The 144,179-nt window shown below is 37.9% G+C and overlaps 1 protein-coding gene and 1 non-coding gene across 5 annotated transcripts; both read right to left on the bottom strand.

The window, feature by feature from the left end:
• Nucleotides 1-5,132: 5,132 nt before the first annotated feature.
• On the bottom strand, nucleotides 5,133-121,150 carry CDK17 (cyclin dependent kinase 17). 4 transcript variants are annotated; one of them, XM_063694223.1, is made up of 18 exons: nucleotides 120,530-121,145; nucleotides 113,798-113,894; nucleotides 55,269-55,415; nucleotides 44,501-44,665; nucleotides 39,896-40,029; nucleotides 37,623-37,748; nucleotides 26,901-26,957; nucleotides 25,465-25,579; nucleotides 24,216-24,310; nucleotides 23,859-23,921; nucleotides 21,584-21,707; nucleotides 15,747-15,867; nucleotides 13,250-13,347; nucleotides 12,628-12,733; nucleotides 10,188-10,230; nucleotides 9,092-9,182; nucleotides 7,391-7,468; nucleotides 5,133-6,862 (listed from the first exon to the last, which is right to left on the bottom strand). In XM_063694223.1, exons 3-18 carry the CDS (start codon nucleotides 55,384-55,386, stop codon nucleotides 6,825-6,827), a joined length of 1,572 nt encoding a protein of 523 aa, XP_063550293.1. In that variant the 5' UTR covers nucleotides 55,387-55,415; nucleotides 113,798-113,894; nucleotides 120,530-121,145; the 3' UTR covers nucleotides 5,133-6,824. The 4 variants fall into 4 exon arrangements, with proteins under 4 accessions (XP_063550293.1, XP_055213414.1, XP_030856454.1 ...); XM_055357439.1 differs by lacking the exon at nucleotides 120,530-121,145 and adding an exon at nucleotides 116,367-116,454; XM_031000594.3 differs by lacking the exon at nucleotides 113,798-113,894 and having other exon boundaries at nucleotides 120,530-121,150.
• On the bottom strand, nucleotides 29,961-30,099 carry LOC115930391 (U4 spliceosomal RNA). The gene has a single exon (XR_004067017.1). It is a non-coding gene; the product is annotated as a U4 spliceosomal RNA (small nuclear RNA).
• Nucleotides 121,151-144,179: the final 23,029 nt, after the last annotated feature.

Here is a 144,179-nt window from a genome sequence, read left to right on the forward strand (position 1 = left end):
CATGTACCTGTAATCCCAGCTACTCAGGAAGCTGAGGCAGAAGAATTGCTTGAACCTGAGAGGCGGAGGTTGCAATGAGCTGAGATTGCACCACTGTACTCCAGCCTGGGTGACAGAGCACAACTCCATCTCAAAAAAAAAAATTTTTTTTAAATAGTTTCAGCTTTACACTGAGCAAGAGGGAAAAAAACTGTACCTTTCTCTTGGGTCTAAAGTAATGCATTAAAAACTTTGGAAATTTCAAGTTTGGAACATAGAAAAGTATGCAAATTCTTCAGCAGCCTTGCTTGAGGGCTTGTGTTAACACTTAAAATTCTGATATGGATGAAATTGTCAATCAAAAAGAATCAATGTAAGAATCTAGAATATTTAAAAAATAAAACCACTGACATTATAAATAATAAACTCGAAGGGATTACATTTGGGGATAAATATTTTAAAATGATAGGAACTGAAAATAACTAAAAATATACAGGCAAAGAAGAAAATAAAAATGGTATATTACCAAAAAAAAAAAAAAAATCAAATACAAGGCAGTATGGAGAAACTGAAGAACAAAAAGCACATAAGACATACAGAAAACAGCTAAATGGCAGAAGTCCTTCCTTATCAGTAATTATTTTAAATGTAAATGTTGTAAAGTCTCCAATTAATGGGCAGAGATGGGCAGGATGGATTTAAAAAATGATCCGTCAATATGCTATCTACAAGAGACTCACTTTAAAAACACAGACACTGTATTTTTACTTTGAAGAGGCTGAAAATAAAAGAATGGAAAAAATATTCCATACAAATAGTAACCAAAAGAGGTATGGGGTGGCCATATTTTTGTCAGATAAAATAGACTAAAGTATCAAAAAAAAGTTACAGGAGACAAAGGACATTATACATTGCTAAAAGGTTCAATCCACCAAGAAGATAGGTAACAATTATAAACACATATGCACCCAGTAACAGGGCCCCCAAATATATGAAGCATGCACTCACAGAACTGAAAGGAGAAATATGACAATCCTGCAATAACAGTTGGAGATGTCAATGCTCCCACTTCAATAATGTACAAAAGAGTCAGATCAGTAAAGAAAGAGAGGAACTGAACACTATGAACCAATTAGACCTAACAGACACATACCAAACACTCTACCCAACAACATTTTTCATAGAATGAGACATACTTTCTCAAGCATACACGAAGCATTCTCCAGAACAGACCATATGTTAGGCCACAAAACAACTCTTAATACATTTTTAAAAACTGAAATCATACAAACTATCTTCTCTAACCACAATGGAATGAAACTCGAAATCAATAACAGAAATAAAAAGGATTATAAGAGACTACTATGAAAAAGTTTATGTCAGCAAACTGGTTATAACAGATTAAATGGACAAATTCCTAGAAACACAAACTACCAAAACTAACAAGAAACAAAAACTCTGAATAAAATTATATGTAACAAAGAGACTGTATCATTAATCAAAACCTCTGAACAAAGAAAAGCCAGGACCAGGTCACCTCACTGCTGAATTCTACCAAATATTTAAGGAAGAATTAACACCAATCCTCAAACTATTCCAAAAAACTGAAGAGGAGAGAACACTTCCTAACTCATTCTATTAAGCCAGCATTACCCTGATACCAAATCCAGACAAAAACACTATAAGAAAAGTAACTACAGGCCAAATACCTTATGAATATAGGCAAAAATACTAAAAAAAAATTAGCAAACTAAATTCAGCAGCCTATTAGAATTACATACCATAACCAAGTGGGATTTATCCAAGGAATGCAAGAGTGGTTTAACATATGAAAATCAATGTAATACACATCAAAAGAATATAGAAAACAATATGATCATCTTAATTGATGGAGAAAAAGCATTTGAAGAAAACCCAATATTCTCAAGATAAAAATACTCAATAAACTAGGAATAGAAGGGAACTTCTTTAACACGTTAAAGACCACACATAGAAAGACACAGCTAATAGCACACTAAATGGTGAGAGACTGAAAGCTTTGTCCCTAAGATCAAAACAAGACAAGGATATGTTCCTTCATCACTTGAACATAGTACTGGAAGTCCTAGACAGAGCAATTAGGCAAGAGAAAGAAATAAACAGCATCCAAATTATAAAGGAGGAAGTAAAACTATCATTCCTTGCAGGTAACAAGATCGTATGTATAGAAAACCCTAAAGACTCTACAGAAACCCTGTTAGTGCTAATAATCAAATTTAGCAAAGCTGCAGGATACAAAAGGAACACACAAAAATTACTTGTATTTCTATACACTAGCAATGAAAAAATCCAAAGAGAAATTAAGAAAACAACTCCATCTACAATAACATCAATAAGAATAAGATGCTTAGGAATAAATTTAAGAAGGCAAAAGACTTGTATGCTGAAAACTACAAAATGTTGCTGAAATTATAGATGACCTAACTAAATGGAAAGACATCTTGTGTTCATGGACTGGAAGATTTAATATTATTAAAATTGTAATACTACCCAAAGTGATCTATAGATTCTAATTTAATGCAAACCCTATCATAATCCCAATGGTGTTTTGTTGTTGTTGCAGAAATAGAAAATCCCATCTTAAAATTCATATTGAATTTCAAGAGACTCTGAATAGCTACAACAATCTTGAAAAAGAGAACAAAGTTGGAAGACTCACATTTTCTGATTTAAAACGTTCTAAAGACAGTAATCAAAACATTGTGCTACAAACCCTTATGGACAGACATATAGACTAATGGAACAGACCTGACAGCCCAGAAATAAACCTCACATCTATGGTCAACTGATTTCTAAGAAGGGCACCAAGACCATTTAATGGGGAAAGGACAGTCTTTTCAACAAATGGTGCTGGAAAAAAAATTGATATTCACATGCAAAATAAAGTCGGACCCTTACTTTGTATCACATATAAAAATTTAAACGGATCAAGGCTCTAAATCTGACAGCTAAAAATATAATAAACTCTTAAAGGAAAATATAAGAGCAAATATTTATGACCTTTGAAACATGACAATACTTTCTTAAATCACCAAAAGCACAGGCAACAAACGAGATAAAATGGATGTCGTTAAATTAAAAACTCTTGGCTGTGCATGGTGGCTCACACCTGTAATCCCAGCACTTTGGGAGGCTGAAATGGGTGGAACACAAGGTCAGGAGTTCAAGACCAGCCTGGCCAACATGGTGAAACCCCATCTCTACTAAAAATGTAAAAATCAGCCGGGCATGGTGGCACATGCCTATAATCCCAGCTACTTGGGAGGCTGAGTCAGGAGAATCGCTTGAACCCAGGAGGCAGAGGTAGCAGTGAGCCGAGATTGCACCACTGCACTCCAGTGTGGGCAACAGAGCAAGGCTCCATCTCAAAAAACAATAATAATAATAAAAATAAAATAAAATAAAACTTTTGTGCAACAAAAGGACACCAAAGAAAGTGAAAGAGAACCCAAAGAACAGGAGAAAATAATTACAAATCAAATACCTCATAAAGGTGTAATAGCCAAAATACATAAAGAATTCTTAAACTCAATGACAAAAAGACAAGCAACCCTATTTTTAAAATGGACAAAGTACTTGAATAAACCTTTGGATAAAGGTTTATCCAAAGCAAATAAACAAATAGCCAAAAAAGTATGAAAAGATGTTCCACATCACTAAGCATTAGGTAAATGCAAATAAAAACTACAATGAAATACCACTTCAGCCTATTAGAATGAATGTAATAAAAAGGAGGAAAAAAAGAATTAGCAAGGATGAGGAGAAACTGGAACTCTCATGCATTACTACTGCAAATATCAAATAGTACAGCTACTGTGGAAAACATTTTGGCAGTTCCTCAAACAGTCAAACACAGAATTATATGACCCAGCAATTCCACTCCTAGGTGTATGTATTCCCCAAATAATTAAAAACAAGGACTCAAACAGATGCTTATACCCCAATGTTCACACAGCATTATTCACAAAAGCCAAAAGATGGGATATCCTAGTGTCCATCAACAGAAAAATCGATAAACAAAATGTGTATAATCATAATAGAATATTATGAAGTCATGATAAGAAATGAAGTTCTGATACATGCTAAACATGGATGAACTGTGAACATTATGCTGAATGAAATAAGCCAGACCCAAAACGACAAATATGGTATGACTCCACTTATTTGAAATACCTAGAATGGGCAAATTCACAGAGACAGAAAGTAGATTAGCGGTTACCAGGGGCTGCGGGGAAGGGCAAAATGGTTCAGAGTTTCTGTTTGGAGTAATGAAAAATTTTAGAAGTAGATAGTGGTAACTGTTATACAACTTCGTGGCTATAATTATGCCACTGAACTGTACACATACAAATAATTCCAATGCCGAATTTTATGATATATATATATATATATATATCAACACAATTTTTAAAAGATAAAAACAACCTACATAAATTGTCCCGAGTCCAAAAGATAGATTATAACATGTTAACAAATAGCCTTTCAAATGAAAGTTGATAAAGCCTCAGACAGAATGCAGCCACTCTATACACCTAGAATGACACATCCAATGTGTGTTCACAGTACCACTTGGAAAGAAAATATAAAAGGCATCTTCTCTTACCTTTAAGAATCTTATCAGTTTAAGAGGAATCACAGGTATTCAAAGTTCCAAGTTTCGGAGTTTCAATTCCCTTCACTGCAATGTTTTCAGGATCTGAATGGTGCTCGAGTATCAAAAATAAAACAAAAAAACAAACACTTGTTTGCTTGTCAAATTCCTTAATAAAATGAAGAAATACCCCTAGGAATTCCTAGGAAGAAACACTTTATGTAACAAATGGATATATATTTTCACCTTTTATACGCAAGAATTAAGCCTATGAAAAGCTATGTCAAATTTGTAACAGATCAAATATACATTCTATGAAGTGACAAATTTGATACTTTATAATTGAGAGTGCTATAAAAAAACCCAGCAGAAATTACTAAGCAAATGATTGGCACAAACAGAAAACAATAACACCTCTAGCACAGTGAGACTTCATTATCTTAAGAATGACCTATAAAAGAAAAGGACCCCACTCGGCACAGCCTTCATCCCCAAGAAAGAACTGTGACTCAACAAAACCACATTTTAACAACATGGAGATTTTGTTATTATAAATTTCAAAACAAAATGAAGGAATTTCCACATATTTATAACCTTCAAAGTACAATATTAATACATGTCTGTCAGTTAGAAAGAACAGCAGTTTGTTAGGCTACAAGGTTTAACATAAAACCAATTTACAAATGTGAAAAGCAGTAGTGGTCCAATATTCACCATTACACATGAATCTGTTTCTTCCAGAATTTTTTTTTAAAATTAAAATTTCAGTATCGTGAAATATTAAAATAACACCCCAAACATGCCACAATCACTATTCACAAATAAAGTTAAAATGAAATATACAAAAATCCACTTAATACTGTTAAATAACAACAATAAACTACAAGATTTCCTGAACAGAAATGGTAGGACCCCTGAATGTTTTACAGTGAATTTCAGGAAAAGAAATTAAGTTATGACTATTTTCATGATATGTAAGGCAAAAATTTACACGACCATTTCAAAATATACCAATTAAGATTTATAGTTTGTAAGATGCACTAAACAAATAGTCCTTAAAAGTGAACAAAAATGCTTAAAATACTGTTACCAACACCAAAGTGTGTTTATGATGTTCAAAGAGATGCATAATTAAAACTAATATTTAGTATCTCTGGTAAACAGATAATACCCACAATAATTTCAAGCAATCCTGTAAGTTCTCATTTCTCTTGTTTGTAATTTATCATGGCTCATTTCAAAGACATATTACAGCTTTCAGCTGATTCCAAGTGAATGTTATTGAAACACATAGCCCCCAAATGAAAGAAACTGTTCCCCAATGAAGTATCATCCTTTCTAATAAAATAAATGTATTTAAAACAAACAAAGCAAGACCTTTCGCGTTTGAACAGACTTCTACGGTTAAGTTTTAACTAAATTTAAAACACAATGTAAAATAGGTAAGTGTATTAGTATACAAATATCCAGTAATATGCAGTAGACATTTCTAAAGTGAGGAACACGTAAAAAATAAATAATTTTGGAGCTTTAATTTGTTGGTGTCTAATGTGAGATCCTCAAAATGTCAGGGATTCACTTGCTTGAATCAACTTCTGCATCACATGCTTATCTAAACATAATGTGCTTGTCAATCTCTTAGCTACTCTATTTGCCAATGTTCATTAAGAAATTATATAGTATAAACTTAAAGTGTTCAAGATGGCTCACTTATTTTACTATTAAGCAAAGCTAAATTTACATTCCAGGAAACACTGCAGTTTAATTTTAAAAACAAAAAATGCAGCAGTAAAACAATTCGTGAGGAGAAACAGATGCATTCACATATAATAAAGCCACTGCAACTTCTTCAGGCATTCAATTGTTGTGTTAAATAAACAGACAGTAGTTATTTAGCAGCAATGATTCCGCAATAAATAATGCACTGTGTTTCTCAGTCCTGCACAAAAATTGCAGCTACAGTTACATCAATAGCTGTAACCTACTGGCTCTAATGGCAGAGAAGACCTTAAAACCGACTGTACAAAAAATTGTCACACTGTGACAACAAATATAAAAACAATCTGTAGGTCTGAAATAAAAAGACTCCACTGTGAAGAGGACAGTGTAGACAAACGGAGATTCCAAGTCCACCAAAAGAAATAATTGCCTTCAGTTCTGAGTCCTTGATTGGTAAGAAAGGCTGGGGGCTGGGCTTGAAACCATGTTATCAGACTTAAAAGAGCATGCTCTGTCTTCTGTTCTTCCCATGTCCTAAAATATAAAGTCATTTTATGAGGCAGTTCAAGGTTCAGTTTTATCCCACATACAGTTATTTGGTGACTAGGAAGCTAATGTTCCCACCAGCAAAAGCTAATATTCCATGGTAAGAGTGATCAGCACTGTCTTAAATGACCCTTCTGTTGATGGGGTAAGTCTACAGCTTCTATGCTTCGAAGTGATGAACCTGATGACTAGGGAAGCACAAGATGTGTCTTCTGCCTCAGGTACCAGGGATGGCGTGTGCAGTGATCAAGCCAGGTCACTTGTAAAAGGTCTTTGTGCCATCTGCAGCTTTCAGGATCCCTGACTTGACTGAGTCAGATTTTTCTCTGAAGATTTACTGAGCTGCCCACATCATACAGAAAAGTGAGTACGTGCAATGCTAAACATAAACAGTTGTGGAATGTGCTGTACATTGGTTTTTACAACAATAATTTTACCGATCAATTTATAAACCAAAAGCTTGGTTCCACGCAAAAATTCATGATCGACACGTGAAATGGTTTATGACAAACACACCTGTCTCTGGATAAGAAGAATTTCGAAAACCCGGGTCCTTTTGCAACTGAATCTCTTTCAAACTGAATATTGATACACCTAAAATGCATAGACAAAAATTATTAGGTGAAGGTCTAACATTAAAACAAACACAACCCTACTATCAACAAATGTTTATAAAGCATATACTGATTCAATATGAAACCATTTTACAAGGTGATAGCCCTGCTGAAATTTTTCCTTTTTGTCCCAGTGTGTTGAGGAGAAAACTAAATGAATGAAGCAATCCACCTTTAGAACCTTTCTTCTTCCAACTCTGTGTCAGAGCAGGCTGTGGGCAAGTGTTTCTCTGAGGAGAATATACACTGTCTGTTCCAGGACTTTCTGGGGTTGGGAGACCCAGTCAAAATATATTATTATACTAGGTGTTAATTCTCTCTGTCCTTTCTCTGTCTCCTTACAATGACATGAAGGTACCAGGCCCTCAAGCTATCTTTGGAATTTTAGCGAAAAACAAGGAAAAGGTTTGTATAACCATAACTGCCTACCTCAAAGTAAAACTTGGTATTAATAATGAAACACAAATACCTTTTTCTTTTTGAGACGGAATCTCACTCTCTCACCCAGGCTAGAGTGCAGTGGCATGATCTTGGCTCACTGCAACCTCCACCTCCCAGGTTCAAGCAGTTCTCCTGCCTCAGTCTCCTGAGTAGCTGGGATTACAGGTACGCGCCACCACGCCCAGCTAATTTTTGTATTTTTAGTAGAGACAGGGTTTCCCCATGTTGGTCAGCCTGGTCTTGAACTCCTGACCTCGTGATCCGCCCGCCTCGGCCTCCCAAAGTGCTGGGATTACAGGCATGAGCCACCGCGCCCAGTGAAATACAAATATCTTTAAAAGAAAACTTGTAATTTATCTCTTTCATTTCCAATCTCTGTCAGAGAGGTATTCTTTCATTTAAATATATCCAGTAAAGTTGAAGTGAAAAGTATTAAGGATTTTTTATTCCAATTAGCTTTGTCACTGACTGCTACACAAGCTTTGATGAATCAATATTGTCTAATAAATGAGAATAGGAAATTAATGAAAGCTTTTGGCAGCTTAGTTCCCAAACATTCTTCTAATTCCCCACTCACCTTACTCTATTTTAAAGTAAAATACTGTGGTAATCTAAAAATAGAATGTTAAGAGTAAAATCAATGTTACTCAGGCATGGGAAATCTGCTATTACAGTGACTTTGACAATATGCTCACTGCTGTCATGGGGATAGTAAAGTCAGTGTGACCACAATAAAGGAAAATCATCTTTGTATCTTAAGAAAAAATGTATTTTCACAAGAAAACAATTTATGTTTCGGTTATGCTTCATTAGTTTTTGTTTGAAATTCACTTTTAACAACGCTAAATCGAAGCTAGATTGGGCCTAGGGACAATGCCTGTCATCAGATGGCATGTTTCAACTAAAGTCCAATAAGATCAATGATCCTTGCCTAAGTACTATTGGTTTCCTACAGAGGAGTGACAATGTGCTCAGTGTTACAAGAAATAACTAAATCATAGGGAAATAAGACACACACCTCCCTTCAAGAAATTCTAATCTAACTATAGAAAAGATTAGAATCTTAGGCTTAAAAATCAATAGCCATCTCCCCAATCACACCAGTCCCTAACCTTGGACAAATAAAAATAAAGCAGGGAAAACACTTTAGGATTTCTCTTACTTTCTGGTAAAGCATGTATTCTTGGTCCCAGACTTCGAAAGTACACATGTTTCATGGCCTCTTCAGCTGAAACCCTTTTCTTAGATTCATACTGTGAAAAAGCAAAGAACTGCTTCATTAGCTTTTTCTCTAATTACTGCAAAAAGTAGGAGATGGGCAAATTAGCATTTAGAGCTACTTAAAAAAAAATCTTGATTATTTAATATGATGACTATTTTTCAATCACCAATTTGGAATACTCCAGTTATACTCTAATTTGAGTCGCTGCTGAAATTGTGTAATAACATCTCAGTTCCACATTTCTAAGATAAGGCTGGATCTTAAACAAGAATTTACATTGCTTGTATTTTCTGAAGCAAAGAAAAATTAAAATATTTGACCTGTGTAGTTACTTCTCTTCATGAACACCAAAGGACTGGTGGACATATACCCAGTATTTTTATGGCAGCCATTCTTAATTACCTATCCAATACTCATTTCCCTTTTTTTTTTGATGATACAACCTAGGTTTGTTCAAGGTGTCCATCAACTCTGATAGATGAATCATGAATCATAACTGTTTTAAATTTAGGCTAATTATGACAATCCTGCTCCCCAATTCCCAGTCTTTCCTACAATTAATGTTCTGGCCAGTAAGACTTGGAAAGAAACCTTGTAGGGGTTTCTGTAAAGCTTTTGCTTCCAAGTTTCAAGAGGACTAATGTGGCTGGTACTACCCTTATAGTCCCCCCTTATTCCTGCTTTGGAGGGAAATATGAATGGCATTTGGAGGCAGAGCATCCTCCAAAGGCTGTAAGTATAAGGAAAAGAGAACATAAGAGAGCATAGAGAGCATCAATTGCAGAGAATGTGGCCTTGACACAGCTGATCAATGCCAGTAACCAACTACCTCAGACTGTTGTAGGTGACAAGAGACCCAGACACATTAGGAGAAACCATGTCTTTTTTTTTTTTTTTTAACTTAAACATGTGCCTTAAGCATAGATAATTTTATTTGTCATTAGCAATACTGAGGAAGTACTACTGACCCCATTCTACACATGAAGAAGCTGAGGCTTAACAACCTATTTAACAATTACTGTAAGATCTGACTTACCTGAAGAAATTTTGTTATCAACTCAATTCCTTCAGAGTCTAACCTAGAAACAACAAAGAACAAGTAAAAATTTATGCTCTCTTAGCTGATAAAACTTTTCAGATAAAACTATTTTCTAAGTATTTTAATCTGCTAAATTTAAATGCCCTAAAATAGTCACTCTTGTTGTCTTCAAATAGACTCAAATCTGTTTTAGTCTTAAAAGACTGGCCTTGCTATTTGTTTAAGGATAAGCCATAAACAACTTGGCTTCAATTTGAATTTTCAATATCCAAGAACAAATTAAAGAATTTAAAAAATCACCATGCTGTCTCAAAACAAAGAAACTTCAGTATTAAGAAAGCTTAAATATTGTATCACTTTTCGCAGTCTTTCACTAAACGCAAGTATATAAGAGCATCATTTTCCTATTATATAGGTGAAAACAGAGACAAGTGACCCCAAAATGTATCACTGTTGTTCAAGACAAACACAGAAATGAGCTATTCAACAAATTTTTACAGAGTTGTCTGCTTAGCACCGGGTACTAGAAGGTATTGAGTTCAATTTAAATATGCTACAATAACTTCATAAAACTTCATCAATGGTGGCCGGGTGCAGTGGCTCACGCCTGTAATCCCAGCACTTTGGGAGGCCGAGGCGGGTGGATCACGAGGTCAGGAGATCAAAACCATCCTGGCTAACATGGTGAAACCCCGTCTCTACTAAAAATTAGCCAGGCGCGGGGGCAGGCGCCTGTAGTCCCAGCTACTCGGGAGGCTGAGGCAGGAGAATGGCGTGAACCCGGGAGGCGGGGCTTGCAGTGACCTGAGATAGCATCACTGCAGTCCGGCCTGGGTGGAAGAGCGAGACTCCCAAAAAAAAAAAAAAAAAAAATTCATCAATACGGGATATAAAACTAATGACATAATAAAGATGAAATTAGTATAACTAGGGGTAGTAGGGTTAGGGATTATCTTTTTTTTTTTTTTTTTTGAGATGGTGTTTCGCTCTTGTTGCCTAGGCTGGAGTGCAAAGGTGCGATCCCGGCTCACTGCAACCTCTCTACCTCCTGGGTTCAAGCGATTCTCCTGCCTCAGCCTCCCGAGTAGCTAGGATTATAGGCATGCACCACCACGCCCAGCTAATTTTTTGTATTTTTAGTAGAGACAGGGTTTCTCCATTTGGTCAGGCTGGTCTCAAACTCCCAACCTCAGGTGATGTGCCTGCCTTGGCCCCCCTAAAGTGCTGGGATTACAGGCGTGAATCACCATGCCTGGCCTGGGATTATCTTAATGGAATAATCTCTTGATCAGAAATAACAGGTTCTATCTTACACTGCCTTTCGCTGGTGGAAGTACAATTATGAATAAAGTAACGTTTTCTTCCAAGTGCTCTCAAGTGGGTCCTGTGGATGCTGCAGTCTAGACATTCTATGTAGTTTGCCATTCTAGCACATAACCAGAGTTCCCTGGGCACAAACTAGGCACTACAGTCATGGAGACTCTGCTTCAAAGAAAAGCTTCAACCTTCTACACTGAACATTACCAAAAAGTAATTAAAGGACAAAAATAGAATTTATGCTACTTGGGAGAGACATGCAAAAAAAGCCCAGCAAGTGTTATTATTCTTCCTAAGAAAATCTAGTTAGAATGGTATTAGTTGCTATAGTAACAATAAGAGTACCAACTCACATAAATACTTTAAAAATATTTTTGGTGTCATAACTGTTTTGCTCTTCCTTCCCTAGCTTGAAAATAAACGGAAGCATAACAAGTGTGTTATGTTGTGAGCAATGTGAATGGCTTTGGGTTAAAATAAATGATGTCCTTATTTGGTACCTTGGTGACTTTCAAAATTTGGGGGGGTTGGGGGCAGGGAGATGGAAAATGCAGTCAAAGGGGTTATTCTATGTTATCTCCTGAAAATGTAATACATTCTACAAGTAAAAATGTTCTGACTCTAATTTTATTGGGAGCCTTGGATTGATCTTGGGGTAGGTCTAAGAAGAAACTTAAATGAATGGCTGACATTTAGATGTTACATTTTGCTAAGGAATTGGACAGAGTTTATATTCTTCAAATATGAATTACATCATTAACACTGGTCAAAATACTGATAGGTTACCTTGTGTTATAGAGTCAAGATTTTACTTACATAACCCTTTCTTAGGTTTTTGTTAAGTAAATACAGAATAATTCTGTAGAAAGCAAAACAGGAATTTCATCATAATCTTTGTGGTACGGAATAAGGCATTAATCAATGTCTTCTTTCTGGGAAAAGTAACTACATAAACTCTAGAATTCTAATACATATACAGTTCAAAATTAAATAAGATCCTAAAATACATAAGGATTATGTGTATTATGTATTTTTTCCTGAATCCTTACTGTGGCTAATCCTTCAAAAGATTGAAAAGAATCATGTGTTTTCCCCCCTTTCACATAAGAAAAAAAAATACCTGGGTGCGTGGTTAATTAGAGGCTGTGGTTTATATTTCGGAAAGTTGTAGTTCTTGAACTCCTCATTTGAAGAAATACCTGGCCAAGTTTCCTGAGATGGAGTTCCTGAATTAAAAAAAAAAATTTAAATATATTTATAAATATATATAAAATTTATATATAAAAATTATATATACATATATATAACAAAGTGTCTTAGAGAATAATTTACATTTACCAGATGACTTAACTATTTCAACTGCAATTGAAATGACAGAAATAAATGTACATGGACTTTTTGTTTGGACTTTGCAATGATACTGTAAAAAGGATGCCTGGCCCTTTTTCTATCCAGTTGATACCAAAAAAGTTAGCAATATTCCTTAATAATATGGTGACATCCAATTTTCCATACTAATTATGTTCTGTTTTTCCATAAAATCTTTATTGCAAAGATAAAACTTAGCAGATGAAGTTACCTAGAAGGATCTACCTTCATAGTGTCCATTCTAATTATTCTAAGTTACAGCTGTTTATGTTAGTCTCAGTATCTAATTTTAAAATATGTATTTTAGAGATACAGTCTTATCCAGCTAGTCAATTATGGGTGCAAAATCACTGGGAAAAGATTTCTTCTGTTACCTAGCAGTCGGAAAATTAAGTGCAGTTCATCTTCCACAGTTGATCCTGGAAATAAAGGTCTTCCAGAAGCCATTTCAAAGAAAATGCAACCAACACCCCTTTAAAATAGATCATGAAAATAATTTAGCAATTCATTTACATATATGAAGCACAAGAATCTTTTCCTTAAGATTGCCTCTCTGCAGAATTTTGCACTAGCCTGTCGGAAAACCTCTTGAAGAGATATTTTAGATCTAACTAATTTGTTCGCATTTACCCTATTTGTCTCAATTTCTATATTGCTATATCCATTTTTCCCACTTAAAATGTCCAACTCTCCTTTGCATAATCCTTGAAGAATAACACTAACAACAGCTAACAGTGACTGAAGATTTACTATGTGTTAGAAATGTTTTTTAAGTGCACTAATTATCTCACTGAATCCTTGTATTAGCAATAGTGTAGACCATGGATTGAACAGCAAAGACAGGAGTGGGGAAAAACAACTGAAGAGATATTATGGTAATCTAGGAGATGACAGTGAGCGAAGGTAGGCAGGAGAAATGGAGAGAAACAAATGATGTTTTGATGCAGGAAGCAGAGGCAGAACATGTTGGTACAAGGCGGTGTGTAAGAGAAGGAAAAGAAAAGGATGGTGGTTCAGAGAATAGAATGGTGGTTCTTAGAATAGTCATCTAGGAACTGTATGTACACACATAGTTTAAGATATAATCCTTCCATTAAAGGGCTCATAATCTAGCAACTATATATAAAAGTTAATTTTACATATTAAGTGTTATATAGAAAGTAAAATGATATAGTTGCTATGGAAAATAGTACGGTGGTTCCTCAAAAAATTAAAAGTAGAATTACTATATGATCCAGCAATTCTACTCCTAGGTATATATCTAAAAGAACTGAAATCAGGCCAATGCAGGAGGATTGCTTGAGCCCAGGAGTCTAAGACCAGCCTGGACAACATGGTGAGACAATGTCTCTTAAAAAGAAAAAGAGAAGGAGAGAGAGATAATTGAAAGCAGGGTCCTGAAAAGGTATTTGTATACCCATGTACACAACAGCATTATTTACAATAGTCAAAAGGTGGAAGCAAACCAAATGTCCATCAATGGATAAATGGGTAACAGAACGTGGAATATATATTTAATGGAGTATTTTTAGCCTTTTTTAAAAAGGAAGGAAATTCTGGCATACACTACAACGTGAATGAACCTTAAAGACATTATGCCAAATGAAATAAGCCAGTCACGAAAAGACACACACTGCATGATTCTACTCATAAGTGGTACTTAGAACAGTCAAATTCATGGAGACAGAATGTATTATAGAACAGTGGTTACCAGAAACTGATGGTGGGGGAGGGGAATAGGAAGAAATTGTTAAATGGGTACAGAGTTTTGGTTTTGCAAGATGAAAAAGATTCTAGAGGTAGATAGATAGTGGTGATGGTTGCATAACAATATAAATGTACTTAATGTCTCACAACTGTACACTTAAATTGGTTAAAATGATAAACTTTATGAGTATTTTACAATACTAAAAATTAATTTTAAAAAGTTATACGAGACATTTTACATAAACTGTTCAAGACAGCAACAGAAATCGGTATATGACTTATTACCACATGAAGAACACAGAAAATAAATGCAACCACAGTTCAGAGGAAGGAACTGCCAACAGAGGCTAGAGTATATTCAGGAAAGGATTTATGAAAAGCTGTATTTTGAACGTTACTAGGAATGAGCCCAAGTTAGAGCACCGGAGTGGGCATTCCAGACGGGTGGACTGGTATGAACACCAAGAGCAAAGGTAGGAAAGTCCACATTATTCCTGAGATATAGTGAGTATGCCATTTTGCTAAAAGGGAACATTTGTGTTGAGAAACAGTCTGAAATAAGTTGGAAAAGGTAGTTTAGAGACATCTTATGGAAATCCTTAAGTATCAGATTGAGGAATTAATTGTACCTTATTCTATAGGTAATGAAGGGGGTGGCAATAACGGTGTCTGAGTAGAAGAGTGTCAGGATCGAAATGGTGTGTGAGAAAGATGACTACAATATTTTAATTATTACTTTTAGTTCAAGTTAAAGCAGAAAGATTTTGGTGAATATTAAATGATGATAAAATGATAATTTTGTTTTAAATTACTATGTATCAGATACTCTTGAGTGTCTCATAAAGCACTCTTCTGAGTGTTCATTTAATCTTAACATCACCTACAACACTTCAAAGTAGTTATTGTTACTATTCCCATTTCCTTAAATGAGGAAACTGAGGCAAAGGCCAGTAATTTGAATAAAGTTAACACATAGTTCTAAATGGCAGAATTGGTATTTAAACCTAGGTAATCTAATTCCCATGCCAGAACTCATTAATCACTGTTACATTATGGCTCTTTAAAATAATACCTCCTTAAAAGTATATACTTATCAATACATCCTGCATTAACAGTTACATTCTTTCAAAATTATGAATGTCAGTGACATCTGTATATATTTACCACATGTCAATCTGTGTTGAGTACTCCGAGGAACCAAGAAGCACATCAGGTGGCCGGTACCATAGTGTGACAACTTCATTTGAGTAGGTCTTTGTGGGAACTGACTTGGCTCGGGCTAGTCCTTCATAGGGAAAATAAAACAAAGGGTTAAGAAAAAGCTTTAATGGATCTCTCAGACCCTATTCTCACCATGACTCCATTCAAAGGGATGCCTGAGATGGTTAATTCGTAGCTTCTTGAGGCTTCACCACTATTAACTTTATGAATTCGTTGAGTGCATGTGGCCCTAAGTCAGCAAATCCTTACATAGGTGAACTAAACAAGAATTCCACAACCAGAGACTATGCTTACTTTTATGTTTGAATACACCTGGTGAAGTATTCTGGGTGAATCTAAACTTAAGATGTTTTCCTTCTGTCCATGAATCATGATGACAAAATTATTTCTCAGCTGCAATTAAATTAATCCATAATAGGCCAATGACATTGATACACACAATTTTACTTCTAACAGCTATGAGCTTTTGTCACCTTTTAACCTGATTCCAACTTTCATTTGCTATACCTTTTTTATCAAAAACTGTAAAGTTATTGGTCCATAATCTCATTGAGATTTACTGACAAATCAACTTAGAGACAATTTCCTTGGAATAAAATTACAGTGCTGTTCTGTATTCCCTTTTTAGGTTGTAAGTTACATGGATCATTCTGGAGTAAGACAGACTTCATTGTCCTTGGATATTATTAATTGCTGTTTACGTCAGGGGTGTCCAATCTTTTAGCTTCCCTGGGCTACAATGGAAGAAGAACTGTCTTAAGCCACACATAAAATACACTAACACTAAAAACAGCCGTGACCTTTAAAAAAAAAAAATCGCAAAAAAATTTCATAATGTTTTAAGAAAGTTTACGAATTTGTGTTGGGCTGCATTCAAAGCCATCCTGGGCCATATATGGCCCATGGGCCATGGGTTGGACAAGCTTGCTGTAAGTGATATAAAACATTTGCCATTCCTTTGCTAATTTAATATGGAATCTATTGATAATCCAGAAATAAAGGCTAGAGTTTACAACTTTATCTCTTGAGTCACTAGTGTGAGAGAGTTGCTATTACCTCGAAGCCTCTAAATTATGATCTGAAGAAGCAACTTTAAAAAATATCTGGAAAATTACAAATTTATTTTGCCAAAACAAGGAAGAATTTATTTTTTAGGCTGAGATTGCTGTTATATATAACTTGGTATATCTGATTAAAATATTAAAGAAAAATATCACAAAAGAAAAAATCAATTTTACTGAATAAGGTTACAGAAACAATGTCAGAAATTTAATTAGGCAGGACTCATATACTATTTCAGTTCAGTATAATGGTGAAAGGTTATAACTGGAACAATGTTGACATTACTTCATTTAATTACATGTTTTACTCTAGCATCTCAACTTGGTGAAGTAAGTCCAACAAATTATTTTCATACCAATTTTGGTAATTAATTAACAAGATGGAGGTAGCTTTCTGACCTCTCTTCTTGATATTAAAAGTGGGTTATAGGAAGGCAAAGGACAGGGTTGCAAACATGCTTATCCTGTAACATACCATATCAAGGCAAATTACCAGTTATAGTTTCCTCAGTATCCTACTCTCCCACTCCTGAGAGGATTCCGAACTATGGTGTTGGTGTACATGGCCTTCTAGTTCACAATTAGAATTTCAATATTGGTTGGAATGAAATGAAACAATCTCTCCTAAACAAAATTAATTAAATGTGATATGGTATTATTATACAAGCCATTTTCTATCATTAGTGAAAATATCTGTCTGTATCACTAGTTCCTAGACTTCAGATTTTCACTGATCATGGGAAAAGGGTAGAATTTTCAGAGGGACAGAGAACAACTTATAGTATAAATACTCAAAGTTATATGACCCTCCTTTACATGAAGTCATATTTACTATGCAACCAAAAAAAAAAAAAAAAAGGAAGAAATAGAGACAGAGTTGAATATACTATCTCACGGAATAATCAGAATTTCTTGTTGCCTTGTGGGTAAAATTTGCCTGGCTTGCTTTGTAGAGGTTGGAAGCAAAATTTAAAGCACTCAGAGTATTCCCTGATAAAAGTAGTTGTTGTTTTTTTTCTTCTTCTTTTTGAGACAGGGTCTTGCTCTGTCTGTCAACCAGGCTAGAATGAAATGGCTTGATCATGACTCGCTGAAGCCTCAACCTCCCGGGCACAACTGATCCTACCATCTCAGCCTCCCAAGTGGCTGGGACTAGAGGTGCACACCGCCACACCTGGCTAATTTTGAAATTTTTTACAGAGGCAGGTTTTTGCCATATTGCGCAGACTGGTCTTGAACTCCTGAGCTCAAGCAATCTGCCTGCTGGGCCTTCCAAAGTGCTGGGATTACAGGTGTCAGCAACCGCACCCAGCCAAAGGTAAATTTTTTATAGTCCTTGACATTCCTTTTGCTTTTTTTCTTTTTTTTTTTTGAGATGAAGTCTCACTCTGTCATGCAGTGGCATGATCTTGGCTCACTGCAACCTCCGCCTCCCGGGTTCAAGCAATTCTCCTGCCTAAACTTCCCAAATAGCTGGGATTACGGGTGTCCGCCATAATGCCCAGCTAACTTTTCTATTTTGAGTAGAGACAGGGTTTCACCATGTTGGTCAGGCTGGTTTTGAACTCCTGACCTCATCTGATCCACCCGCCTTAGCATCCTGAAGTATTTCTCTTCACTGCCATTCATTTTGGGATTGGGAATAAAGAGCATTACATGCAGGTTAGCGAACAAAGAGAAGGAGAAGGAAAAAGAGTGAAAAGGAAATAGTGGCTGGAGGAAGGAAAGAGAAAGAAAAAAGAGAGAGAGAGTAACAATTATTATAAGGGAAATAACAACATAAACTATGCCCAAGAAGAGACTTTATGAAAGCATATGTAAATAGCATATAATTTGTTATTCAAACACAGGTAACCCACACATTTCCTTTTTAAGGAAGGAAATGCAAAAAGTAATTTACCCTTCAAATGGCAAAGTATTAAACGAGCAAAAGTATAGAAATTTCCAGAATAAACTCACCATTTAATGACAGTGAAGAGTAATACTTGAAACACTCATATTTATTAAATTTAATGAAATACTCCAAACATAAAACTACCATAATCAAAGCCAGGTGTGATGGCTCACACCTGTAATCCCAGCATTTTGGGAGGCCAAGGCAGGCAGATTGCTTGAGGCCAGGAGTTCGAGACCAGCCTGAACAACACGGTGAAACCCCGTCTCTACTAAAAATACAAAAATTAGCTGGGCGTGGTGGGCATCCCTGTAATTGCAGCTATTTGGGAGGCTGAGGCACCAGAATCGCTTGAACCCAGAAGGCGAAGGTTCTAGTGAGCTGAGATTGCACCACTAGACTCCAGCCAGGGTGACAGAGCAAGACCCTGTCTCAAAACAAACAAACAAAAAACTACCATAATCATTTATGAAAAAAATTATGAATTTAGTTATGGAAAACTGCATGGGTTTTTAAAAACTAAGTTCTCTAAGAGTATTCAAACTCTCAGAATGTGGAATACAAAAAATTCAACGCTGCTCTACAAAGTTCCTTCAATATGAAAAAGTTTACTTTCTAGAAGCAAAAAGAGCATTTAATTTTACTTTCAATTCCCTTAAAACCAGATTAGCTAAAAAAAATAGCTACAATTAAATTACTGAGCATATAATAAATACAGAGTAATGGTGGCAGGTATATTAAGGGAACGCCTTTCAGTAGTTGCTTCTAAACTCATTGTTCTCAAGGCCCATTTTATACTCTTGAAAATTATCAAAGACCTAAAGAGCTTTTATTTTTGTGGATATATTTACTGATATTTGCCACATTAGAAATTAAAACTTAGCAAATTTTAAAATATTATTTTCTCTTTAAAAACACCACCCTTTATATGCAGCATGTATGACATTTTTATGAAAAACATTTTTTTTTATAAAAACAAAACTTAGTAAGAAGAATGGCCTTCTTTCACATTTTCGTAAATCTCTTTTAAGTCTTGTTTTTGTAGAGATGGGGTCTTGCTATGTTGCCCAGGCTGGTCTTAAACTCCCGGCTTCAAGTGATCCTCTCACCTCAGCCTCGTAAGTGCTGGGATTACACCCCTGAGCCACTGTGTCTGGCCTAAAGTCTATTTCAATAGAAGACAACTGGATTCCACATCTGTTTTTGCATTCTGTGTGTTGTGATATGTTGCTTTGATACATATCACAATATGTATCAAAACAGATCAAATATACATGTCACAACATACATACATATATGAAGGAAATCAAATCTCACACAGATATGAGGTTGAAAGAGAAGGCGCATTTTAATAGCCTTTTCTGATAAATGTGAATAGTCTTATTTGACACTACATCAGAACTAGAAAGTAAGTGGTCTCTTAAAAGCTATGTGTTAACAAAAACTGTAACGATGAACTTCTCATGCTTTTGTTGCACTAAAATTCATTGACCTTGTACTTTAAATGGGTCTTTTATCCATGCATGATTCTGTAATATCATGCATTAGCCATTTGGAAAACAGTGGTTCCCTGGGTTATACATTCCAAATGTTTATACACTTTTTCAGCATATTGAAAAATTGTGTTTGTTAACATCAACATCGATCTCATCAGAAAAGTCTCTAAGTATTGAAAAGCCATCAAACTCAAAGCAGATCCAAATTTCCAAACTCTAATTTTTGCTTGAAAACTTGAATTTTATTATTGGCAAGAAATACTGACAGTTCTTTTCCTTGAAATGATAGGCTTCCTTCATTCATTTTCAGGAAAATGTCTGCCAAACACCTAAGTCTGAATAACCACAGTTTGACTGTCAGTCATTTAAGTAAAAATGGTGTCCCCTCAAATAACAGGGCTAGTTCAATGTGCACTCAAATAATCACATGAGCACTTTTCCCTGAGAAGTAACCACATTATTTGTGTGTGCAGCAAATGAGTTTTATGTACACTTCCCATTTTATCACATAAAATATTAAAAAGAATTCAAGGATGGAAATTAAATATAATTAATAAATTTTATTGCTTCATCATGTAAGTGTAACTGACAGTTTTCCCTTTACGTAAGTGTAGTGGTAAAGAATACAATGATGGCCTGGGCATGGTGGCTCATGCCTGTAATCTCAGCACTTTGGGAGGCCGAGGCGAGTGGACCACCTGAGGTCAGGAGTTCGAGATCAGCCTGACCAACATGGTGGTCACGCTAAAAATACAAAATTAGCCAGGCATGGTGGCGCATGCCTGTAATCCCAGCTACTTGGGAGGCTGAGGCAGGAGAGTCACTTGAACCTGGGAGGCAGAGGTTGCAGTGAGTCAAGATCACACCACTGCACTCCAGCCTGGGCTTTAACAGCAAAATGCTGTCTTCAAAAAAAAAAAAAAAAAAAAAAAAGAATACAATGATATATTTTGGTGCCACTACTTTGATGTATAGTTTTATGCATTATTATTTTGGGACCATCATTGCAAATATTAACACAGTGAAAAAGGCAAATAACAGATGGTACAATTTTGGTAATATATTTACATTTAGAGGCCTCCTACAAGGGTCTCAGGAGCCCTAGGGGTCTTTGTCCACACCCGAGAACAGCCTGTGCATTTTAGAATTTGCTGCTAATAACCAACATAAATCACCAACCAAAGTTCTGTCAAATATCTTATTCTGTGGGCTACCGAGAAAATTTCCAAACCCACATAAAAGCAATGGCATATTATGACAGTGGTTGATCTTTTAACCATTACATTTTAGAACCTGGAAGTACTAATAAATATCTCATACATTCCATACCAAAATCTGCTAGCTTTAATTCTCCTTTTTCATTAATGAGGAGGTTCTGTGGTTTCAAGTCTCGATGCAATACCTTTCTTCTATGGCAATATGCCAAACCACGTAGAATTTGGTACAGAAACAGCTACAGAAACAAATAAATAAAAATTAGTCTTAAAGATGAGACATGCTTTAGTATAAGCATAAATGATGGTAAGCAGAAAAGCAGCTGGCCTAGAACATTGTAACAGGAAAAAGAAAGTAATTGCATCCTTAAGTACAATGTCTTTTTCCTTTTATATATAGTGGCTTTCTGAATTTAATAGTTTATTATTCTATTTGAAGCATCTACCTATTTCTTTTAGTCTAACAGTATCTATGGAAATATTTTTTAAAAAGTAACTTCCTCCTAGCAGTAACAGTTGATTTACTGTGGAAAATGACTTAAAAAAAAAAAAAACATATCCTCATAAACTTACAGGCCTACTAAGGTTTACATAGTTTAATTATAAAATTCTGGCAAAACAACCAACCAACCCCCCTCCCACCCATCTCTCCTTGAAAAAAAACAAAAACAAAAACTCTGATCTGGGGCAGTGTCTTTAAAACAAGGCATTGGAATTGGCGATTTTATGAAAAGTCTGAGGTATCAAAGAGAAAGCTGCTGCATAGCTCTGGCAAATTACTTACTATAAAAATAACTAAACCAGCTTCTATCACCCATCTCTTGGGTACTTTACTTTCAGCACCTCCTACTCAGCCTTCAAAATCTACTGTGATTCACAAAGGGGCATTAGCACTGTAGTGTTCTGAATGACTCTGAAAAAAGTAATTCCTATAAGGCTAATGGTAGAGTTTTTGCTGTACATTTTGGTAGAAAGAGGGTTACGGAACACATAAGACCTTTGATTCTCTGGGGTTAACAAAAAGAACCTCAAGTACAGAGGATTCAAGAGTTTCCCCTCAGTTCATCTGTAGGCGAAAAACAGGGCATCCGAACACTGAGGCAGCCAAGGCAGCAGGTCAACGGTATGCCTGAATGAATTCTCTGTGCCAGAGTCTCTGCAGTCTACATAATTATGTTTTTAAAACTCTAAAATTACTATTTAAATGAATTCTTGTTACACTTTGTATTTTGAAAGTATAAAGGCCATTTAAACAAATAAATAATAAAACGCTTTCCAACTTAAGCTAATCATGTAAACCTGGCATTAAAGAAATAAATGTCTCAACATTTGTGAAATTATCATCATTAAGGACCTTGTTTTATTTTCAAATTATTGCCAATAAAAAAAGCAGGAAAAACAAAATTAAAACCAAAAAAGATACAAAATGACAGTTATAACACTTTGCAAACAAAAAATGTAAAATAAGATGAAAACAACCCTGACAGAATATATATGGAAATACATTTAAAGCCCTTTTTAAAAATCCTTAGCAATGTGTTATCCATATGTTCTGAGCTGTCTTTTAGTAACAGAAACTGGCTCTCCTTTATAACCACCAAACTTAATATTTTTTTAAAATGTAAGTTTAAAATTACTACCTACAGAATTAGAAATGTCTGAAGCACACAGCTGCGACAGCCTATTTTCAGAATAGGTTCTTACATATTGTTGACTAAGTTTGGATAAATAAATCTTTGCTAAATTTGGACACACTACTCAGGTCAAAGAAACCTACTATAAGAATACAAACTATGCCGGATGCTGTTACTCAGTTAATAACTTTTGGGATCATCTGGCACTGATTTTATGGCAAACATTTTTAGCATTAAATTTTTAAATATGTTGTAGTAAGAAAACACACCAATTATCTTACTCTTCTTCCTGACAGTATAGATTGGTATTTCCAGCATAGTGTTCACAAAACCTGCATGTTCTGGCCTTATTCATTAGTCCTGAAAAGTTGTTGTTTTACAATTAAATACCATTTATTTGGGGAGTTCACTATTTAAAGAAGGCCTTTCACAGAATGCACCCATCATTCGTATTTATTTTGAATTTTTTTTTAAAGCAGAATACACCTGTACATATATTCTATATTAGGACAATCAGTTGTAATGTGAAATGTCAAAAGAATGAAGTGGTTCTACAAAAAGGTCTGATCCTAAGAAAGCTATAGTGTAGTAAACAGAAGTTCTGGGTAAATATTGCACGTTCAGAGGACAATAACCCATTTAAAAGGCCAAACAGAAAACCCTGAAGAAGAGTTATGAGGCTGGTACATTTCCTTATATAATGGTTCACCTATGCTTTAAACAAAATTTAAAAATCACACACGCAAGAAAACATACCTTTACGTTGTGCATACTCATGATGTTTCCACAGTCATCCATGTACTGTTTCAGGTCTTTATCCTGGAAAAACACAGCACTCTGCTATGTGATACATCATTTTCAGAATATTGTGACTGGTTCACTTAATAGTGTTTTTCAAAATTAGTTGTTTTTCAAGAAAAGATACTGGATGCACCATACACATAATTTAATGAAAAACTGATAACTAAACAATAAAGTCTCTTGGGCTGTTAAAAAGTCCAATTTAGCTAAGCACAGCTGCAGTTTAAAGAAAAATAAAAAACCAACTAAAAGTCCAATTTACTATGTTTTTCTAAAGTAAAGTTAAATACTGAATTTTTATGAGATGCTTACCAGATACTCAAACACCAAAGTCAAGGATTTATCTGTGTGAACAATGTCATGTAAGGTTACTATATTTGCATGTTTTAAATCCTTTAATAGTGAAACTGCAAAACAGAAAAAGAAAGACAATTGTTTAGTCTGTGGCAGTCTTTATAAAAACCTGAAGTAAGTTGAACATACGAACTGATTAAAAGATTCTCTTAAGTTTAGGTCTTGGGCGGTGGCTGACCCCTATAATCCCAGCACTTTTGAGAGACCAAGGCAGGCGGATCACTTGAGCCCAGGAGTTCAAGACCAGCCTGGGCAACAATGCTATTTAAAAAAAAAAAAAAAAGATTCTCTTAAGTTTAAAGCAATAATTTACCAAGGGGATTGGTTGTAAAAATGTTCATGGAGGCTGGGCACGGTGGCTCATGCCTGTAATCCCAGCACTTTGGAAGGCCAAGGCGGGCGGATCATGAGGTCAGGAGATCGCCTGGCTAACATGGCGAAACCCCGTCTCTACTAAAAAATACAAAAAAAAGTTAGCCGGGCGTGATGGCGGACGCCTGTAGTTCCAGCTACTTGGGAGGCTGAGGCAGGAGAATGGCATGAACCCAGGAGGCGGAGTTTGCAGTGAGCCAAGATCTCGCCACTGCACTCCAGCCTGGGCAACAGAGCCAGACTCCCTCTCAAAAAAAAAAAAAAAAAAAAAAAGTTCATGGAAATCAATTTTTTCTTTTATACTACTGGGTTTGATATTATAATACTTAAAATTGTCCCCAATATTATAACATTCTCCATATCATCTTCTGTATTTTTCCTAAATGTTAACTTTTGAAACTTCTGGCATTAATTTAAAGTACAAGGAACCATTTTTCCCCTCCACATTACTAATCAGTTGCCTCAAGCCATTTTCTGAATAATCTTCTTTATAAAATGGTACTATGATATAAATATGTTTACACACTGTTTTTTAATATATTTAGTTTATCTGGTTAATTTATAGTTACCATGTTCCTCATGTACCACTGTATAACATTTCCCTATGACAAATAGTTGTCTATGATAGTGATTTTTAATGAATTCAGATTTCATTATAAGTTATACACTAATACAATTAATCCCTTTGAGTATTTGTTTTAGAAATTTGCTTTTTAAAGGTTTAATTACATCTTCCAGTCATTTATTACTTGTATATCTGAGCTCTTTTTACTTATAAAAAATAAACTCTTATTCCACCACTTTGATTTTAAAATGTTCTGTATAATTATTATACCTTCTCTTATAGCTGTGCAGGGTGCACCTTCTTCATGTTCCAATCGGATCTCTTTTAATGCCACCAAATTCTCTGTCAATTTACTTCTTCCTTTATATACTGTTGCATATGTACCCTATAAAATATATTTTTAAAGGACGCATCAAAAGTATCATAAGAGTCTATTTAATACCATCTTATAATAAAGAGCTCTACCTGAATTTCTAGTTTCTAAGCATTGTTAAATTCCATCTTGCAAAGAAAAACACACAATGATCAGCCATGGCTTTTCTTACAGTAAACAGGACTTTCAGTTCATATGCACAGCTTCCATACTTCTGTAACACTACAGAGTGCCTCAAGAGTATAAAAACATAGACAGAATATTTACTTTTTGTACCTTATTTTAGATTAACAATTAGATCAATAGCTTTAAAATCAAAGGTGCTTTACCTGCAATGGTATATGGAGACTGATGGACACTAATTGAACATATTAATTGAAAAATGAAAACATAATGTACATATTGTTAAATCATAATTTTTTTTTTTTTTTTTTGAGATGGAGTTTCATTCTTTCGCCCAGGCTAGAGTGCAGTGGCACGATCTTGGCTTGCTGTAACCTCCACCTTCCGGTTCCAAGCGATTCTCCTGACTCAGCCTCCCAAGTAGCTGGGATTACAGGCGCCCGCCACCACGCCCAGCTAATTTTTGTGCTTTCAGTACAGACGGGGTTTCACCATGTTGGCCAGGCTGGTCTCGAACTCCTGACCTCGTGATTCACCCGCCTCGGCCTCCCAAAATGCTGGGATTACAGGCGTGAGCCACCACGCCCGGCAATCATAAAAATTTTACCCATGTTTCTAGACTTTTCAGAATCTTTGTACATTAACTCTCCTTTAAAAAACAAGGATCTCTTCTATTATTGCCAGGACAGCCCTCAAGCTCCTTTAAGCCTTCCCTATTAACTACTGTTTTCTTTGCCCTTTCCTACTATAGGAGGTAGTCCATTTCTAAATCAGTAGTACTAGTAGTAAGTTCAAGAAAACCAAGATCTTAAGAATTTCCGTAACCTTCAAAAAATGTGTTTTTATCTTTATTCTGATTTTTCACAGGTCTGAACTCATGCAATTTCCCATGGTGGCACAGACAGTAGACTGGCAGTAGACTAAGTGACAAATGCCTACTTTGTTATTAAGAAAACATAATACTTTCTGCTTCAATAAAAATTTCAAAGCTATAAAAAAAATTCATTTCCTCTCAAACTGATAGGATAATTTCAAGAATTGAAGACTCTAACTCCTAGAAACTCTGTTACCTTTCCAGAACAAGTATATAATCTTGTAGACATCAGTACTTATGTTTTTTCCAGGTTAACAAAAACCGTGGAGTAACAGAGTTTGAATGACGAATAAGAAAAAAATGTGTCTTACATTTTTGAGATAAATATTTACTTACCTCTCCAAGCTTTTCCAATTTGATGTAGGTTTCCATTTTTCCAAAGCCAATTTCTGACTGAAAAGTAAACAATGAAAAATTTAGTATTTACTTTTTTTTTTTTTTTGAGACAGCATCGTCTCACTCTGTTGCCCAGGCTGGAGTGCAGCGGCACAATCTTGGCTTACTGCAACCTCCACCTCCCGGGTTCAAGTGATTCTCCTGCCTCAGCCTCCGGAGCAGCTGGGATTACAGGCACGCGCCACCAAGCCCGGCAAATTTTTGCATTTTTAGCAGAGACAGGGTTTCAACACATTGGCCAGGCTGTTCTCGAACTCCTGACCTCAAGTGATCTGCCTGCCTTGGCCTTCCAAAGTGCTGGGATTACAGGCGTTAAGCCACCGCGCCCAGCCTTGTATATATTCTTAAAGTTTCAATTCATCTCTTCCTCAACTTCTGAAACTTTCCCACTCTAAAGAATGACTAAGAATAGAAAAATCTGATTATAATCAAATGGTTGAATATCAAGTTTTAAAATAAACCCAATGTTGGAACATTCAAAGGTTCAAAAATATCAAAGTTCACAATCAAAATTGTCAACCCAACCTTTATATATACACAGTAAACATTCTGTCATGAAAAATATTTGGTTTTATTCTAAGATACCACAGGCATTTTAAGATACTAAAGAATCTTATCAAGGATAACTACTTGGGATTTTCTTTTTAACAAAATTGCAAAATAAATAATTTTCCTATGTATTTTCTCCCTCACCAATCTGAATTCCCAAGGAAGTCCTGCAAACAACAAAATACTATTTGTTTCAGGCTTTCCAATCAAAATACAATGAAAAAGACAACTGAAAATCATGCTCTACTATCGATCAGGAAGTGGCAAGCATAGAAGCAGCAATGTAAGTCTAATAATTCTGGCTACACCCCCCTCAACCCTCGGCCAAAAAAAAAAAAAAAAAAAAAAAACAAACCCACAACAACAAGAGAAAATGCTTTAAAAGTGAGTTCTTAAAAGCCTTGCTTTTAAACCTTGAGCTCGCCTGACTATTGTGTATGGAGATGATAAACAGGGTACATGAAATATACCTAAATATGTAATACAAACCCAATATTTAAAATGAAAAAGAAAAAACCTTAACACAAAATTTAGGAAAATTTGTTTTTAGATAGATTGAAAACTAGGGACTGAGAGAGCAGAAATATTTTAAAAAGTAAAACAGAATGGGAAAAGAATTTTCTTAAAGTTGCTTTCTAGTACCCCTTTGTAGATAATGGAAAAGGTAATGATAATCTAAAGAAAGATTCACTTGCTTAGAATGGTGCAATGCCCTTAAATAAAAAGCCAGTGAAAGGAAATAATGTTTTTTAATACATTATCTCAGTTCTCAAAGGTGTATAAATTATGCCAGATGATTAAATGTTGTGATTCAGTCAAACTCTAGAGGTCTAAATACGCAATTTTCCCTTGGAACTGTGGAATAAAATTAAAATAATCCTTGGTAATTAGACTTGCATCACTTACCATTTCAGACAATAGGATAAATTATCCAAAGTTGAATGGCCAAAAGTAGCAGAGGCCCCTCAAAATAACTGTTTTTATCTTTTTGTTACAATGATATGTATCATATTAAAAGCCATGTGGAAAACTGCACATCCAATAGTACTTAATTCAATTTTAGTAAACTAATTAAAACTTTGGTCACAGGTATTATTGAATAAATGAAAAATTATTTTTGCATTCTATGACATTTTCCTATGACGTTTTTCATAAAACATTAAATTTTAAAATGAAGTTTTACGACCATCATACACTATTCATCCATGTATTGTCTTGTACATGACTCAGTATTAAGTCCTTCGCTTTCTAGCCTCAATAACTATGCAAAATAAAGAAGTAAAACTACAATAGATAACATTTTTAAAATACAAGTGAAGTTTTTAAAATCAGTATGGAAAACATGGCAAATAGCCCACTATCTGGTACATGACAGTCTGATTACGAATAATCTTTTAATTTATATATGTTTTATATAGCCTATTTATATATGATCTTAAATACTTTACTCCATAAAAAAGGCTACTTGCCAAGATCACAGAAACTAATAAAATATCTTTATTCTGATACTTATCTCTGGAATTTAGGTGCTTAAATTCATGAATATGGAACTACCGCATTTTTGCCATGAATTTTAAGTTTTGTGTCATCTTTTATGGGGGAAAAACACTATATTGAGAATAAATGCAAACTAGTATGAACAAAAGAATGAATATTCCTGAAAAAAATATTTAAAATGTCATTATAACAATGAGAAGCACACGGGAAATAAGACTGTAAGCTAGGCATTTTTTCTTCTCAGAAGTAGAGAAATTTTCTTATTAATCCTTTTATCTTAAATGAATGAATACTACTATGTTCTTAAAACATCAAATACACTAGGGTCCAATGGTTACTATGACAAAACGTCGAGGTTTGCTTTAAAGACTATGTAAATGGACTACAAATTAGACTGTAAAGACAAATATGTAAGAGGTTAAGTTTAAATTTGAATAATCAGTCTATAAAATAAACAACACTACTGAATTCCACCCATGCAGGCAGGCAGAGAATTCAGACAAAGGCACAATTACACTAGTGAATTGTCTGTCAGATCCTAATTCAAAAAGTAAAAGCTTAGCCCCCATTTTAGTAATCTCCAACTTAGGATTTAATGATTACATCAAAACAGTACTTACTGAATCTTTAAATAAGATTTTTAGAAAATTTTGCTTGCATTTTTATTTGCTGAACACAACAAGATTAACAATAGATATAATGACTAGCTTGTTGACATGCTCTCCTACAGAAATTATTCAGAGGACAGAGGACAAAGCTCATTTATTCAACATTTACCCAGCACAATGTTAGGTGCTAGAGAAGACAGACATGATTCCCACTTTCATGAGTTCACAATCTAGCCTGAGTTCCATCCTAGATTATTTTAGAATATTTTAAAAGTTTCACAGAAACAGAAATAATAGCTAAAGAAATAGCACAATAAGCTTTATAATGTGTATATTGTTGTTTCAGTCTCTGTAGAAACTCAAAAATTGCCAATGCCAACTATAATCACAAGTTGTCATGGTGGGGGTATTTGGGAAAAATTTTCAATTAGCAATAACTGTGCCTTGGATAAACCTTGGGTATGATACTATCACTGCTCAAAGCTTATATTTTCATGTAATATAAGAGCCCCCTTAATGCTGCTTTCCAGACAAATGAAGATAATTTTTTCTGATATTTCACTGTTCCAAGAAAATACTTCACTTTTTGACAGCCCCAAGCAAATTCCTATTCAGATGGCTCTTAGAGTATAAACACATGAAAATTCTAAATATATATATAAATTAAATTATAATTTATAATAGTCTTCCTAGAATTCACTGTAACTTGTAAGCAATACCAAGCCTTATGGGAAACTTCTTGTTTACTTTGGATCTAGCAACATAATTACTCTATTACAGGCTGGAGATGCTGTTCTAGCTGAGCTTCAAAACAAATAAAGCACCAGAGGTCCCCCTTATCCACAGGGGATACTTCTAAGAACACCAGTGGATGCCTGAAACAGCAGACAGCACTGAAACCTGTATGTACTAGGTTTTTCCCTATACATATTAAATACACTCCTAAGATAAAGTTTAATTTATAAATTTTGCAGAGTAAGAGATCAACTAATAAAACAAATAAGCATAATAATACACTGTAATAAAAGTTATGTGAATGCAGTCTCTATCTCTTGCTCTCAAAATAATCATACTGGCATTGTATTCACCTATCTTCAGACTATGTTTGACCTCACATAACTGAAATTGCGGAAAATGAAACCACAGATAAAGGGGGAAGCTTCTGTATGTACAGAGGATCCATAGATGACATTTTAAGAGTGAGTATATATTAATACATAAGAAACGGGGCCGGGCACGGTGGCTCATGCCTGTAATCCCAGCACTTTGGGAGGCCGAGAAGGGCAGATCACGAGGTCAGGAGATCAAGACCATCCTGGCCAACACAGTGAAACCCTGTCTCTACTAAAAATACAAAAATTAGCTGGGTGTGGTGGTGCATACCTATAATCCCAGCTACTCGGGAGGCTGAGGCAGAAGAATCGCTTGAACCCAGGAGGCGGAGATTGCGGTGAGCCAAGATCGTGCCACTGCACTCCAGCCTGGCGACAGAGCAAGACTCTGTCTCAAAAAACAACAACAAAAAAGAAACAGCAGGGGAAGAGGGAGGCTTTTTCAAACATTCATTTCCCTCCCTGTGGGAATTACCGAGTTACTGTTAACGACAGAAATGTGTTTCATCCCTTAGACTTGGTGGGCAGGGGGAAAGACTGAGAATCTCTATTCTACTCAGTCACTTTGTCTTACAAAAATTGCTATTATCGTCACCACAATACCACCTTAATCCTGTACTCCTGTACATAATATGCTAAAGGTAAATTCTGTGGGACTTTGAACCTCACTCCCACATTCCATCTTATATTTCTAATTGCTGAGAGATGTAAGGACTTGATTGTATTTTCTCACCTGCTCTGAGAATTAAGAAAGGTCTGTATAGTCTATTGGTAAAACCAGGAATGAAGAATCCAAACATTCATTGTTTAGGAAGGCATATGCTCTTAAAATGTATAAACCTATAATTTGAATACAATAAGACAAATTTTTATATATGGATGACCTTCATTATAATTGAAGCTGCACTCAGTCTCACAAAACTTCCACTGGGTATACCATTATCGTATGGGCAAGGAAGCTCTGATGAATCCTGACTATCTACATATAGGCTTTCCCACTATTCTAATATTTAACTAAATATGTTGACAATGTTTTATTTCTTATCAATCATAAAGGACTACTAAATAGCACTTCACCAATCCAATAGCCAATATTTTTAAGATGACATATGATCACTAAATGTAATGTGGTATCCTGGAGGGAGTATCGGGACAGAAAAACAACACTGACAAAAAATTAGTGAAATCTGAATAAAGTATGGAGTTTTGTTACTAGTAATGTACCAATGTTGGTTCCTTAGTTGTGACAAATGTATTAAAGTAATATAAAATGTTAATAATATGGTAACTGGGTATGTGGTATAGAAGAACTATATAATTTTTGTAATTTTTTCTGTAAATCTAAAACTAAAATTATGTTTATGTAAATAAAAAGTCACTGGAAAGGATTAAGGTAAGAAATGGGAGACTGAACACACATGAGTTTATAGGGATAACAGATAGTCTTAGGCATCCTGAAAAGATGGGATAGTAAGGGGGACAACTTCTCAAGATTAAAAACAAAAAAGAACAGAATGGGTATATGTATAGGTAGATTTGCAAGTTTGTTATACAGAAAAGGAGGGAGTTTTCGGTTAATGGCCACCCCCTTTTTTTTTTGAGACAGGGTCTCTTGCTCTGTCGACAAGGCTGGAGTGCAGTGGTGCAATCATGGCTCACCACAACCTCATCCTCTTGGGCTCAAGTGATCTTCTCACCTCCTACCTACTGAGTAGCTGGGACTACAAAGGTGTGCCACCATGCCTGGCTAGTTTTGTTAATTTTTTGTAAAGATGGAGGTCTCACTATGTTGCCCAGGCTGGTCTTGGACTCCTGGGCTCAAGCAAACCTCCTGCCTCAACCTCTCAAAGTGGTGGGATTACAGGCATGAGCCACAACATCTGGCCCTCTCTCTTTTTTATGATATAGGAAGAGAGATCATCTGCTTACAGTAAGAGAGGAAGAATTAATCAGAGAAAGACAGTGGAGTAGCCAGGCAACACTGGGGATCTATGCGAGATTGATGACCATAAATTTATATTAGACCCATTCAGCCCTACTGTATAACTTTCTCCAGGAAAAATGAATTGTTTCTTAATTCCTACTCAAGCAAAGGTTTTATGTTATTTTTACTACTCATTATATATTGCCATTAGAAAATATGAAAATAGGCCAGGAGAGGTAGCTTACACCTGTAATGTCAGTGATTTTGGAGGCCAAAGCAGGAGGACTGCTTGAGGCCAGGAGTTCAAGACAAGCCTGGATAATATAGTATGACCCTGTCTCTACAAATAATTTGTACAAAAAAAAAATTATATATATACATGAGAACAACACATTGAAAGTTTAAAACTTTTAGAAGACAAGGCTAAATTTTACATTTTACCTTAAAAAATATTTTATTTTTTAGATTAAGGGTATATTATCCATGGAAAAATGAACTCTAGTACATGTGAAGAATATTTTTCTTTTCCTACCTCCTTTCCATCCATCCCTAATCTTTACCCATCTCCTTTACACATAAACCAAGGGTCCAGACTTCTATGCTGAAAAACTGATCTCTTTGAAAAAACTTTTACTTTTTAGGTATATAAAGAATATATTATCCACAGATACACAAATTCTAATACAGATAAAAAAATGAGTTTCTTTTTCCCACTCCTTTTCCATCCATCCCTAACTTTCACATGCCCTCCTTCACTGACTATGTTCAAATATAAACCTAGGGTAGAGATTTTCATTTTGAAGAATAATTTTTAATGTATTTCCAAAAAGTATGCTTTACTAAGGTAGATGAATAATGAAATGGATGCATCAGTAAAATCCAAAACATAGCTGGCATGATTTATCTGAAATCTATAAGCCATTTCAGAATTTTCTGAAAAGGGAAGTAGGCAGGCCAGGCGCAGGGGCTCACGCCTGTAATCCCAGCACTTTGGGAGGCTGTGGCAGGAGGATCACCTGAGATGGGGAGTTCAAGACCAGCCTGACCAACATGGAGAAACCCCATCTCTACTAAAAATACAAAATGAGCCGGGTGTGGTGGTGCATGCCTGTAATCCCAGCTACTCGGGAGGCTGAGGCAGGAGAATCGCTTGAACCCGGGAGGCGAAGGTTGTGGTGACCTGAGATCATGCCATTGCACTCCAGCCTGGGCAACAAAAGTGAAACTCTGTCTCAAAAAAAAAGGGGGGAGGTAGGTAGGAACACTTAACCATAAATAAAAACTCTAATCACTTAGCATTCATTAGAGGGCACTGTTTTTCTTAATATCATGTAGACTGTAAAAGATAGCTCCTAAATGATAGCTTAAAAAAATTACATGGTGATTAAATCACATTTTTACTCCCAATTGGAACAAATACAACCTCAAAATTTATCCTAAGTACCAATCTTTGATAGAAACTGATAGCCGAAGAAAACTTTTGACTTGACAATCAAATGGCAAAATCATCCCAATAAAAATGTCTTGGCCGGGCACAGTGGCTTATGCCTGTAATCCCAACACTGTGGGAGGCTGAGGCAGGTGGATCACTTGAGGTCAGGAATTCAAGACCAGCTTGGCCAACACGGCAAAACCCCATCTCTACTAAAAATGCAAAAATTAGCCAGGCATGGTGGCACATGCCTGTAATCTCAGCTACTAAAGAGGCTGAGGCATGAGAATCACTTGAACCAGAGGCAGAGGTTGCAACGAGCCGAGATCGCGCCACTGTACTCCTGCCTGGACGACAAAGTGACACTCTGTCTCACACACACAGACACACACACACACAAACTGTTAAGCAGTGATGCTAAATTATGATAATCATATGCTTATACCAAAATCAAGTTTGTGTTATACTTTTTACCATATTTATATACTGGTGAATGTCAAATAACAATGTGCTCATGGTATATACAGCATAAAGTGATTTTATTTTTTAGAGTATGTAACCAAAATATTTTGTAGATTATCTAACTAGAATATCTAACCTGGCCCACAGGGGCCAGATGCTGCGGGCGGCTCACACCTGTAATCCTAGCACTTCGGGAAACCAATGCAGAAGGACTGCTTGAGGCCAGGCATTTGAAACCAGCATGGGCAACACAGTGAGATGCCATCTCTAAAAAAAAAAAAAAAGTTTTTTAATTAGCTGGGTGTGATGGTGTACACCTGCAGTCTTAGCTACTCAGGAGCCTGACATGTGAGGATTGCTTGGGCCCAGGAGTTCAAGATTACAGTGAGCTATGATCATGCTACTGCATTCCAGCCTAGGTGACAGAGTGAGACCTTGTCTCTAAAGAAAATAGTTCCATTACATAATAATATGTAAAGGCTGGATGCAGTGGCTCACCCCTGTAATCCCAGCACGTTGGGAGGTCGAAGCGGGTGGATCACCTGAGGTCAGGCATTCAAGACCAGCCTGGCCAACATGGTGAAATCACATCTCTACTAAAAATACAAAAATTAGCAGGACATGGTGGCACATACCTATAATCCCAGCTACTCGGGAGGCTGAGGCCAGAGAATCGCTTGAACCCGGGGAGGCAGAGACTGCAGTGAGCCAAAATTGCACCACTACACTCCAGCTTGGGTGACAGAGCAGGACTCCGTCTCCAAAAATAATAATAATAATAATAATAATAATAATAATGTAAAAAAGGAGATACAACAACTGCTAGCAATCCAAGAGTCATCATCAATTTCGCTTCCTTCAGGTGCAAAGTCCAATGGGTATTAGGTGGTATTTTATCCCTTCCTGGTCCCTAGGATTTATGTTCTGCTTTCTATTTCCATCTGATTGCCACATCATCCTTAATTTTGAATACATTCCTAATTCTCCCTGCCTCTAGTCTTTCTCTTTAATTCATTGTTTGTACTTTTCCTAAAGCTATTGCTATGAAACAAAAATGTGACCATGTCAGCCTTTGTTTAAATAAATACCTTTGATGTCTTCTCATTACATGGGAAGAAGTCCAGACTTCTTGGCCTGACCTCTAAGGCTTTTCATTCTGGATCTGTCCTGTCCGTTCAAGCCATAGCTTTTATATTATTCCATATTACCCTTCATATCAGTTCTGATTTCCCAAACATGACATCTACACCCAAACCTCTGGGTTTTAGTTTTAGTACATGAAGTTTCCTCTTCTTAGAACACCCTTCATTCATAGGCCATTTTTAACTGACAAATTTCTGCCCATCCTTCTAGGACCAGCTCAAGTGCTATCTCTGTAAGCTTGTGATTTGCCAAGGCATTTTACTTGCTGCCTCTTTTGTTGTCCCAAAGCACTTTATATGTATCTCTACTACAGGACTATAGTCATCCAAAAGAGATTCTCACATAAACAATCACCTGAATTTACATTAAAGTGATACTGCAATAAGAAAAGTTATCCTTTGAATAAATGGTGCTGGGTTAATTACTAAATATTTAGAAAATATATTTGTAAGACATGTAACTGACAAAGGTCCTGTATATAAAGTATATTTAAAAATTCATATAAACCAATAAAAAAGACAGAAAACCCAATAGAAAAAAGAAGAAAAACAGACTTGGGTAGTTAATTCACAAAAGAGAATATCTAAATATAAACATACAATAAACATACGATGAATAATAAACACACAGAAAGGTGTTCAACTTAGTCATCAGAGAAATGCAAAATAAAACCAAGAGACTACTATCAACTTACTAGAAAAGTTAAAATAATAATTTTTAAAAGACATTATCAAAAGTTGGCAAGGAGAACAACCAGAACTATTATATGCTAGTGATGTACGTATAAGTTGGTACAACCACTCTGGAAAGCCGTTGACAGTATCTAGGGAAGCAGAATATAATGCAACAATTCCACTCCTAGGTAAGCACTCAACAGAAATGCTTACACATTAACCAAAAAACATGCACAGGAATGGTGATAGAAGCATTATTTGGTAATAGCCAAAAACCGAAAACAACCAGAATGCCCATCGATAGGAGAATGGATGAAGTACAGTACACTCATAAATGGAATACCATGCAACAATGAAAACGAATTATCTATAATTACATGCAAAAATAGGGCTGAAACTCACAAACATAACACTGAACAAAAGAAGCTAACAACAAAAATAATACATACTGTATAACTTCCATACATATTGGGATACATATTGTGCAATATATATATACAAACTTTGTATAAGTATATAATTCTGTATATCTACATAAAACATATTTTAATATAATTACATATTCATAATTACACAAAGCTCAGACGTTTTAATAAGGATAATCAGAAAGAGAATATTACACATTTAAAAAACAAATAAGAATATATGTGAATGGGATTTTAAAAGATCCAGATACCAAAACATACTATAAAAACAGTATGATCAGAACAATGTCACACATATGGGTAAAACTAATCTTCAGCATCAGAAGGCAGAGAGTATGGCTACAGTTGAGGAAGTGAGGAATACTAAGTAAAGAGAAAGGGAACAGAAGGGGGTTTCTGGGATTTCTGAAATTTTCTTTTACTGATCCAGGTACTGGTTACACAGGTATATTAACATTTCAAAAGTTCGTTGAGCTGTACAATTATGGTTTGTGTACTTCTCTGTATATCTAGTATATATTAGTACATGTTTATTTATCCAGCACATATCTAGTATATCTATATATCTAGTATGTATTTATCTATCTAGCATGTATTAATAACATTTACCAAAAATAAAATATACCTTAAATCCTATTCCAATATGCATCCTATTGAATGCATCTTAAGGACTCCAATAAACCTTTAAGAATGGAAAATAATAAAAATCAAGGCAATATAATAAAATTTAGCTATTCTAAAGTCAAGTATAAAAATTAATTTAAAATGTTTACACCCAGAAGCAGCAAACAAGCAGATCTGATTGATGGTGGAGGTATAGGAGACCAAAAACTTACTAAGGAAGCTCTACGAGACCTTCGACTCATTGGTTGGTCAAATGGTGGACTGTTTATCTGCAACTTTTCAAGATATCCATCAGGTATTCTGATGTCTGCAGGCAGTGATAACCGCTTATTTAAATCCTTAAAAAAAAAAAAAGGTAATCAAAAATAGTAAAGGCAAGGCATTTGGCTTTTGTAGTCACAGGCTCTAACATATTATTTCTTAGTGATAAGTAATTGTAAAGTTTTATTGCAGTTGCAAAGTTACCTACATTGATTATATGTAATATACTCATGGCAAAAACATTTACTGTAAGCAAAAGTATACAGCGAAGTGTTACAGAAATGAAATTTTGCAACCTCAGTAATTTTTGAGTCCTTTCACTGGTAAATTCAACTTGAAATTTACTTTAAATTTATTATACCATATAGTAACATTAGGCAAACACTACCACAAACTCTGTGATCAGTTTAAATAACTAACCAAGTAGATATTATATGATCTTGTATGCAACATGGGGAAAGAGAATTGTATTTATTACTGCCATGTTAATGGCATTTCTACTTTATTTAATTATACAATGTGAGCTGGGATAAACTTGAAAAGAATCTTGCCTATATCATTGTATCAAGAAATTTAAGCCCTATAAAAAGAAATTCCTCCCATTCATAACAGCAGCCAAACCATGAAACGGAATGGAGAGGTATAGGAACTGCATAAATATTTACTGAGAAATATAAGACTTAAGTATAAAAACATACAATGCCACCAAATGGTAAGAATAAGTAATGAGAAGATACTGGTCCTCCCTATATTAATTTTATAAGTTATATAACCACTAAGAAATCACAATAAGCTTATTCTTAGAACAAAATAAAATGCCTAAAATGTATCAATAGAATAAACAGAAAAAATCCAAAAACATTCTAAAATAAGAAAGAGTATATGCATATATGGGGGAGGGATACAGAAAGAAGTCTTTCCAGATATTAAAATATACTACAGGTCAGGTGCAGTGGCTCAAGCCTGTAATCCTAGCACTTTGGGAAGCCAATATGGTGAAACCCTGTCTCTACAAAAAATGCAAAAAAATTAGCCGGGCATGGTGGTGTGTGCCTGTAGTCCCAGCTACTTGGGGCTAAGGCAGGAGGATCACTTGAGCCCAGGAGGTTGAGGCTGTGGTGAGCTGAGATCCCACCACTGTACTCCAGTCTGGGTGACAGAGTGAGGCCCTGTCTCATAAAACAGAAAAAAATATATACTATAAAAAGAATATAATCTAGAGCATGCCTCCTCGGTGGTGGGGAAACAAATTATAGCTCAATGAAGAATGAGAAACTCCAGATACAGACCCTAATACTAAATAAAACAAATGATTTTTAAAAATCATCTATAAGGTGAAGAAAAATAAGAAATATTTTCATCAGTATTGTGTCACATAAATATATCGTTGATTTCAACAATTGAAAATGTTAATTTATCATTTAGAAAACTGATAAGATTTCCTTAACTGATTAAGAAGAATCCTTTTATAATGAAAATATAATCAACCAATAGGAGAGATACCTTAATCATCATCTCAACAGCACCAAAAAAGCAACAATACTTTCATTTCAAAACATGTTCAATTTTTTTTTGCAGAAACCTATTTTAGTTTACAGTATGTACTGAAATAACAGTCACGATCAACTTATGTCCTCAAGGTTATACCACAACATTTACAAAGAAAAGAAAATGAATTCTTCATCCTTTTACACGGAGAAATAAATGTGCTTCAGAGATTAGTAGGTATAGTGAACCACAAAGGAAAGGACACCCACTTTTATAATATAATGCAAGAAAAAAAAGCTGTTTATTTATACCTCTTAAAATTTGAAACAGAGAAAATAAAATGCTAATTATCCAGATGAATCTCGAAAATATCATTAAAATCATATTTTCTAAAAAGAAGACATTGCTAATGTATCATTCTGTATTTCCAGAATTTTTGAAAATTCACTTCTCCTTAATGGATAACCTAAAATAACGTTTCGCAAAAAATTAAAATAAATAAAATGTTTCACAGAATGCAAACAACTATACTGCATATCTACATTGGGATAAAAATTTAAAAAGAGGAAATATTCACAGACTGCAATTTATGAATGCAAAGAAGTAACTTTCTTACAAGTGTCACGTGTCTTCATGAAAATTTTTAAATGGGCATTTACTCCACTTGACATGTATGTGTATTAACATATACCAACACACATATTCACAAGTATATTTGTATTTTTTAAATGATTACCTCCATTGAGATCCGTCTATGTATACGATTTCTGAGACAAACACCTGTAGGTGACTGGACTTCATCAGATGATGTCCCAGAAGCTTGGTCACTCTCACCATCTGATCCCATTTTTAGATTTTCATGAACAATATCTATATCAAAAAATGAGACATTAAAAGAGATACATTATATTCTAATATATAATTTATTATCACTATGGGTAAAATATAGAAGGCCAACAAGTAAAAATCACAGCATAAAAAGTCATTTACATTCTGGGTGCCACAGGTATGCAGTTAATAGATGAAAGCATGACTCAAATGTCTTAAAATAGTAGTATGAAATCTTTTTACACTTTCAAATTATGAAAAAAAATTAACATTCAAGTTATTATCAAGGGTTGAGTAATAAAATTATAAACTGGAAATAATATCTCTGAGAATGAGCCAGTTCTTTCATTTTCTAGATCTGGGAACTGAGACTTGAAAGGTTAAATGACTTTCAAAAGGTCACAAAGCTTAGATGCAGAGCTGGAATAGACACCTGGTCATCTGCCTCTTATTTAGTATTCTTTCAATTAAATAATGTGTCACTGGGTCTATGGTTAAATGGAGCTAATTCTTTGAATATTCTTTAAAACACCTCTTAAAAGCTTCTAATGCAGTTTCTCCTCCCTGCACCCCCAATGTTAAAAATAAAACAATAAAAAATTATTCACTGAATATCTATTTTGTACCAGAACTACAAAAACAAGTTTATGATCTTCAAATACTCAAAAATCTGTTCAGAGCAAAAACATACTACAATAAAGGTGGGTTATGGCATGCTTAATAGAGATAAAAGTTAAATGGAAGTAGGGGGAGGAAGATAAATTCCATTTGAAAATATTAAAAACAGACATACACTGTTTTGTTTTGTTTTGTTTTTGAGACAAGGTCTTGCTCTGTTGGCCAAGCTGGAGTGCAGTGGCACAATCATGGCTCACTGCAGCCTCTACTTCTCAGGCTCAAGCAATCCTCCTGCCTCCCAAGTAGCTGGGAGTACAGGCACCCATCACATCTGGTGTTTTTTTTTTTTTTTTTTTTTTGTAGAGACAAGGTTTTGCCTTGTTGTTCAGGCTCATCTTGAACTTGTAGCCATTTATGCCTAGTGTTCCATTATTGGAAGCTAAGCATGTGGGAGCTACTTATATCCTACTGCTCATGGTCATCACCAAGGTCTGATTGCAAAAATTCAAAAAACTGCAACTTCAGGAATCCACCCACCTTGGCCTCTCAAAGTGATGGGATTACAGGCATGAGCCACCACATCCGGCCAAGTTGTATACTCATATACCTGCATTTGTCAGTCATTATCTAATAACCCAGCAAGAAGAGTGTACTAGGAAACAAATGCTGGATCCCTAGAACTCCTCTCTCGCCACTATTACTTTCTATACACGTATTCATTTTCCAAAAAGAACCACGTTGTTTCATGCTGCAGTGCTTTAACACACTTTTTTTCTCATTTTTAAAAGATGCCTTTTCCTATTTTATCAACTTTGTGAGATCAGGCTTAGTCTTCAAACTATGCTCATGTGTCATCACTCAGTGAAGTCTTTTCTAATCTCAGACACAGTTGACTACTGTGCCCCCACCCACTGCACTGAAGAACATTTTTTGGTGCATGTGATTTTTATAAGATCCTTGGGTATCGGATTTAGCTTGTTCACTTTTCTATTTCCAGAACTTAACCAACTGTCTGGCACTCAGAAGGTGCTTAACAAGTATTCAAGGGAACTGCATATTAACTAACAATCAAGGAATGGCCTAGATAACTAGATCTCTTTTTCAAATAAAGTTATATAAAATATCAATGTGTGAGGCAATTGTATTTTATAAGTATAAATGTTAACTTTTAATAATATTTACATATAAAATCATGAGGACTGCTTAGATTAAGGAGAAATTTGAACTCAAGGGTCTCATATCAACTCTATCTTAAAACTCACTTTATGTCTGTATTTTTGTCTTGGTTAACTCAATATTAAGAAAACTCCAATTAATATTCATAAGCAGTTGCAAATGGTAATGGATTTTTAATAGCTCAATATGTAATCTAAGAATACAATTCAGTTATGTTGAGATTTCCGGAGAAATTTTATGGTGACATGTGAACAAAAAATTAATTTGGCAGCAAAAGTAATGTATTGGTGATTGATTCCTAACCTCTTAAAATTTGGTATATAACACATCTAAGGTCCTGTATTCATTTCTGTCACACCTTCAAAATGTTAAAAATAATTTAATCATGCCTTCCATTTCTAGTGAGATATGAAAATCTCCCTTTCCTCAAGAAAATGTTGACTAAAATACAATATTTTAAAATGCACAGCTAAATGTGCAAGAATGTATTGGTAATACCTAGGAAGCAAAAACAAAGAGAGGACTGAAAACCCAAAGCTGTTATACATAAATTGACTCTATCAGTGTCTTAGGAGAGGCTGCTGATGTTGATGAGAAGGTCCCTGGGTTTACCTTCCACATTGGGATAAAAAATGAAGCCCTGGGTTTCTAAGTTACAAGTGAGACCTTCCCACAGAAAGGCTCAACTCCCAAAGTGTTACACTTTTGAGACTTAAAGGGTACATTTAAAAAAAAAAATCACACTTAAAAAAAAATCTGTCCTGTTGCACAAGGAATTCGACGACAAAGAAAGCTTACTAATCTCAGACTATGAATAAATACTTGAGTACCATCTGACCCAAACAAGAAATTACTCACATCATTAACAAACAAGTGTAGTTCTGACATGACTACCAGTCGGTATTTTCATTTCCATCAAGACAAACGTGAAACAATGATGGCTTGTCAGAACTTTACTCATCTGTCAAGGGGGGAGAGGGATATCTCTCTGCTGATCAGGTAATGTAACAGCTGCAGATACAACATACTTTTCTCCTCCAGCATAATACCCTTTAAATTTAATCTGCATTACTAACATTTTCAATACACTGTCTTAATTCTAGAACAAGGGTCTAGAACAAGTGTGGCTTCTTTTTATATGGCCCATGAGCTAAAAATGTTTTTTGTATTTTTAAAGGATTATTAAACAGAGAAGAATATGCAATGGAGACTGTATGCCCATAAAACCTAAAACATTTATTACTAACTGCCCCCTTACAAAAAAAAAAAAAAAAAAAACAAACCCTGGCCTAGACAAACAAGAAAACAATAAGCCAGGGCCTGATCTGTAGTGTTTTCTGACTTCTCTCTCCATGGACAACTTCAGGCTACCAACATGACAACACTGAACATATGGTTGGGAAGAAATGTGCAGTAGCATACCATTATATAGTGTTTTTGACTATAACTAGAACAGAAAAAAATAACCCCGGTGGCATAGATAATAGTTAAAAGTGGTAAAAAATTAGGAAGCAATGACTTTTGCGTATTCATTACCTTTGTTTTCAATTTAGTTTACCTATTTGTAAATTTATATAATTTAAAATTTAATAGCTATGTTTAACAACCAGTTTGCAAAGTTCCTGAAACTTTAACAATCATCTCTTATGAACTAGTGTGAGCCAACTCCAGCATACCATTCTGTAGAGACACACCTACAGAGATAAAGGCTATATGCAGTTCTCACAGAAAAAGTCTCACTGCAGATAAGCTCATACTCCCAAAATTAAAGAAACACATTTGGAAATAATATACTATTCCAAGAGTAAGCACATAAAACGAGCAGTAGAATAAAACCCCTAGGAGCTTCAGTAAATATAATTATCTAAGAAGACTATAAAATAGTTGTACTTGAAGTGATTTTAAAAATCAAAACATAATAGGCCAGGTGTGGTGGCTCATGCCTGTAATCCCAGCCCTCTGGGAGGCTGAGGCAAGTGGATCACTTGAGTCCAGGAGTTCAAGACCAGCCTGGGCAACACAGTGAGACCCCGTCTTCTAAAAAAAAAAAAAAAAAAAAAACAAAAAAAACAAATCAGCCAGGCGTAGCGGCATGCACAGGTAGTTCCAGCTACTCAGGAGGCTGAGGTGGGAGGATCATTTGAGCCTGGCAGGTCAGGGCTGCAGTGAGCCTCAACAGCACCACTACATTCCCCTCCAGCCTGGGTGACAGAGTGAGACACTGTCTCAAAAAAAATAAAAATAAAAATAAAAACATAAGGCATCATCAAAAAAGGCCAGAGGAATAAACAAACAGAAACTTGCAATTCTTTTTTCTTGGATATTTAAAGACATAATGACAGAAGAAGAAACAATTCAGGTGATAACCACATATACTAATCATTACAATAGGCTTTATATGGTGATGATCTGAAAAGTTACTGAGGCATGACCCTAAAATAAACACCATCCCAAACTGCCATTCATCTTGAAATACTGCATCCACTTATTATGAGTTTCATTTCCCTCCTGATGGACAGGTTCTTCAAATATTACTTCTCTGTATTGTCAGCACTACTACCTCTCTAGAACTTTCCATCTTTCTGCTATTCCTCTTGATCTCAACTTGATTTTTATCTGACAGAAGAAACGAGATAATAAAAGTTGCTTAACTAAAACTTAACTATGTGCATGACGTATAATCAGAAGGGTAAACACAACAGACAAGTAATCAAATTACCTAATCTGCTTCCATTTCTGGGCATTGCCATGAAGGAGCCAAGGCTCCCTCCAATAACACTGTGTGGTCTCCGCAATGGGGGCTTCTTGAAAGATCCTGTGTACTGGTGGAGGAAGGAATGCATACTGTGAGACGTTGGAGGCCTGCCATTCTTCACAATAGGCTCTGTGGTTCATAGAATTCGAAAATCATTCCATCATCAGTCCAAGATCCAGGATCACATGAGAAGGATTCAGAAAGCAAAACAAAAAGTTGTAACAGAGATTAGTACATTTAGCCTCATTGCTTTGCTTAACTATACACAATATTAAAATTAAAATAGTTTCTCTGAAAAAATACTTAAGAAAATACTTGAATATTTTAAGTTGGTCTAATAACCATCTATTTCTTATATAATCAAAAGTGGCTAAGAACCACAAAACTACTAATATACCCAACCAAATTTTCATCCGTTTGTTTATTTTAGTGTATCTCAAGATTGTTTCCATACCACTCCTCCATTTATTGACTACCTGTGTGCCTTATTTTAAGCATGCTTGGCTGGGTGCATGGCTCACACCTGTAATCCCAGCACTTTGGGAGGCCGAGGCAGGCGGATCACCTGAGGTCAGGAGTTTGAGACCAGTCTGATCAATATGGTGAAACTCCATCTCTACTAAAAACACAAAAACTGGCTGGGCATGCTGGCATGTGCCTGTAGTCCCAGCTACTCAAGAGGCTGAGACAGGAGAACTGCTTGAACCCGGGTTGCAGAGGTTGCAGTGAGCCAAGATCACGCCACTGCACTCCATCCTAAGCGACAGAGCAAGACTCCGTCTCAAAAAGAAAAAAAAAAGAAATTAAGCATGCTTTAGAATATAAAAGACATGGTCCCGGCCTAAAGGAATTTACATCCCTGTTTGCTGGACATTCAAGATGGTATGTCAATTAGTGAATAAAACCGAAGTACCTAAATACATATCAATACAGAGGCTCCAAGTTTATTCCCCTGAATTTGGGATTAATATAAAGAGTTTTTAAACAATCACAGACCCATAACCAAGCAGAAACATTTAAAAAATATAATACTTAAAAGCTATTTAATTATGCATGGGGGAGAAACTGTTTTGTAATGTTTATCAGGAATCTCTTGACTCCTTTCCACCTCCAAAGAAGAGCTCTGATACAGGTTAAAGATACAAGTCTTGTGATACACAATTAGTCTTCTATATTAGAATTTTGTTTTTACTGATAGCAGCCAAGGAGTTTTAAAAAGAACTGGGCTGCTCTGAATACCTTCTTTTTAAAATGAAGCCAACTATTCTTCTGTAGCTAACAATCAGGCATAAGGATACCTCCTGATCAGGGGATTCCTTTTTAAAATGAAGCCAACTATTCTTCTGCAGTTAACAATCAGGCATAAGGATACCTCCTGATCAGGGGATTCCTCTACCTGTTTCTCAACTAAGGTTTCTCAACTAAGGACAGGTTGACAGGAGTTGGCTACAAGCCTTAAAGTGAAAGGCTTCTCTCACAAGAAAATCTTAGGATCCGCAGAACATGACCAGGGTATGGGCTCCAGAGAAATTGGCCAAGAAGGCCATGTGGCCTGAGCCTCTACTAATACTGGTTACCTAAAAGTGTAGAGGAAGGATGGGGCATAAGGGCCCAAAGGCTCACCCAAGGTCCAAGCTATCTAATCTGGGTCAAAGACAGACTGGAGGTAGGGGCAAATGCCTACCTAGTAATACAGAACATGTGTCTAAAGTTTCCTGTGATCTGTACATTCCCTGGCAGTACCTAACTGATAAAGAATTTGGGGATCTTAAGTCTAGCAAAATAATCAATGATTTAATAATGAATGAAGAGGGGCTATCTGATATAAATGCATAAATAATTACAAACAATGTGGGATAACACAGGCTACAGCATACAATAAGATTTTTCTCAGCCAAACATGATGGCATGCACCTGTAGTCCCAGCTACTCAGGAGGCTAGAGTGGGAGGATCACTTGTGCCCAGGAGTTTGCGGCTGCAGTGAGCTAAGATAATGCCACTGCATTCCAGCCTGGGTGGCAGAGTAATACCCTGTCTCAAGAAAGAGAAAAGAAAAATGAAGATTTTTTTTCTCTTTCTAGGTTATTTCACATGTGAAATATCACAACATTCAAATATTAAAAACAAATTATGCAAATCTTTTGCCTACAGACAACATTTTAGTTGCTCTGTAAAGCTGTCCTGGAGAATACGGCTTGATTGTTCTGGAGAATATAGAAAAAAAATGGGGATCATAAGGACATACTATTTGATAAACACTATTCTAGGCACTGGGCATCAACTGGTGAACAAAACAAAGTACTATTCTCAGAGTGCATAAAACCTAACAGGGAAAAGACACACACATGAAGTCAGGTAATGATAGGCGACATGCAAAAGACTAAAATAGAGGGATGTGGAAATGAGTAGCTAGTTATTTTACACTGTATATTGAGGAAAGTTCTCTCTGCTGAGATATTTTTAACAGAAATTTAAATGCAAGAAAGAGCCAGTCAGGGAAGATGGGTAAGTTGTGGATAACAGGATATTCCAGATAGAGAAAAAAGCTAATGCAAAAGCCGACATATGGCAGAGTTCGACTTGTTAGAACAGTGGTCCTCAAACTTTAACATGCTTCAGAATCATCAAGGATCTGTAAAACATGAGATTGCTCGGTCTCACCCACAGACTTCCTGGTTCAGTAGGTCTGGTGTGGAATCTAAAAATATGTGTTTCTAACAAATTCCAAGGTCCTGCTGACATTGCTGGTCCAGGGATCACACTTTGAGAACCACTGTGTTAGAGGACTAGAAAGAAGGCAAGTGTAGCTATAGTACCTAACCGTGCGGGCAACAGTGGTACCAGGTGAGACCACAGAGGTAAGGAGGGAACAAGTCATTCAACACTTTATACTTCACCATAAAAGTTTGAATTTTATTCTCAGATTGGAAGCAGTTATGGTAGCTTTGAAGCACAGAGTGATATGATCTGATTCATGTTTCAAAAATATCACTGTGAAGGGTTAAAGATAGTAGGAGGTAAGGGGGTAGGGAAGACTACAAAAGGTAACACGAGAGATCTCTTGTCATGATGAAATAGTTCTTAATCTTGATTGCAGTGGTTATACGAATCAACACAGGTGAGGACATGACACAGAACTATATTTAGACTTTATTCCAGTATCTATTTCCTGGGTTCTATAGTTACATAAGATGGAACCAATGGTGGGGGAATTGGGAGAAGGGTACAAGTATGGGTCCTTTCTATATAATCTTTGTAACTTCCTTTATATTTGTAATTACTGAAAATAATTTTTTAAGATATCATCTTGGTTGCTGTTTGAAAAACAGGCAATAGGGAATCAACAGCAAAAGGAGGAGATTACTACAGTACCCTAAGTAACAAATGTTGGTGGCTTAGACTAGGGTGGCTGTACTGAAGATGGAGGGAAGCAGGCAGATTTAGGACATATTACAAAGGCAGAAGCAACAGGCCAGCAGACACGACTGCTAAATTAGTTTCACACACACTCCTACCACCCAGCTTTTAGTCAGCATTTATAGTAAAAACATCTATTCAAATATTTTTTTTTTCTTTTTTTCCAGGCAGGGTCTTGCTCTGTTGCACAGGCTGAAGTACAGTGGTGCAGTCACAGCTCACTGCAGCCTCAACCACCTGGGCTCATGTGATCCTCCCACTTCATCCTCCCCACCATAGCTGGGACTACAGGCACACACCATCACACCTGGCTAATTTGTGTCTTTTTGGTAGAGATGGGGTTTTGCTATGTTTCCCAGCTAGTCTCAAACTCCTGGGCTTAAGTGATCCTCCTCACCTCAGCCTCCCAAAGCACTGGGATTACAATGAGCCACCATGCCTAACCCCAAAATATTTTTAAATCTTTACCAGATCAACTGTTAAACATATATGAAATATGATATGTTAATGGACTATAACTGGAATTGTGTATCAGTCACATTGATCAGGGGTCCCCAACTCCTGGGTCACAGACCAGTACTGGTCCATCGCCTGTTAGGAACCAGGCCAAGAGGTGAGCAGCTGGCAAGTGAGCAAAGCTTCATCTGTATTTACAGCCACTCCCCACTGCTCACATTACTGCCTGAGCTCCACCTCCTGTCAGATCAGTGGCGGCATTGATTCTCATAGGAGTACTAAACCTGTTGTGAACTGTGCATGCGAGGGATCTAGGTTGCATGCTCCTTATGATAATCTAATGCCTGATAATCTGTCACTGTCTCCCATCACCTTCAGATGGGACCATCTAGTTGTAGGAAGACAAAGGCAGGGCTCTTACTGATTGTACATTATGGTGAGTTATGTAATTATTTCATTATATATTACAACATAATAATAATAGAAATAAAGGGCACAATAAATATAATATGCTTGAATCATCCTGAAACCATCCCCCCAACCTCAGTCTGTGAAAAAACTGTCTTCCACAAAACTGGTCCCTGATGCCAGAAAGGTTGGGGACCACTGATACAGATGACTATCATAATCATGAGTTTGTAAAAGTTATTTATGTGGTAAAAAATAGGAAGCTACAATGGTGGGGGTTGGGGGCAGGGAGGAGACAACAGGAAAGTAAAGGAGAGAAAAGAATTGGGGACAATGCCTAGATTTTTAGTTTTAGTAACTGGTTAAGTGAGCAAAGTTTGAGTAGAGGCAGATTTTGGAGAAAGGAAATCAAGAATTCTGATTTGGTCATGTGAAGTCTAAGATTCCCATTACACATCCATGTGGAGAAGACAAGACGGCATTTAAATATGAATCTAGAGATCCAGATGAAGATCCTAACTGGAGATTCAGACTTAGGAGTAGTCAACATATACATGGTAGCTGAAATTGTAGGGTTGGAGGAGGTCGCCCAAGGAGAGGGTATAGACAGAGAAGAGATTGCGGCCCATGAGAGAGCCACAATAAAATACAATAAAATATTCTAACACTTCCAGATCTTGAAACTAATTAACTGGCCAATTCAATAAGATAATAACACTCTGTATTTTAAAAAGTAATGGAAACCTTGGCGACAATATGCTAAGGGAAATAAGTCAGACACAAAAGGACAAATATTATATGGTTCCACTCATATGAGGTACCTAGAATAGGCAAATTCATAGACAGTAGAATGGTGGTTACCAGGGGCTGGGGAGAGGAGGGAATGTGGAGGTATTGTTTAATGGGTACAGAGTTTCAGTTTGGGATGATGAAAAAGTTATAGACATGGGTAGCAGTGATGGTTACGCAATGTAAATAGACACGTATTTAATGCTGCTGAACTGTATACTTCAAAATGTTAAACTTTGTATTATATATATTTTACCATAACTTTTAAAAAGTAATAGAAATCTATATGAAAAATTGCAGATCTTTTATACTCTATAATTTGTTTGTTCCAAGTAAGGATTTCCAATGATTTTTACCACCACAACATGATAATCATTATGATTCCACTAAGAAACGTTATTTGGCATCTTATTTATCTAGATCTTTTCATTACGTGAACTATGATCAGGAACATGCAATTTCATAGCCCAACTTGTAGCCTAAGTCATTCCCTCCTCTCAAACCTGCTCTTTTAAACATTATTACTAGCCTGATCCCATTCTAGATCCTACATATATCCAATGGAGTTTATGCCTTCAGCGTCAACCTTTCAAGGAACTTGTGCTATTTGTAGGAGTTAGTCCTCCTTAAACTCCCTATGTTATCCACTGTTGTAAAAAACAGTTACTGTTATGATGTAACCACAAACTGTCGAAGACAAACTGTCACAGCTAACATGTAAGAGATCAGCAAGATAAAGAAACCTAGGTGAAAGACAGAGGCTCACAATATCCATAAAACTGGAATTTGTTGACTCCAAACTTGACAAATTGCTCCAGTGTACAAACGGAGCTGTTAAGAATGAGAATTTGGAATATCAGGAAAACCAGGTCATTTTAATCTTTGCTTTTTGGTGTTACTTCTAATCCTAAATAATCATGATAAGTGACATTCTGTTAGGTTTATCTGACTACACTTCTTGGGAACATGTACATTAGCTGAAGAATTTCAGTCGGTCAAGAAGTCTCGAGTAGTATATGTGCAATAAAACATAATTTTACCTTTCTACAACTGTGATTTATTCTCTTCCTCACATTTAAATTGTCACCTATTCTCATCAAATTCAATAATCTCAATATATCGTCCCATTACAAGAAAAAATAAGTTCAAGGCTATGTAAACACAAGATTCTGAAATATAACTTTCTGTGATAAGTCTTAAAATAGAATTAAGACTTATCAAACATCTGTTCTGCTGCAGTGACAGCAAAAAAAAAAAAGACATCAAATACATTGAGTGTTTATGAGGGAAAGCTGAAGCTCAGATGAACTAAATTTTTTATTGAGATGAAATTCTTATAACATTAACCATTTTAAAGTATACAATTCAGTGGCATTTTATATACTTACAATGTGGTACAACCATCACCTCTCTGTGTTCCAAAACATTTTCATATTGCTAAAGGAGATCCCATACACAATAACCAGTCACTCCTCAATCTTTTCTCCCTATCAACCTCTGGAAACCACTAATCTACTTTTTGTCTCTATGGATTTACCTATTCTGGATACTTCATATAAATGGAATCATAGAGTATTTTGGGTCTGGCTCCTTTCAGTTTTCAAAGTTCATCTATGCTATAGCACATAGCGCTTCATTCATTTATGTATTGAATAATATTCCATTCTATGGACAGACCACATTCTGTTTATCCATTCATCTGTTGATGGGCATCTGGGTTGTTTCCACCTTAGCTGTTGTGAATAGTGCTGCTACAAATATAAATATTTGTGTACAAGACTTTGATTACCTGTTTCAATTATTTGGGGTATATTCCTAGGAATAGAATTGTTGGGTCATATAGTAAGTCTATGTTTAACTTTTTGAAGAACTGAGGTAAATTAATTTTTGACAGGTGTGTTTGTTTGTTTTTGAGATGCAGTCTAGCTCTGTCACCCAGGCTGGAATGCAGGGGTGCCATCTCGGCTCCCTGCAACCTCCGCCTCCTGGGTTCAAGCAATTCTCCTGCCTCCTGAGCAGGTGGGGGACTACAGGCGTGCGCCACCACGTTCCATTAATTTTTGTATTTTTAGTAGAGACGGGGTTTCACCGTGTTGGCCAGGCTAGTCTAGAACTCCTTACCTCCAGTGATCTGCCCACCTCGGCCTCCCCAAAGTGCTGGGATTACAGGCATAAGCCTGGTACCATGCTTGGCCTTGACAGGTTTTTAAAAATTGAACATTAAACACTTCTCAGTTAGTAAAAAGAAAACTGATGGGCTCAAAATTCTTTTTCTTCCAGGCACTACAGAAAAAAATATTTTGTACATTTCAGTTTGTAAATTTTTCTGCAAAAAGTTTATTTCACATTTAGGGAAAGGTGTATTGAGTTAAGGCCAGAATCCTTAAATGAACCAAATTTGCAAACTTTCAACTTTTTTTTTTTAACATACTGAATACAAATTCAGTATTCATCATTCCTTGGGTTCAACCCACCTGTCAATGTGCAAACATACTAGTTTCTATAAATAGACAAAGTAATGTGAATTATAGATTTATAACTGAGTTAAAAACCTTCATATATGACTCAGTTATCAAAATAAGAGAGATAATATTTCATTTGGGATATTCTATTCTATTTGGATAGAGGTAGAGCACGCATGAGTGAGATTATGGGTATAAGTATAACCAAACGCATCATACCCATAATTTCTCCAACATGTTTATAGTATTACCCCCAATTAATGTGTTCTGGATCTAGAGTATGCATGAGAGCCATGTGCCTAGATATGCAAGAGTAATAGGACTGTGATCATGCCTGTGACTAATCAAGAGACAAGTGATCAAAAATTGGTCCAAAGGCAGTTTATTCAGGGAAATTATAAACTACTGTTATGTGCCATGTGACGTTTCAGACAATGACAGACATCATATACAACAGTGGTCTCGTAAGATTATAATGGACCTGAAAAACTCCTATAGCCTAGTGATGCCAGTGATGCCATACCCGCTGTAACATAGTAGCACAATGCATTTCCTTTTCTATGTTTAGATATACTTAGATACACAAACACCATTGTGTTACAACTACCTACAGTATTCAGTACCATAATACACTGTACAGGTTTGTAGCCTATAAGTAACAGATTGTACCATGTAGGCTAGGTGTGTAGTAAGCTATACTACCTAGTTTTGATATACTCTGATGTTTGCACAATGATGAAATGGCCTAATAACGTATCTCTCAGAATGCATCCCCACTGTTAAGCAATGCATGACTGTATATTCCTCCTACTCCTTCAGCTAGCATTATGCTACTATTTGGCATTAAAGCTCACTTTTGCTTCATAAACTGCTTACATTGTATGTGAGAAGATAACTTTAAAAGTATATACGTGTCATTCATTATGCTATATTCTCTGTATTCTGGCATGGACTGTGTCTGTGTATGTGACCTGTCTAACAGCTTTTATACTCTAAAATATGTTCCACAAGAAAAGAATGTGTTGGAATCAGCTATCAGGCACTGACAGGTGACCAAAAACGTGTAGAATCTCTGTGAAAGCTGTTGGTGAAATCCATGTGCTATTACAGAGAGAAAATAAGCATAGTAGATTATGGTAGCCTATGCTACTAGCAATCTTTGTAACCCAAGAGGAATCAATGTCTCTTATGACGTCTTGAAGTATTACTTCAAGGTCAAGGAGAAACTCAATAGATCGCCTATTTGCCCTTATTTACTACCTATTAAAAGTTACTACTGTAATAAAATAAGTTTTAAAAAACATATACAACTTGAGAAAACAAATATTTTTAATCTTTCACCATTTGTTAAAAACAAAGCATGTTTTATGATAGTTAATACCAAAATATTCTAGAAAATATGCAATTGGTCTAAAATATTAGCTAAAACATACGTTCATTTTCTTTGACTCATACCTTTTCTTTAGGAAAAGAGGATTGTCTTGTAGTCAAATACTAAAAATATGTCCCAGAAACCATCCACTAAGATACATACTGTGTTTATTTTATTCCTGATCATCATTGGCAAACACATTGGCAAGACCCTTCTATCCTAAGAGTAGGCACACTGCACTTCCCACCAAAAATTCAATGGGGGGGTCCCACCAAAAATTCAATGAGGGGGTCTAAAAGAGAATTAAGGATTTTGCTCTGTGTATCTAGAATAGGTCCTCTGGCAAGAGGAACAACAGTAAAATCATGATGTTTGAGATTTGACCCAAATGTACAATTTTCCCCTCCTACATATAATTATATCCAAATTATTATATTAAATTTCCTACTGAGCCCATCCCTCTCTCCTCCCCACCATGACAAAAACAAAACAAGGCCGGGCGTGGTGGCTCACACCTGTAATCCCAGCACTTTGGGAGGTCGAGGCAAGCAGATCACTTGAGGTCAGGAGTTCAAGACTAGCCTGGTCAACATGGTGAAACCCCAACCCCATCCCTACTAAAAATAATAAAAAACTTAGCTGGGCATGGTGGCCCATGCCTGTAATCCCAGCTACTCAGGAGGCTGAGGCAGGAGAATCACTTGAACCCAGGAGGTGGAGGTTGCAGTGAGCCAACATTGTGCCACTGCACTCCGGCCTGGGCAGCAGAGCGAGACTGTCTCAAAAAAAAAAAAGGGTAGATGTTATCAAGGAAAACCTTAACAAATGAATGAAAGGGTCCTTGCAGAACCGTAGCATTGTTATAGACTCTGAAGTGAAGAAACCTGGGTTCTAAAGTACTGGTTCTGGAGCTGGGTAACCTTGAGCAAATAATGACCCTTCTGAGTAAAGGAAATAAGAAAACTGAAGCCTGGGTAGAATAAACGGCTTAGCCAGTCATCAACTAGGAAGTGTTTAAGTGTATCCAAAATCCAAACCTATGACTTTAAAAAGTCCAGAGCCCACTCCACCATACCTTTCCCTCTCTCAAAACATAAGTATGTGCATTCTAGTGGAAGGGGTAAGGGTGTCCATGCTTTCCAGCCACTGCCACAAATCTCTAACAGCAGAATTTCAGGCACAGGTAAGGAAGATCTGCCAGATACTCTGCACATCATGACACATTGAAAGCCAGTCACGTAAGTTCCTTCCCGGTTACTACTATGACATCCCTAGGGCTATTTCAGATTTGAATATGTAGCCTTCCTCTAGAAATTTCACCAGGATTTTGTATTTAACACACTTAACAAGCTCTTTTTATTTTAACATCTGGATACTACTACTTTATGTTGTAAAAAGCACTGTCAAATGCATGAAACATTATGAAACTGATGAAGCCACAAACAGAAATTTCACAGACTTCCTATGCACTTTTAAGCTGTATTAACTTGGGTTATAAGAATAAAAAAATATTAATAGCTATTTAACAATCAAGGTAATATTATAAAATGCATTCTTATTTAAGAACTAGTGAAAAATGGAAGGATATGTGGAATAGAACAATTCATCAGGGTTTGAGACCAGGTATTGTAATGTTGGAGTGAGAGGGAAATATTCCAGTTAGTAACCAAACAAAAGTTATATAGTCTTCAATTTCCTAAGAAACCATGGAATGAGACAGAAATAAACAAAGGGAAGCTATTATGAACTTATCTAAAAAGTAAATTTACATTCTATTCATAAAGTAATTAAAAGGAGGAAGCATCTCCCCCTATGCCAAATATTTACCATTATCCTTGCTGCTGTTTTCTTCAATAGTCATTTGTTCAGCCAATTCAGACAATGATTCATCAATAGTCTGGCTTCCTCGGAGTGTGAGGGATAGCCTTCTCTTAAATTTTTTCATCCTATCAATTGAATGCGGCTTGAAAAATCCTGAAAGAAAAGAATAAACACAAAACTAAAGCTATAAATATTTTACCACTAAAGAAAAATACCACCTGGGTTTACTGGAAATCTTTAAAATAGGAATATAATGAGGAATTCTCACTTCTGCCAAACATCACCAAATCCAACCCCTTTTTTAAAAAGATTCACCTACTCCGAACAATGCTGTATTTATTTGGCATCATCAGAAGAGCAGGAATTCCATGTAACTAAAGAGTGGGACTTTAAGCATCACAAATAAGTTTAGAAGGATTGGAAATTTTCTTAAAATGTGTATTTTAAAAACCATTATAGTAAAATATCAACGTTATTTTGATGCTTAGGTTCCATAACATAAATATCAATCATTATATTGGAACCAGTCAGTGATATCTTCAGATATAACAGGGAGGTGGGTGAGGTAATGGAGGAAGACAAAGAACAATGTTTGACAATTAAACAGCTCCAACAAGAAATTTTCCTTTTTACGCTCTTACACAGCCAGTACATTAGAGTTTGGTTTTGTTTTTACTTGTTAGGCTTTCAAGTGTCTCTTTCATCCTAAGAGAACCAAGCTTTAGAAGGAAGAAACAAAAGCCAAATTAGCAGGTACTGAATGCCTGCCACACAGCAGACACTTTCGTATCTCTAATTGTGTCTTCCTAATTCTGAAAGGTAAAGTATACTATCCCATTTTCACACATGAGGAAACATGCTCAAAGAAGTTCCCTGACTCATGTCAAACAAATAAATGACAGAACTGAGATTTAAAACCAGAATTACCATTTACTTTTTCCTTCACACTTTAACATCTTTGAAATCAGAATGTATCTCACAATTAATGTGATGTCAAAATGTAACTGACAGTATTTTTTCTTACAGGTACATAAATTAATGGTATAATTCATAGTAGAGTCTTGGATATGATGAAACAAGGTACTTATGCCAAACCCAAATTCTTGACCCACAATTTCCTTTCTAACTTGGTATTTCTATGATGAGCTGGCTTACCAGATTGCCATGCACCCTATAACCATTATCTCAACCAACTAAGAGTAAGGGCCGTACAACTCCTCTATGTTAAAGTACAGGGGTTTTACCATCCAGCTCCAGATATCTATTTTATATCTGTAAATGTTTTGCTTATTTTCTCATTCTAAGGATTTATTCTAAGTAACTGAGTTTACTGAACAGGTAATCTATGCATATTAGTTATAGAATAATTTATTTTTGCTTAAAAGCTGGGGGGGAGGTATCACAAATAAACATAAGTAATAATTTTATATTTTACTACTTTCATATTATATACATATTATATTTTAAAATAGAAACCAGCTGGGCATAGTAGCTCATGCTTGTAATCCTGGCATATTGGGAGGCCAAGGCAGGAGGATCTCTTGGGGTCAGGAGGTTAAGACCAGCCTGGAAAACAGTGAGAATTTGTCTCTACTGAAAAAACAAAGAAAATTAGCCAGGCATGGTGGCATCTGCCTGTATGCCCAGCTACTCAGGAGACTGGGGTGGGAGGATCACTTTGAGCCCAGGAATTTGAGGCTGCAGTGAGCTACAAATGTGCCACTGCACTCCAGCCTGAGTGAAAGAATAAGATGCTCTCTCTTAAATAATGTTTTTTAATAATTTTTTTAAAATCCACTAAAATAAAAATACCAAAAAATACTAAATACACATGAAAATAGCAAGAGTTGCGATTGCACTTTAATAAGGACTCTTTTCACCCACACGCTCTAAAATAAGAGACATACTTTGGTGAGATATTGAAAAGTTTCTATTCCTTAGCTCAGTTTAAAGTCGAGTTTATGCCTAATGTTTTCTACTAACATATCCTCCAGTTCACAAATCCTCTTTTCAGCTGTGTCTAATCTGCAGTTAAACCCATCTGTTGTGCTCTTAGTTTTAGTTACTATATTTTTCAGCTCTAGAATTTCCATTTGACTCCTTCCTGCAGGTGCCAGTTCTCTAGTGAAATTCTCCACCTCAGCATCTATTTTCATGAACCGAATACAGTATTTTAAAGCCCCTGCTTTTAACTCCAAAGTCTGAACAATCTATCGATCTGTTTCTCTTGTCAATTTTCTTCTCTTGATCTTTTTGTATGCTTAGTAATTTTTTATTGTATGTAAGACATTGTGAGTTATCATATGCATATGTATACAGAAAAAACGTAGAGCCTCCAGATGATGTTACCTTCCTCCAGAAAGGATTTAATTTTTATTTTTTTAACAGTCTCTGTAGGAGCAGACTGATGCAATCCAATTGGGACTGAGCTGACTTGAGACTGAGTTTCAGACACTACAAAGATTGGTAGGCCTCTGATTTGTCCTCACTCTATGGTGTGGCTCTTCAACAGATTTCAACTGTAAACCTACGGCCAGAACAACAAAACAACAAACTATTGAAAGCTCCATTCAACTTCCTCAGTCATTTTTTGCTCATCTCTTATGCCTTGCTCAGCTTTTATCTTCTTACCCCCAATAGCTTAAGAGTTGGACAATGGATCAAGAGGAAAACCAGCACAGAGTGTGTCTGTCTCCCTTTTCTCCTGAATCCTGACTCTTCAAGTGTTGATTCACTGAGAAGCTTTACAATGCCTTCAAAATGATTTTTTCCCCCAGCATTTCTGGTTTTCAGCAGTTTTAGTCTGTTACAAGTTACTCCATCATAGGCAGAAATGGAGGTTTTGATGTGGATTAGATGAGATAATATATGCACTTCCCAAGCAAAGGAGAAAGTAAACCATGAAGTTCATTCCAATTAAGAAACCTGTTAATTGTAGGGTTACTCTAAATGCTATTCTTTACTTCTGATAGTCAACCTTTATAGCTCTACCTTGACAGTCAGTAACTCATGCCATTTGTTTAAACACACTAGATATTTAAGTTGTACTGAGCTATTGCCACTCTCATCTACCCTTTGTTTCTGTAAGACTTTACACTACTTTACACTAGAGACATCTTCCTTTGTTAGGCTCCCAAATCACCCTGTGCAGTAAAGAAATAACTAGGGAGGCTTGGGGTACTCTAACTCTGCACATTCTGAAAAAAGCACTAGTCTGTGAGAGGCTCCTGGGAGATAACCTCCGAGCCCTTGGAATATCCTGCCTGATAAGAGTGTCTCTACATAACTGAGACCTTGGATCATATCAGATAATCTATATAAACAATATGAATTATGGTTAATGCTTGTTTTTGTATGCCTGGGGCTCTGGCCCACACTATATCAGTTTGATTTCTTAGGTGAGGAAGGACCTGCAGGAGAGGCTGGAGACTGAGTAACTAAAGTCAGTCATATGAGCACTCCATGCCTATCTAATAGATCCACAGTAATTTTCTTGCACAAGACTCAGGTGAACTTCCCTGGTTGAAGCTCTTTGCATGTTGTCATAGCCCATGCAACTCCACTGGAAGAAGGCAAATGAAAGCTCACATCTGGATCCTCTTGGACTTCAAGCTACATACCTTTTCCCTTTGTTGATTTTCATCTGCATCTTTTAGCCATAAGAAATCATAACCATGAGTTTAACAGCTTTTCTCTTAAGTTCTATGAGTCCTTTGAGCAAATCATCAAGCATGATGGGTTGGTCTTGGGGATTCCCAACGCACACTCCAAGAAATCTACGTGCCCCAACAAAAAGTCCTAAGAGATGGTAGCTCATAACTACCAACATTTCGGACTCCAACTTTTTCAAACACAGGCATCTAGTCACTAATTTTTGTATTTTTAGTAGAGACAGAGTTTTGCCATGTTGACCAGGCTGATCTTGAACTCCCAGCCTCAAGTGATCCGCTCACCTCGGCCTCTCAAAGTGCTGGGATTACAGGCATGAGACACTGCACTTGGCCCTCAACATGTTATTAATATAATAGTTATTAACTTTTTTTTTGGTGAGGGATAATAAATATTATTGTCTGAAGCCACTAAGGTTTTTTTTTTAATTTTTAAAAAAGTTGTAAAATACACGTAACAGAATTCACTATCTTTACCATTTTTAAGTGCAGTTTCAGTGGTATTTATTTCATATTGTTCTGCATCTACCACCATTTTCCATCTCCAGAATTCATTTCATCTTGCAAGATGTAAACTCTGTACCCATTAAAGAATAAATTCCCATTCCTGTCCTTCCCCCAGCCCCTGGCAACCAAAGTCCACTGTGTATTTTATAGTTGCATTATCCAACTATACAGACATCACCACTTCAGAATCTTGCCACACCATTTTTGAATGACCCTTTTGCTATTTTACTGACCACGGGACCTGCCTATTGTTCTGGATGACAAATAAGGACAAAAATAACAAAGTATTATAGAAATGTTATTACAGAATTAATTCACATAACAGTAACATTCTGTAACACAGAATAACTATAAATGGATTCAGTATCTATTACAGCACAGAACTGAGCTATCCAAAACTGTAGCCAACAGCAGGCTAATAAGCACTTGAAAAGTATGTAGTCCAAACTGAGTTGTGCTGCAACTGTAAAATACACAGTGGACTTTGGTTGCCAGGGGCTGGGGGAAGGACAGGAATGGGAAGTTACTCTTTAATGGGTACAGAGTTTACATCTTGCAAGATGAAATGAATTCTGGAGATGGAAAATGGTGATAGATGCAGAACAATATGAAATAAATACCACTGAACTGCACTTAAAAATGGTAAAGATAGTGAATTTTGCTATGTGTATTTTACAACTTTTTTAAAAATTAAAAAAAAAACCTTAGTGGCTTCAGACAATAACATTTATTATCCCTCACCAAAAAAAAGTTAATAACTATTATATTAATAACATGTTGAGGGCCAAGCGCAGTGTCTCATGCCTGTAATCCCAGCACTTTGAGAGGCCGAGGTGAGCGGATCACTTGAGGCTGGGAGTTCAAGATCAGCCTGGTCAACATGGCAAAACTCCGTCTCTACTAAAAATATAAAAATTAGCCAGGCATGGTGGTGCACGCCTGTAATCCTAGCTACTTGGGCTGAGGCATAAGAATCACTTGATCCCAGGGGGCAGAGGTTGCAGTAGCTAGGATCGTGTCACTGCACTCCACCCTGGGTGACAGAGTGAGACTCTGTCTCAATCAATCAATCAATCAATAAAATAAAATAAAATAAAATAATGTTGAAAAATATTTTAGATGTTTGATTAAGTAAAAAAATCACCAAAATTAACTCTGCCTTTTAAAAAGTTTTCAAAAAATATGCCTACAAAAATCTTAAAAATTACATATGGGGTGCACATTACATTTCTACTGGACAATGCTGACATAGAGCATTTTATATGCTCTATGTCAGCATGGTTTTAAGAGAGTCTAAGAGAAAAAAATAGAATCACATAAACCTTAACCTTTTCTTCATATAGTGCATTTGAACAATATATCAGGGGACATTCTATGCGCTTCTAACTCAGAATAATACGCATGGCACTTATTTCATCATCAAAGAGTGAAGAAAATCCTGGTCTATAAAGTAATTTTAACTATACTTATTTTATATTCTGTCAGGAGTAAGAAAGATATTTCTAATTCATAAAAGCAAGAGAAAAATACTTATAAAGCTAAACCTTACTATAAAATTTTCAAATAAAATCACATCTTCAAATTGTTCCTATTTTTAATCTGTGGTATAATAGTAAAATTTTAATTAAGTTACAGTGATTTGTAAACACAGATAATAAAGAATTTCATTACCACAGCCTAGATCATTATTAAAGAAAAAATATTCCCAAATGAAACAGGTTCCTTGACATTTCTAATTATCTTTAAGTAGAACTGTGCATATCAACTTTTTTCGTTAGCTGAGAACAAAGGCACATACGCTAAACTAAAAACACCTTTTGTGACGTAAAAACTACTACTTACACTGGCTTTAAGGTTAATCTTTAATATTTACTATAATAGGGCAGTGCTAAATTACTGATTATCTAAAATTGGAACACTCAAGAGTTTGGTTAAAATATTTTATCAGTTTAATAAAAATTTTTGAGATTATTAAGATCTTTACACTATCATTTCTTTTTTTAACTTTTATGCTCAGGAGTACATGAACATGTTTGTTATATAGGTAAACTGCATACATGGGGGTTTGGTGTGCAGATTATTCTGTCACCAAAGTAGTAAGTATAGTACCCAATAGGTAGTTTTTTTATCCTCTCCCTCCTCCAATCTTCACCCTCAAGTAGGCCCCGGTGTCTGTTGATCACCTCTTTGTGTCCATGCGTTCTCATTGCTTAGCTCCCACTTATGAGTGAGAACATGTGGTACTTGGTTTTCTGTTCCTACATTAGTTTGCTTAGAATAAATGGATGAATCTGGAGGCCATCATCCTACGCTATTGTTTCTATGAATATTAAGATAGATTAAACAGTGTGAGTTAATGGTAAATGACTAAATATTCACATTTCAGTGTAAATGTCATTCTTCAGAGGGCCCTTTTCTGACTCTCTCTATTCCTCTATCCTTAGTTTTTACTCATAGCACTTATCATATATATATACACGCACACACACGTCTCATATATGTACGTGTGTGTACTGCAAAACTAATGTTTTTCTAGATGTCAAAAACACTTCTAGCTTTTTGTAATACTTAGATCAAATTTAAAACAGTAAAAGGGCAGTAAAGGGTTACAGAATGACAGCATATAACTCCATTTAAAGACAGTTGAAAATGTTCAAAAATCAGTTATCAACAATAAGTACATAAAAGGAACTTGCAAATATAACGAATTATCTTACTTCGCCTTGGGCTAAACTTGTTCTTGGATTATCTGCTATACAATTAAGGAAAGTTTTTATGTTTCTTTTATCCTGAAAAGGTAAGAATTCTATTTACTTAAGGAATATAGATAATGATTCTAGAATGCCAACTCAGTTTGGGCCTTAGGAATAGAAAAATATGCATACCATGCCCTGTTTTAAAAGAAGATAACAGCTATAAATACTCCCAAACTAGATGTTCTAGTATGAGCCTTTACTTGTAAAAATGATGTTATAGTGTGGTTTTCTCAGCACTTGCAGTAAGAAACTCTTTGCATACAATTTCACCTTATATTCAAGCTACTCTAATACAAAAGGACTTATTAGAGTGGCAATCCACTGTTTATGTTTTTGAAATATTCTTAAAACAATTTTTTGTTAATAATTGCAAAATATTAAAGAAAAGGCTAAATATTGTTTTTAAATGACTAAATGACTTTCCTTTAGGTAAATAAGCAAAACGTACACGTAGAACAAATCAAGTATTGTGAAGAATAAAATCTAGGATTTATTGGGAAACTAAGATCATTCCATGTAATGTTGCTTTTGTCAGTCTTTCTGAAATATCAAACAGAGATAAAGACAGATTTATTTCTTCATAACATTTTCAGCAACGATGACTATAAATAAAAACTACTGTAAAAAAAGTGAACTCATTAGGTGGCATGTAAGCAAATATTCTGTTATTTTCCCCACAATAATTAAGCCATGACAAATACCGAACACACTCTAAGACATGTAAGCTAATCACACAGAATGAGGAATAACCAGTGTTTAAAACTTAAACTTTTTTCACTAGAGACAATGTTGTTATTTGCATAAAACACAAAGTAAAATACAAAAATTAGCCAGGCGTGGTGGTGTGCACCTGTAATCCCAGCAACTTGGGAGGCTGAGGCAGAAGAATTGCTTGAACCTGGGAGGTGAAGGTTGCAATGAGCTAAGATCATGCCACTGCACTCCAGCCCAGGTGACAGAGCAAGACGCTATGTCAAACAAACAAACAAACAAATAAAACCATGAAGTGATTGTACAAAACACTGACAGAGCACTGAATTAAAATTTCAATCATGCTATAGGTTTTTTATACAAACAAAATTTTTAATCCTTGGCCAAGTGTGGTGGCTCACGACTGTAATCTCAGCAATTTGGGAGGCCAAGGCAGGTGGATCACCTGAGGTTGGGAGTTCAAGACCGCCTGACCAACATGGAGAAACCCCGTCTCTACTAAAAATATAAAATTAGCTGGGTGTGGTGGCGCATGCCTGTAATCCCAGCTACTCGGGAGGCTGCCGCAGGAGAATCGCTTGAACCCAGGAGGCAGAGACTGCAGTGAGCCAAGATCGTGCCATTGCACTCCAGCCTGGGCCAACAAGAGAGAAACTCTGTCTAAAAAAAAAAAAAATTAATCCTTGATGTGTTCAAATCTGAGGCTGATTCTTTTCTTTTGATAGTATGAATAGTGAAACACACAAACTAGAAAAAAAGAAATGTACCAAAGATTTTCCTCCATTCAAAAATACCATAAGAAAGACAATATTAGTTTATTATGACACTTGAGGTGTAAAATGTCAGAGAAGAATGCTCTAGAGCTTGGTTCTTGTACCAAAACAACCAGTAAACTGGAAAAACAACAAGAATCAACTATCTTCCAAGTATGGAACCTAATTAGACACTAAAAACAACCAGGAAAGTGCTTCATGCAGAGGCTGCTGATCTTGATAGAAGACTCACATGGGCAAACCAGTAGCTACCATTCCCCATTTCTCAGCCTTGCCCCAACAGTAAGGAATAGCAGCCCCCATCTCTGGAGCGACTTATTAGTGCCATAGCAGGCAGTGGGAGAATTTTGTCCTCCAAAAATTCAAGTTTGAATATTTTGGTCAGTTTGGCAGATCACTGAGAGACAGGCACAGAGGCAGATGCTTGCCTTTATTTAGGCCCTCTGGGGCTACCGGGCAGGGGAGGCGCACCTGCATCTACTGGAAGATCTAATAAGACAGCACCTTCTTCTTTAAACCAGATATTGTTATATCATTGTCAGGTCACTGACTTACTACAGAGATAATGTAATAGAAACTTCAGTGACTATACACACAAGAAATACACAGTTTGCAAAAATGGTTTTGGAAAGTCACAAAGGGATGACAACAGCCTTCAACTAGCCAAGAAAGGCCTGATCAGTGGGAGAATCTGATAACCACAGTTACCACATTGTACTACAGTGGCTAGGTCTCAACAAATAACCACAAAGCACACAAACAGGAAAGCACGGCCCATTAAGAAAAAAAGCATTTGACAGAAACCTGAAGCAGCACAGAATTTGGAATTGCTAGTCAAAAATGTTAAATCAACTGTCCTAAATATGCTCAAAGAGCTGAAGGAAATCAGGAAAACAATGTATGAGCAAAACAAGAATATCAATAAAGAGATTGAAATTATAAAATGGAATCAAACAAAAATTCCAAAGCTAAAAATTACAATAACTACAATTAAAAAATTCACTAGAGTGGTTCAACAGATTTGAACAGGCAGAAAAAATGATTAGCGAATTTGAAGACAAGGCAATTAAAATTATCCAGTCTTAGGGATACAAAGAAAAAAGAATGAATAAAAATGAATAGAGCCTGATGAACCTACCGGACAAGGACACTATCAAGTGTACCCACCTACACAGCATAGGAGCCCCCAAAGATAAAAGAAAGGGGGAAATATTTGAAGAAATAACGGTGAAAAGCTTCTCAAACCTCATGAAAGACATGAATACATACATCCAGAAATTCAAATAAATCCAAGAATAAATTCAAAGGAGATACAATATTCAGACACATTATATCCAAAGTGTAGAAACCCAAAGACAAATAAAGTATCTTGAAAGCAGCAAGAGAAAAGCAACTAGACATATACATGGGCGCTTCAGTAAGATTAACAGCTGATGTGTCATCATAAACTGTGATGACCAGGCAGCAATAGGAACGGCATATTTTAAATCCAGAGAGAAAACAAAAAGTCAACCAAGAAATTTATATTCAGCAAAACTATCCTTTAAGAATGAAGGAGAAATTTCCAGATAAAAGCCAAGGAAGTATGTTACCAGTAGACCTACTCTACAAGAAAGATAAAGGGAAACCTTCAGGCTATAATGAAAGGACGTAAGACATAACACTGGTAAAGGTAATTACACAGGTAATTATAAAAGAGAGTATTAATGCACTTTTGGTTTTTAACTTTTTGCTTTTCTTGTTTTTTAAATTATTTTATTGTTGTTGTTTTTGAAGTTCTGGGGTATATGTGCAAGATGAACAGGCTTGTTACATAGGTAAACATGTGCCATGGTGGTTTGCTGCACTTAACCCATCACCTAGGTATTAAGGCCAACATGCATTAGCTCTTTTCCCTAATGCTCTCCCTACCCCTGCCCTCCTCCGACAGGCCTCAGTAAGTGTTGTTTCCCTCCCTGTTTCCATATGTTCTCACTGTTCACCTCCCACTTATAAGTCAGAACATGAGGTGTTTGGTTTTCTGTTTCTGCGTTAGTTTGCTGAGCATAATGGTTTCCAGCCTTAACCATGTCCCTGCAAAGGACATGATCTCATTCCTTTTTGTGGCTGAATAGTATTCCATGGTGTCCATGTACCACATCTTCTTTATATCCAGTCTATCAATGATGGGCATTTGGGTTGATTCCATGTCTTTGCTGTTGTGAATAGTGCTGCAATGAACATACACATGCATGTATCTTTGTAACAGAATGATTTATATTCCTTTGGGTATATACCCAGTAATGGGATTGCTGGTCAAATGGTATTTCTGGTTCTAAATCTCTGAGGAATCGCCACACTGTCTTCCACAATGGTTGAACTAATTTACATTCCCACCAACAGTGTAAAAGCATCCCTATTTCTCCACAACCTTGCCAGTATCTGTTGTTTCTTGACATTTTAGTAATCGCCATTCGACTGGTGTGAGATGTTATCTCATTGTGATTTTGATTTGCATTTATCTTAAAAGGCAAAAAAAAATTATAAATCTGCTGCTGGGCACATAAAATATAAAAAGGTAATCTGCGACAATAACAATATAAAAGGGAAGAGACAGAGATATACAGGAGCAGGCTATTTATATACTACTAAGTTGGTATTATTCAAATGAGGTTACTATCATTTTAAGATGTTAACTATAATCCTCAAGGTAACCACTAAAAAACTAACTACAAAATATTACAGAAAAGGAAAAAAAACAAAGGAATTGGAATGGTATGCTATTTTAAAAATTAGCAAAGTGCAATAAAAGGGCAAAAATAAAAAAATTAAGGAGTTAGAAACAAATAAGACATACAGAAAACAATAGCTAACTAGAAAAATTAGTTCTTCCTTATCAGTATTTTAAATGTAAATGAATTAAACTCTTCAATTAAAAGGCAGAGATTGTCAGACTGGATTTTTTAAAAACTCAATCCACTTAAATGCTGTCTATAAGAGACCGGGTGCAGTGGCTCATACCTGTAATCCCAGGACTTTGGGAAGTGGGTGGATCGCGTGAGGTCAGGAGTTCAAGACCAGCCTGGCCAACATGGTGAAATCCCATTTCTACAAAAAACACAAAAATTGGCCAGGTGCAGTGGCTCACGCCTGTAATCCCAGCACTTTGGAAGGCGGAGGTGGGCAGATCACAAGGTCAGGAGATCAAGACCAGCCTGGCCAACATGGTGAAACCCCATCTCTACTAAAAATACAAAAAAAACAGCCAGGCGTGGTGGCACACGCCTGTAGTCCCAGCTACTCGGGAGGCCGAGGCAGGAGAATCACTTGAACCTGGGAGGTGGAGGTTGCAGTAAGCTGAGATCACGCCACTGCACTCCAGCCTGGGTGACAGAGTGAGACTCTATCTCAAAAAATAAATAAATAAATAAAATTAGCCAGGCGTAGTGGCGTGCACCTATAATCCCAGCTATTCAGGAGGCTGAGGCAGGAAAACTGCTTGAATCTGAGAAGCGCAGCTTGCAGTGAGCCAAGATTGAGCCACTGCACTCCAGCCTGGGCAACAAGAGCAAAACTCCACTAAAAAAAAAGGCCGGGCAAGGTGGCTCATGCCTGTAATCCTAGCACTTTTGGAGGGCAACACAAGTGGATCATGAGATCAAGAGATCAAGACCATCCTGGCCAACATGGTGAAACCCCATCTCTACTAAATATACAAAAATTAGCTGGGCATGGTGGCAGGTGCCTGTAGTCCCAGCTACTCAGGAGGCTGAAGCAGAAGAATCACTTGAACCCAAGAGGCAGAGGTTGCAGTGAGCCGAGATCACACCACCGCACTCCAGCCTGGTGAGGGAGGGAGACTCTGTCTCAAAAAAAAAAAAAAAAAAAAGAGAGAGAAACACTTTGGATACAAAGACACTAAGAAACTGAAAGTGAAAGGATAGGAAAAAATATTCCATGCAAATAGTAACCAAAAAAGAGCAAGTGTAGCTATGTTTTTGTCAGACAAAACAGAGTATGATAACAAGACACGAAGGCCATCATATATTATAAGGGGTTCGATACATTAAGCTATATCAATTATAAACATTTACACGCCTAAAAACAGAGACTAAAAATATATTAAGCAAAAACAGAATTGAAAGGAGAAACAGACAACTCTACAATAATAGATGGAGACTTCAATATCCTATTTTAAGTACTGGACAGAAGAACCAGACAGATTTATAAAGAAATACAGGACGTGGCTGGGTGTGGTGGCTCATGCCTGTAATCCCAACACTTTAGGAGGCAGAGGCGGGCAGATCACCTGAGGTCAGGAGTTTCAAACCAGCCTGGCCAACATGGTGAAACCTCGTCTTTACTAAAAATACAAAAGAAGCTAGCCAGGGGTGGTGGTGCATGCTGGTAATCCCAGCTACTCAGGAAGCTGAGACAGGAGAATTGCTTGAAGTTGGGAGGCAGAGTTGAAGTGAGCCAGGATCACACTCCAGCCTGGACGACAGAGTGAGACTCTGTCTCACAGAAAGGGGAAGGGAAGGGAGGGGAGGGGAAGGGAGGGGAAGGGAGGGGAAGGGAGGGGAGGGGAGGGGAAGGGGAGGAAAGAAATATAGGACTTGAACAGCACTATATACCTATTGTATTAGACCTATCAGATATACATAGTACACTCCACCTAACAAGCAGAATACACACTCTTCAAGCGCATATGGAACATTCTCCAGGACAGGCCATAAGGCAGGCCATAAAACAAGTCTTAATAAACTTTAAAAAACTAAAATCATAAAAAGCTCTTTTCCAATTAAAATGGAATGGAACTAAAAATCAGAAACAGAAGGAAAACCAGAAAATTCATGCATATGTGGAAATTAAGCAACATATTCTCAAACAAGCAACTGATCAAAGAAGAAACCACAAGAGATATAAAAAAGACCCTCATGCAAATGAAAACAAAAACACAACATACATAAGCATATGAGATGTAGCTAAAGAAGTGTAAAGAGAATGTTTATAGCTATAAAAGCTTACATTAAAAGAGCTCAATAACCTAATGGTACACTTTATAGAATTAGAAAAAGAACATCAAACAAAACTCAAAGCTAGCAGAAAGAAGAAAATAATAAAGTCCAAATTGGAGATAAACAAAATAGAGAATAGAAAAAGAATAGAGAAAAAACAAAACAGAAAGTTGGTTCTTTAAAAGATCAACAAAATAGGCCGGGCACAGGGAGGCTGACGTGGGTGGACCACCTGAGGTCAGGAGTTTGAGACCAGCCTAGCCAACATGGTGAAACCCCATCTCTACTAAAATACAAAAATTAGCTGGACGTCATGGCAAGTACCTGTAATCTCAGCTACTTGGGAGGCTGAGGCAGGAGAACTGCTTCAACCTGGGAGGTGGAGGTTGCAGTGAGCCGAGGTCGTGCCACTGCACTGCAACCTGGGCAACACAGCGAGACTGTTTCAAAAAAAAAAAAAAAGAAAAAAGAAAAAAAAATCAACAAAATAAATTTTTAGTTAGACTGACTAACAAGAAGAGATTACACTCAAATGACTAAAATCAGAAAGTGGAAACATCACTACCAATTATACAGAAATAAAACAGATTATAAAAGAATGCTATGAACAATTATATGCTAACAAATTGGATAGCTTAATGAAATAGACAAAGTCTTACAAACACACAAACCAGCAAAACTGACTTAAGAAGAAAGAGACAACCAAAATATACCTAAGAAGTGAGATGACAATCAGTATAAAACACTTCCAACCAAAAAAGCCCAGGACCAGATGACTTTACTGGTAAAGTCTACCAAACATTTAAAGATGAATTAACAACCTATTCCTAAACAACTGAAGAGGGGGTAACACTTCTTGACTTCTATAAGGCCAACATTACCCTGACACCAAAGCCAAACAAAGACATCGTAAGAAAAGAAAATTTTACAAGTCAGTATCCTTTATAAATACAGATGCAAAAATCCTTAAGAAAATACTAACAAATTGAATTCGGCAGCTTATTAAAAAGATTATACCAAATGGGTATATAATGAACTAGGATTTGTCTCAAGAATGCGACGGTGGTTCAACATAAGAAAATCAATTAATGTAGCCAGGCGCAGTGGCTCACGCCCATAATCTCAGAACTTTGGGAGGCTAAGGCAGGTAGATCACCTGAGGTCAGGCGTTGGAGACCAGCCTGGACAACATGGTGAAACCCCGTCTCTACTAAAAATACAAAATTAGCCGGGCATGGTGGCGCATGCCTGTAATCCCAGCTACTTAGGAGGTTGAGGCGGGAGAATCACTTAAACCCAGGAGAGGGAGGTTGCAATGAGCCGAGATTGGGCCATTGCACTCCAGTCTGGGCAACAAGAGCAAAACCCTGTCTCAAAAAAAAAAAGAAAATCAACTAATGTAATACATCACATTAGCAAAATGAAGATAAACCACATGAACTTCTCAACTGATTTAGCAAAAAAAAAAAAAAAAAAAGGATTTTACAAAATTCAACACCCTTTCATGATAAAATCACTCAAGAAACAAAAGAGAAAGGAATTTCCTCAACATGTAAAGGCCATACATAAAAACTTACAGTTAATATCGTATTCAATGGTGAAAGACTGAAAGCTTTTCTCTTAAGATAAAAAACAAGACAAAGATGCCTGCTTTCACCACTTCTATTCAATACAGTACTGGAAGTTCTAGTCAGAACAATTAGGCAAGAAAAAGAAATATAAGGCAGCCAAATAGGAAATGAAAAAGTAAAACTATCCCCATTTAGAGATGACATGATCTTATATGAAGAAAACCTTAAAGAATCCACAAATAAAACCCTATTAAAGCTAATAAACTAATTTCCTTAAGATGTAGAAAGAAAACTGCCATGATGAAATCAGTTGTATTTCTATAGGTTAGCAATGAACTATATGAAAGGGAAATTTTAAAAAGAATCCATTTAGAATAGCATCAAAAACAGTAAAATACTTAGGAATAAATTTAACCAATGCAGTGATAGACTTATATGCTGAAAATTACAAAATATTGTTGAATAAAATTAAAGAAACTTAAATAAATGAAAGTATATCCCATATTCATGGATTGGAAGACTTAATATTAATATGATGTCAACATTATCCAAATGATCTACAGGTTTAATGCAATCTCTATCAAAATTCCAATGGTGCTCTTTTGCAGAAAAAGAACATGGTCTAAAATTTGTTCCAGTTTACAGTGAGCTATGATTATGCCACTGCACTCCAGCCTGGGTGATAGTGGGATCCTGTCTCAAATTTAAAAAAAAAAAAAAGCAAGACAACGACGATATCTTAAAACTTATATGGAATTCCAAGGAACCTTGAATAGTTTTGAACTAGAAGAACAAAGGTGGAGGTCTTATGTGTCCCCATTTCAAGACTTAATAAAAAGATAAAAAGCTACAATAATCAAAACATTATGGTGTTGACATAAGAATAGATATATATAGACCAATAGAATAGAATTGAGAACCCAAACACAGACTCTCACACCTGATTTTTGACAAAGGTACCAGGACCATTCAATAGGGAGGGAGCAGTTTATTCAGCAAATGGTGCTGGGAAAACTGGATGTTTTCATGCAAAAGAGTGAAACTGGACCATTACCTTACACCATATACAAGAGTTACCTGAAAATGAATCAAAGGCCTAAATATAAGAGTTAAAACTGTAAAACTCTTAGAAGAAATATTCCTGATGTTGGATTTCACAATGATTTCTTAAATATGACACCAAAGGCACAGGCAACAACAAAAAAGACCCCCAAAAACAGACATATTGGACTTTAAATTTAAAATGATAGTAAAGAGAGTGAAACAACCCACAGAATGGGTTAAAATACTTGCAAATCATATATCTGACAAGAGTTTAATATCCAGAAAGAACTGCTACAACTCAACAGCAAAAAACAAACACCCAATTTAAAAATGGGTAAAGGTCTTGAATGTACACCGCACCAAAGATATACCAATGGCCTATAAGCACAAAAAAAGATGCTCAACATTATTACTCATTGGAGAAATGCAAACCAAAACCACTATGAGATACCACCTCATACCCACTAGGATGGCTACTATCAAACAGAAAGCAGTGTCAGTGAGGATGTGGACAAACTGGAACACTGATGCAACTGTAAAATGGTGTAGCCATTGTGAAAAACCGGTAGTTCCTCAAAAAACTAAACACAGAATAATCATATGACCCAGCAATTCTACTCCTAGGGATATACCAAAAAAAAAAAACTGAAAACAGGGACTCAAACAGATACTTGTACACCAATGTTAATGGCAGCATTATTCACAACAGCCAAAAGGTGGAAACAAACTGCCAATCAACGGATAAACAAAATCTGGCATATACTTACAATGCCATAAAAAGAAATGAAGTTCTGACATATGCTACAACATAGATGAGCCTTGAGAACATTATGCTAAGGGAACTAAGTCAGACACAAAAGGACAAATATTGTATGATTCTACTTACATGAAAAAGCTCTAGAAATAGTTGTGATGGTTACACAAAATTTCAATCTTAATTGTCGTTGAACTTTATGCTTAAAAATAACTAAAATGGCAAATTTTGTTTTGTATATTTTATCACAATAAAAACATTTTAACTGTCGTGTTAGCAGGCATTTATATCAGTTTTCCATCAAGCCTAAATATGGTCAATATTTCATTTGAGTGGAGCTTTACTGAAATAATTGGCTAAATAATTTCAATATGACCTATACCAATTATGCTGAACACAACAGAGTATATCAGGATTAGCGCTTTATGGTTATGATGTAGACGCTCACAAAAGACTGTTGTTGCTCCCAGCTTAACAGTAAGAATGAGCCAGACAAACTATAAAATCATAGTTTTTTAAACTCAGAAAGCTGAGGATGCAAAGAAAATAAATCAACTAAATTCTAGAGGAACAAGCCCTTTCTGGAAAAGAAAACAGGGCTGGGATCATGGTGAAAGGAGAAGTGAACCTGCAATAGGAGGGGGAAACTAGCCAACTTTTAACAGACTTTTCAAGGGGAACACGGGGGCAAGATAGATTAAAATCTCAGAAATCTCATTCACAAAGCAAATCTGCACTTTCCCAATAGGATCCCTTCCAAGTATTGAAGCTGAATAAGGGAAGGTGAGGCGATGGGACCACAGAATGCTGGGGACAAGGCAGAAGAGCTGAGAGAAAACCCTGTTCAAGTGGCACACTAAGTGTAAGGTGGCCAAAGGAAGGTGGCAGGGTATTAGTTCAGTGCTCTCTCCAGAGGTAAGGACCGAAGCCAGAAGTGGGGCTAGAGAGAGAAAAAAAAAAAACATGTCCCAGCTGCTCCAAATGCCAACAGCTGTGCTGTGAAACAGAGAGGGATCTCCCACAGTACAACAAACTGGGCTATAAAGGCTGGGGTGGGCTATAAAGGATGGCGAGATTGCCTGAATCTCACAGGTACTCAGATCGCAAACTCTAATAAAGGGAGTGTCCTCATCCTGCCTTCACAACATCTGATACCAGTGGTAAACTAAAGACAACTAAAACTGCAACAAGGTCCCATCCCAAACTGAACTGACTCAGCCCCTAACACTAGTGACCTGACAGAATACTTCAGTCTGTACTGTCCTTTTTCACAATGTCTGACAGCAAATAAAAAATCAGAGACCAAGAAACAGAAAAATGTGACCCATAATCAAGAGCAAAGATGTAATATGAAGTCTTTCAGTGACAACATTTTAAATTATGGCTATTTTGCTACTCAAATAGATGACAATTTTTTAAAGTATTAGAGTTTATGAAATAGTTTAATTGGATCAGACACAGGTTTTTGGTAATAAATACTGTTTGTTTTTCCATATAAAGGTATTAAAAGTGGTGTACAGAATTCATACAACATAGAAACCACCTGTCCCACTACTATTAATTGTTTGGTCAAATCTCGAAAGCTAAATCAAATAAAGTAGAAAAACTATAAAATTTTGCAGAGACTTCATATACTAATAAGTATTAATGACGCTCCAAATATATTTGGCCATGTAATATCAATGACACTTTTAACACTTTACAAAACCTAATGTTCCAAAAAACATATATAAATACATTCACATGAATTCCATCAGGCCATACATGCTGTTTCATAGGCTGTTTTCCCATGAAGTATTACATTTCAGCTACTTCCCCTCAACTATTTCATGGAGATCCATTTATATAAATAAAAGTAGCTATACATCATCTTTCTAAATGGATGTTTACTATTTCATTGTATGGCTATACTATGTAGCAGAAATGTCTTATGCTTCGGGTTTCATCACACAGACATTAAGACAGACATGGTGAGATTTAATAAAATTAATACATTTTACTCCTTCATCAAGAATATTCTTAAGTGAAACTGTTTCTGTTTCTTTCCCTGTATGTGTGAAGTAAAGAATGCCACTGCCATGATTTTGAAATAAGGAGCCAGAAGTGTTACACACATTGCATATGTACCACCAGAGCAAATGTCAACAGAGTTTAAAAGGCGGGGGGGGGGAGGGTGGGACAAATATTTTAGTATTATGAAAATTAAGTTTTGACCTTGTGGGCTTTCTGAAAGGGTCTCAGGATCACAAATCACACTGTGAGATTTGCTAGGTTAGTTTCCCAAGCTGAATTTCAATTAACCTATCTTAGCAAACAGAACATTAATAATTCAATAAGAAAGGTAATAAATAGTAATAATAGTAACCATAATCAAAATTACTAATTGCTGAGCACAGGAAGTAAGTTTGGGGGAAAAAAGTAAATTAAGGATTGAACCTATTGGAACAAATTTAATCTAGAACTCAGAAAAAAAGTCAATGTTTAAAGTGTGAGTCTGAGAGCTGCACTTATATAAAACCAACTGAAGCCAGAAAGGGTATGTGTAATAAGAGGGAAGGTCAGAAACTTGAGGAATACTTAAAGTTAACAAATAGACAAGGGCAAAGTGTAATCAACCCAGTTCCAAACAGAATGGATAGAGACATCAATTCTGACAACTGAAGAAACATTAGAGACAACCTGGGCCAAGCAATTTATTTTATGATTAAAGAAACAGAGCCTGAAGAGGCTCAAAAAAGTGAAGTGATCTGGCCAAGTCTCTGAAAGTGAGAGAGTCAGGTCTTAAAATTTCACCTTAGGGATCCCAACTCAATCTTCTTTCCACAGTAGCAAATTTCCAGAGTTAGGAAGCAACTCTCTTACCTGCTAACTACTGAAGAATTAAAATCTAGCATGACAGACAGATTTCAGCAAGAAAATAGCACGTGTATCTCTACTCCTTCAAACTCTGTTCCTCTTGCAGTCTTCACCATGGCAGTAAATGGATGGTAACTATAGTCTAACATTTGCTCTGTCTTTCCTTTTCTCACATTCCACAATCAATGCATCACCAAAGCCTTCAAAATGTATCAAGTCTGATCACATGAACTGCTCAAATCCTGATCCAAGCCCAGCCTCATCATCTCTTTGCTTAGAATTTAATGTTTAGAGCATCCAACTGGGCATGGTGGCTCACATCTGTAATCCCAGTGACTCGAGAAGCTGAGGCGGGAGAGCTGTTTGAGGCCAAGACTTCCAAGACCAGCCTGGGCAACATAGTGAGACCCCTCCTCTTAGAAAAAAAAATTAAAAATTAGCCAGGCAGGGTGGCACATGTCTGAAGTTCCAGCTACTCAGGAGGCTGAGACAGGAGGATTACTTGAGCCCAGAAGTTTGAGACTGCAATGAGCTGTGATCTCGTCACTGCACTCCAGCCTGGGAATCAGAGTGAGACCCCAACTCTTAAGAAAAAAAATTTCGAGCATCCTAACTCGTCTTACTGCTCCCACCGCAACACCTCTGCCCTCCCTGCCCCACTGCCCATAGTGTATTTCTATATAGCAGCCAGAGCAAACATTTTAAATCATAAATAACATAATCACTCTTCTTCAAAACCCTACAATCACTGGCACTTACTAAACTGTTAAACTCAAAGTTCTTAAATGGTTTATGAGGTCCTGATAAGCCTCATAAATGGCCTGCCCATCTCCTTTTTAACCTCGTTTTCTGCCATTCTGCTCCTACCCACTCCACTATAGCAGCTGTCTCTTTTTTTGCAGTTGCCCTTCCTCTGCTTGGAATGCATTTTCTCCAGATGTTAATGGCTCATTTCCTTATTTCCTTTTAGGTTCTACTCAAATATCACTTCCCTGGTCACCTTGTACAAAACAGTGAGAACTCTACACGCAGCTAACACTCTATTCTCCTTAACTGCTTTAATTTTCTCCACAGTCTTGCTGTCTAACATTCTATACTGGGTTTTTTTTTGTTTTTTTTTTTTGGAGATGGAGTCTCACTCTGTTGTGCAGTCTGGAGTGTAATGGCGCGATCTCAGCTCACTGCAGCCCCTGCCTCCCGGGTTCGAGCGATTCTCCTGCCTCAGCCTCCAGAGTAGCTGGGACTACAGGCACGCGCTACCATGTCCACCTAATTTTTTCTGTATTTTTAGTAGAGACAGGGTTTCACCATGTTGGCGAGGATGGTCTCCGCCTCTTGACCTCGTGATCCGCCCACCTCAGCCTCCCAAAGTGCTGGGATTACAGGCGTGAGCCAACGTGCCTGGCATATATTGGTCTATTGTCGATTCCCTCCACTAGAATGTGGTCTCCTTAAGAACAGGGAATTAATATATTTTGCTCATTATTGTATCCTCAGCATTTAGAACAAATCCTGACACTCAACAGGTGCTCATAAATACCTACAGAATGAAGGAATGATAGCAAATACTAACATAGTACTAGAGATTAGTCATCTTTTTTGACTTAGGCTCTGTCTCCCTGATTGAAGTCAATCTATTAACTGGCAAAGTTTCTGATCAGTGTCTCACACAAATTGCTGTGCTTAGGTTTTCTCCTATATATTAAAAAGTATTATTCATTCATTTCAACAAACATTCACACACAGGCCCTATCATGTCCCCAGCAATATAGGAGGCATTGAGGGCAAAAAGATAAAATATTAACTCTGTTAATATTACTTAGTCTTGGGAGGTGCTATATCATTTTCAGAATGAAGTTATTCTGCAAATGAGTGAAACTCCAGGATAATAACGATAAATGTTTTCATAATTATTTCAAAGGCCAAAAATTCAAATAATAGCACACATACTCAAAGTGAACTTTACATGAAAACTGTTTGAGCCATGTGACAACATATATAAAATTTATTTATTTTGAGACAGGATCTCACTTTGTCACCCAAGCTGGAGTGCAGTAACGGGATCATGGCTCACTGAAGCCTCTGTTGTCCAGGCTCAAGCAATCCTTTTGCCTCAGCCCCCCAAGTCGCTGGGACTTATAAGTATGCACCATCATACCTAGCTAATATTTGTTTTTGTAGAGATGGAGTTTTGAACTCCTGAACTCAAGCAATCCTCCCACCTGGGCCTCCTAAAGTGCTAAGATTACAGGCATGAGCCACTGTGCTAAGTCTTAAAATTTAATTGGCTGCCTTTATTAAGCTTGTAGAGATCAAGACATTATAGTTCACTATATTGGAACCCCTACATGAAATGACATCCCTACCCATTACCTCCTGAGTGCAGTAAGAACTTAGACAAAAATAACCAGTAGCTGAGAAGCTTCAAACAGGTTTATTAAGGTTGTTTCTCAACACCATCATTTGTATAAATAATCCCCCAGATCCCTCTGACTTTCACAAGATAATATTTTTCAACTGAAACTTATTTCCATTATTTTCTTTAAACATATTTTTGTATACATTGTCTGCTGGGCAATAAATTAAAATTCAAAATATAAAATCTGATTTAAATGTCACTCGGAATGTAGATACTTCCATCATGAATAATAAATTGACTTGCAGATGATAAATCCCCACAGAAAGGGCATTTGTTTTAAACAGCTGTTCAGTTTCACAGAATTCAGATAGTGATCTATTAGAAATGTCATCTGATGCTTTTGATAATAATGGTCTTACTCAGAATAGAACCAAGAGAGCAATTGTAACCACTTGAGATAGTGCCTCATTTTGATATACAAATGGTTATATACAAAAGGGGAAAAAGCCCATTAAAAGGAAGCTCAGGCCAGGCACTGTGGCTCATGGCTATAATTCCAGCACTTTGGGAGGCTGAGGCAGGAGCATCTCAAGGCCAGGAGTTTGAGACCAGCCTAGGCAACACAGTGAGACCCTCAATTCTACAAAAAAATATTTAAAAATTGCCAGATGTGGTGTCATGTGCCTGTAGTCCTAGATACTTAGGAAGCTGAGGCAGGAGAATCGCTTGAGCCCAGGAGTTTAAGGCTGCAGTGAGCTGTGACTGCACTCCAACCTGGGAGACAAAGTGAGACCCTGTCTCAAAAAACAAACAAACAAAAACAGGAGAGACGAGAAGGCAATTATTTTACATCTCAGTTATGTGATGAACACTCTCGGTCGTGAGTTTGCATATAAGTAATGCGTTTCTCAAAGTACAACTACAGAAAGGTTATAGTAGACTACTGATAATTCTGAGATTCAAATTACCCTACCTAGTCATTTGAAAACCAATCTTTTTAACTGATAAAGCAAGCACGGAGAGGTTACACCTCTGGGTTGTACACGCCCTACCTTCTCTGTGAGAGCAATCCAGCTTATTTTATCTAGTGAAAAGTTAACTAGTAATAATATTAGGCCAGTAAATTCAAATTCTTCCTGAGAAAGGTATCCTGAGACTTTAATCCTGGGTACATATCCAAGAGAAACTGTAACACATTTACCCAAAAATATGAACAGAAATGGTCACAGCAACATGTCCGTAATAGCATAATACTAGAAACAACCTAAATGTCTATTACAGACCAGATAATAGGTAACAAATTACGGTAATTCATAGAATAGAATGTTATTATACAGCAGTAAAAATGAATGAACTACAACCACATGCAACAAGGACGAACATTAGTAATGTGATCTTTAACAAAAAGAAGTCCCAGAAGACTACATTTAGTATTTTTTATAAAAATAAAAAAACACAATATATTTATTGTTTAGGTAAACTATATATAATGCTTTTTAAAAATACAAAGGATTCAAATAAAGTTTATGATGATAGTTACAAATTAGGGAGAGACAAGGAGAAAAGCACATAAAAAGTTAAGTTACTGACAATATTTAAGAAGTTGGGTTCACAGATATTAATTATTTTATTGCTGTATAACTACATACACACACAGATATGCAGATTATGCAGGGACCAGTGAGGTTCCTGTCATAAGCCCAGAACTCTGTGCAAATTTGTAAAAAAAAAAAAAAAAAAAATTTTTAGGGAAAAAAGAATAAAAACAATAGCATAATTAAAAAGTAAAAGTAGATTTTAAGAAAGTAAAATATATACATATATTTATTTACCTGTTTCTTAGTAAGTGTGCAAGGTCAAATATTTTAATAATAAAAAGGATACAGGGGCCAGGCACATGGCTCACATCTGTAACCTCAGCACTTTGGAAGGCTGAGGCAGGTGGATCACCTGAGGTCAGGAGTTCGAGACCAGCCTGACCAACATGGTGAAACCCCATCTCTAGTAAAAATACAAAAAAAGGTAGCCAGGTGTTGTGGCACACACCTGTAATCCCAGCTATTCAGGAGGCTGAGGCAGGAGAATTGCTTGAGCCCAGGAGGCGAAGGCTGCAGTGAGCTGAGATCAAGCCACTGCACTCCTGCCTGGGTGACAAGAGTTGAGACTCGGCCTCCGTGCCCCCCCCCCCACTCCACCCCACCCCACCCTAAAAAAAGGATATATGGCTAGAGTCAAAAGAGTGAATTTCTTTTTCCCAGACCTGCCACTAGGTAACTGTATATTCTCAACAGAGGACTTTCCAAAACTGACTGGTCAGATGGCTTTTTTTTTTTTCCTGAAACAAATGGCCTATATTTGACATCATTACGTATAAAATTTGATGTCATCGGGTATGAAATTTGGTCTCTTTTGTAAGATGTATCACTCCATTCTTGGCTTCCCTTCATTTCTTGGCCCACCAACGTATCTAATACCTGCTACTATTTGGCCCACAAATAAAGCACCTTACTAATCATTCCAGCAGATTCTCTTCATAATTTATACAGATTATTATAACCACTAAGGACAAACATGAAGATACATACACCATGGGAGAACAACTGTTTTTATCTGAGATGTGTTTATTTGATAAATGTTCCTTTAAAGAAGACATTAATTAATACCAACTGTAGCAGTCAGATTTGACTAGGTTATAATAACCAAGATTTTATTCTCTTTCATGTTATACATCCACTGAGCACTGACTGGAGGCTCTGCTCCAACTCTTCAAGGATCTAGGCTGAAGGAGCTGCTACTATGGCAAGAGGATAAACAGTGGCAAAGTACTGTCTATACAAACTCACTCAAAGTGTCCATCTAGGGGTATTACACATTATTTTTGCTCAGATTTCATTGGCTAAATCAGGTCACATGGCCATGCCTAATTTCAAGTAGGCAGCAATTCCTATCATATTCCCAAGAAAAAGTATATAGCTAGACAATTTTCACAATTTCATAACATTTTGGCATTTGGAGACAAACACTATATTAATTAGCATACTATGATGTATTAAAATTCAAGAGTAAACAAAAATAAACACAATTTCTTAAAAAGATTTATACTATAAAACTCAAACAGCAGATAAAGAAAAGTATAAACCAAATCCCCATCAAAATTCTGAAAGACAGAAAACAAATTATCTATATCCCTTGATAAGTACATAGAAATTTCAAAGAAATATTTACTTTTTCCTCTAAAAATCCCTATAAAGTAAACCAAGACATTCAAGCTATCTATAGTCAACAAATCTCCACTATAAAGGAAATAGAGCAGGAATAGACATAGTAATTATAGATTTGTTTAATTATACTTAGGGGAAGGTAACCTACACTAAAAGGTATTAAGACAGAAATGACACAAGAGCCTATAACATGCACTATGATGGGGGAAGGGATCTGGAAGTGGGATTTATACAGGCCAAGGTGACCCCACTAAATAATGGAGAGGAAAGTATACTGCAATCAAAATATCTAGAAGTCTTGGAAACTCTCAGCATGACCCTGTATCCAGCATATGTTTAGGTACTAATGAAGAAAGTACACTGAAGGAAACAGGGTTCACTCTACAAGCGTAATGGAGGTGGAAGGGTTGATGGGAAGAGGCCTGATCATTTGAAAGGTATCTTGATAGATGGATTTACATTCTTCCCTGGAACAGTTTTACAAGAGCTGGTAAGATATGCCAGTGAGAATGAGGCATATTCAATCTCATTAACAACTGAACTAGAAAAACCTAATCAAGCCTCAGGTAGGTGACTTCTGGAGGGTATCACATAATCTTTGATACCAGGTTAAGATTTGGTTTAAACATCTCATTTTCTGAAGAATTTTAGATGCCAAAAATTATCAAAATAAGATCCCTCCCTTCATCAGGTAATTTTATCATGACTCACCTAGTTTATATGAATCCTGTGTTAGGAACTAATGACAGAGAGACAAAAGACATCAGCACTGGCCTCAAGATGAGAAACACTACAGAAAAGCAGACAACAATGCAGTGTGATAATGACGTATACCCAGGCAGCTCTGGGACCACAGAAGACATCCAACGGGATACCGAGAACAGGGAAAGGCTCTGCACATTGCAGAGGCTCAGTAGCTATTAATGTGATCTCCTGGACTTTGGCTGGCAAAGGCCTAGTATTCTGACCAGTGTATTAGGCAGGGTTCAGTCAAGAGACAGAAACTACACCTGTAATTTTAACAGACAATTTAATAAAAGTTGCTAACCAGGAAAATTGGAGAACTGAAAAGGCAAAAAGGAGGACAGACATGTATCACAGACATAGTAAATGCAAAAAGCAACTGTCAATACCAGAGCTGAGAGGAACAAAGGGAAGTCGCAGGAATTATGAAAACTCAGAGGCTTGAAGGAGAAACCCTATGAAACTGGGATCCAGACCTCTGAAAAGAAAACTACATGTCAAGAGCTTGGAGGGGGAACCCAGCAAAGCTGGAACCCAGATTTTTCAGAGGGAGGAAATGGCTAGTTGATGCTGGCATCTCTGAGGAGATGTGATGAAGATGGTTTTATGAGTGTGGAAAAACTGCAAACTGGAACCATTTGCCACTCCTTTTCCTACCAGGGTGAAGCTTTGTTGCTGTGGAGACATGAACAGGAAGAGGAAGTAAACAAAAAGGAGAAAAGTCCTTTGTCCCTCCTCTTTTACTTTCCTATCTCCATTGGTACCATCTATTGGCAAAATCTAACAGGAAACTAGTTACAAAAGAGAAATATAGTCTGTAGGATCTCAGCTCCAACCTCGCAAAGCAGTTTCAATGGGTAAGTCTGAAGCTGAAGGAAAATAGCTTAATATCTGTATGATTTTATTTCTCCATTTTAAATATTTAAGGTAATATTTTGCAAATATTTAGAGTTACAAAATCTAGTTAAACTAGGCTGTTTGAGTTGTTTGAGTTTTCTCATGACTTATGAGGAAATTAAATAATCAATACCAAAATAACAGTATCTATTTTAATACACCAAACTTTGAAAGAATGACCCTTGTGTCCTCTATAATAAAGGCAATATACAGATCTTACAAAACAGAATCAAGACCTTAAGAATTGGGGGAAAAAAATTTTTCCCACATCCATGCATATCTAGATGGAAAATTGGCATTTATGTGAAAACTTGAAACTCTCACTTATTCAAAAATCATCAGAAGAGAAGACTAATGTGGATTAGTGAAGAACTGAACTGCTAAAATTTTAGATGAATGCTATTTCATTACTTTCAAATATAAATAGCTTTTTTCCTTAGACCAAATCTTCCAGTAATTGATTCTGATATTTTTATTGCCTGAGATGTACTGAGTCTTTCTCTGTAATAGTTGACTTTTTATTAATATTTATCTTGAAACAAACATGCCACATTTCACCAAGTCTATAGAATATAGCATTACTGAATAAACGAAAGAAAAAATGCTGGAAATTAAACTATGACTTCATGTGTCCTTTCACGCACTTTTTAAAACTTAGTCAAATAACTAATAAGATGATAAGAACATAAGATATTTACAGCACACTTTGATTTTTTTTTTCTTTTTTTGAGACAGTCTCACTGTCACTCAGGCTGGAGTGCAGTGGCCCCACATCGGCTCATTGCAACCTTTGCCTCCTGGGTTCAAGTAATTCTCCTGCCTCAGCCTCCTGAGTAGCTGGTATTACAGGCACACACCACCATACCTGGCTAATTTTTCTATTTTTAGTAGAGACGGAGTTTTACCACATTGGCCAGGCTGGTCTCAAACTCCTGGCCTCAACTGACATGCCCGCCTCAGCCTCCCAAAAAGCTAGGATTACAGGTATGAGCCACCATGCCCAGCCTCCACTTTGATTTTTATAAAATCTTGGTTTTGAAAATAACTATATTAGAGGATTCTCTAATATCCTATCTGTAAAACTTCATCTGTAAATCACCCAACAGTAAATATTTTAGGCTTTATGGGCTATATACAGTCTCTGCTAAATACTTTTAAGCAACCTTCAAAAATGTAAAGCAATTCTTAGCTCTAGAGATATATCTTTGGCCCTTGGCTCTAACCACATACAATTTTTTTATTTTGGAAAGCAAGCAGTCCAAACGTAGCCCACAGCAATGATGGTATTAATGAGAGGACACCAAACATCAAAGCAGTTTTGGTCTTGGAGGAATGTATTTCACCTATCATTCTGCTGGTGGAGTTAGGGGGATGGAGGATTCGATACTGACTAAAATGATTTCTACACCATAAATCAGATGTTCTAGATGTGTCTTCTCAGCATCCAAGGTACAGTGATGAAAGAAGAAAGACCTCACACATTTATCAAGAATTCATGAGCTCTTTCACCTTAAAAAAATACTTGAAAGGACAAAGATAATTACAGAAATGACTCACAGATATACACTCTATATATCTAATCAAAGTTCATACCACTTCCAGTTATGAAAGTAAGAAAACAAGTCATCAATTAGCATTTTAAAATTAGAACCCCCTGGCCAGGCATGGTGGCTCATGCCTGTAATCACAGCACTTTGGGAGGCCGAGACGGGAGGGTCACCTGAGGTCAGGAGTTCAAGACCAGCCTGACCAACATGGTGAAACCTCGTCTCTACTAAAAATACAAAAATTAGCTGGGCGTGGTGGTGGGCGCCTGTAATCCCAGCTAACTGGGAGGCTGAGGCCGGAGAATTGCTTGAACCCAGGAGGCGGAGGTTGCAGTGAGCCGAGATGGGCCACTGCACTCCAGCCTGGGCAACAGAGCAAGACTTCGTCTCAAAAAAAAAAAAAAAAAAAAAAAATTAGAGCCCCCTGTGCAGGGGTTCCACAGAACTCTAGTATTCTATGAAGTGCTACGTTTTCAAGAGATTGTGACTTTAAAAAATAAATATTGTTGGGCCAGGTGTGGTGGCTCATGCCTGTAATCCCAGCACTTTGGGAGGTCAAGGCAGGCAGATCACGAGGTCAGGAGATCAAGACCATCCTAGCTAACACGGTGAAAGCCTGTCTGTACTAAAAAAATACAAAAAATTAGCTGGGTATGGTGGCATGTGCCTGTAGTCCCAGCTACTCTAGAGGCTGAGGCAGGAGAACTGCTTGAACCTGGGAGGTGGAGGTTGCGGCGAGCTGAGACATGCCACTGCACTCCAGCCTGGGCGACAGAATGAGAATCTGTCTCAAAACAAACAAACAAACAAATAAATACTGTTTTTTGAACTTTACACATCTCAAAATGCTAGAGGTTCACAGTGCGAGAAGGCAACCAAGTAGCCCCATTAGCAACTTCTGTCTTTCAGTCCCTTACAGCATAATCCTCTTTAGAATTTCACATAAACTGGATCACATAAGGATATGTATTCTTATATACGTAACTTCTTTACTTGGCATAAGAATTCTGAGATTAATCTATGTTGTTCTGTGTATCAGTGGTCTGCTTATTTTTATTGCCTAAGAGTATTCCACTATATGGATATGACACATTCTCATTTGCTTGTTAACAAACACTGGGTTGTTTTCAGTTTTTCAATACTGTAATTAAATTTGCTATGAACATTCTTGTATAATCATTTTATGGACAAATGTCTTCCTTTCTGTTGGGTAAATACCTGAGTAAAACTGCTGAGTCACATGGCAGATGTATGTTTAACTTTCTAAAGAATTCCTGGTTTTCCAAAATGGCCACACCATTTTGTATTCCCACCAGCAATGTGTTCCAGCAATCCAGATCTTCATAAACACAGGTATTACCTTTTAAATTTTAGCCACTCTGATGAACAGTATATCACCATAATTCTAATTTGCATATTCCTGGTGACTAATGTCGCCAATCATCTTTTCATGTTCTTCCCCCTATCCATTTCATTGAGGACTCCAATCATACTTATGTTCAATCATTTGGCTGTGTTCTGTTTGGTTTTTGGCTGCTCTGTTCTTTTCCCATCGTTTTCTCCTTTGTGCTTTAAATATATCCTTACAACAACCACTCTCAGAAGAGTACCATCAAGAAAGACGGCACATACTACAGGAAATCACTTCCATAGGCTTGCTCTTTACTTGAGTCCCTAAAAACAGAAAATATTTTTCTCTATGTTTCACAAGTGAACTTCAACAATTTCCTTGAAAACAAAATTACTGGGCTGGGAATTTGGTCCTACCTTTAGTTTCATCAAGCACCATGGAAAAGCAATAAAGTATATTCAAGGACTCAGGAAGAACTCACAAATATGAGACAGGATCAAGGTATATAAAAAAGGTGCAGAACTTGGCAAAAGCATTACTTGGTTACGAGGAAATTTTCAGACACCGAAGTTTTGTCTGTTTATATATATCACAAATGGGTTTGCCAATCTAATAATTTCTGAATGTCTATACATTATATTGATATTTTCTGTACATTTATCCATAAAAATTAAAGAGTTTTAAATTGTCCTTAAATATATATTCAATGTTAAATAAAAATAAAATTGCTTTTTTCTCAAAGATGAGATATTTGATAATGGTACATTATCTTCTCTATGCCAATCATTAAAATAATTATTCCACAAAGTTGATAATTCATTCATCAATTTAAAAATAACATGAATAACATCACTATATACCTAGCTTTATGGAGTTTACAGAGTCTTTACATCCATCATTTTATTTGACTCTTAAAACAATTCTATGAAGTAAAAAAGATAAATTTACCATTCCTATTATATAAAGGAGAAAACAAAAGCTCGAAACTTAAGACTCACCCAAGAGTCACTATTTAGTAAACCCTGATACGACAAAATGCAAATCCTGTGTGTTCCTTCACTAACCTCACACAAATAAGCTGGTTGATGTGTAGATTATGAGGGAAACACAAACTGCCTTTCCTTTCAATTTTTGTGAAATTAAGCAATATTCTTGAATAGTCAGAACCCTCTTGATAATCTTTTTCAAAAGAAAAACTACACCTAAAAGCAATTTTAGCAATATCAAATTATATGAAAGTTAACAAATTTCACTTACTATGCTACCAAAATGTGTTTGACAAATTATTTCCTAATGAGGTCAACTTATCTGATTTTTCTCTTATGTATTTTTAAACTAGGTTTATAGAAGCTGGGCATGGTGCCATGCACCTATCATCCCAGACTTGGGAGGCTGAGGTGGGGAGACTGTTTGAGCCTAGGAGTTCAAGACCAGCTGGACAGCATAGCAAGCCCCGTCTCAATTAAAAAAAAGTTTTTATTTTTAAAAACTAGGTTTATATAAGCAGATAATACCATAAATAGTACTTCTACAGGAGACCTATAAGCATTCCTCCTTCCTCCTTTGGTAGGCCTGTGAATCTCTCTCCTTTGGCAGAATCAAAAGACAAATTCCAGACTCAATTCCACAATTAGTAAGGAAAATTTTTCTACTCCTGGTTATACTTCAACACTTCTGAGAAGAGATTTCAGACACGGGGAAGGCCAAAAAACCTCTAGCAAATACCTTCCATTGCTATCCACCTTTCCTAGACTGGCCATGTATTTTTAAATGAAATCAAGTTATTTAAAATTATTAACAAACTCTTTTTGAGAACAGTACTGGCAAGTGTTAGACATTCCACCAGAGAACTAGGCTACATCCATTTATTGTATGAACACAGATGTTGCCCTTCCTACACAGCAGGCCATTTTAGTCACTTCTTTTGTAAGCAGTATGACCCAGTCCCTCATATAAGGGAAAGTAAAATATCCATCTGAAAACCACCCTTAGTTCTAGGTATAATAAATCACAGCTGCTATCATATATCTCATACATTACTATATCTAGTGTATCACAGTATCTAGGACAAACAGACATCAAGTAAAAATTATCTCTGAAAAACAAGTGAAATTATAAGCAGCTTAAACAGCACTGTCCCAAATTTTTTAAAAAATCAGTTCGTAGTACCTCATGCTTGTTTAAATTGTTTGACTAAGGCTAACACCCACAGTTTGATCCTTTTTTATAAATCAGTCAGATTTTCAACCAGTGACATAATATACCCATAACTCTGGACAATCGGAGGTAGTAAATATTAATATGTTATCAGTGGTCTTATAAGGATTTAACCAAGATTATAGATAGCTCAATACCATCAATTATCAGGAAGCTACACAAACATATGTGACTTCTCCTAAATATCTGGATCTTTTTCTTTTTTTTCTGAGTAGAAAGATATCGACTACACAAGTCAGTAAAATTTTAATAGTTATAAAACACCTATGCATATTTTAACCTCCTTATTTCCTTTTCTTTCCTCATTTCATGACATTTCTAACTAAAGACCTTTGCTCTTACTTATTTCGCTGTAACTCAGTATGTCCTCCAAGTCAAGCACAGAGACTTCTAGCAAAGTAGTAGTTTCCTTTCTTATTAAGAAATCTTATGGCCGTGTGCGATGGCTCACGTCTGTAATCCCAGCACTTTGGGAGGCCGAGGCAGGCGGATCATGAGGTGAGGAGTTCAAGACCAGCCTGGCCAATATGGTGAAACCTCGTCTGTACTAAAAATACAAAAAAATTAGCTGGGCGTGGTGGCGCGTGCCTGTAGTCCCAGCTACTCGGGAGGCTGAGGCGGGAGAATCACTTGAGCCTAGGAGGTGGAGGTTGCAGTGAGCCGAGATTGTACCACTGCACTTCAGCCTGGGCAACAGAATGAGACTCCACCTCAAAAAAAAAAAAAAAGAAAAAAGAAATCTTATAAAGTAAAATAGTTCTCAAGTCTGAGGTTAATTTCTTCAATTACTATTTAGTGCTCACATTCTGAGCATTAGAATTTGTTACTAACAGTCGAAATAAGAAAATGTGAATTACACTTAATGAACTAGAGCAGATTCAGAACTATTATTTAATATTACTCTCAGTTATGAATGGGAGAAAAGAGTACAATTACAACTTAAAAAGTGAGAACTGCTCACAATTCTCAGTCCCTCTTATCAATCCAGTAACTTACAGTGTTCCATATGTGAGATTACCTATCCTGGCATGTGAGTCACAGCAGAAGCAAAGTTGAAATCTCTAGAAAATAAACTTCAGTAAAACTTTTATATTAATGAGCTGGGCACAGTGGCTCATTCCTATAATCCCAGCACTTTGGGAGGCCAAAGCAGGAGGATCACTTGAGCCCAGAGTTCAAGACCAGCCTGGACAACACAGCAAGTCCTCATCTCTACTTAAAAAAAAAAAAAAAAATCCCTTATAGGGACTGGTAGGGATATTCAGAGAATAATGGGAGGCCTAAATTTACCAAAAGAAAGCACACATTTAAAAATGTATACATCAAGAAACACTGGTCTGCTATATAACACAGGTAAGAAATGTCACACTCCAGTATGATATTTTAAGAAAAGGGTGAGTTTACAAACAGTCCAAGTCTATTTCGTCTAGGCTGCATCTATATGAATGGCCAAGGAAAAGTTCAATAGGAAAAAAAAAATGAGTGTGTGGAAGGGAAGGAATTATTTCTCTATTCAACACAGAACAGTAGATTAAGACTAATGTTCCTTGTATTCCAAGGGAAAACTGGAAGATGGTATTCTGAATCTACCTAAGTCATAAAGAAAATCAGGAAATCACAATCTTTAGATGTGGCTGTATCTTCCCATGTATTTTTGTGGCTAGATGTTAGGAAGTGACTGAACTGTTCCCTCTTGTTCCCTCTTTCAAAGGTAGGAAATGAGAGGTTATCCTGAGGTCAGGAGCTTCTAATGTGGCTCTTGATTTAAATTGTGTGAACTTGCTCTACTCCAGGATGAAAGCAATCATGACCAGATCAATGTGCTCTGCAGCTGGCCAGTCAGCTGCTCCAGAGGAGGCAGCCAGCAAAAGAGCTCTGGAGCCCTCTCTGGGCACCGTGCCTCCTAAAATTTGAGCACAGGCCAATCTTGTTGCCCCTCATTCTTAAACGGCATTTTCAGTTCCCTAATAAGTAAAATAAATCTAAGCAGGAAATATCCTCCTTTTAATATTCCAATTGTTGAAGTGTTCCACATTTTCGTCTAACATTCACTAGAAAATGAAGTATTTTGACACTTTGATATGAAACCATAATACTGGCTCCAGAGTCTGCCTTAGAAGCATCAGCTGATTCCTTGGAAGAGGAAATTTAGAAAGAAGCTACTCTAAGACAGAGAGAGGGGGGCACAATGAATAAGGCTGGAAAGGAGCACAACAGAGTCCCAAACCCTAGGTAACTACAAAGTCTTCTTTAAAGAAACAGTTTGAATATAAAATGTCATGATAGTTGCTGGAAGCTACAAGTGGTACTATGAAATTGCTGTATTATTCCAATTTTACTACAAAATCCATGTCAAAGTTTGAAAAAGGGCTTCAGTCCCACTACTGACTTTCAAGTTAGAATTCAAAAAGTAGGCCTGTGATAGGTGTATTCACTAAAAAACAAGAATCTGGTGAATCAACTAACTCAGGACCAGTCCACTAATCAAATTGGTAATTCAAACAATCACAAAAAAGAAAAAAAAAGTATTTATCTATATACATATCTTTACAATTATGTACCTTAAACATGTTAACTTAAAACACTCAAATGCACTGATTTTTTGCTTGAGATGAAGGCCTGTATTCATGAAAGGAATTCTTTACATAAACCAACACAGTCTCTACCATTTCTGGTTGATTTCTTTAAAAGTAAAGAAAAAACTTGACAACACTAAGAAAAAGGAAAAAAAACAAATTAAGTATTTCTTATAAATGAAAATTGTGTTGAGCAATCTTTCTATCAGCCCATCCAGTTATTAATAATGTCATAGATACATCTCATGTATATGTGGTGAGGATTTCTTTTTAAAAAAATGTTGGCTGGGCACAGTGGCTCATGCCTATAATCCCAGCACTCCGGGAAGCCAAGGTGGGCAGATCACTTGAGGTCTAAAGTTTGAGACTAGCCTGGACAACACGGAGAAACCTGGTCTCTACTAAAAATACAAAAATTATCCAGGCGTGATGGTGCATGCCTGTAGTCCTAGCTACACTTTGTGGCTGAGGCATGAGAATGTTTGAACCCGGGAGGTGGAGGTTGCAGTGAGCCAAGATGGGGCCACTGGGCTCCAGCCTGGGCGAGACTGTGTCTCAAAAATAAATAAATAAATAAATAAATAAAATAGGTCTGGGGCGGTGGCTCACGCCTGTAATCCCAGCACTCTGAGAGGCTGAGGTGGACGGATCACGACGTCAGGAGTTCAAGACCAGCCTGACCAATATGGTGAAACTCCTTAACTGTTTCTTTAGTTTAAGCACAAGATTATGAACACCCCAGGGAAGGATATTTTGCTGTTTTTGTTTTAAAATCCCCATTTATTTGTGAAGGAACTGGCTCTAAGAAGCCGCGAGTGTAAGAGCTGGACAGAAGGAAAAAACGGAGGGCATTTTAAAAATAAAAAAAGTCACTGCAGAGTAACAAGGAAGACACAAATCAGGTGTTTAGGATATTCTGCAAATTTAACCAAAATATATGTGAGAAAATTGGAACATGCGTCAGGCAATGTTTTCTTCCAAAACTCCTACTAACAGCAAGATTTGATTAGCAACTGTATATTGCTTTAATTTTTTATTTGGTTCACACCGAAGTCTTATGAGTTGGTATTACTCTACCCATTTTACAAAAGAGGAAACATTCCAAAATGTGAATACATTTTCCTGAAATGATACAGCTAGCAAGCCTTGCCATTTCCAATCAAAGCCTATGGCTCCAACTATTTATAGTAGAAGTTACCTGTGAGTAACTTCCAGAATGGAATTTAATGAGTTACTACAGCTTGACAGAAACAGCCTGTAAGAATATGCAATTCAGAGCAAGATCAAAAGTAGGATAAGCAACCCACTTCATTTTGCTCTAAAGCAGAGATTCTCCAAGTATGTGCGGTCTGGGGAACCTTTATAGGAGCATCCTGAGGTAAAAACTATTTTTATAAAATACTAAGTTATTTGCCTTTTTTACACTTCTCTCACTGGTGTACAATGGAGTTTTCCAGAGACTACACTGAATATTGTAATAAACTAAAAGGCAAAAGCAGATGTGTGAATCCGGCTGTTTTCTATTTGGCTTGAAATTAAAGAGACTTGCAAATATGTAAAACAATGCTATTCTCATATTTTTGAAAATAGTTTTTTTAAGATTTGTTAACTTCGTAATGTTTGTTATTTTTAAGTAAATTACAATTTTTTGTAACCTAAGGTTTCTGTTTTCATATTCTGTTTCCGTAACGTTTAAGGGTATAAACAGGTCCTGAGACCAAAAAGGTTGAAAACTCACTACCCTAAAGCTATTCTCAACCAACCCTCAGATCTGAAATCAGATCTTCTAAATTGGTTTACTTACCAGGATCAAGTGGGCTATGTAAATAAAAACTTCCTGGGTTTCGTCGTATTATAAACTCCTTAAGGAAAGAAACATATTTTTAAAATCTTTGTGTCCCTCCCTGCCCCCACTGCATCACTCATATCCCCCCCTTAAAACATTGTTGTATCAAGCCAGATTATTTCTCATTGTGTATTTCTAAGTTAACATCACACTTTATCCTCTAATTAGCATAAGAGATTCTACAATACCAGATTATCTCAAAATGAACTGAAGAGGAATGTCACAGAACAAAGCTGAAAAGATCAGACTTCACCACATGGTGACATATCATGACCCACTGACGTAAAGATATCCTGTGAAGCCCAGCTAATTGTTCACCCTTTAACCACCTCCTAACTCCAACAATAAAAAATTAAAATAGCATTTTAAGGGGCATCATTTTAATAGGAAGAACTAAATATATATTTAAATATTTAAAAGGCCACATTTGACAGCTACTGTAAGAATGAAATTTCAGCACGGCACAGTGGCTCAAGCCTGTAATCCCAACACTTTGGGAGGCTGAGGTAGGTGGATCACCTGAGGTCAGGAGTTCGAGGCCAGCCTGACCAACATAATCTCAGCTGCTCAGGAGGCTGAGGCAGCAGAATCACTTGAACCCAGGGGGCGGAGACTGTGGTGAGCCAAGATGAGGCCATTGCACTCCAGCCTAGGCAACAAGAGTGAAACTCCATCTCAAAAAAAATAAAAAGAATGAAATTTCATTTCCCTTCAAAAATAACTGAATTATCACATGACATATTTTTCAATCATGATCAAATAGTATTATGTATTGCCTTTTATGTTTTTAAACTGCAAATCTCACAAAATCACCTACTTTCTAAATATTCATGTAGGTTTCATTAAGAATGTTCTTAGCGTACTTCGCACAAGGTAAATATGAATTTGCTTATCATGTTAAAAAGAGGGGGGAGGGAGAAAGAGAGAGAGAGTGTGTGAGTGTGTGTGTGTGTGTGTGTGTGTGTGTGTGTACAACTTTCTAGTCTTTCTCTCCAAGAGGCATCTGAACTGGACAAACGCTATTTTGTCATTCTGTAATTTATGACAATAATATAACATCTTTTAAAAACTAACACTATTAAAGCCTTTATAAGACAAATTCTACTAAGTAGTGGCCAACTTTCCATGGCAACAGTAGAAGACCTGGCAACATATTAAAAATGCCAGCATTCTTCAATCTTCTGGTAAAGGTTTTCTTTGGGGGAAGAAGAGCTGTGAAGGAAAAAAATCTCCCTCTTATATGGCCAGTTAATTTCAAAGATATTGAAAAGGCCTCAAAATAGAGTCTTCCTAGGGCCGAATCAATTGATCTCAAAACTATAAAACTACGATTATCTTCAGAAAAGCTTTTTTTGTGATTTGGTGAGGGGTGGGAGGCACTCTAATCCTCCATCACATTACTTGCTAAGTGGAAAATTAGAAATTGTTCACATAGCAATCCTAACAGGAAGGGAGCATAACAAGGAGCCAATTTCCAAGCATACTCTATCATCTTTGTAAGATCTAAGGTAAAGGCCAAATTGTAGATTTTCACCAAAACAGTAAGAAAAGGTGTACCTGAATAATCAACTGAAAAAAAAAAAACTCCACAGCCACTTTTTTTCAGAGGTTTTCATTTTTATTTGTAGAACTCTCTATTCTTCTAATTTTACTTATTTAGGAAACCTCAGTATATTATAAATAGAAAAAATAAAGTATTAAATTAACACAAAGTGAAGAAAAAGAGGGTAAAATATGCATATACATTACAAATGATAGCCTTTAAAAAATGCTGAAAGATTTCCTATGAGGATATAGAAAAGCATTTTAAAACAGTAATATTTGAATTAACCAGAATTCTGACAAACAGAATATTGTTTGGGCTATCTGAATTTTCCATTAGGTGAATTAAATGGATTCTAGTTAACCAAAGGATGGCTTTATGAGCCTAGATTCTCTCTTTGCTTCATTATTGCTTACTACCTATTCAGTCTTCTCAAAAGCTTAGAGGTTAACACATCACTACATTTAATTAACACCTACAGTGAAATGTTAATTATGGTACACACAACTTTGGCACTAGTGATAAAGAGTTTATAGCACATAGGAAGTTCACTTTCTTTAAGAGAAACTGAGAATAAGTCCTAGGGTAAGCCTAACCTAGGTTCAAATCCTGATTCCTTCATTTAAACACTAGAGAGACAGAAGTATGACACTGAGAAAACCGCGTTTAGTTTTCTCTTCAGAGAAGGCAATTAACAGGCCAGCTGCGGTGGCTCCCAAAATGCCTGTAATCCCAGCACTTTGGGAGGCCTAGGCAGGCGGATAACCTGAGGTCAAGAGTTGGATACCAGCCTGGCCAACATGGCAAAACCCCGTCTCTACTAAAAATACAAAAAATTAGCCGGGCGTGGTGGTAGGCACCTGTAATTGCAGCTACTAGGGAGGCTGAGGCAGGGGAATCACTTTGAACCTGGGAGGCAGAGGTTGCAGTGAGCCGAGATTGCGCCATTGCACTCCAGCCTAGGTGACAAGAGTGAAACTCCATCTCAGAAAAAAAGAGAGAGAGAGAGAAAAGAATTAACAATTACCTCAATGGCTGGGCACAATGACTCACGCCTGTAATCCCAGCACTTTGGGAGGCCAAGGCGGACAGATCACAAGGTCAGGAGATCAAGACCAGCCTGACCAAGATGGTGAAACCCTGTCTCTACTAAAAATACAAAAATTAGCTGGGCGTGGTGGTGTGCCCCTGTAGTCCCAGCTACTTAGGAGGCTGGGGCAGGAGAATCACTTGAACCTGAGAGGCGGAGGTGGCAGTGAGCCAAGATCACGCCATTGCACTCCACCCTGGGCAACAGAGCGAAGACCACTCCACCCTGGTCGACAGAGCAAGACTCCGTCTCAAAAAAACAAAAAACAATTACTCCAAAAGGATGTGAGATCTAAATCAGAATGCATGTATTGTACCTAGCACACAGTAAGCATTTAACATGTACTATTTTTGCCACTGTATACTCCCGAATTATGAACATCTGGTTTATGTTCTGTATATAAAATTGCAAGCTACATATCACTAACCCTCTTTCCCCATTAACAGCCAAAATGAGAAATTAAGTAACTTTTATGAAGCAACATGGCAGCCAAATTGGTAAAATTATTTCTATGAAAATATTATCAAATTCAGATAACTAATCTGCAAACACATTTTCCCACTAGGCAATTCTTAGGTGAAGAATGTCATGAACTGAATAGCTCTGTGAACAGCCATTATTTTGTACATGCGTAGAAAAACTGTTAAGTAAAAATTAATCTCTGGGGACAACAGGTCATTCTTCACCTAGCCTTACAAGAACTTTGTGTTCTGACCCCACTACTTTTCAGCTCCATCTCCAGAGATACACAGTGAGTGCTTCATTGCCTCAAAGAAATTATTTGTAGCTTCTATTCCCTTAAGGTGTTTTGCTCAGGCCTCTTAACTTTGCACAAGCATATCCCTCTACCAGGAACAATTAACCCGTTCCCCTTCATCCCATTCTCTGACCTCTTGGCAAATTCTTATACTTTCTTTATAAATTTAGTCAAATGCCCCTTCTTCCTAAGAAGCAACATCAGAGATCTCAAGACTCTGTGGAAACCAGGAAAAGGGGGGAACTAATTTACTTCTCCACAGAAGTAAAATAAGTTCAGATGGGCTGAATACCAGTCAAGCAGTAAGCTTTCAAGCAAGTGAGGTCATGAGAAGAGCCCATCAGAAATAAATGAAACAACACAATGCTACAGCCACTCCAAAGGCAGAAAGGTACATATACTTGGATCTACTGCAATGCACAAATATATTCTTGTCCATCCCAATCCTAATCCACCTAAGACTTTCTCCACATCAGCACCAGTTCATCTCAGCACTGCTGAACAGTCACACAACAGAGCAGTTTGATCAGCGAACCTAAATGGGCCTCAACACTGGCCAATAATCTTACTATATTTCTCTGCTGCACTTGGTCTCCTACTCTCCCCAGTGTCTACTTCAAACCATCTCCACTATCCACAATTATATGATGACCCTTTCCCTAACCCATACAGTGTGCCTGTGTGTATACATATGTACACAAAAATGAGTTAAACATAGAGCTTTCAGGTAGAAATTTCCTGAACTAACCTACACCAGTTATCTTCACTGCTCCTTGCCTATAATTATAGGAGTTTGACCAGTCCTTCATTATCCTAAACACATTTTCCTTGGCTTCTCTATAACAATATCTTGGTTTTCTTCCAACCTCTTTGGCCACTCCTCTGCAGATTTACTCCACCCCTTTACCCCACCCTCAGCCACACATACACACACACCAGTGTGGCCTAAGTCCTGGCACAAGCATTTTTCTTCTATGTTTCCTCCTTAGGCAAGCTCATTCTGGGTGGACAACATCTACACACAGTGACTCCCAAATTTCCATCTCTGATCCTAACCTTTTTTTTTTTTTTTTTTTGAGACTAAGTTTTGCTCTTGTTGCCTAGGCTGGAGTGCAATGGCGCGATCTCGGCTCACTGCCACCTCCGCATCCTGGGTTCAAGTGATTCTCCTGCCTCAGCCTCCTGAGTAGCTGGGATTACAGGCACCCACCACCACGCCTGGGTAATTTTTTGTATTTTTAGTAGAGATGGGGGTTCACGATGTTGGCCTGGCTGGTCTCAAACTCCTGACCTCAGGTGATCCACCTGCCTTGGCCTCCCAAAATGCTGGTATTACAGTGATCCTGACCTCTTTATTAAGCTGCAGACGCACCTATCCAACCGCCTACTTGGGCATGTCTGACACCTAATTGTTAAAGTCAGGCCTCATTCTCCAGGAGAAAAACTGAAAGTCAAACTACTCACCAAGAGAATGCACTGTCTTTGCAAATGAGCCTAAGAATCAGACTTTTTGTAAATACATGTTCAAGTTTCTTGTGGTTCTAAATGGACACTGAGAACTGAAACTGTCTACACCAAGTTTACAATCTATATTAACTATCATTATACAGCTGTCTTCAACAACATGACTTTGCTATTCCAGGAAACTCCTGCTCAGGCAGATAAGAGCTACAAAAAACTTCATTGTTCATTTCAGGAACTTCCCAAAAAACCCATATAAACCAACATCAGACTATTCAATTTTTCAATAAATAGTAGCAAATGATTGTTCACTTTCTAAGACACTGAAAAAGCTTACCTCAAAACTTTTGCCTTGGTATGTCTGTCCAATCAAACTATTATATCATGATCCTCACCTAATTCCAATAAAGCTTTGAAATACTTAAACCAGACTCCAAAACATCAATAATAAACACTCCAACTTTGATGTTCCTTTCTGGTTTGCCATTCTTATCAACACCCACATGGCCCCCTACAAATGCTTATAAGCAATATACTCAACAGATAATTTTTGGTGGTATTTTCCAGCAGCCAAAATTCCGCAGTACCACCAGACAGCTTCCCAAATGTCTGTTACAAGCTCAGTTCAGTGACACTAGTCTCATCACAAGCAATGTGGGGAAAATATTAATACTGTTATAAAAGGTTAAGATAAATCATCACCCTATATTAGGCAGTATCCACTGACACTACTGGCCAGTTTCTTAATGAGTTAAAACAGCAAACTGGCCTACTAATTAAACTTCTGAAGATTATAAAATAGAGTTTAGTAATCAGAGGACCATAAAACCAGTAGGAGTTCTAAGGAAGATGAGAAACAGATCACAGACAGGTTTAATCATCTAAAAAGGAATCCTATAAGAAACAGGATAAGGACAAAACCAATTGATACATGAATAATCCACAATACTGATAATCAGTAGAAAAAATACTATGAAATATACAATTTAACAGTGAAAAGAAACTCTAAAGGAGTTTCCATTTACTATAATAATCATGATCAGTAATCAGAAAGTTGAGACTTCTTACTGAGAGTAAATGCCTAAGTATTTCTTTTACTATAAGTCATTTGAATCACCTGTATGGCCACAACCATGCTGATGCAGGTATAACCAGAAACCAAGGGGTAAGCATTTAAAATGCCTCAAAGATTGAGAGGAACTGAAGGATCCAAATTTTAAAATCCAAATGTGAAAAACACAACCACAAGTATTAGAAGAAAATGTGGATGAACTTCCTTATAACCTTGGAATGGTGAAGACTTTTCTAAATATATTTCGAAATCCAAAAACATAAAAGAAAAAATTACTTCACCATATAAAAGTCGAAAGTTATGCATGAAAAAACATAATCTAAAATACACATATTTGCAACCCACATCACAAATAAAGGGCTAATCTCCCAACAGAAAATTCCTGAAAACAAAGACCAATGACCTAAGAGAAAAATAAAGGACATGAGAATTCAAAGAAGGGAAAAAACGTAAAATGCCCCTTAAACATATGAAAAAATGTCCAATGTCACTGATAATCAGAAAAATACAATAACCTGAGTTAAACCAGTTCTCATCTATCAAATGCAAAACTCAAAAAGTCTGACAACACATTCAGTTGCTGAGGTTATGGGAAACAGGCCTGTTTGCACATTTAGGTGGTAGTACAAAATGGCAATCTGGCAGTATCAGAATTACAGAAGCAGGTTTTTTTTGTTTTTTTTTTTTTTTGAGACGGAGTCTCGCTCTGTCGCCCAGGCTGGAGTGCAGCGGCGCGATCTCGGCTCACTGCAAGCTCCCCCTCCCGGGTTCACGCCATTCTCCTGCCTCAGCCTCTCGAGTAGCTGGGACTACAGGCGCCCGCCACTACGCCCAGCTAATTTTTTGTATTTTTAGTAGAGACAGGGTTTCACCGTGTTAGCCAGGATGGTCTTGATCTCCTGACCTCGTGATCCACCCGCCTTGGCCTACCAAAGTGCTGGGATTACAGGCGTGAGCCACTGCGCCCGGCCCAGAAGCAGTTTTTTAAAAGTGAACTTTTAGTATCATTTTAGATTTACAGAAAAATCGTAAAGAGTTCCCTTAAACCACACACTCAGTTTCCGCTAGTAAGATCTTACATTAGTATGGTACTTATTGGCAAGAAGTCACCTCATGTAGTTCACACTTGAAAAGTGGGGAGTTGTATTATACTTCCTTGAGGGCTGTGTATCTAATTATGCACAGATTTTTCTATTCTTCCCCCATTTATTTATTTAGTCAGTCATTTACTTCTATCAGCATGAACTCATGGATATTATTTTATACTTTGGGTTATAATTCAATATTACTTTTTTGTTGCTCAAATTATTCCAGTATTGGCTACTGGGAACTCTTTCAGTTGCCTGTGTCCCTTTGACATAACTCATTCGTGTTTTGGTTGAATAGTTCCTTCCTTTCCAGCACTACAAGATACTCCAGGTTGATCTTACAGTTTTATTGGCTGCCCCAGTCCTAGAATCAGCCATTTCTCCACAAAGGCCTGGTTCCTTTTACTGGAGAATGGTGTTAGAAACCAAGATCTGGGCACTAGGTGTGCTCACTGCTACAGGGATATTGTTGCTTCTAGGTTCTCTCAGCTGACAGCGGAAGAAAATACGTGACCTAAAGATCTACAATTGCTTGTTCAAATAGAAAATGTTACATGTCTATTGTTATTCATTTGGCATTGTAACAGCAAAAAACAGAAAACAACCCAAATAGCCACAAAGGATTGAGTGACTAAACTATGGTACATCTACATAAGAAAATACTATGAAGCTATTAAAAATAAAGATCTTTATCTAGATATGGAAAGATCTCCAGAATAAAATATACATTTGTTTGTAACTACAAAAGGAAAACACTGGAAGGATAAACAGGATACCAAAAAGTGTGGAAGGAAAATAAAGTAGCAAGCAAAGGAAGAAATAAGACTTTGTGTACATCTTTCTACATACTTGAGTTTTATCTATCCCAAAAAAATAAGTTTAATTTTAAAAAACTTAAAATGGTTATAATAGTGGAAGAATCTGAAGGTTCAAATACTAAGAAAGAAAAAGATATTAATTTCTGAAGCGTAAATACATGAGACAGAGTAGCTCTAACCTAGGGACAATTATGTACCAAAAAAATCTAAGTTTAGTAAAATGGAGGTATTTCAAGTCAAACTCAGTTGAATTTAAAGTGCTGAAATGCAGTACAGCTGCTAAAATTAACATATTATCAGAACCTGTATGTAAGTTTACTGAATTACTGTTAAATGGAAAGTGATTTATGATCACCTATATTAGCAGGGAGATAATGGCTAAAGAAATGCAAAACAATTTACAGAAACAATTAATGTTTATATTCTTGATTATAAGATATGCTGATATTTATAGTTAAACAAAAGCATCTATCATTTCTATATTTTGTAAATCTAATTTTTTTTGTTTTGAGACAGGGTCTCAAGTCTGTCCCTCAGGCTGGAGTGCAGTGCCATCATAGCTCACTGCAACCTCAAATTCCTGGGATTAAGCAATCCTTCCACAGGTTGAGCTTCCTGAGTAACTAGGACTGCAGGCACACATTACTATGCCTGGCTAATTTCTTAAACATTTTTTGTAGAGACGGGGATCTCACTATGTTGCCCAGGCTGGTCTCAAACTCCTGGGCTCAAGCAATCCTTTCACCTTGGCTTCCCAAATTTGCAGGAATTACAGCCATCAGCCACCGTGTCCAGAAGTAAATCTACTATTTATATCTCTTATTTCCCCAAACAAAATGGTGAAACCAATTTCTAACATATCGAAACATTTCCTCATCGGAAGATAAAAATGGCAGAGTTTCTAAATTAAACACACATTTCCAAGTGCTCCTAAGAGACAGTAAAACAATTCTCCCTGGGCGCTGTAGCTAACATCTTTAATCCCAGCACTTTGAAAGGCCAAGGCAGGAGGATCACTTGAGCCAAGGAGTTTGAAACCAGCCTGGGCAACACAGTGAGACCCCATCTCTACAAAAAATACAAAAATTAGCTGTGCATGGTGGCACGCACCTGTAGTCCCAGCTACTATGGAGGCTGAGGTGGGAGGATCACCTGAACCCAGGAGGTTGAGCCTGCAGTGAGCCATGATAGCACCAATGCACCCTAGCCTGAGAGACAGAGGCAGACTCTGTCCCCACCAAAAAAAAAAACAAAAAAAAAACCCAAAAAAGAAAAACCAGTAATTCTCATGTCTCTGAGGTGAACCAAAAAATTACCCAAAAAAGGCACAAGTAGCTCTTTTTAGCTGTTTTTTTTTTGAGACGAAGTCTTCCCTGTTGCCCAGGCTAGCGTGCTATGGTGCGATCTTGGCTCACTGCAACCTCCGCCTCCCGGGTTCAAACAATTCTCTGCCTCAGCCTCCCGAGTAGCTGGGATTACAGGCGCCCAGGCACCCACCACCACGCCCGGCTAATTTTTGTATTTTTAGTAGAGAGACGGGGTTTCGCCATCTTGGCCAGACTGGTCTTGAACTCCTGACCTCGTGATCCACCCGCCTCAGCCTCCTAAAGTGCTGGGATTACAGGCGTGAGACACTGTGCCCAGCCATTTTTTAGCATTTTCAATACTGTAAAGCAACCCTTTGAGAGTACTTCTGAAGCACCAACATCACAAAAGGTTGTCCATTTAACTTGCAGAAGTTCATCTGTAATTGTACACAACTTTCCCAATGGCTTCACTATAGAAAAAAATGATATTCTGCCTAAAAAGTGTTCAACAGCCTCCTTACTGGAATATCTCCCTCTTTGACCTCATTTCCTGCCACTACCTCTATGAGCAACCTTTATCTCTATTTCTATCACATGGAAATATTCATTAGGCTGGTAGAGAATAACATTTTTAAAGGAATATAAATTTTTTTCATATCCCTTTTTTACATGTTCTTTTATCCTACCTAGGAAGTGGTTCTCTTCTCTCATCTCTCTATTTGTAAAGCTAATTACCTTCAGTGTCAGTTCATCTGAGACATCTACTTAATACCCTCAGCTAAATGTCACTCTTTCCTCTTCATGTTAATCCTAAATTCATCTTTAACCATAAGTTCATCTTTGGTAATAACACAAATAAACTAATACACTCTATCATAAACCACATAACCTTTTATCAAGATGCTCTCTAAGCCTTCTGAGGACATTCCAAGACAGTATACAGTCCTATGGTCTCCTTGGAAATCCATATAGATAACATTTCAAGGGCGATACCTTGTTGGTTTTGACTGGATATTCATATAAACTTTTCAAAGAGATGAGTGATACAACTAACCCTTATCTGTAAGTTTTGAGTTTACATTGTTTCATCCCATGTACAAAACCATTTTTTCCTACAAAAAAAAAAAAAAGATGCTCTTTACAGGGTACAACCTAGACAATGGGTAACAGCAAGTCTATTTCAATTACCGATGCAACTCTTATAGATATACTGACATACCTACAGTTCAAATTTTATAGCAGGGAGACCAGTTTTGAAGAAAAAAATAGAGACTTCTAGTGAGCTGAAAGGATCATCTGCAATTTTCCTCCCATAAACTCTACTATTGTCCATAGATCTACATTTTTTTGCCTGCCATTTACTAAAGTAGAATTAAAAATACATATATAAGAATATCAAAATTATTAGAAAAAAAATTAAGTGTTTTGCCATACTAGATATTAAAATATATTACAAAGCATTGAAAAATAAGCTGGAATGAATATAAAAAGAGATGGATCACCAAAACAACTTATCTAGTTTTTTTATTATATAACAACTTGATAAAAACCAAATATCAGAAAAAATTAAAAAAAGAAGATGCCAGGATTCGGGGAGCAGTCAAAGTCTCCTCCTTAGCAATCTGTGGGGATAATGGGGGTGGGAGGAGGACCAACATCCCAGAAATCAAACAAATTCAAATATAATTATATTTTTCTAAAACCAATGATCAAAAGCAAACATTTTAGATAATCATATCACTAAAAACAGATGTGGCACATTATTCGTGGTACTGGTACAACAGAGATATCAGAAAAGGGTTCACAGACTTTGGTTTGGGAATTCCACTTCTAGACATCTATCTACCCTAAGGAAATGCAAAATGGTGTGGGCGGGTGGGAAAGGGATATCGCATATTCAAGTATGTCACAGCACCAATTTAAAATAGTGAAAACAAATACAAAAGATATTCAGCCTACTATCAACACCTCTATGCACACAAATTAGAAAATCTAGAAGAAAAGGATAAATTCCTGGAAACACACAACCTCCCAAGATTAAACCAGGAAGGAAGTGAAAACCTGAACAGACAAATAACAAGTTCCAAAACTGAATCAGTAATTAAAAAAAAAAAAAAAAAATCCTACCAACCAAAAAAAGTCCAGGACCAGATGGATTCACAGCCGAATTCTACCAGACGTATAAAGAAAAATTGGTACCAATCCTACTGAAACTATTCCAAAAAATCAAGGAGGGTTTCCTCCCTAACTCATTCTAGGGAGCCAGCATCAGCCTGATACCAAAATCTGGCAGAGATACAATGAAAAAAGAAAACTTCAGAACAATATCCCCGATGAACATAGACACAAAAATCCTCAACAAAATACTAGCAAATGGAATCCAGCAGCACATCAAAATGTTAATTCACCATAATTAAGTAAGCTTTGTTCCTGGGGTGCAAGGTTGCTTTGACACATGAAAACAATAAATGTGATTCACCACTAAAACAGAATTAAAAACAAAAAACGTATCATCTTCTCAACAGACAGAGAAAAAGCTTTCGATAAAACCCAGCATCCCTTCATGAATGGGCAAAAGTTGGAACAATTCCCTTGAGAACTGGAACAAGACAAAGATGCCCACTCTCACCACTCCTATTCAACATAGTACTTGAAAGTCCTAGCCAGAGCAATCAGGCAAGAAAAAAAAATCAAAGGCATCTGAATAGAGAAAGAAGACATCAAATTATCTCTCTGCAGATACAATTATGTATCTAGAAAACTCTAAAGACTCTGCCAAAAGGCTCCTAGAACTGTAAACTACTCCAGTAAAGGTTCAGGATACAAAATCAATGAATAAAAATCAGTAGCATTTCTATATTACAACATTCTAGCTGAGAGCAAAATTAAAAACACAATCTTATTTACAATAGCCCCCCAAAAAATGAAGTGCCTACTATTACATCTAACCAAGGAGGTGAAAGATCTCTAGAATAACAACTACAAAACAATGCTGAAAGAAATCAGTGATGACATAAACAAATGTAAAAACATTCCATGGTCATTAATTAGAAGAATCAATATCATTAAAATATCCATACTGCCAAAAGCAAAATACGGATTCAATGCTATTCCTATCAAACTATCAATGTAATTCTTCACAAAATTAGAAAAAAAAAAAAAAAAACTTTTCTAAGATTCATACAGAACCAAAAAGCCCAAATAGCCAAAGCAACCCTAAGCAGAAAGAACAAAGCCAGAGGAATCATACTACCCGACTTAAAACTAAACTGTAGGGCTAAAGTAACCAACACAGCATGGTACTGATACAAAAACAGACACACAGACCTATGGAACAGAATGGAGAATCTAGAAATAAAGTTGCACAACCACAACCGTCTGATCGTCTGATCAACAAAGTTGCCAAAAATAAACAACGGGAGAAGGACTCTCTATTCAACAAATCATGTTGGGATAACTGGATAGGCATACACAGAAGAATGAAAGTGGGCCCCTACTTTTTGTCCTATACAAAAATTAACTCAAGATGAATTAAAGACATTAGACTATAAAATCCTAGAAGAAAACCCAGGAAACACTCTTCCAGACATCAGCATTGGCAAAGAATTTATGGCTAAGTCCCCAAAAACAATTGCAAAGAAAACAAAAATTGACAAGCAGGACCTAATGAAACTAAAAAGCTTCTGCATGGCAAAAGAAATTATCAAGAGTATACAGACAGCCTTCAGAATGGGAGAAAAGATTTGCAAACTATGCATCCAACAAAGGACTAATATTCAGAATCCATACGGAACTTAAATCCACAAGAAAAAAAAATCCCATTAAGAAGCAGACAAAGGACATGAACAAACATTTCTCAAAAGAAGACATACAAGCAGCCAACAAACACATGAAAAAAATGTTCAACATTACTAATCATGAGATAAAAGCAATGAAAACCACAACAAAATACCATCTCACACCAGTCAGAATGGCTATTATTAAAAAGTCAAAAAATAACAGATGTTGGCAAGACTGCAGAGAAAAGGGAAAGCTTACACATTGCTGGTGGGAATATAAGTTAAGTTAGGTTAGCCACTGTGGAAAGCAGTTGGAGATTTCTCGAAGAGCTAAAAACTGAACTACCATTCAATTCAATAATCCCATTACTGGGTATATACCCAAAGGAAAACAAATCATTTTATCAAAAAGACTCATGTATTCATAGGTTTATGGCGGCACTATTCACAATAGCAAAGACATGGAATCAACCTAGGTGCCCACTGATGGTGAACTGGATAAAGAAAACATGGTACATACACACCATGGAGTACTGTATAGCCATAAAAAAAGAATGAGACCTTGTTCTTTGCAGCAACATGGATGCAGCTGGAGACCATTATCCTCAGTGAATTACTGCAAGAACAGAAAACCAAATACTGTATGTTCTCACTTATATTTGGGAGCTAAACATTGAGCACACATGGACATAAGATAGGAACAGCTGAGCAGGGTGGCTAATGCCTGTAATGCCAGCACTTGGGAGGCTGAGGCAAGAGGACTGCTTGAGCCCAGGAGTTCAAGACCAGCCTGGGCAACATAGACCTTGTATCTACAAAAAATCAAAAAGTTAGCCAGGTGTGGTGGTACATGCCCATGGTCCCAGCTACGTGGGAGGCTGAGGTGGGAAGATCACTTGAGCCCAGAAGGTCAAGGCTGCAGTGAGCCATGATCATGCCACTGCCTTCCAGTCTGGGTGAAAACAAGACCCTTTCTCAAGAAAAAAAAAAAAAAAAAAGCCAGGTGCAGTGGCTCACACCTGTAATGCCATAACTTTGGGAGGCCTAGGCGGGCAGATCATAAGGTCAGGAGTTCAAGACCAGCCTGGCCAACATGGCAAAACCCCATCTCTACTAAAAATACAAAAATTAGCCAGGCGTGGTGGTGGGCACCTGTAGTCCCAGCTACTCGGGAGGCTGAGGCAGGAGAGTTGCTTGAACCCGGGAGGCGGAGGTTGCAGTGGGCCAAGATTGCGCCACTGCACTCCAGCCTGGGTGACAGAGTGAGACTCTGTCTCAAAAAACAAAAAAAGATGTTAACAACAGACACTGGAGATGACTAGAAGGGGTTGGCAAATGGGGGCATGGGCTGAAAAACTACCTATCACATACTATGCTCACTACCAGAGTGACAGGCTCATCCATACCCCAAACCTCAGCATCACGCAATATACCCATGTAACGAACCTGAACTTGTATGCCCTGAATCAAAAATAAAAGTTGAAATTATTTTTAAAACAAAATAATGAAAAATGAAAAGTAATAATTATCAAACAACATGAAATGGTTAAGCATCTTTTGCAAACACTAAAAGTAACAGCCACAATTATTTGGTACCTTAAAAAAAACATAAAAAGGATCTTAAACAAAAATACAAAACATATTGGAGAAAAGCCAAGATAATATTTGAAAATAGTAACCACTGTGTTAGAGAACGTACATTGTACATTTTTTATATGATTATACATTCTCATATTTTAAAAATAATTTTCTAAAACTAATAACTGAGACCATACAGATAGGAAACAGTATCACTGATAAGAAACAAGCTAAAAGAGTCAGACAAAAACATCCACTAAAGGAAAAAACATAAAATAATTGAAACAAAAGACATTTATACATAAAATTAAGAAAACTGCCAACTCCTGGTAAAACTAAAAGGCTTCGAGTAGAACAAAAAAAAAGGGAGGGAAAAATAAGATGGAACGACAGGAAGGTTTCTTGGTTTTTGCTTTGTTTTGAGATAGGGTTTCTAACTCTTGTCACGCTGGCTGGGGAGCAGTGGCACAATCACAGCTCACTGCAGACTTTACCTTCCAGAGGAGTAGCCAGGACTACAGGCATGTGCCACCACAGCTGGCCAATTTTTTAAAACACTTTTTAAAGAGATGGCATTTTGCCATGTTGCCCAGGCTAGTCTTAAACACCTGGGCTCAGGTGATCTGCCCACCTCAGCCTCCCAAAGTGCTGGGATTACAGACGTGAGCCACTGCACCCAGGTAGAAAGTTTTAATCACTTTGCCTTTACTTCAAAAAATTTTCCACACATTTATGTTCGTTAAAAACTGACATACTGGCCAGACACAGAGGCACATGCCTGCAATCTCGGCACTTTGGGAGGCCAAGGTGGGAGGATCACTTGAGCCCAGAAGTTTGAGACCAGCCTGCACAATATAGTGAAACCTCATCTCTACTCTCCACAAAAATCTTTAAAAAATTAGCCAAGCATGGCGGCGGCACCTGTAGTCCCAGCTACTCAGGAGGCTTAAGTGGGAGGATCTCTCGAGTCCATGAAGCGGAGGTTGCAGTGAGCTGAGATCGTGCCACTGCATTCCAGCCTGGGAGACAGAAAGAGGCCTTGTCTCAAAATGAAAAACAAAACAACAACAAAAAAGCTGACATATTACATGGACATACTGCATAATGGTAAATTTTTTGATAGAAAAAAATTTAAAAATAAAAATTGACATAAGCGAAGAAAATCTATACAGAAAATATCTCAAATCACATATTACCTTGAAACAGTAATCTTAAGAGACATTACCACCAGTACCCACTCTCCCTCTGCCATGGCCATGTACTCTTCCTCTACCTCTTCTTCTGCATTGGCCTCTTCCTGCAACAAACAGCTTCCCTTTTCTTAGGTTTTTACTTTAGGCTCAACATCCACAAGTAGTGTATCCAGAGGTAAACTGTCTGGTAGAGTAAAATATCTAATGTTACTTCCTCAAATTTGTGTTTCCAACTGTACAGGTTCTCTGTCTTCAGGGTCATTTTCACACTTTAAGATGTGTATCACGGTGACATCCATACCTGTGACTGTTCCACAGACCTGTGTTCCACTTTTCAATTCAAGGTTACAGTTTCATGAACCATTTCATCAAAAATCTCATGAGCTTCATCCTAGCAGTGCCGTCATTCTTTGGGTCCAATAGCACACAGTATCCAGCGACCAAGGACCGACCAACCCACTAGAACTTTGAATCTACTTTAAATTTAATGTATGAGTGGTTCCTTCCCTTAACACTGTGCTAAACCCTATGTTTCTGAAACTCCAGGACCTATCAAGAATTGTCTGAAACATTAAAAACCCAAACCCAGAGATTCTCATTCAGAAACAGAGTTTGAGATTACACACTTACAAGCATGCCTTTAGATTTTTTATTTTAGTCAACAAGAATGATTCTGAAGTTTAGGTTAAAGCCATTACTCTGGAATAATATATAATAGTAAACAATAATATAATACTAAGCATCCAGGCAGATTTTATGACAAAGAATAAAATGCAAAGTCAGTTTCTTCTTTTGATGAGTAAACTTTATAACCAGTTACTCTATTTTGATTTCAGAAAAACGTGAGGCAGGGCATGGTGGCTCACACCTGTAATCCCAGCGCTTTGGGAGGCCGAGGCTCGAGAATCACTTGTGTCCAGGAGTTCAAGACTAGGCTGGGCAACATAGTGAGACCCTGTCTCTATCAAAAAAATAAAAAGTAAAAAATCAGCTGGGCATGGTGGTGTGCACCTGTGGTCCCAGCTGCTCAGGAAGCTGAGGTGGGAGGATCGCTTGAGCCCAGTAGGTTGAGGATGCAAGGAGCTGGGACTGCACTGATGTGCTCCAGCCTGGGCAACAGAGTAAGACCTTTTCTCTAAAAAAAAAAAAAAATAATAAAATAAAAGAGAAAAAGAAAAACAATCAGCCAGGTGTGGCAGCTCACGCCTGTAACCCTAGCAGTTTGGGAGGCCAAGGTGGGAGGATTACTTGAGCTCAGGAGTTGGAAACCAGCCTGGGCAACACAGTGACATCTCATCTGTACATAAAAAAAAAAGAAAAGAAAAACTCTAGAGTCACATACAAGAGTCATAAACAAGGAAAGCAAATACTGTCTAGACTATTAAGATGTCAAGTAAATGATAAAGCACAGGCCTAAACAAGTGGAACAGAACAGGGAAAATGGTTCAAAGAAATATTTGGTTGGCCCTAAGGAAAGCTTACAGATATGCTTACAAAAGATTATGACCTATTTATTCCTAATGGTCATTAGATTAGAAACAACAATGCACATCTTAGACTAGTCTACTGGTATGTCTATATGTGCCACCTCCACCCCCAAACATACAAGAAGAATGCAACACACACCCATTAATAACTCGAACTCACTGCTACAGTTACGCTCAAATCTGGTGGGAGTAGAGGCATATTAGAAAATCTGGGAAATATGCAAAGTTCAAAAAGCCAGAGATGATTTTCATTCAATTGTCCTTGTGAATCACTGATTTAGACATTCCTTCAACGTGAAGCAATGGATTAAACAATTTTATTACCACTACCAATAGTTCTTATTTTATAAAGAGTTATAGCAAAAACAATCAATGTTTTACATGCTGTGTTGGGCTGTTCTTACACTGCTATAAAGGAATCCCTGAGACTTGGTAATTTATAAAGAAAAGAGGTTTAATTGCCTCGTGGTTCTGCAAGCTGTACAAGCATAATGCCAACATCTGCTTGGCAACTGGGGAGGCCTCGGGAAGCTTTTACTCATGGTGCAAAACCAAGTGGGAACAGGCATGTCACATGGCGAGAGCAGGAACAAGAGAGAACAGAGAAGAAGCTACAAACTTTAAAACAACCGGATCTCACATGAACTCACTCATCACCAAGGGGATGGTGCTAAGCCATTCATGAGGGATCTGCCCCATGATCCAAATACCTCCCACCAGGCCTCACTTTTTATTATTATTATTATTATTTGAGACAGGCTCAAGAGAGCCTTCTGCCTCAGCCTCCTGGGTAGCTGGAACTACAGGCATGTGCCATCTCATGCTCAACTAATTTTTTTTTTTTTAATTTTTTTGTAGGCATGGGGTCTCCCTATGTTGCCCAGGCTGGCCTCAAACTCCTAGGCTCCAGTGATCCTCCTCAGTCTGCCTCCCTAAATGCTGGGATTACAGGCATGAGCCACCTTGCCCAGCCAAGAGTTAAAATAATGAGCTTATAGTAATATGGTTATTATAAGTTATTACTGAAGTAGGCTTTATGAAAAGAAAATTGAAAACATATAACCAATTCTAAACTTTATACAATAGAAACCTAAGTTGCAGATCTTTTCCAAAAAATTGTACCTGAAATAAATGTTTCAACCATTTTATAGCTTCTTGGGAAGAAAGGGGATGAGAGCAAAATGGAAATGTAAATGATATCTGGAGAAGGGAGGGATCAACAAAAAAAATCCATGCTCACCAACTTATGGGCAAAAATTACTGCAACACACAATACCCCACTGTTTCTGAAATGATAAATGTTGGTTAATAAACCATGATCTCAAAAGCTTAATATAAAAAGTGTTTTAAGAAGACTGTGTAAGCTGAGGAATTTAAAAAGGCACTGACTCCCACAAATTATGAAAATTCATTTTAAATGTCACACTTCAAACAAGATGTTACCAAGCCATAATCTCAAACTAATATTTAAAATAAACTTATTACTTATAACACACCTACTATAGAAGAGGGTTTTTGTTTTGTTTTGTTTTTTGTTTTTTTTTTTTTTGAGAGGAAGTCTCACTCTGTCACCAGGCTGGAGTGCAGTGGTGTGATCTTGGCTTACTGCAATTTCCACCTCCCAGGTTCAAGAGATTCTCCTGCCTCAGCCTCCTGAGTAGCTAGAATTACAGGCATGCGCCACCACACCCAGCAAATTTCTGTATTTTTAGCAGAGACGGGGTTTCACCATGTGGGCCAGGACGGTCTCGATATCCTGACCTCATAATCCGCCTGCCTCAGCCTTCCAAAGTGCTGGGATTACAAGCGTGAGACAGCGCGCCCGGCCGAAAAGAGGTATAATTTTAAAGTCAATTTTTTTTTTTTTTTTTTTTGAGATGGAGTCTCGCTCTGTCGCCCAGGCTGGAGTGCAGTGTGGCAATGTCAGCTTACTGCAACCTCCACCTCCCGGGTTCAAGTGATTCTCCTCCCTTCAGGCACGTGCCAACACGCCCGGCTAATTTTTTTGTATTTTTTAGTAGAGACGGGTTTCATCATGTTGACCAGGGTGGTCTCGAACTCCTGAGCTCAGGCGATCCACCCACCTAGGCCTCCCAAAGTGCTGGGATTACAGGCATTTTAAAAAAGCCTTGGCCAGGCGCGGCGGCTCACGCCTTTAATCCCAGCACTTTGGGAGGCCTAGGTGGGTGGATCACCTGAGCTCAGGAGTTCAAGACCAGCCTGCCCAACATGGTGAAACATCGTCTCCACTAAAAATACAAAGATTAGCCAGACACAATGGCATGCACCTGTAGTCCCAGCTGCTCAGGAGGCTGAGGCAGGAGAATCGCCTGAACCTGGGAGGTGGAGGTTGCAGTTAGCAGAGATCGCACCACTGCACTCCAGCCTGGACGATGGGGTGAGACTTCATCTCAAAAAAAAAAAAAAAAAAAAGACAGAAAAGAAAAAGAAAAAAAAATCCTTCAAGTTTAAAAGTAGACCATGGAACAGTTTTTATTTAATTACTGTAATTCCATTTAAAAACAAGGCCGGGTGTGGCGGCTCACACCTGTAATCCCAACACTTTGGGTGGCCAAGGTGGCTGGATTACCTGAGCTCAGGAGTTAGAGACCAGCCTGGCCAACACTACTAAAAATACAAAAATTAGCCAGGCATGGTGGCACACGCCTATAATCCCAGCTACTCGGGAGGCTGAGACAGGAGAATTTACTGAACCCGGGAGGTGGAGGTTGTAGTGAGCTGAGATTGCACCACTGCACTCCAACCTAGACGACAGAGGGAGACTCCATCTCAAAAAAAAGAAAAAAAGAAAAACAAAGCTTCTAGTCAACTGTATACATAAACTACCACAGCAGAATGAATAACATTAAATGCACTGTTTGATCCTCTGAGTACAATTCTGCACTGCCGTAAGCGCATTTAAGCCAATACTACACAGTTAAAGAGCTAGATTTCATTAAGGATGATTTTGGGGCGGGGGTTGTTTTGTTTTTGATTTTTTTCTTTTTTTTTTTTTGAAACAGAGTCTCACTCTGTCACTCAGGTTGGAGTGCAGTGGTGTGATCTCAGCTGACTACAACTTTCACCTCCCGGGTTCAAGCAATTCTCATGCCTCAGCCTCCCAGGTAGCTGGAATTACAGGCCTGCGCCACCACGCCCGGCTAATTTTTTGTATTTTTAGTAGAGATGGGGTTTCGCCATGTTGCCCAGGCTGGTCTCGAACCCCTGACCTCAAGTGATCTGACTGCCTTGGCCTCCCAAAGTGCTGGGATTACAGGCGTGAGCCACCACGGCAGGCCAGTTTTTTTCGGTTAAACCAAATTTTACTCCTGATATAACTGACCAATATTTTTAGACCTTCAGAAATGAGTACTTTCTTTACATATTAACATTATAATTTTATATTTCCATTTTGTCTAAAAGACAACAATCTTTGAAGGCCACACCCCTTTTCTCTCCATTTTCACTAACAAGTTAGTACAGCTCACATGCAATTAAACAGTCTCAATAATGCCAAGTTACTGTCCCTCCAAGTTGGCCTACAAACTGCTCTAGATTGCTCTCACACAAATACCACCAAAACTGTATAGCTCCAATATTTGAAACCTTTTACACTTTTTATTATCTACTATATCAAAATGTATTCTTGATTGCTTCTAAGTCTACTCTGACCTTAATTTACCAACTCGGTGTTGTTCCTCCTAATTCCATCACTTTATTCAACTTAAGAATATGATAATATGGGAAGAAATACAGAAATGAAAAAAAACACGGCCTCTCTGGAGCACAACACCAGCCAAAAGAGGGAGAGACCTGAAAATAATTAATTACAATATAACATATTAAGTACTACAGTATACATAAACACTATATAGCAGAACCACCATAACTGTCAGAATGGAACAAAGATCACGTTGGAGAAAGAGACGTTTGGGCTTAAAAATGAGAATTTCTCTACAAGTGTCATAGCATTGTAATATCAACATACCAGTTTCTTCATCTTTGTATCCTAGCCCCTACCATAGTGTCTAGTACAGAGTAGGCAGGTACTTCAGACATGGATGGATGAATGGACGGCAGTACGGAAAAAAGGATAAAATAAGATACATATATAAACATAAAGAAAGAATATGGTTAGATTAAAATGGGACAAAACTGGAGCCAGTAAATCAGATAAGACATTCCAAAACCCTTACGTAAGAAAGTGACACAGGAAAAAATAAATTTAAAAGATATTTAGGAATTAGAATTAACAGGACTTGGTGTGACTAACTGGACTAAGGGGAAATGAGCATAACAGAAAAGCGTAAGAAGGAAGCGGCCAAAGTTTTTGGCTTACGTGACTAGGCTGACAGTGGTACCATTCACTGAAATTGGGAACAGAAATAGGGGATTCGAGTTCAGTTTAGGTAAGGGAGCACTAAGGCAATATCGAGTAGGAAGCTGGAGTGCAACTCAGAAAAAGAGGTCTAGATTAGAAATAAAGAGGTGGAGATTATTGCATATGGGTGATGAGAACAAAGCCCTAAATATAGACCAGATTGCCAGGAACACATAAAACCTGGAAAGAAGGCTGTGGACAGAATACTCAGACAACCAACATTGCTGTTATTTTATATGTTACAATATTGCCACATTAAATTATATTGTTACAACACAGATAATGGCTAATACAATATTGAGGACGTAACAAAAAATGCTTTAAAAATACCAACTGCAAACCTGAGTTAATTGAAAAATTAAATTTATTAACTCAAATTGAGACATAAAGGACCACTTCTTAAAACTAATTTAAGGCCAGGCACGGTGGCTCACACCTGTAATCCCAGCACTTTGGGAAGCCGAGGCGGGTGGATCACGAGGTCAGGAGTTCAACACCAGCCTGGCCAAGATAGTGAAACCTCATCTCTACTAAAAACTACAAAAATTAGCAGGGCATAGTGGCAGACACCTGTAATTCCACCTACTCGAGAGGCTGAGGCAGGGAGAATCGCTTGAACCCGGGAGGTGGAGGTTGCAGTAAGCCAAGATCGTGCCATTGTACTCCAGCCTGTGAGACTCCGCCTCAAAAAAAAAAAAAAAAAAAAAAGCTAATTTAATAGGTCAGACTCAAGGTGCTTAACTCTAAGGAATCCAATTTTACTTCAGAATCAGTAAAAAATCTGGGCACAGTGGCTCACACCTGTAATTCCAGCACTTTGGGAGGCTGAGGCAGGGAGATTGCTTGAGCCCAGGAGTTCAAGAACAGCTTGGGCAATATGGCAAAACCCCATCTCTACTAAAAACACAAAACTTAGCCAAGACTGGTGGCACTGAACCTGTAGTCCCAGCTATTTGGGAGGCTGAGGTGGGAGGATCACTGGAGCCCCAGAGATCAAGGCTACAAGAAGCAGTGATCACACCACTGCAATCAACCTGGGTGGCAGAGTGAGACCCTGTATCTTAACAAACACAAACACACACACACATACTCAATGAAAAGCTTCTTTTTCCGCCAGAAATAACATTACAAGTCAATAATACAAAATACTAAAATCTAAGTTGTTATACTTCAAAAAATGTTTATTCTAAAATAATACTAAAAAATACATATTAACTAATTTAAAGAAGAGCAAGTCTAAATTTGGAGTGATAAGGGCTTCACTGCTGTTACTTGATAGTTTCTCACAAGTATAGACCAGGCACAGTGGCTCACGCCTGTAATCCCAGCACTTTGGGAGGCCAAGGCAGGCAGATCATGAGATCAGGAGCTCAAGACCAGCCTGGCCAACATGGTGAAACCCTATCTCTACTAAAAATACAAAAATTAGCTGGGCGTGGTGGTGCACGCCTGTAATCCCAGCTACTCGGGAGGCTGAGGCAGGAGAATCACTTGAACCCGGGAGGCGGAGGTTGCAGTGAGCCAAGATCACGCCATTGCATTCCAGCCTGGGCAACAGAGTGAGACTCCATCTCAAAAAAAAAAAAAAAAATTTCTCACAAGTATTCATATCAACTTTTACCAACGTTGTTTACATTATTGAATATTAACACATACTAATAACAAACATTACCCATCAATTATAAGAATAGTAGATTAATATGACTTGAGAAGGCCAAAGTTAGTAACTGAACTAGAATACAATGAAAGAGAAATTATCTTTGGGTCCTTTTCCCTTGTTTACAAACATGTACACAAAATGTAGAGTATTCTTGAACATATTTACACTAACAAATGCATAAAAAGAAACAAAAATGTGTTATTAAAAGGTAGAGAAGCACGGGTACGGTGTCTCATACCTGTAATCCCAGCACTTTGGGAGACCGAGGTGCACAGATCACCTGAGGTCAGGAGTTCGAGACGAGCCTGGCCAACATGGTGAAAATCCATCTCTACCAAAAATACAAAAATTAGTTGGACGTGGAAGCTCACACCACCTGTGGTCCCAGCTACTCCGGAGGCTGAGGCACGAGAATAGCTTGAGATCACGCAACTGCAACACTGCACTCCAGCCTGGGCCAACTGAGGGAGAGACTCCGTCTCAAAAAAAAAGACAAAAAATATTTATGATTTATTTTATTTTTATTTATTATTTATTCAAAAAATCTATAATTTTTTTTCCCCCGAGACAGAGTCTTGCTCTGTCGCCAGGCTAGAGTGCAATGGTGCGATCTTGGCTCACTGCAACCTCTGCCTCCCAAGTTCAAGCAATTCTCCTGCCTCAGCCTCCCGAGTAGCTGGGATTACAGGCATGCACCACCGTGCCCAGCTAATTTTTGTATTCTTAGTAGAGACGGGGTTTCGCCACGTTGGCCAGGCTGGACTGGAACTCTTGACCTTGTGATCTGCCCGGCTCGGCCTCTCAAAGTGCTGGGATTACAGGCGTGAGCCACCATGCCTGGCCCATATAAATGTTTTAAATTTTTTTAGCATCTTGATTTTTAATTCATTTTGAGCAACATGTCCTACCTTACATATTTTATATACTGCAATCTTTTCATGTAGTAAAACCAGTTCAATGTACTTTAAATCGTATTTTGATGAGCTTTTCTGATTTCTCACTCACTGTTTATAGAGTGCAGACAGTAACATTGACTTTTTAACATCTCATCCTCATGGAGACAGTGTAGAGTAGTGGTTTGAATGCCTAAACTGGAATGTCAATGTTTACCACAGAGGTCGGTCCCTGGAAACAATGACTTAACCTAAGGTCTTTGTTTCTTCATTTGAAAACAGGCAGAATACCTATATGAAGCGCTTATTGTGAGGATTTCACAAAATAATACTTAGCATAGTGCCTAGTAGAGGAGGTAAATAATTAACGTTAATTTCTTTCACAAAGTTTATGTTATGGACTGAAGATCTGTGTACCCCCAAAATTCACATGTTGAAGTCCAAACCTCCCAGTGTGATGGCTATTGGAGGTGGGCCTTTGGGAAGTAATTAGGTTTAGATTAGGTCCTAAGAGTGAGACCCTCTCATGACGGGATTTGTGCCCTTTTAAGTAGAAAAGAAAAAGACATCCTCACTTCTCCCTCCTCTCCCTCCCACTTCACCTGCAGGCAGGGAGGAAAGGACTTAAGAGTGTCCAGGGAGAAGACAGCTGAGAGGGCAGGTGCTTAGCTGATTTCAGACTTCCAGCCCCGGACCTGTGAGAAAATAAGTCTGTGTTTTAAGCCACCTCAATGTATGGTATTTTGTTATAGTAGCCCAAGTAAAATAAGGTGATATCAAAAAATATTTTCAAAAGGAGACTTTGGAGAGCAAGATAATTTTCACCTCATCCCAATATGCCATAGATCTGTAAATCTACATCCTCAAACAGTATTCAGTATTGCAGGTTACTGCAGAACACGGTAACATTACTTATTAGATTTACTGGTAGATGTCTATTGATTTTCCATGTTGGCCAACAGGGAGAGGCAGACAGGCTGGGAACAATAAACTACACTGAGGTATATTCAATACACTTCTCTGGCCCTTGGCAATTCCTCTTGCCAGGTCAATATTTTGCAGATATCAAAAGTAACCACCAACTAACTATACTGGAAGCAAAATAATGACAAAGAATCCACTGATGACAATAAAAATTCTTAAAAGCCAGTCTAACTGGTCCTCTCCCCATCAGTTCAAAGAAATTGCCAACATTGTAGATTGAATGCTAGTGAACTACACTAGGTTCGCTATTACAGGCAGTTTTTTTAACTTCAAAAATGCTACACAAAGCACATTTTTAAATGCCATAAACCTATTGTTTATCTTCTGCATTTAAAATGCAAAATGCCATTATCACTTTATGAAATATACTTTAAATACCGATTTCCTGTTTAAAAGTTTAGGCAAAAATTATCCATTCAAAATTCAAAAGAACCTAAAACTATTCATCCTTCCCACGTATGAAAACTGAGACAATTTTTTAAACAGGTAAAATTCCCTAGAGAATATAATTTTTACAATATAGCAATAAAGTAATTATCCATCCTGAAAGTCTAAAACAAACAAAACAAACAAACAAAAAATACAAAGAACATCCTGGAAATCTAAATGCCACGTAAAAGAATGCTAGCCCATGACGGTAAAATTTTCTAAAGACTAGGAAACATCAATAAAGATTCAAAATGTAATGTCTTATAAATATTCAGCATTAGTAGACAATAACAAAGAAAATCATAGGGTAAAAATTTTTGTGTTCACAGATAACTGTTATAATATTAAGGGACATCGTCATCTCCACTTTTGAATAGCTACCCCAGTTGCCATTACAGCTTCCATTGTTCAAAATAAAATAGTTGCATTGTTTTTCAGTGAAAAGAAAGAAGGAAAATATTGCTGAAAATAAGGAAAAAAACAAGCCTCAACAAAGCAACAAAATGATTTTATATGCCATCTAGTTCCACCATAATTGTAGGACTGAACTGGTATCTGAAAACTAAATATATCAACAAACATATACGTTAAAATCTGCGCTTAGTCAACACAGCTATCCTGTGCTACAGGGCAAATAAAATTTAAATTTTCTATTTTTTTTTTTTAATTAAAGCAATGACTTATTAGAGACTACTGGTATATGAAGCTGCAATACACATGGGGATCAATTCCTCCAATTTCATGTTTCCTTACTATGTATGTATCTCTTTTTGTTTTTTCATTCTGGTAACCAGAGTACATATGACAGGCTGCATTATTTCAAATACCTAACACTGAAAGTTACTTTCTGGCCTGAATCTAAGGATGAGAATGATAACATTTTACAGAAGCTTCTTTTAGTACAGCAATAGGCAAATTACGATATTAACAAGACTTTAATTCTACATTTACATTTTTTTCTCATTGTAAATGTAATGTGAAACTTGTAAAATACAGGAAAAAAAATGTTTAATCACCAATAAATCCCACCATTCGGAAACCTTGCTACTTTTTGGTAGATTTCCATCTAGTAACACTGAAGGTTTAATTTTCTAATTCGATATTGGTAAATATGCAGGAAAAAAAATCAATGTATCCTCAATATGGCCTTTCGATAAATGTACATAAAACAACAATTATTAATTATATGACCTGTTAGTTTCACAAAAGTCTCTAAAATGTTTTAAGTGGTGGAGTAGGGTAAGGAGTTCATAATTCAGACACTAGCCCTCAAACTGAAATCTCTTCCACAATGTTTGTATGTCAACCCTTTAACGGCAGTGAGCAGCAAGCTATGACTGTTCGTACAGTGATATCAACATTAATGTCTCTATATTAAACAGGCTTTGCTTTTATTTTCTTTCCATTTATACTTCAATAGTGTTTTATTTTCACTGTAAAAATAAATAATAACCTATATTTGCATAGTAATTTTACATAAGCTTAAATTCAAAGACTCCCGTTTTTTTTTAAGCCAACCATTCAAACTGTTAGTGCTTCTGGCCTATGAGATGGTTTACCAGATAAAGTAACATTCTTTATATTCCAATATTCTCTCTCATAACATAAAAAAGAATTTAAGGAATATCCCTTAGTCACATTTTCTTTTGTTCCAACCCACTGTTTATGGAAGCATGCAGATGTTAAGAGTTGCAAAAATTGAAATGACTTCATTAACAAAGCAACATCCCAACGTTTAATGTCAACTCCTCAGACTCATAAAAAAAATGAAACAAAACCAATTATATTACCACTAGCAAATTTTTCCCCTTAAAATCTAGTTTCGTCTTATTTCTAGTTTCAAGGGAAGCTTTGTCTACTCAAGGTATCAAAGGTCTTCAAATCTCATTCATTTTCTTCTGCCCAAGAGTTAAGAAAGTAAGTCTAAAACAGAATAAGCCAGATTTGTTACTGTGATCTTCTCACACAAACGCCTTTTAAAAGAAATCTTTCAACAAAGACTCAAAAAAGAAACAGCAAAGTTTGGGGAAAGAATTGTCTGTCTTTAGATCAAGCATTTCCTGATAAGTGACTGAAGGTCTGGCTGCCAGGAATACACTTTGCTGACCCTAGGAATGGCCAAGTCTCAAAACAAAATTTGCCTCTTCTGTATCTTGAAAGTGATCTGTTAGGACCTGATGTCAATTTGACGAAGAGGTGATAGAACATGACCAACGAGGTGTCTTTGGTGGACATATTCATATAAAGGAGGCGAGAGCCACAGATTTCAGCTAAACGCTTTTTGCCACTTTTGCGAAAGAAAAGCTAATTGTTAACGGCCATGTGACATTATAGATCCCAGAAAAGGAAAGGGTGGGAGGAAGAGAGAGAAGTTCAAGGCAGTTCAGGGTCAGAACAAGCTCAGACATCCTGTCATTAACAAACGTTCCCCAAGCTGAAAGCAAAATACTGCTTACCCGAAAAGGAGTGGGTGAAAAGTAGGGGGAGAATGAGGGGAAAACCACAGGAGAGTCAATGTGGCAGTGTGGGGGTGACAGGAGGGAGGGAATCTGGAGCTATCCAGCTGAGTTGGGGAGCAAAAGCATCCGGCATAGCATCGGGCACAAAAATGCTGAGAAAAGCAACTGCGACGGAGACAGCACTAGGCACCCTCCTCCCCCCATTTTCCCCTCCCCATCGGTTTGCTGGGTTTCCCACCTTCCCTCTACCTCCGCTCTTGACCAACACTCCGGGGTGTGACCCGCCAGCAGGAGGCTGCCCTGATCTTTGTCTCTGCCCGCTCCCACGCGCGGGCTCCTCCTCCTCCTCCTCCGCGCTCCCCACCCGCGCACAGCCCCAGCGTCTCCAAGGAGCTGCAGGCGCCGCGACCGCCGCCTCCTCGCCCACCTCCCGCGGACCCGCGCCCCTTCCTTCCCCTCCCGGGCAGCGTCGCCTGCGCCTCCAGCTCCACCCCCGCCGAGGGGACCTTTGTGTCTCGGGGGACTTTCTGCCTCTTTCCCCTCCTCCGCCTCGCGGGGAGACCGGCCTCCCCCGCAGACCAAAGCGGCAGCGAGCACCGGAGGCGGCGGCGTCTATATCTGTCGGCGCCTCCTGGGAAGCAGCTCGCAGACACTCACACCCCACCCGAGCCCCGGAAATCCCCGGGCGGCCCAGGGTCCTCGCTGGACCGGAGAGGTGACAGGCGCACGCTAGCCCCCCGCGCCGCGCCTCCTCGCTCAACTTCCCGACCGGGCCTGAGCCACCGACGCCCCCAGTAGCCCCCGCCCCCGCCTCTGTCCCACGCAGTCTCCCGGCCCCGCGGCCGACCCGACACCAGGGGAAAGCGCGGCGCGGACGCCAGCCGCCAACTCACCAGCAAGAGCGGGGACCGCGGGTCCCGAGGCGAGGCGAAGAGAGGCGCGGGGGGAAGCTGCTCCGCGGACGCCCGCGGCGACCGGATGCAGGTCCGGGTCTCAGCGGCCGGCAGACGTGAGGCGCTTCCGAGCGCAGGCCTCCGCCGCCACAGCCGCCTTCCGGCTCTCGCCGCGGGTCCGGAGCCTCGGGAGGGGCCGCGGGTGTCTCACGCGTTGCCAAGTCCCTCGGTCAACATGGCTCCCGCGCCGACGAGCCGCGCGGACGGCCCACTAATCCCCTCGGAGCAGCCGGGCGCGAGCGCGGCGGGCGCCGACGGCGGGCTGAGACTGTCTGGCCGGGCGCTGGCTCCTTCTCCGCGGCTCTGCGGCGGCCCGCGGGGAGCTCAGGAGACTGCGGGCGGCCGCGTTCGCTCCTTGCGTGTGCGTCGCTTTCACACTCGGCGGCTGCGGATTGACGCCTCCGCCTGTTCCCCGGAGGAGAGCGAGTGCAAGAGAAAAAACACTTTTATTGAAACGATCCAACCAGCGGCGGCGGAGAAAAGCGACCGGCCGCGGGAGCTTACCCCACCCCCGCCTGAGCGGCTCGCCGGGGGCAGCGCGACCCCTGCCGGCGGCCGCGGGGGCGGGGGCGGGGCCGGCGGCCGGGGGCGGGGCCTGCAGGGAGGGGCGGGTGTCCCCGGGAAACTCCCCGCTCCGAAGTGCGGGCGTGGGGGGAGCGGCGGAGGGGGCCAGGGGACCCCTCCGGAATGAGTGCCTGTCCGCAGCGACTGGGGGAGAAATTATGTGAATAATTCAGCCACTCCAACATCCCCCTGCCCCTCAACTTCCCGCTACCAAACCAAAACTCGTGCTTCAGTTATACAAGTAATTACTGTACAAGGTGTCCATGCCACAGTTCTCCACTGACTTTCTAGACAGTCCATGTCAAAGGACCCACACTAAAAGATGTTGATGGCTGCAACTTTTCTCCTTTGTTGTGTGTGGGTACGTGGGTACTAGTGCCACAGTCTCTCACACACACGGCATCTATTCATTTAAACTACAGTACAGTGTTTTGTATATATTATCATGTGCCTGGCAATATGCCGAGTCCTCTAAGGACGGAGAGTCTAGCTGGGATGAAAGATGATCAATAACTATCATAAAAATCTGAACGTTATGAGCGGAGAAATACAAGGTGCTATGAAAACAGAAAGGACCACTGTTGCACGGGTTAGGTTTTGTTTTCTTGGGGGAGGCGGGCCGCGAGAGGTTGGCCCAGTTTCTGCAACTGTTTTTACTTTCTCCTTTCCCAGAGGCTAAAAGCTAGTTCAGGAGTGAACAGCAGAGTGGCAGTGAAGACAAACCAAAGTAATACTGACCCACTTTTTTCCACTAATAAGGATAAAAGCATAAAGTTAAAACAAACTTAAACCCCTAGAGGGAGATAATGAGAGGATTGAAAGAAGAGAGTAGGGACCGGATGTAGACAACATAAACAAGAAAAAAAAAACCACATAAAAGTCCTGTGAAGTGAGATAAATTTTTTTTCCCATGTTAACACCCGGAAGTAGAAGCTGCATTGAAGTTTCAAATCACATTATGTGCTAAGAACTTCGGGGAATTATCTTTTTGGATTTAGGGATGAATCCTTTCCCCCTTAAAAATGCTGCATGCTGACATCTTTCTCTTATTTTGTTTGGCAAAGTTAAATGCATCTACAGTTATATCCAACGATCGTACGTGTCAATCAGGCTTTTCCCATGCCTCTAAAATTACCAGGACCCGTAAATTAGCAACAATTATGCTCTACGCGTATTTAACACTTGTTTACCAACCAAGAATGCAAATATACATAACAAGCTTTCCGTTAGAACAAGTGCGCTTTGTTTAAAAGCACTGTTAATGAGGCTTTTTAGATTTGTCCAAGTCAAACTTGGAACTCTGTAATATAGCAAGATGTAGCATCATTTTCAGAGTTCTTTTTAAGTTAAAGAGAAACACTGATATTTATACAAGGCCTATTTATATGAAAGGATTTTCATATACTTGCCTCATCTAAATTAGTACTTTAGTAAATATCAAAAAAAAATCGCCAAAAAAGGGAGTCTATGAAATGGCATTCTGAGTTTCAGCATTAATACTTATACCTTCATATCATTAGATTAGAATTACTCCATGAGAAATAAAAAGATTATTCTGTCTCATCCAAAGCACCCTCTCCTCTTTCTACATCTTTCATTAGCATAACAAAGAATTCGTAATTGGGAGGCTGAGGTGGGAGGATCCATTAAGCCTGGGAGGCGGAGTTTGCGGTGAGCTGAGATTCTGCCACTGCACGCCAACCTGGGTGACAGAGTGAGACACCGTCTCAAAAAAAAAAAAAAAGACGAATTCATAATGAAAACTTAGGTGATTATTTGATTGATTGGTTTGTTCTTTCTTTTTTTTTTTTTTAAGACAATTTTGCTCTTGTTGCCCAGGCTGGAGTGCAGTTGCGTCGTCTCGGCTGACTACAACATCCGCCTCCCAGGTTCAAGCGATTCTCCTGCCTCAGCCTCCCAAGTATCTGGGATTACAGGCATCCGCCACCACGCCCGGCTAATTTTTTGCGTTTTTAGTAGAGACAGGGTTTCACCCTGTTGGCCAGGCTGGTCTCAAACTCCTGACCTCAGATGATTCACCCTCCTCGGCCTCCCAAAATGCTGGGATTACAGGCGTGAGCCACCGCGCCTGGAGGATTTGTTCTTTCAATGAAAAAAAAAATTACAGATTGCACAATATTTATTTCATTACTTTTTATATTTATTTATTTATTTATTTATTTAAATGAGATGGAGTCTCACTATGCCGACAGTCCAGGCTGGTATTAAACTCCTGACATCAAGCAATCCTCCAACCTCGGCCTCCCAAAGTGCTGAGACTACAAACAGGAGCCACCACCCCTGGCCTATTTATTTATCTATTTATTTATTTATTTATTTTTAGAGGGAGTCTTGCTCTGTCACCCAGGCTGGAGTGCAGTGGCACCATCTCAGCTCACTGCAATCTCCATCTCCCGGGTTCAAGCAATTCTCCTGCCTCAGCCCCCTGAATAGCTGAGATTACAGGTGCCCATCACCACGCCCGGCTAATTTTTGTATTTTTAGTAGAGGCGGGGTTTGGACATGTTCGCCAGGCTGGTCTCGAACTCATGAGCTGTAGTGATCCAAAGTGCTGGGTGAGCCACAGCACGCAGCCCCATGGCCTATTTAATTACTTTTCTAAACCGATTTAAAATTTGGCCAGGCGCGGTAGCTCACACCGGTAATCCCAGCACTTTGGGAGATCGAAGCAGGTGGATCACTTGAGCTGGTGAGTTCGAGACCAGGTTGGCCAAAATAACAAAACCCCATCTCTACTAAAAATACAAAAATTACCCAGGCGTGGTGGCAGGAGCCTGTAATCCTAGCTACCCAGGAGGCTGAGGCAGGAGAATCGCTTGAACCCAGGAAGTGGAGGTTGTAGTGAGCTGAGATCACACCACTGCACTCCAGCTTGGGTGACAGAGCAAGACTCCGTCTGAAAAAAAAAAAAAAATTATATGTCATATTGTGAGCATGTTAGTTGTTTTTTCCGTAGGTTGTAATATAGGCTTTTTTTTTTACCTTGTAAAACTATGTTAAATTATAAAATTATTTACTTAGAATATTTCCCTAACTGTGATTAATAGATATTCCATAGTGCTTAGTGGAGGAGAAAGATTGAGGAAAAATTCCAAGATCAAATCCACTTGAGGAATGCCACATACTTTATCTCCCTTTTGGAAATTCACAATATACATTTACATATTTAAGGCTCTTAGAAGTTCTGAGATTGAAAAATAATCTTCTTTCCAGTGAAACAAGTATATCCCAAAATGTTTTCACCATAGAATAGCTATATCATGCGACATATATAAAAATATTGAGGGGAGAAAATTTTGAAGGTCATTGAACTTTGGACAAAGAGAGTTAAATGTGGTAAGTCCAGAAAATCTTTGCTGGGATTCACATTCTGAAAATGACACTGTCTGGGAAACAAATATGAAACTTTCAGATAAGATACAAACAAGAAACACTTAAGCTGGTTTTCAATTGCTCTACATCAGTGGTTCTCAGCAGTGTTACCTGGGAATTTCTTAGAAATGCAAATTCTCAGTTCCCGCTCCAGACCAACTGAATCAGAAACTCTAGGGTGGGGCCCAGCAAACTGTTTACCGAGATTTTCTAAGATTCTGCTGCACAATAAAGTTTGAGAACCACTACTCTATACAACATCAATACATAGCTTTATTTACAAAACAATTTTCCATATGTCTGAATTTCTGGACTATTTCTAATTATTATTTCATATTCCTTAAAAATTCTCAAAGAAATTAGATAACTGACCAAATAGAAAAAACACTTTTTGTCTGGGTTCATTCCCTGTTTTACTAGGCTGAATCATATAGGAAGTCTGTATGTTTGTTTGCTTGTTTTGCAAGAAGAGTAAAGCAAATTAAGCTAAGGACAGCAATCAACAATTTTCCCCCAATAGCAAAATAATTTTACATTTGGCAAAAATGAAGCTGTAGGCAAGAAAGGAGTTTTGTCAAAGGCTTTTTAAAACCTGCTTCAAAAATGAAACATCTAGCCAGGCCTTAACATTTATTTTTAATATTTTGTACCATCCCAACACCTGCAAAACAGCTATATACCATTGCATAATGATACAGTTGTACCCTGTCACTTAAAGCTTAATGGTAGAGATTTTACAGAGCTGATCTATTTGATATTATCAGAATACCTCCATAGATTTAAAAGTTACAAATTTGGGGAGGGAAATTTCTTCCCTATTTACATGTAAAATTTCAAATTTGGTGTACCAGATTTAACCCTAGAGGATGAATAACATCTGAGACATTTGGTCTCATCCAGGGAGCGTTATAAAAAGCTTTCAGCAGAGTGATGTCATGTGTCCTTACAAGGGAAATGAATCCAGGAACCAAACTGAATCTTGGCAGTTAAGGGGGACAAAATTTTCAAACATTTTATTTTGAAATGAAAGTTTTCTCTAGTTGCTGACAAAATGCTTAGGGAGAGTTAGTTTCCAGGCTTCCAGTAAGACTGCATACACGTCTCTATTATGAGATTAAGATGGGATTAACTAGTTTTTTCTTCCTTTCTTTTTTAAATGTAATATCAATACCTCTTAACTAGATTGATATTCTGCCTCTGAGAAAAACCAGATGTGGGTCTTAATCAAATACAATACATTTAAAGTTTATTTGAGCTTTTTGAAAAAAATGAAGCATAACATGAAGCCATTGTTTTTTGTTTTTGTTTTTGTTTTGTTTTGTTTTGAGATTTTGAGATGGAGTCTCGCTCTGTTACCCAGGCTGGAGTGCAGTGGCACAATCTCGACTCATTGCAACCTCCACCTTCCAGGTTCAAGCAATTCTCCTGCCTCAGCCTCAAGAGTAGCTGGGACTACAGGTGCCCACCACCACGCCTGGCTAATTTTTGTATTTTAATAGAGACGGAGTTTCACCATGTTGGCCAGGCTGGTCTCGATCTCCTGACCTATAGTGATCCACCTGCCTCGGCCTCCCAAAGTGCTGGGATTACAGGTGTGATGAAGTCATCTTTAAGCTTTAACAAATGTCTTGCTTTAAAAAAAAAAAAAGTTGGAAAGTGGGAACTGGGGCAGTATAGGTTTTCCCTTCTTAAGCAGGTTGAGAAGAAGAAGAATGTGGAAACTGGCCATTTCCCCAGGGGCTTGTGGGACTTATCACTATCTTTTTTCATCTTTTCATCTTTTGTTTTTTTTGAGACGGAGTCTCCCTCTGTCACCCAGGTTGGAGAGCAGTGGCATGATCTTGGCCCACTTCAAGCTCCGCCACCTGGGTTCCAGTGATTCTCCTGCATCAGCCTCCCAAGTAGCTGGGATTGCAGGTGACTGCCACCACGCACAGCTAATTTTTGGTAGAGGCAGGATTTCACTATGTTGGCCAGGCTGGTCTCAAACTTCTGACCTCAAATGATCCGCCCACCTCTGCATCCCAAATTGCTGGGATTACTGGCGTGAGCCCCCTCGCCTGGCCTTTTTCATCCTTTTTTTTTTTTGAGACAGAGTTTCACTCTTGTTGCCCAGGCTGAAGTGCAATGGTGCAATCTCGGCTCACCGCAATCTCTGCCTCCCAGGTTCAAGCAATTCTCCTGCCTCAGCCTCTCAAGTAGCTGGGATTACAGGCATGCATCACCACGCCCAGCTAATTTTGTATTTTTAGTAGAGATGGGGTTTCTCCATGTTGGTCAGGCTGGTCTCAAACTCCAGACCTCAGGTGATCCACCCGCCTTGGCCACCCAATCTGCTGGGATTACAGGCGTGAGCCACCATGCCTGGCCTTTTCATCCTTTTTTTTTTTCCTTTTTTTGAGATGTAATTTTGCTTTTGTTGCCCAGGCTGGAATGCAATGGCGTGATCTTGGCTCACTACAACCCCCACCTTCTGGGTTCAAGAGATTCTCCTGCCTCAGCCTCCCGAGTAGCTGAGATTACAGGTGCCCACCACCATGCCCAGCTAATTTTTGTATTTTTAGTAGAGACGATGGTTTCTCCATGTTGGTCAGGCTGGTCTCGAACTCCTGACCTCAGGTGATCCACCCGCCTTGGCCTCCCAAAGTGCTGGGATCACAGGTGTGAGCCACTGTGCCCGGCCCTTTTCATCCTTTTAATGGGAGAAGGGAGGGATGGTTTGTCATCTTTGAAATCTGGCCCAGTGATATGCTTTTAGGTAAGCTGATAGGACTGATTTGTAGTCTTCTAGTATTAGTAGTTCAGAAGTGCAAATTTCAGTAAACTAACTTTGCCTTGCCCCAGCCTACATGACTCCCAGGACCATCCTAGAATTGATATGATCTGTGAAGAAGACTAGAGCAAATATTTGGAATATAGATATTGGAAAAATGGAAAAATAAAAAACGAGGAAGAGGGGAAAGAAGACAAAAAAGATAAGAAGCAGGGAAAAGGGAGAATTAAGTCTTATGCAAGTTTTATTTCAGCAATAAGAAAGCTGCAGATGTTGTTAGTGTTAAGCTTCATGTAATAGAAAGAAAGAATAGAAAAGCATAAATTAAGCAGGTCAGGGTTCTAGCCCTGAAGGAACATTGCATAGTAATAGGGCTTTGCAATCAGTTGGATTGGATGGGAGTCCTAATTTTGTCACCATGAGATTTTGCTAAATTACTTAACTAAAAGTTTCTCCATATGTAAAATTGGGTTAACAGTTTACTTGCCAGGTTGTAAGGATTAAATAAGATAATGAATGTAATGCATTGTATCTCAAGATTTTCTGTTGTAAGTGACATGAATAACAACTCAAACAATACAGAAAGGGGATTTTGTTGTTGTGTGATTGAAAAGACTAGGGGCCAGGTGTGGTGGCTCACGCCTGTAATTCCCAGCACCTTGGGAAGCCGAGGTGGGTGGATTACCTGAGGTCAGGAGTTCGAGACCAGCCTGACCAATATGGTGAAACCCCGTCTCTACTGAAAATACAAACATTAGCTGGGCATGGTGGTGTGCGCCAGTAGTCCCAGCTACTCGGGAGGCTGAGACAGGAGAATTGCTTGAACCTGGGAGGCGGAGGTTGCAGTGAGCTGAGATCACGCCACTGTACTCCAGCACAGGTGACAGAGCAAGACTCTGTCTCAAGAAAAAAAAAAAAAGACTAGGGATGGCGCAGACTTTAAGGTCATCTTAGCCAACAGCTGTCCCGATGTCATCAGAACCTGGTTTCTCTCCTTTCAGTTCTGCTTTTGGTGGCCTTGGCTCTCCAACCATTAGGTCAAAAGATGTCTGTAATAGTTATAGCTCTAAGCTTCTAGGTTCAAGTCCCACAGGAAAAAGGGAGTAACATCTTTAGTAGCACAGATATTAGCTTTATTTAGCTCAGCTGAAATCACTGACTGTCACTGTGGCCAAGGCAGATGAGTGATTGGCTAGGGCCTGGACATGCGCTTAACCCCAAAGACAGGGTGGAGTCTGCCCCAGCTGAATCACATGTGCTGAGAGTATGGGAAGGGCGGTCCTCCCAAAACAAGAAACAGGTGCTTTTACCGTAACTAGGGTGGTGGATGCGGGGCACCCACTTAATTAAAATGCAGAAAGCCAGGGATGAGTGGGCTTTATCACTAGCCAGATTCAGGAAGATTGTCTTTCATCTGGGCTTCTGTCTATGTGCCAACCTCATTCTTTATAAGTTCACTGACAGCTCTGAGATCACACCTTCACAGTTCCTAATCCAAGGGAAAGGAGGTCCATTCAGAAAATTCCAAGGAAAGACTCTGATTGGCCTGCATCATACTAATCAGAAGGGTCCCACCAGACTACATGGAATGGGGAAGACGCAGTTGTCCAAAGGAGTGGAGGGTGCTTCTAGCAGAAGTAACAGGTGTGGGGTGGAATGCAGGACGGTCAGAAACCACTGGTGTCCACTATACATGGGTAAATGCCAAGGGCATAATCAGAAATTGAAAATCAGAGAGGGCTGGGCGTAGTGGCTCATGCCTGTAATCCCAGCACTTTGGGAGGCTGAGATGGGCAGATCATTTGAGGTCAGGAGTTCGAAACCAGCCTGGCCAACATGGTGAAACCCTGTCTCTACTAAAAATACAAAAATTAGCCTGGCATGGTGGTGGGCGCCTGTAATCCCAGCTTTTTGGGAGGCTGAGGCAGGAGAATTGCTTGAACCCGGGGGACAGAGGTTGCAGTGAGCTGAGATCGCACCACTGCACTCCACCATGGGAGGCAAAGCGAGACTCCATCTCAAAAAAAAAAGAAAAAAAGAAAAAAAGAAAATCAGAGAAAGTATAAATTTTGACAAGTATAGGAGGGCAAAACAAAAAAAGGGACAAGTGAAGGGATAAACAAGTTGATACTATAGGATACTACTCAGCAATAAAAAGGAATGAATTACTGATACATCCAACAACATGGATGAATCCCAAAATAATCACGCTAAGTGAAAGAAGTCAGACCAAATAAAGAGCACACACTGTATGGTTACATTGTTATAAAACTATAGAAAATGCAAAATATAGTGACAAAAAGCAGATCAGTGGTTGCCTGTGTCTGAAGAAGGGAAGGATTACCAAGGCGCATGACACTTGTGGAGGATGACAAATGTGTTCTCTTTTTTAAATGATTGTGGTGATGGCTTTATGGGTGTACACTTATCAAACTGGACACTTTAAAGATGTGCAGTTTATTGCATGTTAATCTTTCGGTTAAAAACAGAAAGAGAATGGGATCCAAAACACTGTGCTGTTTAATGGCCATTTGAAACCACTGTATTATCTGACCTGTCTGTACAAGCCTGAATTTTTCAAAACACACTGTTAAAAATGTGGGCTTTCTGTAAGTATATCTATATAGAAGTCACATCGCTTAACCCATAGTTGGTTTCTAGCCTCAGGGTCAAAGAAGAGGTTAATATAAGCTATAAGTATACTTTAAAAATACTTTTTTTTTTCCTTTTTTTTTGAGATGGAGTCTTGCTCTGTCGCCAGGCTGGAGTATAGTGGCACGATCTTGGCTCACCACAACCTCCACCTCCAGGGTTCAAGTGGTTCTCCTGCTTCAGCCTCCCAAGTAGCTGGGATTACAGGCACGTGCCACCACACCCAGCTAATTTTTGTATTTTTAGTAGAGAGGGGGTTTCATCATGTTGGCCAGGATGGTCTCGATCTCTTGACCTTGTGATCTGCCTGCCTCGGCCTCTCAAAGTCTGGAATTACAGGCGTGAGCGACTGCGCGCCCAGCCAAAATATTTTTCTTGACATTTTATCTCTGTAGTGCAACAGTGTAGCAGTGGGCAACAGTGAGTGAGGTGTGCCTGAAACCTACTTAACTCTATGTAAAATATTGACCTGGTAAATCCAGGATATCCTGTTAAAGCAGACTGTAATATGCAATAAATGTCAGTTCCCTTCTCCCTCTACTTCCTCAATGTGGAAATAATCTGAAAAGTTTGAGATATTGTTCCATCTCATGTGTTTATTTAATGTAAATTTGCCTCTTTTTATATTCCTAGTGTGAACTGTAGATCATCTGTGCAATTAAAAGTGCTTTCCTTCTAGGCAGGGAGAAAATTGCCATTAGGTAGGATATCTTATTTCTTTGGGCACCCTGATACTCAAAGTCGTTAGATAAATCACAATTAAAATTGTTTTCTTGAGCTCATAACAATTACTCATCCTTAAATTCTAGTTTGATTGGAAGGTATCAGAAGTGCTGATGCCTTCTGCAAATGCAAAGACATTTCCAAAGACCGCTTGTGTTGTTTACAAGATCATTTTCTTATAGTGTTAAGAAAAAACACTTAGTAATGTAATCTGTTTAAAAAGATTTTTGAAGAATCATGGTGTGTAATGAAAAAATAAAAAATAAGATAAAATAAAATAAAAAGTTATTTTACATGTTGGGATCATTTACATCATTTTAAATGAACCCACTGATAAGGTAGTCAGTGCCTCTCTGTGCATCATGCTTTTATTCCTTTACTACTTTCTTTTTTTTTTTTTTTAATTTTTATTTTTTGAGATGGAGTCCCGCTCTGTCACCAGGCTGGAGTGCAGTGGCACAATCCCGGCTCACTGCAACCTCTGCCTCCCGGGTTCAAGTGATTCTCCTGCCTCAGCCTCCTGAGTAGCTGGGATTACAGGCGTGCGCCACTACGCCCAGCTAATTTTTGTACTTTTAATGGACACGGGGTTTCATCATGTTGGCCAGGATGGTCTTGATCTCCTGACCTTGTGATCCACCCGCCTCGGCCTCCCAAAGTGTTGGGATTACAGGCGTGAGCCACCGCACCCGGCCTCCTTTACTACTTTCTATCAACTGCTAGGCATGATGGAATAAAATATTTCAGGCCTTTTTTATTTCACATAAATGTTCTAAAAAATTTTAGCATGATGCAGCAGAATATAGAATTCAAAGTGGGACAGGTGTCGTGGTTCATGCCTGTAATCCTAGCACTTTGGGAGGCCAAGGTGGTAGGATCGCTTGAGGCCAGAAGTTCCAGACTACCCTGGGTAACATGCCAAGATCTGGTCTCTAAAAAAGAAAAAAAAAATACCCTGATGCAGTGGCTTGCACCCGTAGTCCCAGCTACTCAGGACATTGAGGCAGGAGGATCACTTGAGCTCAGGAGTTCAAGATTACCGTGAGCTATGATTATGTCACTGCACTCCAGCCTGGACAGCAGAGTGAGATTCTGTCTCTAAAAAAAAAAAAAAAAAAAAAAAAAACAGTGAAAGGAACCTGAGCCTGGGTTTAGATCTGGGCTCCACTATTAATTGTAAGATATTGAGAAAGATAGTTAATCTTCCTGAGCTTCAGTTCCTTCATATGTAAAATGTTCATATCTCATAGGGCCTTTCATGAGGATTCAACACGACACCAAATATAAAAGTGCCCACCAATAATTGGCACTTTACAGGCAATGAGTAAACGTTAGTGTTCTTCCTTCCACTCCCGCACACCATGACTGCAAAAGTCATGGAAAAAAATACTTTGATGAAAATGCATCTAGGAAGGCAGAGTTTATAATGCTCAAAAGAAGTCATCTGTCTTCTACAGAGATGCACTACAATGTTTAGCAAAAAGTAAAGCAGAAAAATAAACATTTTTTGCTTGAAGATTTGCAGCCCCATTTAGGCCAAAAAAAAAAATCAATGTTTATTTCTTAGTGTATTATTCATCATAAGTATTACCTAACATTCGGAATATGAAGGGTCAGTAATAGCTACTGTGAACAAAATACATGTCGTTTGTGATCTGAAAAGATTCTCCTGTAAGGGGACCAAAGCACCTGAACCACAGATTCTTATTTACCTGCTTTCTATAACCTGTATTTACAAGTACAGCTATAAATCTAAATTTATTTTATCGGAGGAACTCAAACAATTTTAGGATTGGAAACTAGAAGTTATCTAACTGTCAATATATACTTTTTTTGAGACAGAGTCTTGCTCTGTTGCCCAGGTTGGAGTGCGGTGGTGAATCTCAGCTCACTGCAACCTCCGCCTCCTGTGTTCAAGCTATTCTCCTGCCTCAGCCTCCCAAGTAGCTGAGACCATAGGCGTGTGCCACCAAGCCCAGTTAATTTTTGTATTTTTAGTACAGACAGGGTTTCACCATATTGGCGAGGCCGGTCTCGAACTCCTGACCTCAAGTGATCCACCCCCGGCTTGGCCTCCCAAAGTGCTGGGATTACAGGCATGAGCCACCGCACCCGGCCTCATATATACTTTTCAACTACCATTTCCTTCAAGAATTCCTTCGAACAATTTATATTTCATGTCTACAATGAACCAGGCACTGTAAATAATGGAAACATGACACAGGCAATGTCCCAGTCCTCAAAGGGCTCAGTGTCTATCGGGGTGAAGAAGGTCTGGCCATAACTTAAAAAGAGCTAAGAGCCTAAGATAAAAGTTTGAATGTGCTGCTCAGTAGAAGAGGGGGACTTCTAGCTGGGAGAAGTGGTAGGAGTAGGAAACCAAAGCAGGTTACATTGCTTAAGAGACAAGTTGATGAGCACTTACTGGTGTCTAATTAGGAATCTAGCATTGAGTGCTACAGAGAATGCAGCAGTACCTTAAGTGGCAATCCCTGGCCTCAATGAATGCATAATATGTAGTTTGACCAAATATCTTAGCACAAAGCAGAATTTGGAAGGAAGTCAACCTATTTCTATTCGTTCTATAGCTTCTGACATATTTACTTCAAATGTTAATTGTTTATTAACAGTAAAACAACATCCAAGGTTTTTTATTTGCTTACCTGAGAAACACTGCCTTTCTTTTTGTATCTGATTCCTGCCTTTTGCTGTTTTGCAAACTGAATATCTCAGCTTTTTCCTGCAGGTCACATACTTCCAAATCAGATTGAGACAAGTCTGTATGGTTCACACAAGTGACACCAAGCTAGCAAAATACAACAGGCTCAAACTATGCTGGAATTGAGCCTGAGGGGGACTGATCAGTTTTATTCAAAACAGAGAATGAACTGGAATGAGAAGAAGCTTTAAGTAGACTTTGAAAAGATGATAGAGGAAGAATGGAAGAAAAAGTCATTAGGTTTTTAAGAACTTTCCACCTTTCCCATATAATATAAAATATTAATTTATCTCTTCCCCTTTTATCTTTTTTTGGTAAACACTTTTAAAATCATACATTAGCAACATCATAAAAAAATTTAGAAATGAAAGAAAATTGCCCATAACTTTACAACTCCAACACAGTAACTTGTATCATTTTGGAGTATTTCTTTTTAGCCTTTATTTCATATTCATATATGCTTTAATAGTATACAGGTAGATTTGTATTATGTTCTTCATTTGTCATTATTGTAAATACTTGTTCCTGTTGCTATAGAGTCTACATGATTATTCTATTTGTTGGCTGCCTAATACTCTGTGACCTGTGTTTTGTGACCCTTCCGTAACTCCCTGCAAAGTCTTTCCCAAAACGTGCCTAGGAGTCATTGGAGTGAAGGGGTGCCACTCTTGGTTGGGGTCCTGCCCAGTCAGCTACCATATAGATCATTTAATTCCCCTTCTCCATTGCTGGATACCACAATGTTTTCATGCAAGCAGAGTCTGCACATGCTGCTTTGAGTGAAGGGTTTTAATTTTTTTCTTTGGTGTTTGCACACATTGGATTTATTTCAGATTACTCCATTTATGTGAATAAACAAAAATGAGGGAAGAAAATTTTTTCTAAGATTTTTTTTCTATATGAAGGAAGTCAATTTCTAATGCATTAAGATGCAGTGTTTACCAAAATTGGGGATGGGGGGGTGTTTATGTGCATTTTTGTGAGAAATCAGATACAGGGATGGCTGCATCTGCCACCATTTCCCTGGATACTATTAACTTCCCAGATGGGACGTCCATTTTAGTTTATTCTCCCAAACCACCCACCTTGATTTCACCCACTGCTGCTACAAACTAAAGGATTCCTGCTTACAGTGGGGAAATTGGACTGGGAACTAACAAAGGCCATTGGGATTCCCAGCAGTAGGTACCTGTTTTTCCTAGACTACCTTTAAATTATACTCATTCATGAAAAGAAAGTTTTTGTCCCCATGCTGGGCTTAATATGAATTTTTTAAAAATATTTGCTCCTGGGTTCCAACTCTGACTCTGTCACTTATAACCGTGTATTCCTACTTAGCAAGTCACTTAACTTCTTTGATCTCCATTTTCTCATCTGCAGATTGGGATAATACTTTCTGCTTTGCAGAGTGGTTATAAGGAGGCCATAGGCATGCTTATATAGTTCTCAGCATCACAGCACCATATTGATATTGATAGCTAATGTTGTTATTTATTGTTCATACACTAACAGCAGATGTAATTCAAATAGCCTACCGCATCTTCAAAATGGCAGACAGGAAATACCAAGAGTCAAAATCTCAACTCTCTTTTGTTGTTTTGATCAGCAATTAAAAAGAAATTCTTGGCTGGGCACGGTGGCTCACGCCTATAATCCCAGCACTTTGGGAGGCTGAGGCGGGCAGATCACCTGAGGTCAGGAGTTCGAAACCAGCCTGGCCAACATAGTGAAACCCCATCTCTACAAAAACTACAAAAAAAATTAGCCAGGCATGGTGGTGCATGCCTGTAATCCCAGCTATTCAGGAGGCTGAGGCAGGAGAATCCCTTGAACCCGGGAGGTGGAGGTTGCAGTGAACCGAGATTTCACCATTGCACTCCAGCCTGGGTGACAAAAGCGAGACTCTATCTCAAAAAAAAAAAAAAAAAAAGAAAGAAAGAAAGAAAAAAAGAAATTCTTGAACTCAAAAAAAAAAATTCAGGCTATGAAAAGATATTTTATGGAATTAAATGTGAAAATGTATGACTTTTTTATACTTGAAAATTAAAAAAGCTTTAAATTAGCTTCCTGTACCTTTTTCTCTTTAAAGCAATGGGTCTAGTTCAACATATAGCCCCAAGAACTCACCAAACTGTAGTATAAAGTATTATATCCAGAGTTCAGACAATGGCAAAGTGACACACCAGGAAAAGCCAGAGTTTGGGTTTTGAGAATAGAGACACACCCAGGTAAAGGCTGGTGTTGGTTATTTCAGATGCTTAAATCTGCTATTGGATTTGTAACTGGGACATCTGTCATTAAAGAAGAAAAACAAGCAGGAACAAGATGCGGTAGGTGGCAGACGGATTTTCCAAGCAGCTGGCAGTTAGCACAGGTTTGGACAGGTTGGAAGTCAAGGTTGAGAAAATCTGATAGTCACACATTTGGAACAAAAGACTTCACTTTCACATAATTTTGTTGTTTGTTTTATTGGTTGTTTTTTTGTTTTGGTTTGGTTTGGTTTGGTTTGGTTTGATTTGTTCTGGTTCCAAATAACTTTCTTATGTCACTATGGGATGCCCCAGTGAGGAAATGTAATGGCTACATGTATAGTAGTTCATATAGTACATGTCTCTTATGCCTTAGACATAAGATAACTGGGTTCAAATTCCAGTCCTAACACTTACTAGCTGTGTCACCTTAGGCAAATGTTTGATGTTCCAGGGGCTCCACTTATTCACTATAAAATAAAGTCGCCATTTATTTATTGAGACAGGGTCTCCATCTATCTCCCAGGCTGGAGTGCAGTGGCATGATAATAGTTCACTGCAGCCTCTGCCTCCCAGGCTCGAGGGATCCTCTTAACCTCTCAGGTAGCTGGTACAACAGGTGCATGCCATCAAGCCCAGCTAATTTTTGTATTTTTTGTAGAGATGGGGTCTCACTGTGTTGCCTAGGCTGGTCTTAAACTCCTGGACTCAAGCAATCCTCCAGCCTTGGCATCCCAAAGTGCTGGGATTATAGCTGTGAGTCATTGTGCCCAGCCTAAAGTGGGTGTTTAAACGAGCAATTCTTAACCCTGTTTATTGGTGGGAGAGGGTCATTCACCTGTTTTGACCTGATCAAAGATAAGAATCACTTTCTCACAAAAATGCACATAAACATCCCCCCTAATTTTGGCACATATTTTATCTTATTGTATTAGAAATTGACTTCTTCACACAGAAAAAAAATCCTATAAAAAATTTTCTTCTCTCATTCTTGTTTATTCACGTAAATGGAGTAATCTAAAATAAATTCAGTGAGCAAATACAAAAGAAAAGAATTAAAATTCTTCCCCCAAAGCAAATTTCAACATAAAGGCTGCCATTACTTGACTTGAGAAGAAATTACAGCATAGTCTTACATGGTAATATGCTTGTCATTTGTGGTAAGTCTATCAATTTTGATAGCAACAAATGTAAGAAAGCCCAGATTAACAAAAGTATGTTGTCGCAAATGAATAGGTTTAAGTCCAGATGCACTGGATTTCTCTAGGACCCTTCAAGCTAATGCAGTTGCATCATTTCCTGACATCTACAAAGTTGGTCATCTTTGCAAAGTCTGCATCATCTATGTTGCATATGTCAGCAAGGAAATGGTTAAAATCACCATTCCAATTTTAAGGTCAAACTAGTTTAACCTTTAGAAGTATTCTGCAGTGTTTCCGGAAGTCTGTAGATTTCTACCTTGTGAGAAATCAACATGTTTCATCACTCTTAAACAGAGCCAGGAGAATATCCTCCGGCGTGGAAAAGTTGTTCATATTTGTCTGTTCCCAATCTCCTCTCCCACAGTGGCAACTTAGCCAAAAGGACTCATGGATTTTTTTTTTTTTTTTTCTGGTCGGTTTCCAAAATGACAACCTCAGGATCTTATGCTGAACAAAAGCCTTACCTTATTCATGTATTCTGCTTTTATTTCTTGACAAAAATCTCTTTAAACACCAATGAGTCAAAGCCTGGGATCTGGAGAAATTGATGACGTCTGCAGCTATAGGTAAAACATCTTTCAGGACTATTGGCAGGGACTTTAATGCTTATGCAAGATGCTATAGAAAGCCGTGACACATAGTGACGTGTTGAGCTTCTTTCTTCATCAAAGCAGAAAAACCAGATGCATTGCCAAACATTGCATGTGTACTATAGTCTCAAGGTTCTGTTTGCAATTAGAGTTTTTACTTGAAGAAGTAACTCTCTACCATTTTAAGTAATTCAGAACCTTTGAGGTTTCCAAAAGGGAATAACAAAATTTCTTTTTAAAATTTTCAACTCATATATGACAGATAAGCATTAGAAAATGACTGAACTGAGATATGGCACTTTTTTGCCAAACAGAAATGGCATAATTGCAAGTTACTCCATGTTCTAATTCAGAATAATAGATGAAATGTCAGTAAATTCAGAATAGAGTATTTTATTTGGCAAAGGGGCTAATTCCCTATTATTCCTTTATTCCAAGTCATAATTCAACTTGACCATTTAAAAAGTACGAGGCTTACATTACATGTGGCTTCCTGTGCCTAGCAATGCAATTAGAAGCCTTGTCAGATGTTTCAGGATGGGAAGTGTTAGGGCAAATACAAGCTTTTGGAAAATTCCAGCCTTTTCAGATTGAATCTTCTTCACAAAACAACAAACAACAATAGCAACAACAAAACCACCACACTGTCTCATGAATTCTTAGGATAATGTAATATAAAACTGTGGTTTTTGTTTTTGTTTTTTCAGTTCTTTCTCTGCTAGCTGCCATGAGCCAGAATCAAGGTGCTCAGTAAGCAATCTGGCTTTCACATTCATAACCTTCTAGCAAAGCATATCAAACCAAGGGATACCTAAGCCTAGAAGCACTTTTTGCTCTTTCAATTTTAGCTACATGCGATATAAGTAGATTATCTGTAAACATAATGCCACATATAATTTTAATTCTTACCAAGAAAGCACTATTGAACTATCATGATATATAGTTATTTATTCTGTATAATAACTGCCCATACCACCCTGCCATTTTTTTTTTTTTTTTTGAGTCTCCCTCTGTCGCCCAGGCTGCAGTGCAATGGCGCGATCTCGGCTCACTGCAAACTCTGCCTCCCGAGTTCAAGCGATTCTCCTGCCTCAGCCTCCTGAGTAGCTGAGCATGTCAAACATGCTCTTGGGGTCAGATGAGGAGGCTTACAGTTGTAATTCAGAACTTTGGGAGGCTGAGGTGAGAGGATCATTTGAGCTCAGAAATTTAAGGCTGCAGTGAGCAATGATAGAGGCACTGCACTCCAGCCTGGGCAATAGAGCAAGATCCTGTCTCAAAACAAAACCAAAACCAAGCACAAACAAAAAACAGGCTCTTGGGGTTTGAGCAGTATGAGACAATTTTTCTGAAACCTGATCATACACCTGCCACCACACCTAGCTAATTTTTTTTTGTATTTTCAGTAGAGATGGGGTTTCACCATATTGGTCAGGCTGGTCTCAAACTCCTGACCTCAAATGATCCACAAGCCTTGACCTCCTGAAGTATTGGGATTACAGGTGTGATCCACTGCACCCAGCCTGTAAATGCATCTTATTAAGTAAATTTGTTACATAAAAATATTTTCTTGGCTGGGTGTGGTTCAAATTAGCTGGGCATGGTGGCACATTCTTGTAGTCCCAGCTACTCGGGAGGCTGAGGTAGGAGAATCGCTTGAACCTGGGAGGTGGAGGTTGTGGTGAGCCAAGATCAGGCCATTGCACTCCAGCCTGGGCAACAAGAGCGAGACTCCATCTCAAAAAAAAAAAAAAATTCTTTATATAAGCAATTTTCAAAGGTACAGGTTTGACTGTACTGTGTTGGCTCATTCAAGTAAATATTTATTAAACACTTACCATGTGCCATCTGCACTAGAACAGTGAAGAAACATGGAAACATGCTTAAGATATGGAGTTAAGATTTCTGTCTGTCTATATCTATGTAACATATATATAACTATGGAAAAAGAATTGCTTACAACAAAAACTTGGAAGGAAATATAACAAGATGCCTTTTTTTTGTTTGTTTTAATTGAGATGGAGTTTCTCTCTTATTCCCCAGGCTGGAATACAGTGGTGTGATCTCAGCTCACTGTAACCTCTGCCTCCTGAGTTCAAGCGGATTCTTCTGCCTCAGCCTACCAAGTAGCTGGATTACAGGCGCCTACTACTACACCTGGCTAATTTTTGTATTTTTCATAGAGACGGGGTTTCACCATGTTAGCCAGGCTGGTCTGGAACTCCTGACCTCAGGTGATCCACCCGCCTCAGCCTCCCAAAGTGCTGGGATTACAGGCGTGAGCCACCATGCCTGGCCAGACAAGATGCTTTTAATGGTTGTGTTAGGATAGCAAAATTAAGAGATATTGCTACTTTTTCTCTAATTTCCAAATTTAACATAATGCTATTGTATTATTTTTAGAATAAAAATGAATTACATATCAAAATTAAACAAAATATTGGAAAAAATGAAACACGCCAACCTCAGAAACATTGTATGCCACTTAGATATGAGAGCAGATGCTATCAGAATACAGTTCTGTTAGCTATAATTAATTGGGCTAGCTGTTTGTTTGTCTTATTTAATCTTTTAACAACCTGTGAGACAGTTACTATTATTGCCTCAATTTTCTAGATGAGAAATTTAAGGCTCAGAAAGGATGAGCAATTTACCCAATGTCACACAGCTAGAGGCTGAGCCAAAATTTGAACCTAGGTCTCCTTGACTCCAAACTCTGTGTTTTTAATTTCTACACCAATATGAAGGAATCAGAGATGTAGGTGAGCAAATAAGTATAAGCAAAGGAAGCAGGATTCTTAGCTGAAGGGTTAATATGGACTATTGGGGTGGGGTGGGATTAATTTAAAGAGAAATCAATAAAAGTGTCTTTGGAGAAGGTACCATGTTTCAAACAAATATAGTTCTCTTTGCTCTAAGTCTGTGTTCCCAGAGTCTTGTGATCTGTGACTTATCCTCCCTTGTGGGTGTTTATCACTAATGGAGTCTCAATTCACAATCCAAGTTCTTAAAACTTTCCAGTATAAACTGATGAATCTTTTTCATGTCAAACAGGCTCTTGGGGACAGGTGAGGAGGCTCACACTTATAATCTCAGAACTCTGGGAGGCCAAGGTGAGAGGATCACTTGAGCTCAGACATTTAAGACGGCAGTGAGCTATGATAGAGGCACTGCACTCCAGCTTGGGCAGTAGAGCAAGACCCTGTCTCAAAACAAAACAAAACAAACAAAAACCCCCAAAACCAAAAAACAAGCTCTTGGGGTTCGAGCAGTATGAGACGATTTTTCTGAAACCTGGTCATACCACCTCCTTTTCTGTTTATTTTTTTCCCCCTTTCATTATTATTATTACTCTATAGAGACAGGGTCTCACTATGTTGCCCAGGCTGGTCTTGAACTCCTGGGCTCAACTGATCCTCCAGCCTCAGCCTCCCAAAGTGCTGGGATTACAGGCATAAGCCACCATACCCAGCCCCACCTCCTTTCTCAGTTCCTTGTTTTATTCACCTCGAAATCCTGCCAGCCCGGCACTGCCAGGCTCCAATATTTACTTTCGGGCACCCAGTAGATGTCAGCTGAATGATGAAAACAACACATGAGGTTCTGAAAGACGCACCGAGTCTAAACACCCAGCAGACTGTTGAAAGTGGCCTGCAGGAGAATATTTAGACAAAGCCAATCAGCTACTTCCTCCACCCTTATCCCATCAGCACCGTAGAATTCGATAATGCACAAAACCATCTTGCAATTCCTGCATGGCAAACCTTTGCTTCGACAAGCACATGCCTGAATTGTGCAGGCCTTTAACGGTGTTGACTCATGCACATCTTTAGGAACCCTGTGCCTCTTTTTGTTTTTGCAACCATCTTATGCCATCATTTTCTTATCTTTAGAAAGCATATTTTTTCTGTTATTCTTAACTGTACTAAATTTTGTTCATTTGATTTCCGACAATTGTGATAATATGCTGCGGTCAATGTGCGCTTTTTCTATTAATTCCTTTCAAAATGAAAAAGAGAAGAGCTGAATTTATCTTGGGAATAAATTCCAGTAATTCCTTTTTCTTTACAAATTGTCTCCATAAAAATGTAAAACCAATCTTGGCTGACAGAGAATGCAGAGTTATTTATGTGTTAAATGATATAAAAATCTCCCGATGAGCTCAACTTGAGTGTCTGAAAGAGCCAGGAACCCATGATCCAATTCCCAACTGGGAGCCAATCTTATATTAAAACATGGCAAGTATTATCTAAGAAATTTCACTGCAGTGCAGTTGGGAACTCTTTCTCTGAAATTTACTGCAGTGTGCTGGGCCACAATTTGAATTGGAAAATTTGAGATATTCTTTATCTGGACTGATATTCCGATGAAAATTTAAATAAAATTGCTTACATCTTAGATTTGTATTAAAACTGCATTTAAAAATGCTTGGCTGGGCACAGTGGCTCACGCCTGTAATCCCAGCACTTTGGGAGGCTAAGGTGGGCAGATCACTTGAGGTCAGGAGTTCAAGACAAGCCTGGCCAACATGGTGAAACTGTTACCAGTAGAAGATGGCCAGGTTCTTGGCATCTTGAACAAAGAATTGGACAAAACGCACAAACAAAGCAAGGAAGGAACGAAGGGTGTTATTGAAAATGAAAGTACATTCTGCAGTGTGGGAGCAGGCCTGAGCGTAGGGGCTCAAAGACCCTGTTACAGAGTTCTTGTGAGTTTAAATACCCTCTACCTGGGGTATGCCCTATGTAAATGAAGAGGATGAAGTAAAGTTATAAAGACATTTATTCGGTGTATGCCCTATGGAGAGGATATTTCCTCTCATGGCTGAAGTGTGAATTGGCCTTATGTTCCCTGCCTCCAGACCCTATTTTCTTGCCTAAAAATCCTGTGTCTACTAAAAAAAATACAAAAATTAGCCGGGTGCGGTGGCACGCACCTATAATCCCAGCTATTTGAGAGGCTGCAGCAGGAGAATCGCTTGAACCCTGGAGACAGAGACTGCAGTGAGCCAAGATTGAGCCACTGCACTCCAGCCTGGGTGACAGAGCAAGACTCCGTCTCAAAAAAAAAAAAAAAAAACAAAACTCTATCATTTATGTCCTACTCGTTTATATCAAATAATCAAAGGGTTAGTGGACTTTGTAGGTTTCATAATGACTACCAAATATCATGTGTGACTTGAGGCCAGGAGTTCGAGACCAGCCTGGCCAACATGGTGAAACCCCATCTCTACTAAAAATACACACACACAAAATTAGCTGGGTGTGGTGGCATGTGCCTGTGGTCCCAGCTACTCAGGAGGCTGAGGCAGGAGAATCACTTGAATCTGGGAGGTGGAGGTTGCAATCAGCCGAGATCACACCACTGCATTCCAGCCTGGGCAACAGAGCAAGACTCTGTCTCAACAAACAAACAAACAAAAAACCAAATATAATGTGTGAGATAGGTGATCAACACCTACTGTAATTTGTTTTTAATTCAATTCAAATCATTTTACATAAATATACTTATGTACTGATAAGCATACATATATATATATATCTCTCCTCCTGTTTCTTGAAATTGTTTTAAGAGATAATACTCCACATGATAAAATATTAAAATACAGCATAGTGGAGAAGCCAGACTGCCTGGGTTCAATCCAGGCTCCAATATTTACTACTGTTTGATAAGTACTCTAAGCCTTAGCTTTTTTCATCTGTAGAACCCAATATTGTTGTGAAGATTAAATGAGATAACTCGTGTAAAGCACTCGGCACAGAGCCTGGCAAACTGTTTTATTAGTCATTATAAGAAGAAAAGTCAGGATCTGGGAAAAGAAAAATACAAATATTATAACCATATGGATAAACATGTGGCTTAAATTGTTCAAATTAAACAGTTCGACTGACTTTGAGTTTTCTAGCACCGTAACAGTAAGGAGAAGCACAATCCATTATACAAATGTTGGATTCAGAAGGGAGAAAAAGCAAACCAGTTCAGAAGTGAAATTTTTGCTAGTACTGAATTCTGAAAAGAGCTCATATAGGACATACTGAATAATGTATTAAACAAGATTTTCAGTAACATTTTACAGAAAATATTTTAATGAATATGGCTATGACAGCAACCTTTGGTAAAAACTTAAAGTATACTATTAAAATGTAGCTCAATAAAATGTTCTATAATTGGCTAAGTAAATATGGTCCCAATTTACAGTATTATAGAATTCAAAAAATAGTTGCTGAACATTTGTTTTGTGCAAGATACTATTATAAGTGCTGTAAGGAAAACATAGATGAATAGACTTAATGATTGCCCTCAAGAACTTATGAATTAGTAAGGTATGCAAACAGTGATAAGAAAATAACAAGGATTATGGCTGGGCACGGTGGCTCATGCCTGTAATACCAGCACTTTGGGAGGCTGAGGTGGGTGGATCACAAGGTCAAGAGTTCAAAACCAGCCTGACCAACATGGTGAAACCCTGTCTCTACTAAAAATACAAAAATTAGACGGGCGTGGTGGTGAGCATCTGTAGTCCCAGCTACTCAGGAGGTTGAGGCAGTAGAATCGCTTGAATCCAGGAGGCGGAGGTTGCAGTGAGCCGAGATGGCGCCACTGTACTCCAGCCTGGGGGACAGAGCGAGACTCTGTCTCAAAAAAAAAAAAAAAAAAAAAAAAAAGAAAGTAACAAGGATTATGATCAAGGCAAACGAATATTAACCTCAAAGGAAGATATGAAA

This window comes from Gorilla gorilla, chromosome 10, assembly GCF_029281585.2.
Source record: "Gorilla gorilla gorilla isolate KB3781 chromosome 10, NHGRI_mGorGor1-v2.1_pri, whole genome shotgun sequence".
NCBI lineage: Eukaryota > Metazoa > Chordata > Mammalia > Primates > Hominidae > Gorilla > Gorilla gorilla.

Excerpts from the sequence above, each read along its gene's own strand:
- CDK17 (XM_031000594.3), bottom strand. The coding sequence starts at position 55,386 with ATGAAAAAATTTAAGAGAAGGCTATCCCTCACACTCCGAGGAAGCCAG. Across the intron at positions 44,666-55,268 it reads AAACAGCAGCAAGGATAATG|AGCCTATTGTGAAGAATGGC; the intron begins GTAAATATTTGG and ends TATGAACCACAG. Across the intron at positions 10,231-12,627 it reads CTAATTAACCACGCACCCAG|GTTAGACTCTGAAGGAATTG; the intron begins GTATTTTTTTTT and ends TGTTGTTTCTAG.